This window comes from Columba livia, chromosome 4 (assembly GCF_036013475.1).
Source record: "Columba livia isolate bColLiv1 breed racing homer chromosome 4, bColLiv1.pat.W.v2, whole genome shotgun sequence".
In the NCBI taxonomy this organism is placed as follows: domain Eukaryota; kingdom Metazoa; phylum Chordata; class Aves; order Columbiformes; family Columbidae; genus Columba; species Columba livia.
This window is the reverse complement of record NC_088605.1, coordinates 4,987,444-5,131,622: the sequence shown is the minus strand read 5'-3', so window position 1 is coordinate 5,131,622 and position 144,179 is coordinate 4,987,444.

Sequence of the window (144,179 nt, the reverse complement as noted above, 5' to 3'; positions counted from 1 at the left end):
CTGTAAATAAGGACTTCCTCAATATATTCCTTGTTTGAACATACCTTTATTCAATATTTCTTTTTGTTTCAGGACCAAAGATGAACTTCAACCAAATGTAGAAGGGCAAAGCAAAACTCAACTGAATCACAAATCTGGCTGCCTGCTGCAGCATCGCAGCTTTGAACTGGTCAAAAATTAGGACAGAAAACCAACTTGTTTTAGGTAGAGTCCAGAGACAAAATAACAACTATATCCCCTTATATCAGCTTCTACTAACTGAACCTTAAGTTTCACAAACTGCATTACTATTTGCATCCTGATGTTGCCTGAAGGAATTAAGTTCCAAGTATTAATATCATTGAGAAACTTGATAATTCCTTATAGCGGAAGATACAAACCACATGTCATTGTTTGAAATAGAGTCACAAATTTTTGCCTTAAAAAATTTGAGATTTGCCTTCAAAGCAAATCCCCACAAATTAGCTAGTGTTGGTTCAGATATCAGCCTAGTATGAGCTGTGTACAATTCAGTTTTGATTTCAAAACCTAGCCAAGAAAATCATGCAGAGGGTTGTTTTATCTTGGCCTACACTCATTTCTTACACTGTTACCCTTATTCAAACTAGCTAGTTGGAGTTGGCACAGAGTAGATGTAACCAAAGACAGAATTGGATACAACCACAGGTCTTTGAGGACTTTGTTGAAGAGAGTAAGTGTTCAGGTGGATTTTAAAGACAACCATGTGATGGTAAATATTTGTACAACTTCCGATAAGTAGCTACTGAATTCTCTAGATAAAGTAAAAATCAAAATGACCCAATCTCGGGCAGCTCTTTCTGGGAAACTAATTAAATATATGCACCTCCCCATTTCCCCTATAACTCATTACTTCAAATATCTTAATACTGCATTTCTAAATGGAAAATGGAAATTTACAAAAGCATGTCAATAATATAATGGGTTATATTTATAAGCCTCCTTTTTGCCAAGTTACTCAGGACACTATACAGACAATTAAAGTCACACAAATTTTTATGAATGCATGTTATTAGCTAATTAGAAAAAAAAAAGATAAACCCTCAAATTAGACTAAAAATAAACAAATGTGGCATTATTAAAAGCAAACAGTGGAGCAAAACAACAAGCTTTTTGTCTTAGTGCTGTTTCAAAAAGTTTAAAAATATATTTAATAATTTTTGTGATTTGTTTAACTTGTATTTTGTTGGGTTTTTTTCACCTTAAATGACATGAGGCAGGATTTTCACACATCTCAAATTCTCAGGAAATACATATATGCCTGAAACTTATCCATGGATGGAACAAAAAACACTGACCCTAGGCAGACGTTCATTCTGCAACATGTGCCAAGCAATAACTTGAAAAATCCTTCCTTTTAGCTAAGGAACAACTTAAAGTTCCTAGCAGGAAAGATACATTCTCTTCCAGAATTTGTGTGTCAAAATCAGAGCTACCAGCAATTACCTCTGTCCCTTCAAGCCTGACATCCTGAAATTTTCTCCTCCATCCATTTTCCAAAAATTGCACATTGCTGCAATATGCAACCTTTGTAATTATTGAAATTTTTTTATATGGATGTAATTTACTTTGCTTTTTGGTGAGTTCTCTTCTGAGAAAAGATTGATCTATGTTTGGACCTTCTCTAGAAAAAGGTGAGAATCAATCAAATCTTCATTTCTATAGATGGGCACACTTCTCAAGTTATGTTATTTGAAAAGAAAATGTCTAGCATTTCATATTGGGAAGATCTTCACATATCTGATTTGTGTTCATTAGACTCTGAGCATGTTTATTGAAGTCAGGCCTCAGGGATTTAGGCAGGGTGGGAGATACATTTCAGCTGAGTTTAGACATTGACAGCATCGATGTCTAATTCTAGTCTAGTCACCTGGGATCTTCCCATTGTCAAGGGTTGGAGTCAGGACTTGGAGTGCTCATTTCATCTGATCTACTTAAGTTTGAGGCACTTCTTTTCATTGAAAAAAATGAACTTACTTCAGTTCCTTTTTTAATGGGACACCTTGTTTATAAGGTGGTTTACCAGGCCAAATAAAACCTAATTCATTGATGAAATCCACGGTCATTTGTAGAGCAATAAATAATAAATACAGAAAAAGGATGAAAATGACATAAAGTGGCCATCTACTGTGTCTTTCATTCAAACCCAAACTATGAAACATTTAACACTTCTGAACAATATTTATCTACCCTGGTCTTAAACATTTACAGCTATCAAAATTACATAATTGTTTCAAGTGATGTATTAACCATTTCATTATCCCTACCATACCAACAATTTTCCTCCAGTTTGATGTAAGTCTTCATAGATAGAATTTGCATCCATTATTCTTTATAGCAAGGTTTTATTTTGTTTTCCTAAATTAAAAAACAAAAATAATAGAGCACACAAACACACAAATATGTGTGGCAGCAATAAAGAGGAAAAATTAGAAAGAAATTTCTATCTATTCCTTCACGCGAATGTGACAATTTGGGTAAAGTGCCATTTTTTGTCTTTTTTTTAGCTGCTGCACATTGACACATCTCAGAAATTGTTGTTCTGTAGAGATACCATAACTTTTAAATACCAGATCCCAAATATCCCCATGAGGTGGGAAGAGGAACAGCCATACATTGCCCAATGACTCTCCAACTGTACTGGTTTTGGCTGGGACAAAGATAATTTTCTTCAGCGTAGCTCCTACATTGCGATGTTTTAGATTTGTAACCAAGAGAATGTTGATGTTCTATTTAGGTGATGTTTTAGCTGTTGCTGAGCGGTGCTTACACAGCATCAAAGTATTTTTTACTTCTCACATTGCTGGGAGTGCACAAGAGGCTGGGAGGGGACACAGCTGTCCCCAGCTGACCGAGGGGATATTCCACACCATATTACATCGTGCTCAGCAATGAAAGCTGAGGCAAGAAGGAAGGGGGGATGTTTAGAGTGACCATTACGTGTGATGAAGCCCTGCTTTCCTGAAACAGGAAACTAAACACCTACCTGCCGATGGGAATTGGTCACTGAATTACTTATTTTGTTTTCCTTGTGCATGCAGCTTTTCCTTTACCTATTAAACTGTTTTTACCTCAAACGCACTATTTTTTGCAATTTTACCCTTTTGATTCTCCCCCCCATCCCACTGTGGGGGATTGAGTGAGTGGTTATATGGTACCCCCAAAACAAACCCGCAGGAACAACTGAGGGGTGACAGTATCATTGCACTAGAGGCAGAAGACAGTGCAATGACTGCAGTGATGCACATTTGATCTCATGGCCAGGCATGATGCCATTTGAAATTGACCCTTGCTAGGAATCATGAAGTTTTTCCATTTATTTATGTATCCCTAGCTTAATGAATACAGCCCTACATAAAAGAAAAAAAAAAAAATCATTTTTTTTACTAAAGTGGCTTAAGTTAATGTTTTACTTCACAGCTGGGGCAACCTAAGAGCATGCACAGGATCAGTAACAGCGGTCAAAGTAACAACTTGATTGCTTTTGAAAGTGTGTACATTGCTTGGTAATCTTTCAAAATACTTTTGTTTAATGACTGTCACCACCATTAGACTCACCATCAATGTAAATCTGCTTCTTGCATATAGTTTCTTCCATCTGATTTATCCTGGGGTTCAAAAGAATGTATGAAGATAAGGGGGAGGAAAGATGACTGCTCCCTTTTAAATGCAACTTTTTTCAGGTAAACAACTTATACTTTCACTATTTCAATGCTAAACATATACTTCACTTTAACAAGCAATCAGGCCCACACAGGGAGACGTAACTAAAGCCAAAAGAGACAGAAAGAAAACATTTCAACAGCCATTCTTTTTCTTTTCCATTTTTTCCCTTTCCTCCTGGATGAAGCTGATTACATTTTCTGAGCCTAAAATTACATTGTAATCTCAGAGCCATTTCTATTCTTTGTGCTGGTACACAGAGATTGCTGGTTACACCTGTTGTATTTTTTTTCACCTTCTGTAAAGCAGAAGGCTTGCAAGAATGCTATTCTTACAGAGACTAAAAAGAAAGCAAGAGACAGTATACAAGAGATTTAAAATCTCATGTGCGGTGTATGAATATTGTATTACAGCATAGTCCTCTGACTGGAAAGAAAACATGAGTACTGCCTCTGTGTTAGGCTTCCCTTCAAAATTAGGAGTCAAAATAACTGCAATACAGCCCTGAAGCATAAAGGATTTGGATCAGAATCTGGGGGGGGGGGGGGGGGGGAATAAAAAAGATCTTCACAAATGATATGAACGAGAAGGCATAAAGAGCTTGGTCTTGGGAAACACATTCAAGGTATCTGTCATGGGTTGAGAAAATGAGATCACTACTGTTTATCACTCAGATTCAAAATAAAGCACAGGTCAAAATGAAAAACAAATCAGAGGTCTCACTTCACAGTAAAATCAGTAGTAGGGAGGACCATAGACTAGGACTTAGTATTGCAAAAAGGCAGAGTCTCTCTGGTTTTCCTTTTGTGTAGCTCATGATTTTACTGTACATCCTGAATGGTGAGGACCATCTGGTTTTTTTGTCCCATCATTGTGAACAAAAATGGTTATGGTTATGCCTGCCCTTACCTATTGGCATGAGAAAAAGCCCTAATCTAACAACCATTCACACTGGCACAGGGTGAGACAATGTCCTGTTTGGTGAAATAACTCCTCCATTTTGTGTCCAGATTTCACCTGATAAACTCTTGTAAATAACTCTGATGCAAGTCTGGACAGTAGTTCTTAACATCTTTCTATAATATAGATATAACATCCAGTTATGCCTCTGTGCTCAAAACAGGCTTACTATCCCAGAGAAAAATAGGCACCTTCAGAAGATGAGACAGCTTTTCCTAAAAAGAGACCAAATCTTCAAAAGTTAATTTAGACAACTACTTTTAGGAAAAGAAAAAAATAAAAAAAAAATCATGATTAATTACACTGAGCTCTCTCTCTCTTTTTCATATCTGCACCCACTCTTTGTCACAAAGAACACTAAGAAAAATGGCTTACATCAACCATTCTCCTTTTAGGCAATTACATAGGTACAAGAAGAATCCCAGTCCTTGGCATTTCAACATCTACAAGTAAGAACACACCCAGCAGTTCAGAGAACAATTGGACACATGGAGGTGTTCCCAGGGTGACATACTGCTTCCTGGGACTCTTTTTTGTTCCACTAGTGAAACAATTTGGCCACCTCTAAACCTATTTCCTTAATTCTGGAAGTGAACTGTCCAGGCTAGTATGGTAGCCATCCACCATCCAATCTATAGATTCTGTGCTAGGAATATCAAATTCTACAGTTTGAATGATTGGCACTATAAAGTAAGATAATGTTTCATATTAGATAACTTTCCTACAATGTGGCATGATACACACCGTATGTTTTGAATTTTCTGAACAAATGTACTGATGTCAATGAATGCAATCATGTGGAAAAGACTGCAGAATTGAGGTCACTCCTTTGAAACTGAATAGAGAATTAGAGACTCTCAAAACCTCTTTAAAGAGTTTGATAGAGAATGATATCCTCATTTTAACAATTTATATGATGGTTAAAAAAGCAATTTTAGAAAGACTCTCATTTCCTATTAAATTCTATAGGGTTTTAGAGTAATTTCTATGGAACTTGGTATTTCTATTTCTATAATTTATGTACTGTGCTGTAAAAGTTTGTAGTTTTATTCTTACTAATCCTGCCAGGCTTTTTCAGAAGGATCTGTAGCCTCCTATTTTCAACACATTCAATTTTAGAAGAGCTAGGGGTGTTTTTATTTGTTTTAAGAGCACACACACAAATCTGCTGTCATAAAATTCAAACTGATCAGTAAAGAGTTAAAACAATTCACAGGCTTCCTCACTCCCACATTGCTGGCAAGCAGCTTCTGATTCAGCTGTTGGTAGATTTGCAGCAGCAATGTATATACAGAAATTAATAGTGCTTTTTATAAAATAAGAGAAAATAAAAGGTCTCCATTATACTTGATACACCTGGAACAGCAAAAGGTAAGCTGTGCATTGCACATTGTGCTTCATGGCTCTTATCTTAGATGAATGGCTAAAGCCTCTGGAAAGTATAAGGCTTAAGCAAATTAAAAGAGTCTGGAGCTGTTTACTAATGAGGAAAAACCAAGCAAACAAAAACAAATGTATTAGTCCATCACTAAGTAAAGGGCATTGTATGACAGCAACAAAATAAACAGATAAATCAGTAAAATCCAGTAATCCTGCCAAATAAATCATAGGCTCAGTGACAATTAAATGTAGCCTAGTTCGACTCATAAATAGAGTCACGTTCTTCCTGGCTGAAAAAAAAAAATAAAAAAAGACATTTTAAAGCCTTCCATGCAATCATGTTAGTTTAAATCAGCTGAATTAGCAAACAATAAATGGCATTTAATGTGAGAGGGAAAAGTAATTTGGCAGAAAGATCAAGTGTTGTTAAGGTTGTTCCTTTCTCATACTTTTTGAAAAGACTACAGCCAGGAAAGCATCTGTTCCAGAAGCAGACTAACATTTGTTCAACACAACCAGGCATTGATATGAGCTCTTCAGTGGATTCCCATCAACCTCTTCACAATAAATCACTCCCTATTTAGACTCTCCACCAAGTTCCAACACTAAGACTCAGGGCAAGGAACGTGGAAGTATTATGTTTTAGGAATAAATGTTTCATAGTAGTGCTAAAAGTAAATTTAGAGTCAAATCAAACACTGATGTCCAAGAGTAGTCAAACATACGGGTTTCACATCATGTTACATCATCTTCTGTTTGCAGGGCAGCATAGGTTTATGCAAGCTAAAAACATTGCGTTAAAAGACTTCTAGTTAATAAAACACCTTATTTTCTTGGACCAAGTGTCATAAGCAAGTTTATATCTTCAGAATATACCTTAGTATCACCTTTAAAGTGGAGCTGTCCAATCCAGTCAGAGTTCAGAGCCTCGGTAAAAACATTATGCCTCCATGTTGTGCTTAAGAGAGGTTTTTACTACAGACTTGACTGAAAGCATATTGTGAATGTGCTATTATTACATTATCCTGGTATATGCTCTCTAATGTTTGCAGGGAAAAAAAGACTGATGTTACAATGCATAAGCTTCATAATCTGTCTTTACCATCTGAAGTACTTACTTGTTTACCTTCAGCTACCAGCTTTGAACTATTTAATAGCAAGGTGAGAGAAGAGTTCAGCTTTGTTTTAATTGATGAAATACAGACATTTCTGTCAGTTTGGAACAGAGGAGTCTCAGTGGTAAGGTAAGACCTTCTCCACCAGAATTTTTTTGTATATACTCTTTCAGAAATGCTAGTCTGCCAGATTATACCTCTCCTACAGCACTGAAGTTGCTTCCTGAGGTATGAAGTAGCAGAGTTGGAAAGTACTGTTGTTTTGATTTTTCAAAAAACTGGAAAAGAATGACCAATCAGAAATGATGGCATTAATTTCTGCTCTCTTGCTGGACATAGTTCTATGGAACAATAATAAGAAGAGATTTTTTGCCAAGACATAATTTCCCAATTGAGATAGACATGTTGAAGTGGTTCTGGGAGGTGAGGAAAGAGAGCTTAGAAAAATGAACAGATGGATACTTCCAGAGCGCAGCTCTATTTCTAAATAACCCTGCTGAGTCTGTGTCATATAGTATACCTTCACAGTCTTAAGCTGACTCTGATATTTTTTAATCAATTTAGGGAGATGTTGGAAGGACATGGCCTTCTTTGGTGTAGTAAACCTGTTGTTATCACAGGCAGGGGGATATAAAATCTGAAGTCATGTTTAACCTAAGAGTCACAGAGTCCCTACCCTACACATCAATTACTGCAATGGTAATACTGTCCATTAAAAAGAGAGAGAAATAAAGATGAAACAAACAACTGAAAAGCACATAGAAATTATTTTTGTCTTACAGGAAAAAAAAAAAAAAGGTGGCATGAGTGATTTTTTATGAGGGAGTCAGTTAAATAGAAAATTAGCTAGAATTGTTCTTGCATGGGGATGCTGACACATAAAATGGGAAAGTCAGAAAAGAAAGATGATCAATGCTCAACTTAAGTTTAAGACCAGATTTAGAAATAACTCTCTATTATGAATGATGTTTTTTATCTAGAGTGTGGGATTTCCAGCAATGGTTCTGTTCAAAAAGCAGAAGCTCACTCATGTTCTGATTTCTAACAGCTTAGGAGTTAGTGCCAGGTTGCAGTATAAGACTATGAAGTTTTTCAAAGATCCTGGGTTAGCTGTCTCCCTTTTTTTGTGTTGCACCCAGAGCCTACTAAGCTTATGAGACCTAGCAGGAGAACATCAGATTTTAGACTGCATCTCTGTGTAACGCCCTTCTGGGAAAAGATGTTCACTGTTGTTTTTAGCTATTGTTCTACTGCCTCACGGCTCTAAAGAGAGGTAATTATTTGGACACTGTTGAATTACTCAGAATGCACACATTGCCGAGCAAAAACCAACTTGACTCTTTCCTTTGGAAAGCTTGGTGAGGATAATTATCTAATTTACAGACACTGCAGAAAATGACTATAATAAATGATGGTCCCTGTTCAGAACAGAATGCATCATACAGCTAGATTAAAATACAGTTAATTGTACAGAATGAGGGGAGTGTAGGGGGACAGAAATAGGATGCAATTTACAAAAGAGAAAACATGCTTTAGAGAGGCATCTCTAAAATACATCTCTAAATATAGAGTGATGATAGACAAGAAAACTAAACCCACAGATTTGAACATTTTTGTGTCTTGAAATCCGTGTCCAAACTATACAGCTGGTGCTCATCTCTAACAGGAAATGTCATCTGTAAACTTTTAGTACCATCTGATTTTAAGGGCCAACTCATCACAACTGAATTATAATCAAGTATGTAACATATATTTCACTTTCTTTTATTAAGATTACTAGTTCAGGATAATAAAAGGTAGAAAAAATAGGGGGAAATATATTATACAAGTAGTCAAACAGTAATCTTACTTGGAGAAGATGGATTGCATAGAATATAAACACTTGATCTTCATATGAATTCCATACTCTATATCTAGGACAAATATTAATCTATCTGAATATTCTCAGACTTACCGTCAATTACTATTTTGTCCAGGTTCTCTAAAACTGAAAGATGTGACAAATGGTCTAAAGCTGTGAACTGTCGTGCTTCCTAAGTGATAATTTTCTCCTGATTCTGGCCATAAGAATAATCACACAACATAAATTCATAACATTGAAAGTTTCAATCTGCTGTCAGCAGAAAACTGAGATTCCTAGAGTAACTGTAGAAGATCTTAAATAGAAAATGAATCAGCTGCTTCAGTCACCCTAGATAATACAGAATATTTTCATTAAGGCCATCACAGAAACATCACTTTGCTGGATAATGAGGTGAAAACTTATCTGGAGTGATCAGAGGTAAAGGTCACCTAATGCAACAAGAAACCAAAGGATTTAGCCACAGCTATGAATACAACTTTCAGTGAATCTGAGGAGCATTCGTAAGATTAGCAATCTTAATAACAAACCAAGAGCACTGAAAAACCAAATCAGTGGAGTATCAACTTTGGAAAGGGATTCTATACATAGAAGGAAATTTCACATCCAACATTCACACGTCTTCTTTGTATATCTGGCCTCAGAGCCTGTGAACACCAGTACAACTCCAGTCTGTGTGCTTCACAACTATTCCAGAATGAAGCTTGAATGACAAAAAAGAACACAGTGAATCTTCTAAATACAAGTACCCTCACATTACTTGCCTTATACTTATTTTCTCCCAGTTTCAATATCTTTCTTATGAATTAGGATTGGTGAGAAACAAAATGAGGGGTGAGGAGGAGAGAAGAATTGATTGGATTTTCAAGGAAGTTTTTCAAACATTCATGGTCGTGACCAAAATAATTTTTAAAAGTCATGTTCCAGCTTATTCTATTGCATTAAACCTTGACATCTATACTCATCTTCTTGCTGATGTATAACCAAACAATGCAATTAGATTCTTTGCCATTCTTCCCGTAAGTCAGATGCTGTCTGAACTTTGCAGATGCCCATCAACTGATATAGGTTTGCACAGTCATCTTCAAAATAAATGTCTGGAATACAAAAATAGATTAATGCTATTACTAATATCGGTTGTACTATGTTGGAGTGTAGAAAAAATCAGATTCATGTACATATTTTGTACATCATAGCGAGTCTCTTTATAGGTGGATATCCACCTGGAAAAAAACATGCACAAAGAGGGATAAACTTCACAGTTCCAAATGATGGAAATGGGAAAGCTATCAAGCTCCCAAAAGGCCAGTAGGAAATAGATGAACATATCCTGATTGCACCAAATAAGAAGCCTGCACATCTCTTGAAATGAGGCTTATGTTGTTGACAGACATCCTGTGCTAGAAGTAGCACAGAACAAATATGAAGAAGACTTGGTACTGAGGAGAGATCAGAATCTTAAGATTCCAGCAACAGAAAATTGCAAGAATGGAAATTCTAATTGGACATAAGGGACAAAAAGTCTTCATTGTGGTAGTGGTTAAGGATTAAATTATCCCAAGAGGCTGTGGAAATCTCTGTCCTTGAAGGTTTTCAGAATTTGACTGGATAAGGCCCTGAACAAATGGATATAACTTTGTTAGACCTTCACTAAAGAGGTAGTTCACTGGAAGTCTTTTTTCCTAAAACTTTCTATGGTTCTGTTCTGTTAGTGTCCCCATATGGGAATAGGTGTGCTGATCCCAAAACACAGATTTGCTTTGTGTGTTTGCCTGCACAGAAGGCAAATTCTTTAAAAACAGCCTGATTTTCTAATACAGGGAATACTTTCATGAAAAGGAAAAGATCCTTAAACTATTTCCATGAATTGCCCATTTCTCTCCATTGACTATAGAAGTTACTAGCTTTCTTGCAGACATCTCATTCTAGGTGTCTAAAATCAGATGAAATAAATCCTGCTCCCTGTACAACCATGAACTCAGCACTTATTTCTGCAAATTGCCACTTGCAAAGGATCACACTATACACTTTCATCCTATAAGATCAGTATTTTTCAAGTGCTTTTCTCTTCAATTCTGTCATAAAAATGAGAGGAAAGCAGCAGTTCACTTTAATGACCAGCATAAGATTATACTGTTTTGAATCCAAAAGTATGTCTTCCATTTAATCATCATCCATAAAGATATTTTTTCTTACTTCATCTAGAAGACTCAAGGAATTGTTAGGTTTTACTGTAAGTCCCTCTGCACCACATTTCATAAAAATAGCATTAATTCTGCACTTTTATTTGGATTAAGCAAAGATATGATAAAACCTCTAAGGATGTGGTATAGCTGTCCTAATTTGGGCAGTATTTAAGTTTTTCCAAGTTCAAATACCACTTTCTGAAATAAAAAAAAAAATCACATAAATTAATGCACATATATGCATATTACTTTACCATATGTCTTCTGATATTATTATAATTGGGTTTCATCCACTCTAAATTTAAAACAAATGAAAAGGGAGAGTAAATATAGCTATTTTTGTAGTCAGGGAGACAAAATGTAACATGGGTATGCAGAGGGATCCTGTCTCTTGCTCTGTTTTTCAAAGAAGTACCCATGGTTACAAAAGCCAAGAGGCTGCCTGAAACACCAGCAACACAGCCAGGTACTATAACATAACTCACATGATGCATCCATTTATGTTGGAGACTGTCCATCATAGCAAGTCCAACTCAGGACTACAAAGAGCGTATCAGGGCTTCCATGTCCTTCGCTTTTGCTCCTAGAGATCTGTATTCTTTCTTGATTTGCCCCTGTGGTACTGGTGCTAATGTAGGTGCTACTGGTGCAGATGAACAAGGTCCAAATGCTGGACAAGAGTCAGCAATTTCTCTGTGGCTTCCCAGATTGCCCCTGGAAAGCAACAAGCTTCCTGTGACAGCATCTTCCTTCCCTCACAGACACTATTGTACAAGTAACACACAATAATCACAGACTGGTTTGGGTTGAAGGGACCTCTGGAGATCATCCAGTCCAACCCACCTGCTAAAGCAGGTTCACCAGTGCAGATCACACAGGAATGTGTCCAGGTGGGTTTGAATGTCTCAGAGAAGGAGACTCCACAACCTCTCTGGGCAGCCTGGTCCAGGGCTCTGACACCTCAAAGGAAAGAAGTTTCTCCTCATATTCAGATGGAACCTCCTGTGTTTCAGTCTGTGCCCGTTGCCCCTTATGCTATCATTGGGCACCACTGAAAGGAGTCTGGTCCATCCTCTTGACACCCACCTTGAGATATTTATAAACATTGATGAGATCCCCTCTCAGCTTCTCTTCTCCAGGCCAACAAACCCAGCTCTCTCAGTCTCTCCTCATAAGAAAAATGCTCTAGGCCCCTCACCATCTTCACAGCCCGCTGCTGGACTCTGTCCAGTAATTCTTTGTCATTCTTAAACTGGGGAGCCCAGAACTGGATGCAATTCTCCAGATGCAGCCTCACCAGGGCAGAGCAGAGGGGGAGAAACCTCCCTCGGTCTGCTGGTCACACTCTTCTTGATGCACCCCAGGATCCGTTGGCCTTCTTGGCCACAAGGGCACATTGTTGACTCATGATCAACCTGTTGTCGACCAGAATTCCCAATAATGACATCAAAAGGAAAGGGGGAGGGAGAGGAATATACGTTTACATGAATATATATAATATAAAATACATATATGTGTATCAGAAGTTGCCTGGTAATGGGATCCCATTCTCACTTTACATGTAGTTAAGAAAACATATTCTCAGTTGTGGAAGGCAAAGACTATACTGCAGTGTGGTCAAAAAGCTGAGGTGCTGAGTAACAAACTGCATACAATGCTAACAAAATTGAATAGGAAAAGAAAAATAAAGAAAGGTAAAATAAGCCACTCTCCTTCTCATGATGGACTTCCTCTATAAGCTTGTGTTTCTGGGGAGGAAAGGGCATTTCATATTCTTTTTTTCTCCAGTATTAAATGTAATTTCAGAACATTCATAACCTTAGGGCAGAAGACATCAGCAATTGAGGGGTAGTCAATTGCCCAAGATAATGCTATACTAGTAATAAATAAATAAATAAATAGATAGATAGATAGACAGATAGTAATACATAGGAAGTGGGGCATTTTTGTCCCTGTGAAGAGCAGTAATTGAACAGGTGCTATGAAATAGAGTGTTATTTTACCTGACTGAGTTCTGAGTCATTTATCCTGCACAGCTGCAGTGTTTCCAAAATTTTCTAGCAATATAATGATTTATATCAGTTATAGGGAATCTGTAAGGCCAAAATGGAACATCTACTATTACAGACTAGCACAGGAAACAGTATAAATTGGGAGAGGAGTGCCTGGAGAGCAGCCCTGCAGAAAGGGATCTGGAGGGCAAACCGCATCTTGGGGTTCATCACACACAGCATAGTCAGGTGGTCAAAAAAATATTATTATCCCGCTGTACTCAGCATTGGTGTGGTCTCATCTGGGGTACAGTGTGCAGCTCTGGGCCCCCCAGTTCAAGAGGTGCTGATCTCTTCTCCCCAGTATCCCGTGACAGGACACATTAGGAGATAAAGGTACATGACAATATCTGAAGGAAACACACAATAAAGGCAAAAGAATTCACTAAATAAAAACATTACTGAAAAGTCAGGTCCTACTCCAAAGTCCACTTTGCAAGCTTTGCTAGGTACTGTTTATCCAAGACTGCAACATCACACAGTTAGTCCATATATAGGTCTGTCTTCTAAGCACATATGCGTATATGTGCAGATGACCATCCCCACCTTAAGCCAAATCCATGAGCAAAAGTAGAAAGAACAGTGTTTATCCAATCCTCATACATTAAAGTGAAGGCTAATAAAGAAAAAAAAGGTATTTGGAATTTCTCTCATGGCTCTACACACCAAAGACATGCAAACTATGGTTCAAAGCTGCACCAGGGGAGGTTTAGACTGGACATTAGGAAACATTTCTCTACCAATAAGTTGGTCAAACATTACAACAGTCTTCCTAGAGAGGTGGTCAGTGCCCTAAGCATGTCAGTGTTGAAGAGGCATTTGGACAATGCTCTTAACAACTTGGTCAGGAAGTTGGACTAGATGACCATAGTAGGTATCCTCTAACTGAAATATTCTGTTCTATTCTATTGGATCCCGGGAGCACTAGCACTTGGATGCAAGAGTGAATAGAACCTTTAGAACCTTTCTTCTTGAAAAGTACATAAAAAACTCCATGAGCAGACTTTAAAAAAAAAAAAAAAAAAAAAAAAGAAATACTTTCCAAAGTGGAAGAAACTCAAGAAGAAGCAGAACACAACTAAAAGCCATTAATTCTCTCTGTGCACTGTGTCTTTGCAGGTGGAATTTTTTGATTTAAGTTTGGTGTCAGTCCAAACTCTTTTCAGTGGAATCTTAAATTGCAATAAAAGTCACCTCTGGTTGCTTGGAAAAAATATTTTCTGTTGCACGAGGCCTGGTTATGTGTCAGCTCCAACTTTCTCAGCATTTTCCGATATCTGCTGTGCTATAGGTTATGTATTTCGTGTTGTTCATGTGTCCACCTCTGCACTCTACAAACCTTCTCCTCTTTCTGGGAAGAGGCAGTCTCAACCTTCCCTCAAAAGGTTTCCCTACTGGAAAACACACTAAGAAGCAGAAGGGAGGTGGTCGAACTACCACTCTGGCACTCAGCCATACCTGTTTAAGAGCACAATGTACACATAGTGGCTGTGAACAAGTTAAGCAGCTGTAAAACCTCTCATGGATACTCTAAAAAGAATCTGAGGTTTTTTTATGTTATACCTTTCCCTGACACACTTAATGTCTGTGTGGAGGATTCCTGAAAATCTCTTATCCCTTACAGTAACATTGCAAAGCTTCTTGCTTTTAATGGAATTCCAATTGTGTAAGCCAGAGGCTTACCCTGCCACTAACAAGGCTTTACACTATTGCAATGGATAAGACTTTGCCCTGAGAATCCGTTTAAAATAATAAATGTATTTAATTCTACATTTAATGAAAAGAATAGGTTGATTTGACAGAAATAGAGCAATAGTGAAGGAATGGGAAAAGCAGCAGCAGGAATCTCCTATATCAATTAGTCGTTTCTAAAAAAAACCCAAAATAACATGGATAAGCTCACAGCTTAGTTCCCAGCTAAGCAATACAGCATCCTATTTCTCTTCAAACCCCTAAGGTTCTGGCCTGAAAGGCTTTGAGGATTGTACCCCAAACAATACAGATAACCCCTTAGCAGATAAATAAGTATCAGCTAAAATAATCAGAACATATGGATACTCTCTCTTTCTAGAGGAGAGAGATTCAACTTTATGTGGAAACTGTATACAACTAAATCTGAGTTAAAAAATAATGCTGATGTAGACACCTGTGTACATTCTGCATAGCCATAACCACATGGCGATAGATCCACCTTTCGGGAGGATTACTATCCAATTCCACTTTCTGGTGTTTTCAGATCTGATATGTAAGGTGCTCATCCTGTTCCTTAGACCAGTATCTTGAGATACAGATCTTTCTACTGCAAGCAAAGGATTCTCAAAGTAATATGTGTCTCCTCAAGAATAAAAACATGACAGATGCCACTAAACTTACCGCTACAACCACCTGTCTACAAACATCTTTTCCTGCATCTGTTCTGTTTGTTCACTTTTTCCTCAGTGATGTCCAGAACCACATACATCTATTTATTGAGGATAGATGAGGCATTTGAATGAGTTTCCTGAGCATTTCCTCGGTGAAGCTGAATGAAAGAACAATTTATGGAAATACCAGCTAAATCAATGCAACATATTTTTCCATGGTGTTTATGAATGGTGTTTGTATTTAAGTCACAACTGTCCCAGGTATCACTGAGGCATTTAAAGCAGATCTATTCTAGCACCCCCTACAATCTTAACTACACCAAGTTTTATGAGACAGACCCCATTCTGATAATATGTTCCTATTTTTCATGTAAGTTGGAGTAGTTTCAGAAATATTATGTCAATATACACAAACACCAGATTCACTGAAGCAGCATTTGTGTTAAGAAACTACCAAAACAAGATAACCTATTGCAACACAATAAAATCATATAATTTAGGAATATTCACCAAGTTTTCTCGGTGAAAGGAACACCATTTTAGGCAAGTGGATACAAGCAAAAAAAGCAGAGCTGCACACAATGATTTATAATTTAAAATCTTTTAGAAAGAGCAATGAACGCTTAGAATTCAACCATTGCACACAGCCAGGGATCTATTTCTACACATCTCTCGCCATAGTCATTCATACGGCAGCTGTTGCAAAATTTTCCTAATAAGCCTCATGGCTTCACTCAAAACTACTCACAGTTCAGAACCGTATTTTCAGAATTAATATCATACTTCAGACTTTTGCCAGACAATCAGGCTATCATTTTAAAAGACAAATACACTAAAGAGTAGACCCTATTACAGAAATCAGTGGCTATTAGAAAAATTAGAGGAAAGGTGAGACATCTCATCAACAAAGGTGCCCATCTCATCAACAGGTGGCTTAAGGATTGGTGTCACCATCAAAATTTTGGGTTTTTTGACCATGGAGCAAACTCCATGGTACCTAGTCTCCTCAAATCAGATGGGCTTCATCCTTCTAGGGAGAGCAAGAGAACTATAGCCCATAAGTTGGCAGGGCTGATCAGTAGCTGATCAGTAGCAGAAATTGACAAAGCTCTAACTATAGACATTTTCGTTTTCTTCCCTCCAAGTCCCAGTTCTAGAACTCAGAAGTGTCTTCAGTTAAAATTTACAATTGCTAGTCAAATTGCACAGGGCCAAGTGACTGGTAGACTTTATTTTATGTTTGAGATAAATTCAGAAGAACTAATATAAAGCAGTGCCAAAATGTCTTTAATGGTCTAGCCAGCTCGTGGAGGCAGAAGACTCAGATGTGACACAAAGCTACTGGCAGTGCTACCAGGAAACTCAGGACAAGTTGAACGAAGGTACCTACTTGTCTGCAATGTCAGGGGAAGACTCAGAAGTCATGACAGTAATAGAAAACTTATGTGAGAAGATAGTAAGATGCACATGAGTGTTACAGGTTACAGAGTGACTCAAGAGTGGCTCTGAGCGTAATAATGGGTGCTAAGGACAAGTCATAAGGATCCACAGTTGCTGAGGAAGATCCTTGATCAGCAGCTATGACAGCAGAGATGAGTTTAAATAACACACTCTCACCTGCCAGTAAAAACCTTTCCCCTTAGACTCAAGAAGAAATGATGACAGAACAAGCAGAGATAACAGAGAAAATGAATGAATTTGTTCTGGAATTGTGAGACTTATTCTATCAAAGAAGGGGTAAAGTTGACAGTAATATCAATGCCTTTTCCATTCAGGCTTAGATGAGCTTGGAGGTGCAATTCATAACATCCACAACAGTCTTCTCAGTGGTTTCTTGAAGAAATGTATTGTTCTTGACAATGACGCACAAAGCAATTACTTCTTTATGAATAATGTTTCCCTTTAAAATATAAAAGAATAGTACAGCCAACACTTGACCATTCCACCTCTGCCAATGTCAGTGAGAAATAACCAGTGGCACAGCTCTACTATGGAAAACTAATTCATTCTATTATTAGCTATTATCAATGTTTTTCACCTCATGATCCTGTAAGAGTCGGTCTCAAGATGGAGCAGTATTTTTCTGTCCAGATGTGTCATTATCTTTTGTCATCAGGTTATCCTCTATAATTGCATCACACCCTCGCAGGAAAGGACCAGAAATAAATATTATTTGCCACTTACAGTTGCAAGAATGTTTGTCTTGAACTGAGTGATTACTGGGCTTTAGAGAAGCTGTTCGGACTCTCTGATTTACTCAGTACACATTAAGTCACCTCACTTACTAAGCAAACTGGCACCAATGTTCTCTAGCTCAAGCTTTTTGCAGTACCCTCTGAGCTAGCATTTGGACAATAGGATTTTTGTTTTAGTTCTCCCAGCTAAGCTTAGCTGGCTATGGGGCATGGCATTTATGATATACGAAGTATTTAAGAAAATGGGAAGAGATGGATGAATAGCATTGGCTCTAATTGTAAGACTGTTAATACTGGAGACAATTCAACCAATCATTGACTTCCAGAATATCATCTGTATATAATGGACAGCTCCTATGCAAAGTAAATTTGTTTGAAGTTAATAGTAACATATGCATTAGACATGAACAAATGAAAAACCTCTACATCTTATTTCAGTGATGTAGGAGTGGATTTATACACTTACTAATATGTGATCTTTGAGTATATCTCAGCTACCTGTCCTTCAGTTCTCAAGAATCCTCTTGGATTCTCAAGTCTAAAAAAAAATAAATAAAATAAAATAGAAAAAAAGTTCTGCCTCAGTTTCTGTGGCTGTCTTAACAGTTCAGAATAGGAATATTTCACACTAAAATAAGAATTCCTCAATGCTGTTGGCTCCTACTTCTAAATGGAGGTAGGATATGCTTTGCAGGTGATTACTTGTGGTAAATAGTATATCCCAATTCAGCTGAAGAAGGGGACAGAGTTCCGTTAGCCAAGATAGCAGAAAAGGGATTTTGTAGCCTCTGAGATGGTTCTAAGTATTTAGGAAAATCAGTCAAGCCCTAAACAGAACAGCTTGGGCTTATAGTGCCAAGCACGCATATGTGCAGGGTTTATGCAGATTAGTACGTAATTTCTAGAGTCCATGTTCCATGGGTGCTATAATGCTTCTCTACTCAGTAAGCACTGTGCAGTTTTTAATCAAGTTTATAATCAATTCAACACCAAAAAATGATTGGTAAACATCTGTGATTTTAAAATCCTTTCTCATAAAATAAGCTGTGTTTTATAATGTAGGTCTAATCCATTTAACCTTTTAGAGGATATTTGTTGAAGCAAGGAAGAGCCATGTCTAAACTTCAGGAGTGCCTTTTGCCTAATGACTGACTGTAACCAACGCCAGAACATATGTCATCTCCACAGGAACAACACTGGCCCTATGAAAAGGAGCTGCAGGTATCTGCATCCAGTATTACTTCAAGGCACAAATACTGAAAATGAAGATAAAGGTTTTCTTCTCCCAAATAGTCTTGTCTGTCACTGCCTTAAGGGGATTGAGAAAGATACATTCCATTTCCCGTCTGGATTACACTTATGCATTTGATCTCTGGTCATTTATAAACCAAGATATAATTTAATGTGTTGAATAAGTGTCTGGTAATATAAATCCATTACAGCTGGCCATCATGAGCTACAGTGCAGTATAAAGCACTAGACACCCAAAGAAGTGAAAGAAGTGGATTTCACAACTTCTGTTGTATTTCGTGTTCCTTACTGCATTTTTCTTCTCCAGCCTTTTAAGAAATAGAACTTACCAAAGAAGAATGAGATATTTTTCATGAGATTCCTGCACAGTCAGCCATCTTGGGTACTTCAGGAGATCTGCTAACTCAAGATGACTTATTTTTTTCCTCCTGTACTTCACAGAATTTCAACTTTTTGTAGGTATCAGCTGGAAGTGGAAATGCTGAAAAACTCAAAGGAGGCAATTGTTCATGATTTTACCTTTTGTCAAGTCAGTCACAGTAGGGAGGAGGACCAACAACTTTGTAAGTGTGAGGTTTTAGTAGAGCTGAGCATCTAGATGGTTTCTCTAAGACATCTGTGGATATGTCTTACCAGTGCAGCATAGGCTTGATGAGGTGGCATGTATGTTTGACATGTACATTAAAAGGTTTTAATCAGAAGACTAATTAAAGCTCAATGAACTTGTGTGTGAAGCCTTTCCCTAGGTTTTCATCTCTTTTAAACCCTTTTTGTCAGAGGAACAGTGTCTGCAGCATACTGAAATTAGTGAGACTTCCACTGCACGTTAATATGAGATTACTACTGACTTATTCATAGCATAACTAACAATTGGTGATTGTAACAAGCGTGATTTCGCTGTTCTTCCCCTAAAATATTTTGCAGCTAGTCTACCATCTCCAGCAAAGTTTTTCTTACACAGCCAAACACCATTTCTGTAAATTCAGAAACATGACAGTTATTTTCTTTCTTGGATGTATCCTCCTCATCCCAAAGTTTGAATTACAGTCAAGAAAGGTAATTCTCATTGGAAACCTTTGCTAGTAGAAGTCTTTGAATGATCTCCTGTATTAAGATCTGTAAAGATGATAACACTCTTTGTAAGAAACTTTGTAAGAAATTGGTGATAACTTTAGTGTTCATCATCAAACAAATAGATTACAACATGAAGAAGTCTGATTTGTTATGCCAGAGTTTATTGAATGAGATTATTTTGCAATAAAAATTATAAGGTCTAATTTCCCCATGAGCTGTCCAATTTCATTCAAAAGTCACATCATATTTCAAGTTTTGTGAAAGCCATAGGAACACTAGCAAGCACAACTTCATAGTATCTTGCCTAGAAGAATTCAGTCATCTAGAAATTTGCTGTGAAAACACTAAGAATAGGGAGGAAGGAAGAATAGGTGTTCAAAAGCCATCCTTGAATGGCTTTGAGGAAAAAGGAGGCAAATCTCCAGCTGACACAGGAATGTAACTCCTCTGAAGACTGACTAGGAATCCACCACAATGTAGTCCAAGAAATACACCAGCACTCTGCTTTCAGAATACTGATAATTTTTGAAAAGGATTATCTGGGCCTTTTCTGAAGCACTCATCTGCTGTAATATGAAGTCTTCACAGGTGAGTTGTTGAGTAAATTTTAGCCCTTTGTATGTAATGACAATGCTGGTTTTATTGTGATGGCTGTGGAGCTCAAGAAGAACATATTTATCTACTTTATAGAATCTAATCACCAAGACTGACATTTTCAGAAAGGCTGATAATGATTTAGGAAATTTATTCCATGTGGTCAAAATGAAAAGTATTTCTGCTTGAATAAGAAAATACTGAAACTAAAACAGGGAATAGTCTTGGGATATGGAAGACGGGAACACAGTGGCAGATTTGTGCAAGATCATCAGGCAAGCCAGTGTAGAAGCTCAAAACTGTGTGACTGCTCTTCACATCCAGCCAAGATCCAAAATTTACAATATTTACCTCCTGAGAGGTTTGCTTTCATTAACAACCTAATCTACTCAGTTGAATTCACAGAACATCATTAATTAGGATTCTCTGATCTAAATACAGAAAACTACTCTAATCAATTTAGATAGTACACAATACCAGTCATTTTCAAATCACAGTATAGACAGTAAAGACTAGACAGGGACACTTAACGTTAAATCTAAAAGTTAATGTGGAGTCACAATAAGAATCTGTGCATCAAGCAGTCATAACCCCTTTCATGAAGATCCCAAGATAAGAACGGAATACGTAGGCCCCATTCTTCAATGCCTTTTTTAGATATCACTGGGTCCTGTGGCTTTAGTGAGAATCATTGTATATTTGTACAGACAACTCAGCCATGTCACTCAATACATCTTTTTAAAATTCCTTAATGCATGGTCCTGATTATTTAGCTCTCCAGTTTGCTTTTCTTCCGCTTTTTCTTCAATTTTGTGACTACTTCAAGTCTTTGCTACCTATAACATAGTTGTGAAGTGTCTACGCTCTGCTAAGAGATGCTATAAAAATTATTTATCTATGGAAATAGCCCTGTTTTCCTGTGAATATCTCTTTGATACATGGACATTCATCAACACCCTATTTTTAATTCTGATTTATTGTGAGTGCAAAGGGATCTCACAGAATTAGGACTGCACAAGAGATAAATCAGTCTGGTTTGCTCACAGATGTTCTAGGATCATATTCAGTTCTCATACTGTCTCTCAGAATCTACCTGTTGTTTTTGCTTCTCATCACTGTCCCAGAGGTCTGTTTTGCTCAACTTGCAGTTCTTTCTGGCTCCCTGCCCCAAACTTCACCTTCTGTTTCTTAGGAGTTTCCTTTCTTTTCTTGCTCTTCAGGCTTTATAGACCCAGAAATCCACACCCTTAAGCCTCTCTGGGAGGTGAACATGTCCATTCCTGCAATTAATAAACCTAAAAATAGTTACTACTCAAAGAACAACTGTATCACATCAAAAGAAAATATCTAGCCTACCCTTGGCATGGTACCTACCAGAGAATTCTACCTATGGATTCCTGAACCTACCACAAGCATTGAAATGTGAAATATAGGGGCACCATTCATTAAGCTAGAGAAAGCTAAACACAATTTTTAAAACAAATAGATAAAAACTAACTACACTTCTAATTCAAATTTTTCTGCTAAATATATGTTTATTTTTGAGTGCATCTCTTGCTAAAATGACAACTAAAAGATGTATTTGGTCTAAAATTTCAAGCCATTGGAGAAAAATTTACCAATTAAGTTTAAGTGAAAAATTACAGGACACAAAGGAGCTTATTTTCCTCTCATTCAAACTATAGGAAAGCAGCAAAGCCAATGCTGACAATAAAACTGTCCTACAATACTGAATCTTAATGCTTTCCCTGTTTTATTCTGCAGGGTTTTGGTGGTGTTTTGTTGTGTTTTTTTTTCTTCCCACTGGATTAAAAAGGAAAGACAGTCAATTCAAATAAATCTCCAAATGGCTGGCCATATTTAGCTGTCACACATTATTTCCAACGCATTAATTTCAGGGATATTACTAAAACAAATTCTTTGCTCAAAGTAACACAAACTATCAGTGATAGAGCCAGGAATAAAATCCATGTCTCCTGGTTAATCTAATGCAGCACTAGTGATTGGATTATGCTATTTTCATCTCTCCTTAGCAGAGATGCTGTTCTGTAGCCTGACCTCCAGAGCCAATACAGACAAAGTGCAACATCTGTTAATCTAAAGACTCTTGAGAGAGTAAGAAAATGTGAGGACAGGTATTAGAGGGCAGACAAACACTCTACAAATAGAGATCCAGGCTTTATGTGAAGCTACAGAAGCTATTTTTAAGAGAATCTAGCTGAGTCATTAACTTCATTAGTGATGCACAGAAAAGGACGTGCAAACTTCAAACTGAAAGAATTTGTAGAATATGACTCCCTTGAGGAAGTGTTCCTTCAGATCTGTTGAGTTATCTAATATACACTTTATTTACTGTAAACAGGGAAGATTAGCATCGCAAAAGCAAAGGACTATGACACTTACACATTAAAAATGTACTATTCAGGATATAATGTTACCTTTCCTTGAACCCAAATATATGCATGTGAAACCAGTGCAACCAACAACGCATAACTTTTTGCAACACTGTTATAGCATCAGAACAATGTGCGGACTAAAGGAGGAAAAATTAAAAACACTCAAATGATAAAAAAAGCTGCCAAACAAAGAACAAGATAAGAACAAGGTACTGCAAAAGGCCAGGACAACCTGCCTAATACACAAGAAGGACAACCGGGAAAATTGAAAACAAGATTAGCACTATCAGGATTAGATGGCATCCTGCTTTTCTAGCTGGGCAGATTGGGAGGGCAAGAAGCATGCAAGAGGTAGTATGGAAAGACAAAATATCTGCAACAAAAAACAAAAAAAAAAAACAACTCCAAAAATAAACCAACATAACATGTTTTGATTATGATCCAAAAAGTTTGAGACAACACAAAATGTGAAAACAGATTACTTTGCCACATGAGCTCTTAAAAAAAAACAAAAAAAAAGCTGTTGAGACTATGCTTTCTTTGGAGCCCAAACTATGAACTACAATGTCCTTCATTAAGACACGTGATGTTTTCAGACATCTTGCTGAGCTTGTTTTATGAATCCTTCTGATTGTTAATGCAAACATTACCAGGCAATCACTGCAAGAGTATATGATTCAGCATCGGATTGCCTGCTGAGTCCATCTAAAGGATACTACTTAACTGTTCATATACCTGAATTTCATGAACAACCTATTTTTCTTTTTCTTTGAAACAACTAAAATAATTTGATAAGTTGATTTGCACCTGTGTAGTCTATTGTATAAGATTTCTGGAGGTCTTCAAGTGATGAATAAGAGAGAGGTTTACAACACATTTATTAGTTGGGAACACCAGCCTTGTTAGCAGCACCGGTATTAATATTTATTTCAGTGAGCTGTTCCTTGTTGTATAGGGGCTGTCTGCAAATCCCTGCACTTATCTCTTTCTTGTCACTTTATGACCCTGTGGTCTGAGTTTCTAGTGTTTGAAGATGCATTCCTGCCCAAAGAGATGGAGTCCTACAAAACTAGGAGTGATTAGTAAAGTACTAGACCAAGCTTAAGGTATTTCTGTTCTACATACTTTAGGTTTCCTTCTCCTCTATATATGCTAAATAGTATGAAATCATTTTATCTGTGGATCCTTTTCAAAGTTAGCTGAAGCCAATCAAAACCTTCACTTTTGATTTCCATATGCTTATGTTCAATATTTATACGGGAATGAACCCGTGCCACCTTAGGAAGGAGGGTAAAAATTATTTGGGCCGTGAAAACAGATGAGACTCTTGGCTTTGTACCTCATGGAAAAGTATATTTTCTTTATTTAAAATTTCCAGTTTGTTTCTTGTTTCCTTTGTTAATTCTCCACACAGATAAAACACACACTCATCACCTGTGGTTACCAACTGGCAAAATCGTGTTTTACTTTAGTGCATTAATTATGGTCTCTCAGGACAAGTACTTTCTACATTAATGCAAGTATTTGTTGTCTGTTCTATGTGCTGTTTACTCACCTGTAAAGGTACTGTTCCTTTCATAACACCTGCAACCTATGTTTTATTTTAAAATGTATAACAAAGTCTGAAATTAACACATCAGTGCAATAGAAAAGACTTCTGTTTGCCTTTGGTTCATTGTCCGTTGTTATATTTGGCCAGGTAAGCTGATCAGTGTTACCTCTTTTTCCTATTCTGATCTTTGAATCACTGTGCAATTCCTTTTTCTTTAGATGCCTGGTCCAGATTTCAAAGGAATCTCAGTGATTTAGAAGCTCAGTGTTTTGATTTACAAAGAAGTCTTCAGGCTTCCACTGAGTAGCCAGCAGAATTTACAGGAGTGGCTTAATAAATTGTATGTTGGACTGTTATGGAGAATCAGCAAACTTCCTGGAGAGACAATGCTGATCAGATGAAATCCAGGAAAAAAAAGAAATAATAATAATAATGAAATCCATTCATTCAGTGCAATTTTTGTCATTATTGCAAAGGCTCATTCTATTTGTCCATATCCCCAGTGATACGCAAGTGAGATGTATTTGCACACATTGATGGAAGCAGGTTATAGCTACATATTCTTGTTTTATTAAATTTCTTTATGAGTGAATGATATTATGTATTGTATGCAGTGTTTCTGAGTATATAAAGGGGAAAACATAATGCATTATCCTTGGAGAATAGGATTTATGTGCTGCAAATGTCTGATATGAAGTAACGGTTTTGTGAGGGATTACTGTCAATACTGCCTGTTTATGAATCAAAACCTATTCAGCAATCGTAAGCAGCTGGAAACTGAACATCTGGGGCAAGAGTCAGCAGAAAATTTTGCTACCTCTAGATACTGCCTTTGTAGCGGATCAGTTTATCTAGGTTGAAATACAGGCCAGCTGTGAAAAGCCAAATTGAGAAATAAACCTCCCTCAACGGAGCAAGGACAGCGAAGTTGACACAAATCAAAGTATAGAATCTGCTTCTCAAGAACTATCCCCTTTCCTTAAATAATATCCATAGGTAGACAGAGAGAAAAGAATTTTGTCTATACCCTCTGCCGCATACACCAGTTCCTTTATGGGTAAGAAGAAATGGGGGAGAAATGGAAATAAACTTCTCAGGAAATGGCCTATAGGTTTAGATCCTTCCCTAGTACAGATTCAAAACTGGGATTTTAGGAAACTGCAACTTGTATCACTGACACCCTTGAGGAAACATCCAGCTTTGCTTGCTAAATGGGATTGGTCGGGAGAAGGTATTTTACCAGAAATACAAAGTCATTTTTCCCCTAATTGCTAGTCTATGCTAAGGAGTTCAGTATTTTCTCTCCAGGCTGTACAGGGACATGCCTCTTTTCTTTCTCTACAAATGTGCAGCAAAGTAATTTCAAGCTTTGCTGTTTAATTTGATGTGCTTTCAATTAGACCTTTTAAAAAGTGTATAACAGAGCTCTTAGCCAGTAATTAATTCTGCTTTTTACCATTAACAAATTAATGTTACAAAAGGCTGCAGTTTTAATGACTACTGAACACTGGGTAGGGAAATTAGATTTTTCTCCAGGTCTGTTACTAACTTCTGCAATGTGACCTGTTCCCCAATGTCATAACTGTGGTATTATCAAGGTTATCTACTAAAACCAACATCTAATTTTGGCCACACGGAACTTTGTTTGACAAACCTAAACCACTCAGACTGATGTTTTTTTCCCATTCACATTAAGCTATAAATATTTTGGAAGATTTCAGCCAAAACAGTTCTGTGTTTCTAAAGGAAAATACGGGGAAATACATTTCTTTTGTTAAGAACGGAATACCTGGGGAGTTTCAAATCACACCTAGAGATTTCCTTTAAATCCTACTGAGACAGCAGAATTGTAAGAGAGGAGAATTTTAAGAGATAACTAAGGTACAGAAAAAATCAAATTGTCTCATCATTTGAAAACTACATGTCTGGTCTAATTTTTTTCTGAGGTTTCTTAGCTCAATGAAAAGACAGAAATAATACCAAAGCATATTTCACCCTGAGGATATTGAGGGGAGGATAACTAACTCTCCATAAACTTACAGTTGATGGAGATAAACATGCCACTTTAGAACAGACTTAAATTTAACACAGCTGTAGCTAGATAAGATGAATCCTAAACCATCTGAGAATTGGGGCACTCAGAAAGACTGCTTCAGAAGAAAGGAGCTTGGAGGAAAGAAGAAAATTGAACTGATTAGGTGAAAAAAAATAGATTTGGATTTTCATGTTCTTGTCATTCAGGAAGAAGGGAAGGCAGTGAGTTAAATAGTTTGAGAGTGGGAAAAGATTTTTCTTTCCCTCACCAAAGATTTCAGAATTTGGCAGTGGAAACAGATACAGGTGAGCAAGGAGTTTGAGAAAGGCACCGGGCAAAAGCAATACTTTGCTAAGTCAAGGAGCTGGTGGACAGAAAGAAACAATAGAGGTTGATTATGAATTAAGGCTGTATGGAGACGAAGCACGTAAAGGCCAAGGTAAGAGAGTCAGAAGAGGCAACGAAGCCAATGGAACATAACGACTGAAGATGAGACCATGGGCTGTGTGAAGGAGAAAGGAAGACAGTATATTTAGAGAGAGTGTTTGGGGCCCTGAGTAGAGAATCTGAAGGAAAGGAGAAGTGAGGACTTTTTGAGCCAAGCGACTAATAAATGGCCAAAGGAATAACAAAGACATGTAGAGCTTCTAGCTCTACTGACCACTCCTGAGGACATTAGTGTTTCTCCACACAATGTATTTTTTCTTTTCAGTTTAGTTAGTGAAAAACAGCTCTAGGAAAAATACAGGCATGAAACTTGAGGCACTGTTAATTCAGATATTCCTTAGCTTTCATAGGCTCAGCTTTGTGGCTTTATTTCAGGAAATTAATAGAATTATTCTGCAATGTAATTATTTATTTGTAATAAGGTTGTGTAAGAGTTTATAAATTCTACTGTTGGTAAACAAAACTTATGTTCCCTGCCTTGGGAAAAACAGGGTTTTATATTAACAGCTAATGTTGCAACTTTTTGTTATGTCTTCATGTTCATTAAGTCATTTTTCTTTACAGCTGCTGCAACAGCAAATGGTTCTGTCATTAAGCTCTTCATAGAAATTTACTATGATTTTATTGAAATGGAAAAGAGGCAATGCTTTGAGACTTTAAAGAATTTCTTAATGTACTTGACTAATTTCTCTTTATTTGAAAACTGTTCTTCATTATTAATGCAGCTTCCCCTGCCTAAAATAATTCCTGTTATTGCCATCTCCATATTCCCAGATATAGAGTGGGGCTGCTGGCTTGTCAGACTTAATCTCCAAAAAGCAGCAAAGTTATCAAAACTGTCAAAAATATATGTGCATTAACGTCTGATTTAGCCCACAAAGGGAAGGAACGGAGTGTGAAGAGTATGGCTGAATAAACTAATGAAATTTTAATGGAACTTCAGTTCTATTTATTGGATCTGTATTTATCACAAAGCTTATCTTTTGTTGTTTCAAAAATTGTTAGTGTTTAAAAGAATTCTGTCTGCCATACTACCTAGAGCAATTAAAACAAAACAAGACAAAAACAAACCTGCCACATTATATGTGTTAAGAGGAAAACCACGAAATAGAATTGGAAAGATTGCTAATACTGGAATTTTATGTTCTAGGAAGAGACTGGGAAGACCACAGTTAAGGTAACAAATTAGGTTAAGGTGGTTAATCTATTTTTGATAGGATTATTCATTTTCATTTGTATTTGAGTTACATAGAAGGTTTCCAGCCATAGCTCACTATCTTGTCCCAGGCCTTGAAGTTTCTACCTCAACTAACTTGCTGTCTAAGACAATGAGGAGCTGATAGGGAAGAGAATACAAGTTATAAACAGAAGGCACAGGATATCAGCAGATAACAATCAAAACAGTCTAGATTAGGTTCTGTACCAGACTACAGGAAGAAAGCTTTCCTGTACCTAGAAGATGACAAAGCTCTGAGTTCAGTCCCTTGAATAAGATGGATGAGATCAACATCAATACCCATACCAAATCATTAAGAATTGTTCTGTTTTCTCAAAACTAGAGCTTACACAGTCACCTGCTTTGTTTCATAGCTTACAGCACCTTTATAATGCAATAACATCATGTGTTTTACATTTCCAGATGAAGGCCACAAATACTGAGATTTTGCATTATGTCATGTAAGTGAAAACAGAAATTAATATATTTTTGTTCTCAGATTCTTGAAACTGAAAAATTTGATTTAGTATTTTCTTGAAAACAGGAAAAAGAACAAAACCTACAGATTTCTTAGTGTTTTGCCACCTATGTCTACCTAGAAATATCAATATTGAAATATTATAATGCATCTAAGTCTAGGCCTGATTTGGAGAACTTTTTCAAATGTATTTCTAGATGACTCTCTAAACTCTGTGACACACACTTACATCCCATGTATCTTTGTATTTCAGGGTCTTCTACCATGATCTGATCTTAGGCTAGTGGGAGAAAAAAAAAGAGAATGAAAGATTACTTGGATGCTTTGTTCTTGCAACTTCTGTCCTGTATTCCACTTTCCTTTTATTTGTTTTTATTCTGTCTAATAAAAGCAGACAGTTCCAAAGAAAAACAAAAAAACAGGTTCATAGAACAGACATTGAAAGAAAAAAACTATTTTCAAGTTGCACAGAACCTATTCCAAGTGAACAGAAGCCAAAAGAAGGAATGATGTGTCATCAGATGGGAAAGAGAGGAGAAATTCAGGTGTCTCTTTGCTGAAACGGATTTTGGATCAGACTGTTGTAATTAGTAATTTTTGTGTGGTTTCTTAGTACAGAAAAAAAAAAAAAAAAAAAAAGTCACAGAATTTCAACAATCAATGCCAAAAATAGCAATTAAATGAACAGAGAGTAATGACAATGGTTAAAGAAAGTTTCTGTGACAAAAATTACATAGGACTTTCCTCCTGTTCTCCTGTTGCTGAACCTGGAGGGTTGCATCAGTTGTTTCAAGAAAACATTTTCTGCTGGCATTCCCTGAAATATGTATCAGCAGCTTCCATGTCCATGGGATGATTATGACTGGGGAAGGAAAATAAATTGCTGTTACTCCAACCCTAGTAGTGCATGATTTTCATCCATGACTGTAAGAATCTGCAGTGTTTTTTCTACTGACAAGGGCATAACCAGATGGGACAGACCAGACTTCCTAATGCATTTATTTTGTGAGAATAGGAATGTAAACCAAACAAACAGCTGAGCCACAGGACCTCTAAAACTCTTTGATTTCCAGTGAGAGTGCTTCCCTCACCTTTCTGGCCCCATTCTCAGCTTGGTACTCCACTTCTAACACTGCTAACCAAGAACAAAGACCAAAGTAAAAATTGGCTTTCTTCAAGTTTCATTTCCTCTTAGACAGCCTCAGAAATAACACATGAAAATGTTTAAGAAGCACATCATATATAAAACTGTGTCACATGAAAGACCAGCAGATTTGAGGGAAGCCAAGGTTTGTTCTGCTTTTTCCTTGCCTTCCTCACACAATTGTGTTAGGTAAGCAAATCAACTAAGATCAACCAATTCCAGTCTACCCCCTCATAAACCCTGTAGATTCATTTGAGCAGCTATCAGAAAAAGAGAGTGTGAGTGACTTTTCTTAAACCTTCAAAACAAATCACTTCAAGCTTTTGTAAAATGAAAGCTGTCTTCCACTCTCAGAAGAATCAGGGCTCCAGCCCTCCTTTCTGGAATCAAGGAGATGCAGTATTTTGGCATTATTTATGTATTTGGTACAGACATCTGCCTGAGCAAGACTTTTCCAAACCAGCTTTGGACATTTTCCAAAGCCAGCTCCAGCAGAGGTCAAGGTCTGACAGAACCCAGAGCTTATGGCTTAGAGACAATAATTAGAGAAGCATGGGGTTCAGGGATAAATAGCTAAGGAGTGTGCTTGTGGTCAGTGCCTTTTACTGCTTTCCCCAGGCCACCTGCCTCAGTCCTTGGGCAGAAAGCCCTCATTCCTAGGCTACAACAAAACTGGGCAAAAAATTGGGTAGGATTCTTTCTTGGCTAAGGACAAATGTTGACAGGGGCATGGTAATTTGGAAGACAAGAAAAAGATTTCTTTTAGCATTGCCTGTCTTTCAGACAGTATTTTGTCTCAGGATGCCAGCAGCCTACTTGTTGCTCCTCACTAGATATTCTGTGAAGCAGCAGGGGACAAAAGTCCTTTCTGTAAAGACTGTTAGATGACCACAGACCCCTGAGCACAGCACACTCTTCTTTATGGGTGGATTGAGACAGGCTTTTTCTCTGTCTATAAGGTTTATAGGAAAGGCCAGTAAACCGATATTTTTATTTCTATCAATAAAACATCAGGACTCACCCAGTAGATGAGTCCTTGCCACCTGATGATTTGAGTCTTATTTCCTGGCTCAGTGCTCTCTGTCCTGGCTTCCATATTCTTCTCTTCCCCCACACCAAATAAGATAGAATCACAGAATCGTTTTGGTTGGAAGAGACCCTCAGGATCATCAAGTTCAGCCATAACCTAACTCTAGCACTAAACCATGTCCCTAAGAAACTCATCTAAATGCATTTTAAACACCTCCATGGATGATGACTCCACCGCTTCCCTAGGCAGCCTCTTCCAGTGCTACACAACTCTTTCCGTGAAGAATTCCTTCCTAATATCCTATCTAAACCTCCCTGGCATAACTTGAGGCTATTTCCTCTTGTCCTATCACTATTACCAATAACTCTTCCCCCCCCCATAAAACTTATTAGCAATTTTTTTCATCAGGAGTAACAATCAATCGATTAGTAGCTTACTGGTACTTTGTGCATGAGAAGTATATGGAAAATTAAATTCACTCCAATACATATATTAGCTTCACAGTTAAATGACCTACAGAAAACTCATGACAATTCAACGCTATGAGCAACAAGTACCCAGTGACTGTAAGCAATGGTGGGAAAACAACTGTCCAAGATATGTTGCACCTTTAACACGGGCATAGGATGGGAAGGGCTTGAGAAATGGTGCCAGTAAGATGCTGAGACAACTCGCAGTTCTGGGTGCTGGGAAAAAAAATGATAGTTTTGAGAACACTTACATGTTTGTTACAGGACAAAAACCCCTGCATTCAGTTATTTTCTAGGGAAGTGATGAAAAACATTAGATTGCTCTGTTTTGCTTTATGGTGGAGAGGCTGAGCCAGTGGAATCGGGTTCTCATTGCCCTTCCTTAAATAGGCTACAAGGTGGTGATTTGATGTAGAAGTTTGTTCCTGAAGGACTTCAAACCTACTTCATTTTTCACACGCTTTCCCCATTTCTTTTACTGTGCAGCATAAAATGAACTAATCCAGGCCTCCTTAGGGGGTTACTGCTGTAGGCACAGTGGTCTCAAGTCATTAAATTTTACTTAATTTATCGTTAATCAATACAAACATCTGATCACTGACTCCCATATTGAGAAAAACGACACACATTTTTAAAGAAAAAGCGAGATGAATTCTTGCCACTCCCAAATTTCAGATTTCCTTAGTTTTTCTGCAAGTTACACTCAGCCCACTCAAATTTCAGCAGTGAGGTGGGTGACACATGAGGCAGAGGACATGTATGAGCTGCTCTTTGTCATTTACTGGTTTTCCATGCACTGCTTACTGGTTTTCCTGCTGCACTGTTCATTAGTGCCCTTGTCCTGGTGTGTGACACCAATGTCTGCAGCCCGTCCCTGCCTGGGTCACCCACAGCTGTTGTCCATCAGTGATGTTTCTGCCCAAGCAGTTGTGACCAGCAAGAGGCAGCTCATGGTTTTCTCTCACACAGAGCACCACTACAGCCCCTGTGACATTAACCTTGTCACTTGTGCCCATGGCAGTGAGAAGTCACCTGGAGAAAGCTGAGGTGCTTGTCCATATTGACTGAGAGCAGAGGTGGCCTGGGTAGGTCCTTCTGTTATCATCCTCAGTTATGGGAATTAATCAAACCTGTAGGACTTCCACAAAATCACCAAAAGGGCTCATAACAGACTTAAACTCACGTTTTCCAAGTCCAGCATTAGCTCCATATTTTCTCTCACATTATACATCTGTTCCCCGCAGAGAAGTCTAAGCAAACATTTTTGCTCTGTTTGATTTTGTCCCTCTTATTTATTAATAAGATCAAATTTTATTTCTGAGGAGGTGGCATTTAAATATCATGTAATTTCAATATGTTTTCTGCTCTCAAGATGTGATGCAATGGTATCTCTGTTGTGAATATTAGCCCACATAGATATTATTTTATTATAGTTATATGTTTTAATAGTCCAGACAACAGAAGCACAAAAATCTAGATTCTATAAATTGAACAGATTCATGGTAATATTTTGTTATATTTAGGATTGCACAAAATAGATGTGCTTTATAAATTTAAGTACCAATAACTACTTCATCCACGCAAGGAACATTTTCGTTGTCTGTTTATTAGACGACAAATCATCAGCCTAGCACTGTGCTTTGTGTTCCTATTTTTTTTCAACTGGTCCTCTTGTTGTGGACTACTCCTGTAGCATATCACAAGCCCACTTGTGCTGAGCAAACCATGGTTAAGGGCCAAATTCCCACCCAGCTACTCACTTATCCCTCATTTCTCAGCAGAACAAGCAAGAAAACAGGAGGAGAAAGCTCATGGGCTGAGATAGATAGAGTGACATCACTCATCACTTACAGTCATGGGCAAAATGGGCTCAACTTGGGGACAGTTAATTTGTTGCCAGTTAGACTAGATTTGTGCAGTGAGAAACAAAAACAAATATTAAGCCACCACCTTTCCTTTCCCCTCTCCCAGGCTCAACTTCACTCTAGCCCCACTCCAAGCAGCAGAGGGGGAATGGTCTGTCCTAACAGCTCCTTGTGGCTGCTCACACTTTGCTCCTGCTCCAGCGTGGACTATCCCCAGGCTGCAGTCTTGCAAGAGATCTGCTCCAGCACAGGTTCTCCATGAGCAGCTGTTCCTTCAGGAGCTATCAATCTGCCCCAGCATGGGCTCTCCCACAGGCTGCCCAGAAATATCTTCTCTCAGATGGAGCACCATCTTCTCCCTTCCATCACCTTGGTGTTCCTTCTGTTGTTCCTCACTCTTTTCCCTTTTCCTCTGCCTGTCCAGAATGTTCTGCCCATTCTTAAGTGGTTTTATTTTCCACGGGGCACTACCAGCATCACTGATGGATGCAGCAGTGTCCTGTGGTGGGATCATTGTGGAACCAGCTATATCCCAGCATAAGGCAGCCTCACCTCACAGAGGCTTCCCTGCAGCTCCCACAGAATCACAGAATGGTTGGTGTTAGAAGGGACCTCTGGAGATCATCTAGTCCAACACACCTACTAAAGCAGATTCACCAGCTCCCCCCCAAAACAAAGCCTTTCTACAGCCAGCCAATACAACTACCCAATCATTTGTTGCTGTCATTTAAACAATAATGACTGCACAATTTATTACACATACCTGAGCCTCTTTATAGTACTGCAGTTGCATCCATAAAGTCTTTTGCCATAGCAGGACAATCTATTCCACTTCTTGTGCTTCACCATTGGATACCTTTGTAGACCACTTTTTTGTGGGTGGGAGGTTGTTTCACACACCTGGTGACCACGCCGGTGTAATCACTGAAAGGAGCTCCACCTGCACAAGTCCTGCAGTGTCATTTCAGAGGTTATTGCTTAATCAAAACACTGGCCCAGGTTGCCCAGAGAGGTGGTGGATGCCCCATCCCTGGAGACATCCCAGGCCAGGCTGGAAGGGGCTCTGAGCAACCTGAGCTGGTGAAGATATTCCTGCTCCTTGCAGTGCAGTTGGACTAGATGACCTCTTAAGGTTGCTTCTGCTATGCAAACTCTTCTATGATTCTATTTTTTTTATTGATTAGTGGTTTGGGAGAACACTGGGACCCTGGCAGCTCTAAAGACACCATTTTGGAATTAGCTACTCTTTCTGGAATTTCTCATTCCCTGCTTGGTAAGTGATTAAATTTATTTGTTCATTAATCTTATTGAGTGTTCCAAAGAACATTATATGTGAAAATGTCACACTGGATTGTATGAAAGTGTCTTGGGCATAAATGGCACTGTTTTGGTGGTGGGGAACTGCAAGAGTCCTTGGCCTGTGCTGGAGCAGGAAGATAAAAGGAGTAAGAAGCAAGGAGCAGCAGGTGGAAATGATTATTTGCTGACATCAATATCCTGCTCTGCCTGCTGCCTCACAGAAAGGATGAGCGAGGACTGAGTGTAAGCCCCAGAGAAAACAAGGCAAGGTAAGATTAGGAGTGGGAAGGAGAGTTGTTGGACTGGGGTTAAACATGGGGATGGGGGAAGAGTGATGTTTCCTTAAGTGTTTTTTTTTGTTTTGTTTTATTCTTTTTTTAATTGCTTTTTCTCAATACTCAAAGAGGTAATCAAAAGTTTATATTAATTGGTAGTCAGACAAGTGAAATGTCCTGAGTCAAGACTGTGTTGCACACTGATGGGGTATGTGGGCAACACCAGTACCAGGGATGTTGGGATTTGCTAGGTGCAAACACTGTGTAAAGAGGTGACAAACAGTTTTTCTATGTTTATATTAAGATTGTGATTATATTGAATGTTGAGCTTGCTGTGGTTGTATATTCAAATAGTTCCTAACTCTATGCTTCACGAAGGAAAAGAGTGGAATGTGTTTGGTATATATGGCAGGGTTTCAGTAGCAGGGGGAAGTGGGGTGACCTGTGTGGTGTCCATGAACTACCCCAGCTGGCTGCAGCCACTTCCACTACTCTCTACTGGTGCCAAAACACACAGCTGGATGAGCTCTTTTCATCAATTGTAGAGAGCCAGCAGAACTCTTTGTATGAGGTACTACAGCCAGGCTGACCATAAATTTGAATTTCTGAGATGTATCTGTGGAGTGTGGTCTGGTTTATTTGGTTTTGTGGGGTTTTTATTATGCGTAGTGTGTTGCGATTTCTGGTTTGTGGGGTTTTTGTTGGTTTATTTGCTTGGGGTTTTTTTTGTGGGTTTGTTTTTGTTTGGTTTGGTTTTTTGTTTTGTTTTGTTTTTTTAATCAGTTGGCATAGTTGCTGTCACTGACTAACTTAGGTATGACCTGTATTATAAAAGGGGCTAGCTGACTTACTATCTCTATGCTTCTTCAGTTGTGGCTTAGATTGGATAATTTTGTAACGATTAGTGGAACCCTGCAAATTGGTGGATGTCACACTAGCTGACCTGCATGTTTTCTTCTGATTTAGGATCTTTGTTATGACACAAAAAGGAAAAAAAAAAAGTGCTCTAATTGTGGTTATGAAGTCTGACATAGTCATTTGTGATGTGGTGCTGTATTAGCATGATTTGATTATACAGTCTGACATGGTCATTTGAGATTAAAAACTGAATTAGCGTTGGATTTTTAAAACTGGTAAGAAACACTGCTAGACTGTTAAGTTTAACATACTTACAGCCTTATGCTTAAAGCTTTCTTACTGGATAGGCTGCCTTAAATGATTTTTTCCTTCAGGTTCTTTCCTACCTTATTAGGTAAATTATTTTCCAGGTGGGAAACTAACTGTGTGGGGAATAATAAAACTCCCAGGTTGCTATTCCAGTCAGTGCAAAAGTCATTTATAATTTACACTAGATAGAAGGGGTTCAAAGAGGTTAGTAGTAATGCATTGGAACTTGCTATATGTCATGCTAAATTCTTTTTTCCTGCTGTGTAATACCTAAAACAACTTGGCCCTTGAGGTTCTGTACTTAGGGACTGTATCAGTGCTGGGTCACAGAGCAATTTGTGCATTTGCAAAATTTTGTACAGTGTTAACCATTTTCTGACAATGAAGTAATGAAATATCTTTCCTGGTTTATAGAGTCAGATGGTAGCAAGGGGAAAAATGTATTCTGTTTTTCCATCTCATAATTCTGAATATAAAATATGGAAGTTAAGCTGAATGACTGTTAGGAGATAAGAAAAAATAAATCATATAAAAAAAACAACCCCAGTTCAACACCTTTTAGATCTGGCTCAAATGCAAACAAGAAAAAGCTCACATTTTACATTAAAAACTAAGGAGTTTGTTTTTACTCAGGTTCATGGAAATACTGCATGATGGTAGCGTTTGGCCTCACAACTCTTCTCTGAATTCTGTCAAACCATTTTGAATCATAGAACAGTTTGGGTTGGAAGGGACCTTCAAATCTCATCCAGTGCCACCCCTGCCATGAGCAGGGACATCTTCACCAGCTCAGGTTGCTCAGAGCCCCGTCCAGCCTGGCCTGAGATGTCTCCAGGGATGGTTCATCCACCACCTCTCTGGGAAACCTGGGCCAGGCTCTCACCACCCTCAATGTGAAAAATTTCTTCCTCCTATCTGGCTTGAATCTCCTTCCTGTAGTTTAAAACCATCACCCCTTGTCCTATCACAACAGGCACTGCTGAAAACTTTTGCATGTCCTTCACCTTTGACCTATGTCCATATAAAAATTATTGTGGATTTATTAGAGAAGTTTTGGGTTTTCTAAATCCTCAATACGGTCAGGACATTGTAGAGGCTATCTTTGAAAATTCAGGCAATCATCCTTCCTAAATGGTGTAGGACCTGCTGGATTTATGGTCCGACTGAAGTCTGAGCTGTAGAGTTATTTGGGTGTGTTTTTTTTTTTTTTTGGTGCGTCTGCACCATTCTCATTTGGATCAGCTCTTTGCTACATCTGAGAGTACCTGCAAAACACAGAAATATTAAGATTGTACTTAGGTTCCTTAACAGCTGTTAAGATTCAAGCAGAAAAGTTATTTTTAAGACTTATTGTGAACCAACAGTGAGGATAATGCTTTTTGTTGTTGTTCCACAGCTTGCTGTGTTCAGTCTCTTGCTTCTCTTGGAATTGAGGAGCTGGGTAGCTTTGATTCACATGTTACTTTGTCACTTTATCAGAGTGGTGTGTTTTGTTTTGTCTTTTTTTAAGATACAACCTTATTCCTTTGAAACTACTGCATTTCATAAGCAGTCAAAATCTGCCATATATTTAGATATTCAAATTCCATTTCCAAAGGTAGTGTGTTGCGGTTTGAGGCATTCTTTGCTCTCAGACATGATGTATTGTCAGCACAGTTACTGGAGTGACTGAAAGCTACAGCACAACAATATGGATATAACGTTTCTACAGGCATGGAACTTAATAGAGTGAAACCTTGAAAAAACATTAACATAAAGTTGAAGAGCAGGAGTTATGAGTTTAATGTTTGAAGTTCAGGTTCACCTACATGCCCTGTGAGCTAAACTTTCTGCTTCAGGCCTTAACACAAGATAATACAGTATTGTTGAATTGTCTATGTTCAAAAAGTGTTTGTGAAGGGGCTCATAATATGTCCTCTATACTTTTGACTGAGAAAAGCATCTCGAGGGAAAAAAATGAGAGCTGAAGTTTTCAGTGAGGAAACCTAAATAAAATAAGGATTTGGACTTCAATATTCATTGAAGTTAATGGAGAAATATTGTCTTAATGAGTGGGTGTGGAATCTCTGATTTATACCTTACCTGTTGTGGCAGGATGCAAACACCCCTCTCTCCCCCTCCCTCCTTCAGTAGGGAAGGAGCAGGCACATCTCCCTCTCTCTCTGCTATTTGAGGCTAACAGCTTCTTTTGTTTGGCCCCAGAGCCCCCTGGCCAGGGCCATTAGGAGAAGGGAGTGTCGAGATGCCACGGAGCCGCTGGGCACCTGCGGCCAGTGTGTGGGATATTTGGAGGCTTCAGGGGCACCCACAGCCAGTGTGGGGGTGCAGAGAAGCTTCTAGAATGCCTACAGTCAGATCTGATCAGCCAGTATAAAAACGGGATTCTCGGGTCTCTCGAAGCACGAGCGAGATGCTGCCGCCGAGAGCCCCCCCGGGATGGAGACTGCGCTTGCTGTGCCGCCACGGCTGTGAGTAAAACTTCTTGCAGTATTGCGAGTGTATTTACACTTTCCGTGCACATATGCACGTGTAACTTTCCGTGCTCAATACGAGCACATGTATAAATTATTTCCTTGCACAATCACGAGTGGATTTTTCTCCCGTGCTTCCACATCAGCACGTGTAACTTTCCATGCACATTTGCACGCATACTTTCCGTGCTTAATACAAGCACGTGTAACTTTCTGTGCTCAATATGACCACGTATATAAATTATTTCCTCGCACGATCGCGTGTGTATTTTCCTCCTGTGCTTCCACATAAGCACATGTAATATTCTGTGCACATTTGCATGTGTAAGTAAATTTACCCTCGCAGGATTGCGAGTGTATTATAAATTTACCCTCGCAGGATTGCGAGTGTACACTTCCCGTACTCACTACGAGTACGTGTATCTCTTTAAAATAACCCCACGCCGTGTTCAGGCAAGTGTGGACTCCCCCGGGATTCAGGGACGGCTCCGGAATTGTTTTGGTGAAGCCACGTGCATGCACTCTGTGCACCATCTGTTGTATTAGTTGCTGCCCCTTAATAATTTTCCTCAACTGATATCCGAACGTGTATTTAAGTCACTTTTGGAGTGCTAAAACCCTGTTTATCACTGGTTAATAAAAGTTGTTTTGGACCCTGTTGTCCCTTAAACTAACCTCGGGGTGCCTCCATGACACCTGTGAAAGCTCAGCAAATTTAATATTGATGTTACACATCAGTGTGTTAGAGACAAAGTTTAGCAGAGGCTTCTTAAACATTGGTCATTGCATTTTGTCTACTTTTTGATTTTATTTTATTTTAATCCTACGGAAGATGGTATTTCTGTACAGATGTCAGATTATTTTCTCACTGACATTACAGGAATGTCAGGCTCATGATGTCTAAAAATGCTTGCCTTTCTAGTAAGCAGTTCAGCATTACATTTTTCTGAATGTTAGAACTTTAACCTTCTTTTTTATTATTTTTTTATTATTTTTTTAATTATTATTATTTTTCTAGTTTTCCACACAAGACTCTGTCTCATTTCTACAGGGCAGATGAAGGGTGGGAGATGGGGAAGCAGCTTGAGCCAAGCAATTCCTGAAGATTTTCAGCAAGACAAATATGCTTTTCCCTGACAATGTTTGGGCCTTCTTTCTAGTAGTGACAGAGCAAAGAATGCATATGTATGCTTTATCTTTGAAAATACAAATATGAGAAGAGAATCTTCTTAAATTGTGGTATTGTTTTTTTAAATACTCAGTTGTGGTACTCATAAGCTTCAGGCCTTGTATTTATTCCTTGCTGTGGAAGGGAGACTCTTTAATTGTTTAACTTTATTAGACCATTCGCTGTTACTTTTGTGTTGGTTTTTTTTCCCCTGGGAAAAAACTCTGTCTTCCACTTCTTAGATAGGTTATCAGAGCAGAAAATGTCTCTTTACTGTTTTATGTGTGCAGTTAATATATCTGAGAGAACTGGGCTAAAATCTCAGATGGAGTCTTGGATCTCAGGTAATCCCCTGGGTTTTTTAGATGGAATGTGCTTTACATTAAGGCCTTGTTGTTTTGTTGTGGTTTTGTTGGTTTCGTTTTTGTTTTTTAAGAATTCTTTGGATTTTTTATAGGTTTTTGGCAAGTATAGATATGAAGTCATCTTCTGTATTAGCGCATGTTTTACTTGTTTGTTTATAGGAAACATTAACGTACCATGCAACTGGTAATCAGATTTTACACTATTTTTGCTGTGTTTTTTGTAAAATACAATTTCTATTAAAATAGGAATGCTTATCTTGCTAATAATGCTGCTTTTCACATAAAAATCTGGCACACTCGTCAATGAAGCATCTTGCTCTGCTGATGGGCAGGTTTCAGTGAAAACTAGTTTGAAACTTGGCAACAGCGCAAGCTTTAGAGCTATCTTGCTGTTCAAAAAGGTGCATGGATCAGCATGGGTACTCTTAGAAGCCTTCAAATATGGTGAGCTCTATTAAATGCTTCACAATGTCATCTCAGTTATTGACTTGCTATTTCTTGTCTTCTCACCTAATTTTTGGTGCCTGGGAGTTTCATTAGATGTACTGGTTTACTCTCCAGGGAGTCATAAACTACAGATTCCTGCCACAAAGCATCAGTGGAGCTATGACCAGGGAGTTTATTTAACCCGCGAATGAATTTAAAGCTACTTAGACCTTCAGTTCTGTATATACACCATATAGTTTGTTGCTGTGAGGATGAACAAGCATTTACACTGACAAAGAAATGCAAGAACCATTTGTAGAGAATAGAGCTGCTGGAACACTGGCAGTAATTCAAGCAAGTGAGCAGATCAAGACCAATGCTGAGCTCTGGAAGGGAGGGACAGAAAAGTTGAAGTCATGATTTCACGTTACCAGTGTGTGTACTGTAATTATTTATTTTCCTAACAATAGCTCTGCCATGGCTGATGGATTAGAACTGACAGGCTCTCAGATAATCTATCCACCTTTATTCCCCTGTCACTAGAGCATCTGAGCCTGGTCCATTAAGTCAACAATGTCCATGTTCTTTCTCCCTACTGTATCCAAAGAAGCAGACTGGGGGATTGCTCGGCACTTTCTAAATTAAAGGATTTGAGGGAACTGCTGAAATTGCAGGAAATCTTGGTCAGGCTTTTCATTTGGCTCTTAATGATGTGAGCTCAGAGGCTGCTTTTATTCCTTCTGGCTCAGAATTCTTTTTTTTCTTTTTTAAGCTTTTTACTACAGAAATTCTTACTCCCACCATCATGACCTGCCCCACAACAGACAGCAATATCATATTTTCAGGAAAGCCCAACTTCCCAGCAAAGTAGGCAGAATTGTTTCTTTAAAAAGTTCTAAAAATCAAACCAGGATTCCGGCAGAGATTCAATAAGGATGTAGCAGCACAGAACAGCTTCACATACAGCTGGTTGTCTGTTCATCCATTGACAAGATGATACTTGCTGAAAAAAAAAAAACTAGTATCTTAAGGACAAACAAATTTTTGTCTAGATAGATAAAGTGGAGCTACTGGGAGGATTTGAAAGTGTCCATAATGGTCTCTCTGGAGAGGAATGACATCCGGATATAGGAACTGGCTAGTAAAGACATAGAAGAGCACAAAGTTTACTGTTACAAATAAGGCATTTGTACCCAAACTAGAAAAAAATGAGCTAAAGGACAGACAGAGGTAATAAAAATCAGCAGAACTGAGCAATGAGAGACACTTTTACCTGACATAATAACTTGTGGAGGATTTGGAGTGTGTATGTCACTGCAGTTCATGGAGATGTTATGAGTTCAGGTTTCTTCAAGATTTTTGGACAGAATCTAGATGACAGGGGCATAAAAGGACTTACACTAACCTGGTTTACTTCTACATACTCAAATTATGAGAATGGAAAGGAAATCATGAATTGCCCAGAATAAACTGAAGTTATTTGAAGTCTATATTTGTTTTTTATTTTGATGATACATTTCTGCTCTTAAAGTGAACTTTATTGTAGTTAAATAGTTCTTAATATTCCTTCTTACGATAAGATGCTTCTGTCACCAGTGACTGTCATGGATGGTGTAATCAAAGACCACCCATAGTAGTGAAGCAGTGATTTTCCTGCCTGTCCGGGACTTGTCTGGGTGCTTGAGGTTCAGCCACAGCTCTTAAAATAAACGAAGACCAAAGATGGTACCAATATAACAACTGATTTCTGAATAATTTGTCTGATGCACTGCAAACTGAGCAGAAAAACTTACTATTTCATTCAGCTGTATGTCTGAAGTGTCACTTTATATGTGTATATGAAATTACAAAACAAACAGACAAACAGACAAAAGAAAGCCAAACAAAACAAAACTGAGACTTTTTAGCTGTAAGAATTTATTCCTCCCAATATGCAGCATAAGCAATTGATATTGCTGACTGTCATCAGTCATCCTTTTGATGGACTAAGCATGGCTAACAAATTATTTGCTCATTGCTTATTTGGCTGCTATTTTGCTGCTGTGTCAGACTTTATTTGGATATTTAAACTCAGTCTTTTTCCAGGTTACTATATCTTTCTCTCTGGATATTGCTATTAATATAATGCTTTTTTGTTATGTACAGTTTTCATAATTGTCTCAAGCTCATTGTATTAAAAATACTGGCCTCATTTGGGTTTTGCCTTGTCTGGCTGGAACATCTATAATATGGAATTTGTGGCTCAGAGCAATCACAGACCGAGTTATCAAGTTACCTAGAGAAGACCAGCATCTTAATCTTTTGAAATTTGATATAAAGTGAGGTATAGACCATGCACTTAGGAGTGTGAAATCTAAGCAGACAAGATGAGACATGGATGCTCAGAGCAGAAGTGACTGGACTGGGAATAGAAAAACAGTACAATCACTGACCTTTCTGTAAAAGGAGAAAGTAGATGAAAACAGCCTCTGTGAGATCTGTTTAAAAAAAAAAAGTGTGTAAGTGAGGGATAGTTGCACGTATGTGAATTGTCAGAGTATCAGTCAGTGGTTCTAAAGAATGTAGATTTCTTAGTGGATTTTTAGCACCAATAATTCTTATACCATGTTTTATTCTTGAAATTACAAAGGCATTCCAGGAGTAGCCTTCTGCTAATGTAGGTATCAGCAAGGGGTTTACTCCTCTCTTGCGTTCTGTGAATGGTCTAAGTTTTCCAGTGCTGTGTGTATGTAGCTTCTGGATACATTAAAGGCTTCTCTTTTGCTTTTTGCCTTTTTGTTTTGTTTGTTTTGTTTTGTTTGGTTGTGTTTTTTTTTATCATTTTATTTTGTCGGTTCTGTTTGGTTTTTCTTCTTTCTGTGAGGGCCTGCAAATGGCTTAATTTGAGCACATAGTAGCTACATAAAAATCTGAGGAATGTTGTGATAAGAAAGATGGGAATACACTTTGCAATACAACAGACTTACATCTTTGACCTTCCATTAATCTAGCTCTGTCTCCAGTGCCAAATCACTTCTTCCAGATGCAAAATGCTACCACTGACTCTTTAGAAAGTGACAGGAATGCAATTGCTCAGGGAAGAAATCTGTGGTTTGGATATGAAAAATGGAAAATATCCATATAAACCTCGTGTCCCATACTCTGACTTTGGGATTTGAAAGTTTGTCTGCATTTTGTGTGCAATTATTAGGATACTGTTAGAAGTAATCTACCAGCATGAAGTCTTTATGAGAGTGCTTTTTTTCAGAGAGGGCAAAATAAATTACTTGGGATTTGCTGAAATTTTACAGTAAGGGGAAGGATCTAAGTACCTCTCTTTATACTATAATGCTAACAATCTGAAATTTAAAAAAACCAAAACAAAAACAAGTGTTTCACTTCTGGGAATTTGAAATGATCCACTCCGATGCATTTAAATGTTACCTAGTTTTATTTTAAAACAAACTTTTGCTGAAATTGGCACTGATTTGCAAAGTCCATGTTTTTCAGAGTTTTGTAATAAAAAGTACTTCACTCCCCTTTTTTTCTTGACATGGAAATTAATTGTCATTGGAAGAGGTCTAAATATCCTTTTGGACAGTTTCCAGACTATATGTAAACTGTGATAACACCTGCCAGCTGTATTTCAACCATGATGTGGTAGAAGATATATAATTGAGCCTGAACAAGGGCAGGACTATCCCAAGAGCTTCCATTCAAGAAAACGTAAGAGTCATGAGCATGGTGAAATGGTAGGTTTGTTACCAGAACAGTTACAGCTACTGACTTGTGAACCTGGCTCATAAATATTGTCTGCAGAAGCAAGTTGGGATTTGGTGGCTTTTGTTTGTTTTTTGAGGTTTTTTTTTTTCAGTGGAGGGAGATCAGAACAGAAACAAAATCTGTCCAAAATGCATGGCTGTACAGATCCCATCTCCATCTGCCTTTCTTTTATCAGAGGAACCACATCTGTGACCTTGTGCAATTTGTAGAATAGTTTAAATGTCAGTTTGAGCTTTATGAAATTGACTTAAATGTAAATACCACTATAAAAAATTAAGCAGCACAGACATTAATTAGATTAAATAGTAAAGATGCCTTAGTGTTTAAAAAAAACAACAACAACAACAACAACAACAAAAAAAAAAAAACAAAAAAAACCACTTTTTTTTTTTTTTTTGCCTATTAAAAAGCAAAAGTTGACCACTAACTTTCAGCAATGTAAGTCCCTGGTTTATCTTTTAAGTGAGATGTACAATGTCTATAGATTTTTATTCGGTTGAGTGGGAAATACTTGTGTACCATAAATGACTAAGTATGAAATTGTAGATGACGTAAGTTTGTGGTTTTTTTTAAAAAAAACAAAGCATCCAAAGATACTTAGTTGCTTCCCAAAGCTGGAAATGTAAATTATCCTCTTGGCTGTAGCTAACTAGTTCACCTCTTTAAGATGCCCATGTAAGCAGAAAATATTAGTTGTCCTGTTCATCTCTTGAATACTAGTTGGTTGGTTAAATAGCTGACAGGGAGGTGGGAGAGCAGCATGTTAGAGAACACATTGGTTGGAAATACCCTCCACACTGGATTGCTGTGCAGACAACAGTGCAAGGATCATTGTGCCATAAAGTACCAACAAGTAGGATAATGATCCTCTTGTATAGGAATTTAACTGTTCAGTTTTGAGTGTGACAGTGTGTTAGCCAGTATTTGTTCCAGTGTAATCTAAAGGCTGTCTAACATAACTGTTAAATGCCCTGGAGGATGAAAACCTGAGATTTAAAACCTGTTTTTATTCTGAGGGAACTATGTTAATATATGAGAAGAGCAGAACTGCTGAGGCTGGTAAACACCTTTTGAGATTGCGTAGTCCCACCTTTCTGCTCAATGTGCGGTCACCTACAGCAAGTTTTTCTGGGCCATGTCAAGCTGTCTCCAAAAGATAGAAACTACACAAAGTCTCTGGGCAAACATTTTCCAGTGCTCAGTTCTCATGCCTGAACTTTCATCCAACTAGGTCTTCCAGTGATGCATATAGAAAGTATATTTTGCATTGACACTGAAAGTCATAGATTTTCCTTGTGACAATACTCAGAAATGCCTTTTCTTTCCTCTTGTACATCATGTTATATGGAGAGGAAACAACCCTGTACCAACTGTGCTGTGGATATATCAGTAAGATTGTCTACTTATTACAGTGACTAATTCAAACTGAGCAATTAGTTAAGATATGAGTCAGGCCTTTCTCATTGCTAAATTAATCATTCCTTACATCTGGGCTGAAATTTTCAACCAAAAATGTTATGCAGAAAACAAAAATTTGAATTGATGAAGAAATAACACAACTTCCATGTCAGTGCTGACAAGTAATTTCAATTAGAAAGCATGGCCTTAAGAAAATCTGAGATAAATTTAAGTATTTAATTTAATCTCCTGCTGACTGCAAGTTTTTCGGCTTTATTGATCTAACTTTTTAATGATATAAAGCCTCTTTTTTTTTTTTTTTGATCCTCAAACTTCTAGTAAATATTAGCTCAATGGAAAAATGGGGTATTTTTGCAACAACATGAACTGCTCTTTACCTCATTTGAAAGATTGATCTTATTTGCCTTAAAGTCCTATTATAATACTGATAAAATTGAAGAACTGATATTTTTGACAAATAGGTCAGTATAATTGGACAGTATTGTGGCAATGTCTGTTAGTCACCAGTCATGGCATTGGACTCTGATACACTAGGGATTGTTCATAGAAAAACAGAAGCAGAACAGAGCCTGTTGCACCAAAGATCTGACAGTGTTTGGTAGGATAATGGAAAGGTCTGTAATGACATCTGAAAAAAGAAAGCAACATTCAGGGATGGTAATTTTTTTCTATCTTATAAATAGTAATTTTAGATAGTAGGGATATTAAGATGTTATGTGCAAAAGTAACTTTGCTTATTTAAATATTTTGTAGGTAACTGCCAAGACTGTGGCCAGATCTAAAGATTAGGAAGTTGGGGCACTTGGCAACAACTACAGAGATTAAATCAGGTTTTCAAACATAATTCTTGTTTTCTTGTGAATAAAACAAAAATAAGGAAGGAGTTAGGCTAGGCTTTGGGACCATTGCTTGGAAATTAAGTTGATTAAATGCACTGAAAGGGAAAGCAAAATCTCTTTATGTTTCTAGATATGTATTATTGTTTCCTCAAATGACTGTGGTCATTATGAGTAAATAACTGGTGTTTGCCCTTGGCACTGGAGTTACAGAATGGGTCATAGTAGAAGTGCTTCATACTAGACTTCGTTTTGATGTACAAAAACCAGAAATAAAGATGGGGTCTGGTTCTGTACTTATGCAGAAACATTATATGCCACAGGAATAGCCCAGAAACATAAATTTGATGTGAATTTTTTGCCTGACTCGTTGATTCAAAGGACGGTTTAGTGGCTGCTGCACACTCTATATGTCCTTATTGTCCTGCAATCACACAATGAAATCTGTGTCTAAATCCACTCTCTTTCTAACATCAGTAGCAAGTTTGGCATCATGGCAAGATTACTAGAGGCGGTTTAGCTACCAGGGGATAAACTTACTGATTTTTAGTCCTAGCACTCTTGACAGTGTAACATGTTGTCCCATCGTAGCTTTTGTGACCTGTGGCAGGTTGTCTGGTTTTGCATCTAGACTGTTACTGTCTCCCGAAGTAGTTACTTAAAAGCTTTTTCTTGCTTGTGACTGAAGCGCAGCTTCAAATGCACTTTAACCGTATTGAGAACCTGTATGTAGGGCATAGCTGGTGAGTTTCTGTTTATTAAACCACAGCCTTGATCATTTCTATTTAAATGGAGATCCCACTGTGCATTGAAACAAGAATGCTTACGTGACCAGGAAAGTTCCCTGGAAAAATGCCTACCTGATAATGTAGCCAGAATGCAAGGACCCTCAATCAAAGGAACTGTCAGCTTCCTCTCCTGGCTTTTTTAACTGTTTTGCTATGTTTCCGTGTCCATCCATTGTATGAGCTGTCATCCTTCCTCTGAAGGGACCTTGTTATCTCCACTGGTGGCTGACTTGGCTTCCTTGCAAGTGCCAATGTGCTTGCCAGAAGAAAAAATCCCCAGGGGGGTGGAGGGGAATGAGCTGACTGAGGGAGTTTCGAGATGCGTGGCTGGGGCTCTGGCTGTCACATGCCTGCTGGGAGGCCTTCCCTTCTGAAGGAGTGTGCATGAAAAAGCAGAATCAAAATCAACGGGATTAGGGCAGAAAGGAAAACGTGCAGCAAACCTGGACTTCCCATCTCCTTTGCTGTCATCTCCTCTGCATCCGTCCATGCAGTTCAGTCCTGCTTTAGCTTTTCGTGGACCAGCCAGAAGCTGCAAATACCAGAAATCCTGAACAAATTGAATTTGTTTGTTTACCCTGTCTAGACTACCTTAGTTTCCTGATAAATTTTTGTGACTCGGGCCTTATCTGTTCTTTGGCTCATTGACTAAACAGAGCTTCTCACTGTGGATTTAAAAGAAATATTACAATCCCTATTGCTAACTCCAACTTTCACCACCCAGGCTATTTCTCCCATGTTGGTTCCTGCAGATATTTACTAAACACTTGTGTAGAAAACTTCTAGGTGGATATTGCTCATGATCTTTGCTTTCTGTCAGCATAGGCATCCCATGCTTATGGTCTGCAATTAAGCAACCCCTGACATCTGATATAGACATTCCTCTTTTTGATACACCAAACTTGCCATTTGGTAATATAATCAACAAGTCTCCTATGAAACAGCTGTCCCTGAGATGGCTGAGTATAAGCTGCTCTCACAAAGAGGCACAAGAAAACCTTCAGAAAGGTGCTATGAATTGACCTGTTCGCAGAGGGGGTTTTGACTAAATCTCCATTAAAATTAGCTTAAACCCGAAAGCATGTCATTTTATAATCTTCTCAGAACTCCTGTAATCTCTCTTTAATATTTATAACTCTGGACAGTTAAATGGATAACAGGAATACTGAAACTTTTTTTTTTAATCCAGTTAACAATATCTTGTGGCAAAGATTTCCACAACTGAGAATTATTTATACAAGCTATTCACTTATAATCAATTCTAAAACTGCCCATATGTGAGCTGCTTTTTTTGGTTTGTTTGTGAAGGTTTTGGATTAAAGATGAACCTGGAGCAAAGCCTGACATCAGAAAAAAATGAGCAAGTTAAGTTCTGAATCAAGATCTGGAACACTGTGGCTATCCTTTTTTTGCATAAACATTTGGTCCATTTGAATGCTTATTTCAGCTGATGTTTTCAGTCTCTCTTAGCTCTTTCATCACCAAAAAAAATATTCCAAGAAGGGCAAAAAAGAAGTGGAGGGGGAAATGCAGGAAGGGAACTTAACCTCTCTCCCCTTTTGACCATTTTTAAAATGCATCCACTCCTTTCTTGCTATGAAAAGATCAAGCAGAAAACCATACTGTTATTTGATCTGTTTATACCTATCTTGTTCCTCAGGGTGGTGTTATCTTGTAATATTGTCACCTCCGAGCTATGAAAGCAATAGGTAACCATGTTTAATGTGCTGAACTCCCCCTAAAGAGTAGGAAAGAAGCTGCAAGTTTTGATAGTGTCAGGATTCTTTGAGGAAAACGACTTTATTCCATTTAGTCTTGTATAGGGCTGCAGAAGGGAATGAAATCAGTAGAGGTGATGAATCCTGATTTGCTACCCTGGTGAGCACAATTCTGCAGAGGAAGGGCACTGTCAGAACAAAGACCACCATGGCAGACATGGAAGTGTGTGACATTTTCCTTGGGCCAGTGTTAGGTTTGCTTCAAAGAGAGAGTTACATTAATACAAAATAGTCTTTTAAGATTTCTAGAATATAAATAACGCTAATTGAAGCTAAACTGGTTGGATGACTCTGAAAATGTATTCTGTCTTCAGATAGCGTTTCAGTGAGGATATACTGTGCGGGATACCTTTCTTGCAGGCACTACATCATTGCATACTTGTGTTTGAACACAAATACATTTTCAAATGTAAAGCTAGGTGTCTACCTGTAGTTCTGTGTATCCATGCTTTTAAGCGTCAATATTCTTACTGGTGTATCCATGCTTTTAAGCGTCAATATTCTTACTGACTTTCCAGATAATGTCCACAGACTATATTCTGTAAACCTGGCTTTAACTGAGCTTGTTTGATTAAGTTCCTGTGGCAGAATGCAAACCCCTCTCTCTCACCCTCCGTCCTTCAATATGGAAGGAGTAGGCACATCTCCCTCTCTCTCTGCTACTTGAGGCTAACAGCTTCTTTTGTTTGGCCCCAGAGCCCCCTGGCCAGGGCCATTAGGAGAAGGGAGTGCCGAGACGCCACTGAGCCGCTGGGCACCTGCGGCCAGTGTGGGGGATGTTTGGAGGCTTCAGGGGCACCCACAGCCAGTGTGGGGGTGCAGAGAAGCTTCTAGAATGCCTACAGTCAGATCTGATCAGCCAATATAAAAACGGGATTCTCGTCGAGACTCCGTCGCGGGTCTCTCGGAGCACAAGCGAGATGCTGCTGCCGAGACCCACCCCCCGGAATGGAGACTCCACTTGCCGTGCTGCCACGGGTGTGAGTAAAACTTCTCCTTGCAGTATTGCAAGTATATTTACACTGTCCATGTACATATGCACATGTAACTTTCCATGCTCAATATGAGCATGTGTAAAATTAATCCTCGCATAATCGCGGGTGTATTTTCCTCCCATGCTTCCACATAAACACGTGTAATATTCCGTGCACATTTGCACGTGTAAGTCAATTAACCCTCACAGGGTTGCGAGTGTATTATAAATTTACCCTCGCACAATCGCGAGTGTACGCTTCCCGTACTCACTACGAGTACGTGTATCTCTTTAAAATAACCCCACACCGTGTTCAGGCAAATGTGTACTCTTCCTGGACTCAGGGATGGCTCCAGCATTGTTTTGGGTGAAGCTGTGTGCATGCACTCTGTGGACCATCTGTTGTATTAGTCGCTGCCCCTTAATAATTTTCCTCGACTGATATCCAAACCTGTATTTAAGTCACTTTTGGAGTGCTAAAATCCTGTTTCTCACCGGTTTAATAAAAGTTGTTTTGGACCCTGTCGTCCCTTAAACCAACCTTGGGATGCCTCCGTGACAGTTCCTGACCAAGATGCTCTGATTAGAGAGGTCTGGCCTGGAGGGACAGTGACACAGAGGGGTGGGTGGGTGTGTATTTGTATAGGTAGATTTATAAAATATTCAGGTATGTGTATGAATAGTGTAAATTTTTAATGTATGCTATAATGACATCCCTATTTAAAATGAAGCCATGACATAGTTTCTGGATGGTTGTAAAAAGTCTAGTTCTTAATATATGAGCGGATTATAGAAACTTTGAAGGCATTTTCTGCTGCGTAAGTAACAGGTATGGGTGCAAATCATGAATTTTAAGCTCAGGTTTTCTTTTGCATAAGTTCATATAGTATGCTGATACATCTTTTACCTAAGTGTCTTACAATAGAATCACAGAATGATTTGGGTTGGAAAGGAACTTAGAGACTGTCTAGTTCCAATGCCCTTGCTATGGGGAGGGGCACCTTCCACTAGACCAGGTTGCTCAAAGCCCTATCCAAGCTGGCCTTGAACACTTCCAGGGATGGGACATCCACAGCTGCTTTGGGCAACCTCTTCCCGTACCTCACCATCCTTGCAGCAGGGAATTTCTTCCTAATATGTAATTTAATCTTCTCAAAGTTTAAGCAACATAATTGACATTGTGTACCTCTTGTCTTCTCTTTTCTTATGGAGAAAAGTGCTTGAAATGGAGTATCATGTTTTGTTTCAGTTTGAAGTATGCACTTTCAATGATATCTACCTGTGACTGGAGCGGAAGGTGATGAGAACTGAGTGATTAGTGGATGTCTCCAGACTGGTGTGGGATAATATGGAGTGGAACACTGACTACAGCTGACAAATAAAAAAGTCTGTCAAAAATGGCTAAAGCAGTGTGACCGATTTCCCCCTTAAGTAATGCAAAATAGATGGAGAGAGATTAAAAAAAAAAAAGCTATACAGACTACAACCAGTTACACAGAAATTACAAACTATCAGAGAATGTCCCTGTGTGCATTTTGAACAAGTGACACTAACAACCAAACACAAAGGCTTCTCATCCTTCACGCCTGGTGCACTTTGTACAAACATATCGCCATTTCCCAGGGAAGAGTCATGTGTCTAATTCCCTGCAACCTCACACTTGTTCAGCGTTCGTGTGTTTTTACAAATCTTTTGTTGATCCCTCTGTACCAGTTTGATTATTTTCATCCTTCTAAGGGCTAGCCTTTTATTTTGCTTCTGTCTTCCTTTGTTAAACCGGATATTAATTCTTACCATTTTCAGCCTGTCACTGATTAACTTTTTCTCAAAGAGTATTCAAACGCACTGTATAGCATTTTCATATCCGCTTTTTCTGAATTGCTTCTTCCCTGGGGCATCTATCCTATTTTTTTATTTTAAATATCCAAGCTACTCCATTTTGTGTTTATGATGAGGGAGTTTTGTGGTTTTGTGTGTTATGCATACTGAAATAATATAAAAACAAAAGGAAATGTATTTTTTTTCTTAATCCCACTTAAACAGTGAAATTATAGTACTCTTGTACCTGTGAAGGAATTCAGGCTAGGAAAGAGCAGCTTGGCACAGAAATAGTTGTCCTTAAGACCTTCCAAGATAAGTTTACTTAACTCTGTAACATAAGCAGAATACGTGATGGTGGTAGGCAATTTGAAAAGTAGATTGTGTTATGAGAGGAGGAGGTGGAAGCAATTTTAAATTAGTATCCATAAGTTCTGGAAATTAGTTGCTTGATTATATTCTATTGCTGTTTATGGCACAATCTGTTTATTAAATACTATAAAGTGCAAAGGGTTCTGCCATTATCCGGGTGCTTTCAGGACTCAAGGTTAGTATTAAAGTTTGCTCATTGATTTCCAGGGTCAAATCTAAATACCCTCTGGGCTATTTTCAATATCTGTTTGCATTTTAATGTTCAGTTAATAGAACCTGTTTTAAGGTTTACAGCAAATTTCATATCTGGCTTGTTCCCAGATCCAGACCCTTAAAGGTTTATCCTAAGAAGCAGCCATTGTATCCACCAAGAGCAGAAGGAAGGGAACCTGTTTTATACTCGTGTATTTGTAAAGTCTGTGCTTTTGTCCTCTGTAAAGCCATGTGCTCACACCTCCTTTTCTAGGAGGAAAACAAGTCAGAAGCGAGAGTGGTAGAAAGCAACCGTTATGCACTGAACCCAACCTCCTCAAGTGCCCACTGCCACACTAATGGGATTAGGACAGGACTGAGTGAGAGACATAGCAGAAAAAATGAGGTGGAAAATGAGAAGGGGAGAGCAGAGGTATTGTAGTGGAGTATGGGAAGATCTTGTCCTATATGTCTGTGTAATTCTATTCTATTTTTTTCTCAATACGAGACTTGGTAATCAAAAGTCTGTGGTGATTTGGAATAAATTAAAGTGAAACTCCCTAGCTGAGACTGTTTTACTTGTAACAAATGTATAAGGAGTGTCTGCACTTTCCTTTAGATTTAACTATTAACTCCAGGCTTTTTGAATAACTGGAGGACAAGCTTGACTCCCAAAGCAGATATCTTGACAATGTTTCTCTTTCTTCACTGTGTCCAGAAACGTATTTTGGAGACTCTAGGTTATTTATGTATATTTATATATATAAAATATGTATTTTCCTATTTCTTATCTGTGATACAACAGAAAAAAAAGTAATTGATCCAATATTTTTAGTCCTGTTTTCAAAATCTTATAATTAAAAATAGATGGATTGGCCCCTCTTCAATACCTCTGTACTCCTCCCTTCACAGTTTTTCAGGCTAGAAAACAACATTTGAAGTTAACATTACTTTGCTGTCAGCCAGTTAATAATAACCCTTCTGAGACAGAAAACAAGAAGGTCTTTGTCCCCTCAGGATGAGGGAGGGATGTGTGGAATTGCAAAGTTCTTATCATGAAACACTGCAAGCTAAATAAATAACAACCTTGTGTGTTTGCTAGCTGCTTCTGCAGTAAAATCCCATAACCTACATCTAGTTAGTGGTGTTGACCTTGGGCCTACAATACCACCTAATAACTTTCAGTTGACTAGTGAATAATGTAATACTGGAACATTTGGTCTTGGACTTTGAGAAATTATTTACTTGAAAAAAATAACATTTATAAGCTTTTGAATCTTTGCCATGTTCCATTGTACTTTCTTCGTGTAGCCCTGATTCTAAGGTTGGCTTTAAATATCTGTTCTGCAGTCTTTTTTTGCATATACCTCCTATGTAGTTGGTATGAAGAAATTTTTTTAAAAGCTGACTTTAATTTACTGATGCTGCATTGCCCAGATCAATATTACTGCATTTGGAAAGGGTATTCTGCCATTAGATTTACCAACCAGAAAACAGGGACCGCTAAAAGGCTTGACTTCAGTTCACATTTCTAATAAATCTTCTGCAAGTGTAAATTACGATGCAGCATTTTTTTGTTCTTTTGAGGTAGTAAAGAGATCCTCCAGTATTTCAGAAGGGCCACACTATCATTGTCATATATGATCCTACAGGGTGGGATTAAGTAATTTTGTGTGTCTTGCACTGATTTAAAGCAAAATGGTTTCTGCTGTACTCATGCAAATGGATCAGAGAAGTGTAGTGAGACTTCTTGGGAATGAAGCAAGCAGAACCTGGCCTATAACATCTGTTTATAAAGTCAGCTTTCTTCTCTTTTGTATGCTTCATTGTCTGAACACTATTAGCCAATAAAAATGTTAAGGAAATGGCTGTTCTCTACTTATATGTTCAAATTTGTCACTTCCATCTATTACTCAATATTAATGATTGAACTAAAATGAGAAGCTGCCAAACAACACTTCTGAGAACTGCCTCCAATTTCTTCCTTTCCGTTGATCTAGGATAACTACGTCTCCTTTTCTTCTTTACCTGTGTGCTCACATTCCCCTTTGGGATGTTCTCTTGTTGGATTCCTTTGACTGTAAACTCACAAAACTCAATGAAGGAGGAGGACTGAGAGGTGAAAATTATGCAAGCTTGACGTGTCACATCTGTGTTACCATAGTGATAACTGACTACTCTTCACTCTAAAGATCTGTAGATGATGAACAAGCAGGTAGTGCTGTATAACTAAGTGATGGAGTCATATTTTTCGCCCTAATGCAAAAATTTGTCTTTACCTTAGCCAACAAGTTTTAAAGTTACATGAAAGCCTTTCATGATAATTTTCAGTATTTGTCTCATAACAAGCAGAAATTGATTTTTATGCTCATAGCTAACAATTTGTTATGCTTAATATACTTGTGTTTGTAATTAATACCTTGAGTCCTGTGTGTGTTTTTTTTTTTTTTCCTTTTATTGGCTTCTAAATATGTGAGGGTTTTTTTGGTGTAGGAGGGAGAGAAGACTGAAGGATTAATTTCTAAGTATCAAAGCATGACTGTGAAATGTGAACTTTTAATGCATGTTCCACATCTGCAGAACTAAAAGGAGTTAGCAAACTTGAAAGACCAAATCTCTGTTGTCTTCAAATCCAGTCCCCATCTATCTATATTCTAGAGTTTCCCGGAAGTTCTGTAAATTTCTATGTACATTCTGCAAACAGAAATACGTAGCTCTAAGGTTGAGGGAATATCAATGTTAATTGTGCCCTTTAGAACAGTTATCATTTCCATTCATGAGTTATTGGACTCCAGGCACTCCTATGCCATACAGATATACAGATTCCCTTCATTATGAAAATGCCTATATAAATATCACTACCTTCTTTTCTTTGGACCTCTCGGCCTGAAAGTTGTAGATATTTTGCAGATACTAAATTATGTATTAGCAAAATGGCTTGCAAACTTTCTCATTGCTTGAATGGGTTAATTCTGCTGCTAGGCCTGCTTTCCACTTAACTGGAACTGTTATGTCCTTTAACTAAAGAAAAAAAAAATATTATTCCAGTGGCATAGCAGTAGAATGTTAATCTCACTAAAATAATTAACACTTTGTTTTGTATGGTTTGTTTTGTTGGGTTTTTTTACATGGAATCTCAGTCTATAAAAGTTCAGCAATGACCAACTTCAGCTGGCTTAGAAAAGATGGTGCTGGGGACTTGAGATGTTACCACCTTTGCAATCAATATTTTGCTACTCGCCATGCAGATTCACAAATTGCAGTGATTGACAAAAGGGATAAATTACAGGTTCTTTATCACTATACTACCTAAATTTGTTTTCGTAGTCTTTGACAGATGCACATCTAGAACTTTTAACTCTGTCTAGAAAAGATACTGGGAAATATTGTCATTCATGTAAAATACTTGCTTCTGATTAGGAGGATGTTCAGTGTAGTAGCAAGAAGACTGATTTCTTTGCTTCTGGTTCTTAGGATGGTTATTCAAAATACCAGGCCTGCTACAGACTCTTCTCAGTTCTTTCTGCTTCTCCATATTTGCCTGTCTAGAGACCTACAGCAAATCACTCTACGGTCTTGCATCTAAATGCACCATTACTTTATAGATGGTCATCTGAAAATGAGTGGTGGAATGCATCTCATGAATCAGTCCATCTAGAAGATAGGTATCAATTTCTGTGTTGGTTATTTAGCCTCTCTCTGTAGTCAGTAGTTCTCACAGAGATGTGTGTGGACAGTGAGTGTTTAGCTCATTTCAAAATCACATTATACAGACAAGTTCTTGAAGTTCTGGGACCAGCTGGAGTTAACAATAAATGTAGCCAGGCAAGCCAAATGATTGCTCGGGTCCTCTTGCTCCTGGGGTTCCTGTCCAGAACAGAGCTCTTCTCCAGCAAATTATCTTCCATCAGCTGATTTGTGGTAATTCATGCTTGCATGTTCTTACCTGCTGTGTATAATTTAGAACCTCCCACTTTATCTTTCTTGGAGTGCTTTAATACAGAACACTGACCTTGCTTTACATTTGTTTGGTACAAGAAGCTTAGGGAGCCACTCTGCACGACATCAGTTCTTCCTGAATGCTAGAAAAAGTGATTAAACACTGATTTGTTCTTTGCCTGTGTATGATCTGTTTCATGTTTGATACTTTTTAAATTCAGTCCTGATAAATTAGGTTTGATCTGTTTTATTGTCTTTTTTATTTATTTGTTCCTGAAAGTCTGCTTCTTGTGTCTGGTGTAAAATGAGGACATAACTTTCACTTTACTGTAAAATTCAATTATAGGAATACATAGTTCTTTTTTAATACTTAGCACTTTTCTCTTTTGAATAACATCCTGACTTGTTTAAATGTATGTGTCCACTTATGAAAGGTTGTGGCTTTGTCCAGTAAAGGAAGCCTTTGTCAGCAGAAGTCATAGAAACAGCAGAAGCAATGGATTGTGGCATTTGCCTTCAAAGTCTTAAAAATGTAATGATGGTCAGGATGATAACCACTTACTCTTAGGTTTGACAGCAAGTACTGTTTCTATTTTCTTTTACTTCTCAGTCCCTAGTAACTTTTATCTGCTTTTGTTTTGGTTTTGGTTTTTTTCTTTATCTTTTCTAGCAAGTTTTCAAGATTCATATCCATAAGTCATTGCAGGAAGGGCACACTGATTGAAAATTTGATAAATTACTTCTTGTGATGTGATTTAGCTTTCCAAATGTTCTTCATTCCACTAGCATTTTTCTCCTCACTTGCTCCATATGTTCACTTTCTGTCATCACCAGCTGTAAGAAATGTTTTTGGCTCTTGACTCCAAGATATGTCCACTTACAAGCACTATCTTCTAGGCTGCACACTTGTTAAATTACAATCTTCATTTTTACTTTTTCTTTGCCAGTCATACTGTTCATTTGCCTGTGTGGTTCTGTAGCTGAACGTCCCACTGTTGCTCAGATAAGAGTAAAGGAATTAGTGATCTCTGACTTGATTTATAAAAAGCATGTTTTTTTTAGTATTTTTTTTTTTGTTTTTTAGATCTCACTTCACTTCTGGTATTGGACACTACCAGGGAAAGAGTCTAGGAGACCTCAGCTACTACTCATGATACTTCCATGTCAAAGGATTCGGAAAACTTCTAGTGCCTGTGAAATAATGGAGTTTTCCTTTGAAAACAATTAGGTCAAAGAGCTAATGTTGTGGTTCTCAGGGCTGGATAATATGTGCCTTTTCTTGGCCTCTACCTTCTTAACATATTGACTCAGTGTATTTGGTACCTGAAACAGAAGATAAAAAAGGAAATCTAGCAGTTAATACTCACATTAAACACTAAAAATCGTTCTACTTCTCTGTAATAATTTCTGACCCCTGTTAAGTCCAATATATCCTTTTCTCTTAAGAGCAGATACCTTGCTAATGTGGGTTACTGTTTTGGAATTCAGTATCACTCTAACCTCAGAATTAAACTTAAAAACAGATCCTAAGATGTCCAGATTTGAGTAGAAATTCTTTGTTCCTCCTGCTAGGAATTAGTCAAGCACCAAAGCATTAACTGTTCTAGAGTCTTTGGAAAAGTCAAGCAAAAGAAACAAGGTAATAATGTTTCAGTGACACTCTTCTATATAAAAACAAGTGTTTCCCCATAGTACTCAATTTCTTAAGACTCTTACCCTCCACTCTCTCATTTCTATTGCAGAGGTGGGTTCATTCCAATGTTGCCATATAACTGGTTTTCCAAATGCTGCAAGCTGAGCAGACTGATAGAATTACCACACAGTTAATCTGCTTGTTGTGAGTGAAGACTCTCAATTTTCAGTCAGTGTTCCTCCTACGAAACAAATGCAGAATATGGAACAGCATCCATCACTGAGCGTTAGCACTGTTCAAGAAGGCTGTTGTGGTGGTGTTTGTGTGTGGAGTGAGTGATGAAATTCGGTTCTTAGGGTCATGGTTTAGTGTTAGAATTAGGTTAGGTTATGGCTGGATTCGATGATCTTGAGGGTCTCTTCCAACTGAAATGATTCTGTGAACCACTAACTCCTTAGTCTCTCTTGCCTAAGGTTACCTTATGGGGATTTTCCAAATCCAAGCCTAAAAGTATCATAAGGTAGATTCTTGCCTGTCTTGCTACTACATAGTTCCTAGCAGTTCAAGTGCTCTTAGCTAATGTGTGCTCTTGTGGCACAATTCTGAGCGAGAAAATGTGGAGCTGTTGCATAATTCAAGTATTACAGCTATGAGGGGGTTTTTATACACACTGTCAAGCTGATTTGGTGCACAGCAAGAGGTGAAGAAACATATTTCATCTCTGAAAATCAAAGAAGTGCACCAGTACTGTCTCTTTAGAGTGGAGAGAACACTTCTCTACTCATCAGCTATTCAACAGGGGCTGCCATGTGCTTGGCTATGGGCATTGTATCTTTGTGTGTATTTATGTACTTACGTGTAGTTGGAAATCTTGCAGTGGATTGCATTTTTTCCAAAAACTGGGAGGGTGGAGAAGTGGAACAAACTCCAAAATTATTCAGATGAAGGAAAAGAGGGATATTAAGTATTGGAATAAAAAGCTGATTTGAAATGCAGATATTTGTTTTGGCTGAAGACACTTCTGTAGCTGTTCTGGACCAGAGACTATTCGATTTTGAAAATCCAATGAGTGTCCTTATCACTAAACTGTTGAGTGCTCTGAAATATAGGCCATAGATGGAATAAGTATAATTGTGCCTCCAGACAGCTTCAACTAAATAGCTGAACTGTGTGCCTTTCTTCCTGTTTTGAAAGAAATTTCACTCTCAAATATTCTTTCTCTCTGCTATTAAGGGTATTCTGTAAATGCCACATAAAATTTTCTGGTGCCCTAGTGGTGACAACAGTCACCTGGGTTAGTGGAGACCTGTTCAAGACTCTCCAGTAAATGAGGCTGAGAACGGCCATTAATATGTCCCCCACATTGTGGTAAATGTTTCAAGCGCCTCTTTTGAAACAGGCATTTAGACCTTAGAGCTTAAACTTACCTCTCTGCAGAGTAAGAAAATGCTCATGGCCTAGAAAAGTCTCTCGTCACCCAACTAGACATCAGAATGCAGAGGCAGATCATTCGGACTAGAAAAATATGATCTGAGTATTTGCTGTAGATTGGAGCTTCCAAGCGTGGTGAGCAAGGCTAATCCAAATGCCTTAACCTTTAAGTTGAGAACTTCCTACTCTTTGGCAGGATTCTGGCTAATCCTCCCCCTTTGGAATTTATTTTGTTAGTAGACTTGATTCTGCTGAGTATGGGTAGTGCTGGAGGTGCCATCTTTCTTCTGATAAATGAATGATAAATGAACTTAGAACACAAAAATTCAAAGGAGTGAGCTCTTGCGCTAGAAAAAATCACTTACTCTTGAATTTGTACCCTTTCATGAGAGAAATTTTCAAGAACTAGGCTCAAAACAGAAAAGGATTTTAAAGCTGGCAAGAAGCAGACAGCCAAACAGCAAGTCAGTTCTTTTAGCAGAGTTTATTTTTCTTCGGTGCTAAATATGTCAAGTGGCAGGCTTTCTCCAGCTTCCATTAACTGGTTTTAAATTGTGTCACTAGTAGAAAGGGAGGTCAGGGGGAAAAAGAGAAAGAAAAAAGTGAAAGCTGTCTTAGCTCAAAGTTGCAGGTAAAAGAATGTTACAGATGAGGAACTCTATACATACTTTCCCCAGATTACTGAGCAAAGTAAGTGAGAGCAGAAGGAAACATCCTGACTGCTCTTTTAAGGGGAAGTTCAGTTGTAGTAACCAAATTTTCTTTCTCTGTGTCTAATGGTTGAGTTTACTCTCATTGTAAAATGTCAGAAGGATGGTAACCCCAGTTCTTTAAGGGAGAATCAAATCTATTAAACACTGGCAAGGATTCTGACATTCTTTTAATTACAACAAATAGGTAAAGACTCCGCTAACTTGGCGAAGAAAAAACTGTTGGCTTCTAAGGAACATTCACTAAGGCTGTGTGGCATTTTCTGACAATAGCTCATGTTGTTAAACAACTTGCGGCACTGGATGGCTGGAACTTCCTGGAAATATGTACCAGTTTTGATGGAAACCTCCCTAGATGATCTCTCATTCCAGATTTATACTAGAAAAACCTATTTTGCAGTTGTTGTGGCACTCACCAGGGATTCAGCAGATGCAGATTTCCCAAGCATTAAGTGCAAGGATAGATAAATTCCAAAGATTACAAACTTGTCCAAGCTAAGTGAGTCACAAGAAATTGGAGTCTAAAACAATGTAAATATAGTCATATATAATAGTATTTTAAGACACAGGAATATTTTTAAGAACCTGATTAAATCTGCGAACTATCAAGATGGTGTATGTTGAAATAAATATTCAAAGGCATGTGTTTGTTAGTTCATGTACTAGAGTACTGTGTAATAGCCAAAGTCAGATTGTTCAAGACATAATGAGAATGTTTCTTGTGCCAAAAATAATATTAACAAAGAATAGTTTTCTGGAATTCTAGGAGGAGAGTAAGGGTTCGACATATTGCAGTTGAAGTAATTGAGTTATTTGAATTACTTACTGACAAGAGATGCAGGATGGAAGCTGTCTTATTAATTGGATGGATTAGAATGTAAAAGTATTAGTCTTCACAGGACAGAACAAATAAAATCTAAAACTAATGGAGACCTAAATTGAAAGTGCTTTCATATTTGTCATGTTATTCAGTTGAAATCCAGCAAAATCAGGTCCTTAATGATGTGATAAGAAGTAAATATTAATATATGTTTTCCAGATCAAAACATTTTAAAATGGAAGATCAATAGACAAGTAAGTAAATGAATGCTGCTTTTTAAATCGATCTAAATCCAATTAACTTTTACTGGATTAGTCAGGGGAAAAGGGAGGAGAAAAAGAAACCCCTATTGATGTATTGCTAAGTGAATGCAGATATGTTACCTTCCAGTTCAGTGTTTTTAAACCAGAAAAGGTTTTTTTAGACAGTAACTTAATGTTCTGCCATGTTGCAGAGATGCTGACTTACATTTTATATTAGATTATTAGTACTGTTTTTGTGTGTTTTATATGTGAATGCACTGCCTGCCTGTGTGCCCATTTTCCTTGTCTATAATGTCTGGGCTTAGTGGCTTATTTCTGCCAATAGTGGGAGAATGAAAATTAGGAATAATAATAATAATAAATCTACATATTTTCTTAAGAAAAATATTTTCTTTAAAAAGCTGAATAAACAATGAGGATCACTGAAGATCTATATTACCATACTTACATTTTCCCCTTTGTATTAGTAAAGAACCCACATAGGGGAAGGAGGGAGAGTGAGGAAAGGATTGGGACAGATATGGTGAGGGTACTAACAGCACACACAATTTCCATCAGGTCTTGCACAGGGACAATTTACTAGTGACTCTGTCACAGGTGAAGAAAAAAAAGGCTTAATCATTTTCGCAGCTTGTGAAACTTTCTTTTGTGGTGATATGAGGTGGAAGTGTTATCTTCAGAAAGCATCTTCCTTTATTATTTCTGTGCTTTCCACTTAGATTAATCCAAATCATTTGAGAGTTTGAGCTTATACAAAGCGCTTTTCCTGGGGTTCAGTTCAAGGGGTGCCACAATGAACATCTTAAAATATTTTTCCCATTGTTCCTTGGCACTTTCCTGCCATTTGATGTATGCTGGCCTGTCATTAACCATATATTTATCTTCCCAATGATTTTCATGGGTGTCATTGCAATGCGAGTGCACATATGGCATAAATTCTAATTCTTAATGAGCAATAAATGGGGACATGACCTAGGAAGAGAGGATTTTCTCTTATTAGAGAAAATGTTCAGTTTCTCCTTACTACTTTTATCCATTCCTTATGTAAATAGGAAACGTCTGTTAAGATTGTGAAGACAAGAATTTAAAGTTGTGACAATATGGGTAGAATAAAACCCTGCTGTTTAAGATGGGCTTGTGGCTTTCCTGCTCTGCAAGCAAAGCTGTGCCATCTGATGCGTGTTTTGAAGCCCTATCCATAATAATCTACTCCGCTGCAGTTACCACAAAAAAAAAAAAAAAGGAAAATAAAAAAGAAAATCAACACCTCCATCTGATAGTCGGCACTGTAGAAATAAATAGAAGAGTTTGTCATGTGGATTTTGGTGAGGGAATGTTTAAAAGAACAAGGATTCTTTTGTTTTTTTTTGTGGATGTGAGGAGGCACAAAAAGCGAACGGGACGTTTCAATTATTCTAATCATAGACATCTTCCTGTAAAAGTTAGAAGGCTGTTGGATGGAGAATTTGGGTTTGCAATGTATTTTAGCAGTGCAGTGAATTTTCTCTTTACGTCAGTCTGACTTGAGATGTAAAGCTTCAGAAAATGCTGGAAGCATGGGAATAAAACTATTTTTATTGGTTTTGGTGTTCCTGTTTTATCAGGACAAGAAAGGAAATTAGGAGAAAAAGGAAGTTATGCAGGAACAGGTTGCTCATTGATACAAGTATATTGTGTATATATACAAGTATACAAGTATATATATATATATTTCAGTAACAGAAAAAGTTGTTAAATAATAAATAATTCCATAGTAAAAATTTCACTTTGCACACAGAATGTGCTGCTGGATATTTTTATGAAACATAGTCTTTCCATCTTACTTTTAACTAGTTAACCAGCATTGAAGATGGATCTTTGATATGTGTTCAGCTAATTAATGTGTGCGGTTTTTGTTTGATTTCCTGAAGGAACAAGACATACCTATATGCTCCCTTTGCAATAATGACTTCTAAAGTTTGCCTGTTTCAACCAAGTTTAGTATTGGTGTTAAAGGCAAGATGTTCCTACAGCCTTCATGTAACTAGGCAACCATGTAGCAGACAGAGACCATGCTCATGGCCTTCACTACAAGAAAGGTCATGTGATTATCTAATTGCTTTATTAGAAATCAGGAAACATGGTAGTGAAAAATAAGATAAGCTTTTGTCATGATTGAGACAGTAATAGATTAGATTTTAAATATCATTAATCATATGAAAATCCAATGTTGGAATACAAAATTAGGAAAAGAAACTCCACAAATGATCCTTGATATTAATATATTTGAAAGAATGGGGAAAGTACTGAAATAGTGTCAGAATTGGTGGCTTAAAGGAAGATTATCCCATGGAGCCAAGAATGATATGCAAGAGATTAAATGTTATAGTGTAAGTGCTTGAAAAAACTATGTTTTCAGAGGAAAAGAGCAGCTTGAAAGTTGTGTGGTATTTGGATACCTACCTCAGCATCCTGTTTCATCAAAAAGTGGGAAAAGCAGGAAAAAAAGCAGGAAAAGCAGAGGAATTAAGCTACCATATTTAGCAATTCCAAATGTTCTCCCTGCTTGCAGCCATTATTTAAGTAAAATTCTTCTATAGAACTTATTGGTTTCTGTGGTCGTAGCATCACTCACCAGACTTCTTGTTCAAAACCTTGTGCAATCCCTATTGGAGTTGTGGAAGCTTCTAACATCAATAACCTTCTTGGGAAGGGATTCCACAACTCGGGTAAATACACAAATGCATCTTTGTTTGTTTTTTTTCTTCTTCTTGTTAACTTTGGTTAATCTACAGTCATTAGTGCTTCTGTGGAAGGAGCCAAAATCAGTCTTTCTCTATTCATCTTGTTCTTGTCACTCATACCTTTTTACCATTTACTGCCTCAGTTATCTTTTTCCAATATAAAGCTGTGTAATAATGACACCATACCTCTAATACATCCTCACTGCTATTTGCACTTTCCCAGTCTTCTGGTATTGTCCCTGGGATGACAGACCCATATAGTTTTTGAGATAAATGTAAGCTCTGGATTTATATAATGCCATAATACTATTCCCTTTTTGGATGATTCTGCACTTTATTTTCTCTACACACTAATAACATTTTAAGCTTAAGTCAACGAGTTCATTCTTCACCTAGAATTTTTTTTAATCAAAGTTAATTTTAATTTTCCCTGAAATATACCTCTATTTTTAATTATTATTATTTTAAAATTTCAGTACTATTTGAGGCTATGGGAGGAAGGAAGGAATGGGGGATATTTTTGGCCTCCAAAGATACATTTACTATCAACGTAGTAATTGTAGCTTAAAAAAAAAAAAACCCTAAACAAACCAATTGTTCTGATGATGTCAAAAAAGTTTTGTTTAAGTTTCTAAATATTATTAAATTGATAAGTTATATGTCACTCTGTAGCAGAAAGCTGCTGATAAAATTAAAATAGATTTAAACAGTAAGGTTTGAAAATTATTTCCCCTCCCCTGAGGTATCAGAATATATATACATGTATATTTGTATATATATACGTATATACATGTATATGCATATATATATATACATGTATGTATACACACACATAAAAAGCTTTTATTCTGAAAACTGAAATACTTTGTTGTTGTTGTTTTTTAATATCCAAAGCAATTTCTAGCCCACAACACGTTCTTAGTCTGTGGAATGGGGCACAAAGAAATCTGTAACCAATTTATCAGTATATAGCATGTATACATGCACAGTCATTCAGTAGAAAGCATAAAAATTTGCTCAATAACCAAGAAGAAAAGTCAAAGCACAAAAAGAGACATAATTAACAAGGGGCATCAAGAGTAACAAGCAGACTAATGTTAAGAGAAAGGCCAGTAAAGTATCTAACTAATATTCAGAAGAGTGACAAAATAATGGCTCTATATATTGCTCTGGTTGAAGCGTTTTCCCCTTTTTTTTCTTCTCCATCAAGAGTCTAGGAGTGAAAAAACCTCAACACATGGTTGAGCTGTTGTACCTAGTCAGCTACTGAGAAATGCACAAGCCCTCAGCACATAATCCATTAACACTTTCTAATTGTAATTTAGAGGCTTTTAAACATCTGTGCCCAATAAACTTCATTCTAGGTACTTAAGAGGTGACAATGATCTGGAAAGCAGCTAAGGTTTGGGGAATAAATGAGGTACCAGAGGACTGGTAAAGGGAGAATTTGGTGTTGAACTTCAAAAAGAGAAGGTGAGAGGGTGAAAATCTCATGTCACTAACAAGAAAACAAGGAGATGAATAACAGGTATGGATTTCGGTCAATTGATCCAGTTTTCTTCTACAGCACACTAACAAGTGCTGTAGAGATAGGAGAGTGTCCGAAACAGCAGTTATATTAGCAACAATTCTCACATTTTAGTCAGTAATGATAACAATTTCAGTAAATCTTTTCACCTGACATTCTCATAAGCAGCCCAGGGATCCATACCCTAACTATAATCGGAAATATGCCAAGATGGATACAAAACAGTCATGAAAAACATATGGAAAGTAGTTGAGATTTATTGACAAAATAGAATAATAAATCAAGAGAAGTTTCCTGGAGTTCTTGGGTTTGATGTTAATAAATACTGTAGTCAATTTTTTAGAAGATAGATCATAGCTTATGGTCATTAGATTTCCATGGCTGCAGGTACATTGAAAGAACACAAGTTCAAATGATTTTTGCCAATTTTAAGATACAGGCTGAAAATGTATAAAGGATACCATTCACCACAGAAAAATGCAAGGTTTTACTTTGAGACACAGATAATGAATAAAAAAAAAATGAGAGAGGGAACAGCCAACAAAACAATAAGATTTAATGCTGTGTAACAACATTCTGTTTTGCGGTGTTGTATTTCAATAAGAATATAGAACACTTGAGTCTGGGGAAGAATAAGGGTCTGGAAACCATTAACTATGAGAAGGGACAGAGTAACCTCAGGTTGTTGTAATTAAAACGTGATAGAGGATATAAAATCATCAGTAGTACAGAAAAGGTGATTATGGGATGACTGTTCAACTTTTTATTTTCATGTAAGGAGTAACTGCAGAACTTTCACAGGATGTTACGCAAGCCACAGGCATGAACAGGTTTAAAAAAAAAGTGATACCAGAACCTCTGGACTGTGGTTGCTGAAATTTTGAAGAATAATATGAGGGAGGTCTCTCTTTCCATATTCAGTTTTTATAGCATTTCTCTAACCCATGTGTCACTGACTGCTATTGGAAAGAAAATATGATGGCAGCTGGCTGTTTGGTCTGGTCATGTAGGTGTTTCTATGCTCTAAAAAGAGAGCTAGTGGGGTGCAATAAATATAGTGTCTTCTGTATGTGGCCATATAGCAGAAGAATGTTTCCCCTGCTCATGAGGTGTTGATTGGGAAGCAGAGACTTAAACTGGTGGCAAGGAAAACTCATATTAGGCAGTTGCAGGGGGAGGAACCACTGAAAAATGAAGGGCTAGTGTAAAGAACTGCTAGAAGTTACAGAGCCTTGCCACCAACTTTGGAGACTTTTGAGCACAGGTTCAATAAACATCTGTTATGAAGAATTCCAGGTATAGCTGATCCTGCTTTGCAGGAGGATAAACAGAAAGATTTATTGAGTCCCTTCAATCCCATCAATTCGTGATGAATTTCAGCCTCAGAGAGAAAGATCAGAGTGTAATCAAAACCTCAAAATTTAGGGGATTTTCAGTGTGATAACTCAGTGATGACTCTTGTCAAATCTGCTTCTGGTTAGCATGCAATAGTATTGGCAAAGAGCTCCGTTGCCCTTTTGACACCAAACTGGATAGCTGGATTTTTCCAAAGTGTGAAGTTTTTTGAAATCAAGCTCTGTTGATTAAATTTCTTTTCAGAACTAGAAGCATTCAGGGCTAAGCAATTTTACAGTCAGATCTAAGTATTATAACTATCTGACACATAATATCTTTCTATTCTCCTTGAAATATAAAAAGAATTAGGAGTGCTAAGTTCTGCATTGTCTCTCTCTTATATTGGAGTAATACAGGCAGTAAGACTCTCTCATAAATTCCCATTTTCTTCCAAAATGTGCATCACATATAGATTAAATATTTAAGAAGAACCCCAATTAAATTTCTCTCCCTTTTCCCTGAGAATTTCCTTTCTGTCTATACTTACATTTCAACTGAGCCAAAGGCAAACAATAATGAAGGCTGAAGATGAATGTCAGTGGTTCACACCTCTGTTAACACTTAGAGTACAAAAAATATACACTTTAGTGCATTATAGAATCTCACAGCATAAGAGTGTCAGCAGGAGAATACTTCAGATTGGTTCTGTAGGTTCTTAACTGTGCAAATGTGAATTTGGTGTTTGCATTGAATTTTAATAGCCCCGAAAGATTAAATAATATTTTTGCCTTTTGGAAGGCAGGGATTTTATTATAAAACCTGCAGAGGAAATAAACACAGAAATATTCGCCTAGGGCCTGCTTTAATTCACATGAAAGCCGAGACAAAAGCTTTTGTTGTCTCTGCTAAAAGTTGGCTTATTTTAATACAGACAGTTTAGTAATTTTCATAGGCAATTAGAGTGCGGTGACCCCTGGGAGGGCTCATCATAAAGTTGCAGCTCAGGTGAATGTTTCCCTGCTGGATTTCCCCTTTTTCTGCTGGGTTTTGCTGCTGAATTCATTACCTATATGTTTCTCATGCCATATGTGGCAGTCGGACACCCCATGGTGAGATCCTGAGCTGTCAATGGGGCAGTTGATGGCTCTTCAGCACCTTTTGTGCCCCATTGTCCCTGTCCTCCACCCATGGCTCCTCAGTTCACCTTTCCCGGCTGTGGGGGGCAGGAGGGGCTTGACCCCCCTGGTCCATAGAGGAGTCATCAGCCCAGGAGGTGCCCAGGACCAGAGAAGCTTCTGGACCAACTCATGATGACCATGGCAGATCTGACCACTATAAAATGTGACACCAAATGAATTCCTCCTTGGAGTTTGGTCTTCTGGGAGCAGTGGGTTTGTGAGCAGAGCCCCACCTGAGATCAGGGATGCCATTTAAGGAGGCTTCCTGTAGGAAACCATTATTTTGCAAATATAATAGGCCCATGCAGGATCTCTCAGCAAATCATATTTTAATAACCAGGTTCTTCCTAAAGATAGACACACCTAATATGGCAAAAAGCCCCTGCTTATATCTCCTCAAGATCCCAGCTGTGATTTCCCTCCCCTGTTCCCCATTGGTTGGGTACTTCAGGGTTTACAGACTATCCCGACACACACAATACCCTTCCCCTTATCAATCTATTTAAGATACAGATTCCTGGTACTTTGGCTACACTTGCCCCTAAATTAACTTATCAATACAGGTATCAGTATGTATACAGGTGTCAGTACATATTCTGGGAAGAGACTGTGTATTACGTTAAGAATTCATAGTCCAATGTCTCCTTTCCCCCCTGCTGGGGTCAGGTGCCAGGTCCTCAGTTCTGTAAAAACAACAGTGCTTCGTTAAATGTTCCTTACACTTCCCATGATTGAGAGCCCGCTCCTTCTCTCCTTGGTGACCAATTTTTTTTCTTCTAGAAATCTCTATGATTGAGTCCTTGCCCATCCCAGGCAAGCAATTATTTCTGCTGGGTATCCTTGAGTGAAAGCGGCCTCTGGTTTTCATGAGTGTCTGCACTCTGTGGATCCTCATTATTCTTATGTGGTCATACAGTAATGATATCCCCAACTATCAAACCTTCATTTTATTAAATGTTGCTGGAGTGCTGAATAATTTTGGATAAAATCTGATTCTAGTTGGTTGTCTGGTTAGAATAAAGTCTATGTGGAGCTTATTGCCTTCCTAAATTGATTTTTGGCCTGCCTCCATGACACCATATTTTATATCTGTACTAAATAATCCTTTGTCATTTGCTTGCATTTATTTAAAATTTTGTGAATGTGAATCTTGTCTACTGTTGATAAACCAGCATAGATTAGAAGATCAGGATTGCTCAGTTTTATGCAAGACATCTACTGCTGGACCTGTGATCTTAAACAAAACACTCTCCCCCCAAACAAACAAAACACCCAAAAACCCCACACACCCAAACAATAAAAAACTCCAACAAAACCTGGCAAAACTAAGCAACCCCTTATCCCCCCAGCAAACAAGTAAAACCCCACCATTGTGCACATCTCTCTGTGATATTTGCAAATATTTAGATGTCTCATGCTTGATCCACTTCTTATGTAAAGTTATCAAATGAATGTGCTCACATGACAAATCCAGCATGTCCTTCTCTTTCTACCGCTATGTGTTAGGGAATTCTTGAGCAAAAAGTGATAATGACTTTGGAAAACTTGGTAGTGGGGACAATCCTGCATGTAGTAGATAACCAGTCTGGTGTTTGGAGAGCATGTTCATTTCATTATTATAACAATGTATTATCTTAAGTGGTATATTTATCCCACAGGTTACTCAATATCAAATCATAGTCATAGCTCAGATAATAGTTACTATGTGATCACTGCCTTATTTTCTATCAGACTGTGCTGTGCTTCATAATACAATGTTGTTTCATTTAGGATGAAAGTTGACAATCCCATCTCTGTACTGTGCAGGAATGGTTACCAAGTTCAGTCCCTTGTTGCTGACCAGAATGATTAGGACTGACCACTTTATTGTGAATGCTGTAAAAAGGAATGTCTCGAGGAAGTCAGTCAATCTGCAGCAAACTCAGCAGGAGGTGCCCTGGTGTTGCATGTAAAATACAGATGTAATCTGTAAAATTATATGACAGGAAAAATATTTGAGTATGAAATGTCATAACACTTCAGAAAGAAGACGGCTGGCCTTCCTCTCAGTAGAATATTTCATAAGTTTCTGAATTTTTCACATCTTCAAACAGCTAGATTAAAATGTTCTTCTGCTGTACTGATCTGTCTGTACAATATTAAAAATACTTGGGAAAAATTTTGCAAAACCAGAGAGTGGCTTTCCAGAAATACCTGCATTTTTTTTTTTTTTTAATTCCCTCAAAGAACTGAATTCTGCAGGGCTTCAAATCTTCATATGCCCAGGGCTCATCTGAGAAGGGCAAACATATTTAGCTCACTAATGTGAGCCACATTGCGTAGGAAGGTGATGGGGGTTTTCTGTTACAAAGTTAACCTGAAGTAATAAAATACATGCCATATTGCACACAGGTAATCTCTGTTCCCTTACCTGAGCCTGGTAAAAGTCAGTTCTTCACCAGCTGAGGAGGAAGTCAAGGACACTTAGCATAGAATTGCCAAAGGATTTTATTCATTTATATTTTAGCTATGTGCATAGGATCAGTACAGCTTGTCCTGTGCAGGTTGTATGGGTGTGTGGCCAAGGGCATCTTAATCTTCATTGTTCTAAACCACTGTCCTGTGGAGGTCTGGGGGTTTATCCTGGATTCTGGTTGGTTACAGCTCTGGTCATAGTTATATGCCTGGTCTCATCAAAGGTTAAACCTTCTACTTTGTTGTAGCCATGGGTTGTTCTCAGCTGGTAAGAGCTGGCTTAGTTTGGGTCTTCAGGTCACATCAACCCTCAGGTAAAAGCTCATAGTTTCAGGCAGCATTTGTTTTTCTAATTAAATAGAATTGCAGTTATCATCTTGTCTTTCACACACTCGAGGAGCACCGTGCTTCTGGATGAATTTGACACCACCATCCCTCGTAGCCTAACGCCCCCAAACCCCCCCAAAATGACACAAAACCCTGAAAACACAAGCCCCAAACCAAACAGAAAACAACAACAGAAAACTCAACTGAAACAAACATACAAACCCCAAACCAAACAAACTTCTCTCTCCCCACTTCAAACAAACAAACAAAAAAACCCCAAACACACAAACCCAACCAAAACCTCCAGCAAAGAAACCCTTTCAGTGCATAGCAACTCTTTGGGAGTGATGATGGGCAAGAAGTCTTCAGATAAGTCTACAAATGTATTTTTTTCTGCTAGCCTTGATAAATACATAAGAAAATAGTGAAAAAAAAAAACACCAACTTTGTCTTGGTTCTTCCAAGTCTTCAAAGGACAGCTGGAGAGCCTTACCTATCAGACAGAAGATGTGTGATAAATATGTTCTGAGTAGAGTTCAGAAACAGTCCTGACAGAATAGAGGATTAAGCTTTTTTTTGTACTCTATCAAAACTACAAATGAACTTTTAGAAGCCTGAGAGGAATGCTGGAATGAGTTTCCTAATCCAAAAAGGTATGAGTTCATCTAAAATCTTTTAACAAATATGAGAGAAATTGTCCCCATAAAGGGCAAGAACTATCTTTCAAGTTAGTGAAAGAGAAACACTCCAACCATTCCCTTCTTATTACAAAACCCTTGCCAAAGTTTTTAGTTTAATAGGATACTGACGTTTAGCTCCTGCAAGAGCTATTGGTGAAATGGTCACATTAGCCTGGGGTATATGAGAATCAGACTTTTAGCCTTGTATATCAGAGAAAACAGAGCTGTAACTCATCTTTTACACCCAACTAAAGGTGGAAGATCCTGGGTCTCCTGTTTCACTGCTGTCACCTTATCCACTAAACTGGAGGTGGGTACAATTTGCAGATACTGTCAGATACTCACTGTGTAGAAACTACATTTGGGTAGCCATTTTAAGTGTTATTTGCTTTAAATGACAGAAATGGGCTTTCCTACATTGGTGTAAGACAGAGTGACTTGTACCTTTAAAGTGCCTCTTTTACGTTTCATAAAAGAAGAGCCAAGAAACCACTTCCAATGCAAACTGACTACTTGGGCCAAATTAATCCTACTAAATTTTCGTGAATAAAAATATATATTTCTATATATCTAGTTCTATATTTAATGGAGACACCTCTATGAAAATGTTATGTGTCTTTGTGGTGGGCAACATGACCTCCAGTGGATGGGGCTGTGCAATGAATGAGGCTGAAACCATATAGAAGAATTTCTCCCTTCCAGCATCAGGTGCCAGAGGCACTTCTCTACCATTTCACCATGTTCAACATGTATAATTAGCTTGGGCTTTCTGACAGTGTTTAAGATATCCAGTGTTTGTATGCTATGGCCATGGCGGTTTGTGCCAAATAGCTAATGAATCTTTTGTTTCTCTTGCAGTGTGTATTCCCCAAGGTATTTAAGTGACAGTGTCAAAGCTGTATATCAAATGCACATTTATCTTAGTTGCTTGCATATGCAGCTCTGGTCACTGTGTAAATATTTGCACTGAAAGAGAGCAGAGTACCAGAAAGTTCTTAAAAGGAAAAGCAACCAATTTATTGACTTGAAACTGAGGCTAGAAAAGTCAAGTGGTGGAAAGAGACTTTTAAAGATAGTTTTTCACTAAAGAAATGACAAATTAATTCTCCAGGATTTTACCAAATGCTTCTCTAGCTCCCTGTGACTGACCAATAAACCCCCTACAAGGGAAGAAGTCTCAGAGGAGGTGGACAAAGGTGATGGGTCTGTGAACTTCAAGCAAATAATACAGGACGAGACTGACCACATCTGTTGCAAAGAAGCTGATGCTATCTCGGCAAAAGGGGTTTGGAGTGTGTGGCTTTTGGTTTAGATAAAAAGAGAGCAATGGACTTGAGCTGACTTCAACCCACATATTCCTTTCTAGTAATCAGGGATGCTCAGCACTGTGATGGTGAGAATATTCTAGAGACTGATAATAGGAACCACCTTGGTATCATGGTTGAACTGTCTTATTACGTTTAGCAATAAATAGCAGTTGCAACTTGTATTTATGTTGTAGTTTTGGTATATTTTGTATCAATGTGCTAAATAGGAAATCTCAAGTAACATCATCAGTCTTCAAATAAATTAATTAAATTAAAAACATTAAATTCTTTCATGTGTGGAACATTTAAAAGAACCTGGGCAGAGTATTGGACTTGTCATGCTCCCTGTGAGCAAGATTATCAGGAGAGTGTAGTTTCCACAAAATGTCTGATCTCATCTAACCAGAGATGATACAGCTTTATGTAAGGATTTTACTGTTGAGTTTCTGTGGTTTGTGCTGGAGGTCAAAGATTAGATAGGAAAAATTAAAAAAAAAAAATAAAAAATAAAGTTGGTTGCAAATGGTCTTTGTAAGTAAGTCTTCTTAAAAGTTATATAGTTTATATACACTGGATACTGGATACCGTGCATTCTACTGTCATTTAATACATAGTCATTTGAGGTGCAAACATTTTTTTGTTTGTTTGATTGTTTTGTTGTTTTTGTTTTCATGAAAGACCCAGCTTTCTGATGGGAATAAGTAATGATGGCAATTTGGCAAGACTTATGTGATTGCTTTTTTTAAAAACATTTTCACATTGTGTCTTTTGTGAACATACAATTACTCTTGGCATATTTTCTGCTTAATAAGTAATTCTTCAAGACATTGCCTAACCAATTAGACAACCGGTTATGTATCTCCTGAGAGCAATAACAATGTAAGTAATGGAAACTGGTATGTATGATGCTGAAATGGACTGCTAACTATTCCTTCCTGCTCCTTCAAAATTGTTCAAGGTGGTGGGATGGATGTCTTTTTCCTTTCTAACAGAAGGACACAATTATGTGGTTTATTTTTTCTCTAAGCATAGCTAGTGAGCATTCTTGTGCAGGAAGATGATGGTTTCAAGACATTATTGTGGTATTGTAACATATATTCTGTGCTGCTCCACCTATGTGGAGAAATGTGCTCTAACATTTTTTTCCATGTTTATTTACAAATTTCTTACTTTTAAGTTTTAATATAGTGTAAAAAGCAAATTTGATACAGCATCTCCTTCCATGATATAAAATAAAGGCAGAAAGTTGGCCTAGTGATGTCAAATTGGAATTCTAACCTTAAATGTTCATGAAAATCTGTACCTGCTTGCCTGGTTCCAGTCAATGCTCTCGTATGCAGGAATGTTATAAGGAGGGTCAGAGAATTAGTCATTGTCTAGAGTAGTTAAAAAGAACATTTAATCTGTTTCTAGAACACCATAGAGTCTGGAAAGGATTCAGTTGTGCAGCTGCTGAATCAGTGTTTTACATCCAGTAGGAGAAACTATTGTAGATGCTAACAACATTTTGCCAAAAGAATGAATACCTGCTGGAGAGATTCAGAACCCTAGAATCACAGTGTTATAAAGGAGCTCTGTTAAGTCTGTGGGAGCTTTTTCTTATGAATGATCACCTGTTAAACCTTCCCTAATTATCACTCTTCAAAATTGGCTCTCATTTCAGTGAGGAGTTGGACCAGAGGTCCTTTTCAACTGTCACATTTTTAAGCTTTTATGATTTCTAAGCGCATGTGTATGCATAAAATCCTTGGAGATTTTAAAAGTAAAAAATTTATTTCTGGGCTGAAAGAGAGCAGAAGGAGAAAACACAGTATCTTATGTGAGACAATGTGGAGGGGGTTTACAGGTGAGGAACAAGTTTGGTAGCGGTTTCTGTCAGAAAGACACTTGACAAAATAATTACAGGTGAGGAGCAGGAAAGTGCTTGAAGAAGAGAAAGGTATGAAGAGATAATGCATCAGTACAGGGAAACTTTCTGTTCTAAGGACAGAAGTAATCTTGCCACACAACACAGTAGCTACCTAAAGGTTAAAATACAAACTTAGTTTTCTGGAGTCCCTCTTCAATCAATGGACAGATAATATTTTAGAGGACAACTTGTTCTGTGTTAAAATAGAGTTAAGTTGGGATAGTCACTGATAATAAGATTTATTAGCATCAAAGTAATATTTTTCAATTACAAACTTTTTTCCTGATATCCATGCCAAGTGTTGCATTTAATTTAAAATATTTTATAACATTAACCTGATTTTGGTTTAAAGGCAATTAAGAATCCCATTAATCTAAGTTGTAGAAACAACTTATCGTTTAATGATACATTAAAAACTGGAAACCTTTAGAAGAATTCTAATAGATAAGCAAATACAACATATCTTTTTGTCTTGTTCAGTAATGCTGGGAAGAGATCACAGAATCAGAGTGGCTGGGGTTGAAGGGACCTCTGGAGATCATCCAGTCCAACCCACCTGCTCACGCAGGGTCACCAGAGCAGATCACACAGGAATGTGTCCAGGTGGGTTTGAATGTCTCCAGATAAGGAGACTTCAAAACCTCCCTGGGCAGCCTGTTCCAGGCTCTGACACCTCAAAGTCAAGAAGTTTCTCCTTATATTCAGATGGAACCTCCTGTTTTTCAGTCTGTGCCCATTGCCCCTCATCCTGTTGTTGGGCACCACTGAAAGGAGTCTGGTCCATCCTCTTGACGCTCACCCTTGATACATTTATAAATATTGATGAGATCTCCTCTCAGCTTCTCTTCTCCAGGCTGAACAGACCCTGCTCTCTGTCTCTCCTCATAGGAAAGGTGCTCTAGACCCCTCATAATCTTTTAGCCCTTGCTGGACTCCATCCAGAAACTCCTTGTCCTTCTTGTGGTGAGTGTCAGTAAAAGCACTGTTCTTGGTCTTTGTTAATCTGTGTCATTTGCCGTGTGTATTTTATGTGTGTGTTTTTGCATTTTTGGAGCATGTGCTCAGTTTCTCTGAAAACGCAGACCTGAAAATGTAAACCCCAGGAGCCTCATCCACCAGACAGGGATGGGAGGAATCCCCTGACTCTGAGGCTCTACCAGTCTGGCTCCAGCAGCCTGGGAATGACATTCTTCTGAGTTCTAAACTCTTATCAGATCTGTCTACCCACAACAAAGACTGATAGGTTTGTGATCATTTTGGTTATACATAAAAAACCCTTCAGTGACACTTAAATCTTCTCTCTTGGAAGCCAGACATAAAAACAACACAGCAGTGAATAGAAACTGAATGAAAAAAACCTCAACAAATAAACTATGAGTTAAAAACAAGACAATTAGTCTGAAAGTTAGTTATGTGAGTTTCAAATTCACAGTATTTCTTAAATTCAAGTTTTATAGTTTCTAAATGTTCTTATATTCTAGTCTGGATGCAAGTATGCAATAGAATCATAGAATCATTTTGGTTGGAAGAGATCCTTAAGGTCATTGAGTCCAACCATAACCTAAATCCAGCACTAAACCATATTCCTAAAAACCTCATCTCTGTTTTTTAAGTAATAATGTAATTTTGTTAATATATTAGAAAAGCTGAATGTGTTGGCTTTGCTGAATTTTCATTCTCAGTAAGAATTGTATGCCAATTGAAGAAAATGGTACTATGTTACTATTACAAAATATTATCTAAAATATTCGAATTTCATTCATCAAGTAAAACATGTAACTTGTTTCCATTCAAAATTGAATAACTTTGACTTGCAGAGATTTTGTTAAAGTCAATCTGATTATTTTCTTTTGCTAAAAAGACTAATAATGGACAAACTGTTAAATCCACAAAGTAATGAGTGCTGAACATTAAAACAGGTGCATTATGGATACTACCATATGCTTTGAACTGAACTTTGCTGGGAATTCCTATAAATTTCTCCTGGTATTAAAAACTAAACTGTCTCTCACCTGTAACAATCTGACATGTACACATAACAAATGGCTTGAAAGGCCTTACAGGTTCTTTTTCCTCCATAAAGAAGCGTTAAAAATGAAACATATCATCTATTATTTTCCTGTGCCCTTTTTATCACTTTCTGACTAAACAGAAAAGTGATGTATTGCAGGACAGTTGCCCACACTGTGACATTTGAGATGTGATTATCAAAATGCAGCACACCGTTTGCTGAGGTTTTTTTAAATAAATGTGTTAGGAGTTAGCATTTCACAAGTGCTCATTCCCTATCTCAGCACTGCAGTAATTCATTGAGTTGTCTGCGTGCCACAGTGGGAGTTCCCACAACTCCGTGGCACAAATCTTAAATTCCTTAATCTATACAAATCCACAGGCTGCTCTTGGGGATTTTTCTCAGGTTATTCTTAGAAAGTGTGTTTTAGAGCTAACATCCTTTACAGACTGAAGCTTTCATCTAAGATCAAGTTCAACCAGTTCACCATATGTAAAGACTCTCAGCAGCTGCTCTCTCCCTTAAGAACAGCATCGTTAAACTATGCAAACTGCCCAGGAAAAAACACATTAATAATCAAAATCAGCATGCTTTTATTAATCTGTTTTGGTATTGATCAGACACTGTGACACAGCAAAGGGAATTGTGTTGACTATCAAGATGAGACTGGAGAGACCAGAAAGCAAAAGGATCACTGAAAATGACCCAGACTGGTACAGTAGGAAGTATAACAGAAAAAGTCACTAGTTTTGAGCACCGATCAGTAGAAACTTCTGTTACTGTCACTTCCCATCACTTTCATCTTTCTTCAGGGAAGACCAAAAACTTGCTTATACAAGGCATGCTAACAAACCGTAGAGTCTATATACATGTTGGTTTCTTCTCCCAAGTAGCAAGTGATAGGATAAAATGAGATGGTCTCAAGTTGCACCAGGGGATGTTTAGATCAGATATTAGGAAGAAATTCTCCATGGAAGGGGTTCTCAGGCATTGGGACAGTCTGCCCAGGGCACTGATGGAGTGACCATCCCTGGAGGAGTTTAAAAGGTGTTGAGACAAGGTTCTGAGGGACATGATTTAGTGCTAGTGTTAGGTAATGGTTGCACTCAACGATCCTGAGGGTCTCTTCCTACTGAAACGATTCCATGATTCTACATGTGCAGAGCATCAGTATGAATCATGTACTAACCTCCACGTGGGAACTTGTATCTCTGTGTGATCCACCAATGATAGAAACGTCATGTTACTCTATTGTAGCTGCTACTTGTGTATCTGTCTCTATCAAGTTTCTAAGATTTTTTTCATTTCAGCCTCTATATGCTGTGTGGCATTCCCAAATAATTATTTTACAGCTGCTTTGTGTCTGAGGCATGAGGGGGTAGAGGGAAATGACCTTTTGTGCAGATTTTCAGTGTACCAGTTCATATCTCTTTATAATATTTTTATTCATAGATTTGTGTATTTACTGGGGAGTGCTATACAAAACACAAATATTTTTTCTTAAAACTATTCACAGTATCACAGTATCACAGTATGTTTGGGATTGGAAGGGACCTCGAAAGATCATCCAGTCCAATTTCCCTGCTGGAGCAGGAACGCCTGGGTGAGGTCGCACAGGAACATGTCCAGGCGGGTTTGAATGTCTCCAGAGAAGGAGACTCCACAACCCCCCTGGGCAGCCTGGTCCAGTGCTCTGTCACCCTCACTAGAGAAGAAGTTTCTTCTCAAATTTAAGTGGAACATCTTGTGTTCCACCTTGATCCCATTACCCCTTGTCCTATCATTGTTTGCCACCGAGAAGAGCCTGGCTCCGTCCTCGTGGCTCTCACCCTTTATATATTTATAAGCATTAATAAGGTCACCCCTCAGTCTCCTCCAAACTAAAGAGACCCAGCTTTCTCAGCCTTTCTTCATAAGGGAGATGCTCCGCTCCCTTAATCATCTTCGTTGCCCTGTGCTGGACTCTCTCCAGCAGTTCCCTGTCCTTCTGCAACTGAGGGGCCAGAACTGGACACAATATTCCAGATGGGGCCTCACCAGGGAGGAGTAGAGGGGAAGGAAGACCTCTCTTGATCTACTAACCACCCCCCTTCTAATACACCCCAGGATGCCATTGGTCTTCCTGGCCACAAGGGCACAGTGCTGGCTCGTGGTCATCCTGTCATCCACCAGGACCCCCAGGTCCTTTTCCCCTACACTGCTGTCTAATATGTAATTTCCCAACCTATACTGGAACTTGGGGTTGTTCCTGCCCAGATGCAGGACTCTACACTTTCCCTTGTTAATTTTCATCAGGTTATTCCCCGCCCAACTCTCCAGCCTGTCCAGGTCTCTGGATGGCAGCACAGCTTCCAGTGTCAGCCACTCCTCCCAGCTTGGTGTCATCAGCAAACTTGCTGATAGTACACTCTATTCCCTTGTCTAAATCATTAATGAATATATTGAATAATATTGGCCCCAGTACTGACCCCTGAGGCACTGCACTAGATACTGGCTTCCAACTAGACTCCGCACCATTGACTACCACTCTCTGGCTTCTCTATTCAGTTTGTGGGTTTTTTTGCATACTCTAAGGAAGATGGATTTTATTCTATTTCATTATGTTCAAGGGAGCCTTTTCAGGCATATTATGGGACGGAGTATTTAGTGCTGTTTAGTGGAATGGAGGGGTTAGAACACACAGGTGATGGAAGTATCATAAACTACCAAAGGTTAGCCATGACTGTAACTTAGTCATCTACGGGCTATTTAAATATTTCATTTGTTGCCATTTGTTTCTTATTGGATGAGGCTTTTGCACTGCACTAACTATTATTATTATTATTATTATTATTATTGCTTTTGTCAGCAGAGTAGCTCATTCTAAGAAGATTCAGACACATGAGTTGGTGCAAATTTCTCATGTCAAGCTGAGTAACCTTCTTCTTTTATGCTTTGATGAAAATATAAAAGTGCATAAGTTATTCCACCATTTTAATGTAGATATGAGTCAAGACATATGTAAAGGCAAAAAGTGACTTGAAGTCTCTTCTGCGGTTTGGGCTCTTTACTTCTAGGAATAAACCTAACTCTCTGATATCCAAACAAGTTAGAGAAACAGATTTTATTGTTACTAAGCTAGCTGTAGAAAAATAATGCTGTATATTTATATTTAAATGGGAATATATATATATATATTTTCCTCAGTGGTACATAAAATCTGTTGTGGTCTTTTCATGTATTATTTACAGAACTATTCAAAATCACATGAAAACACGGTTGTGAAACACAGAGGAAGGGAAACTGGTAATCTGAGTCCTCTGTGAATATTCAGCTGTATTGTAAGCAGCAGACTGCTTTCTATTAATGTTACAACCCAACACTAGTTTTATGGAAACACTGAGCTTTCTGATAATAATTTAGATAAACTGATCTGTGACATTGAGGAAATCCTGACCACAATGAAAACCATATTTGAGGAAGATGTAGATCTGCTAAAAGCATAAAATAAGGGTAAAATAAGACAAATTGGCCATGTGTCCTCCCTTACCTTGTAGAAATAGCCGAGGCACCTAATCCATTTTCTGTTTTTTAACTGCCTGAGGAAATACCATCTTTAACCTTATATTTTGTTCTTGATGCACCATGTACTCTACAGCTACTTTGACAGTAAAATTATAGTTCTGCTTAGATGATGAAGTCTTATGGAAATAGAACTTTTTTTCAGCTTTTCAACATAAATGTTACCTCTGGAAATGGAATTATGGAGGGTGTATATGGTGTTGAAAGATTTGAAAGGAATTGAGACTTTTAACGGGAGAGAAAGTGGCATTCAGGGATCTTTCCTGCTCCACCTCCTTTTCTCCTACCACAATACTTTCGATTCACTATATCTCAAACTGCTGCAAAATGTCTTTTCCAAACCCAGTACTTTAAAAAGAATGGAGAGGGGGTTTGATTGTTTTTATTTCTTTGTTTTTATTTTTAAAGAAGTGTTGTGGTAAAGAATTCAAAATTTTTCAACCTTTAGAAAAAATCTTTAACAACCTTAGTATTCAGATATAATAGCATAGTGTATCATTTGTCTGCTAAAATGTAATAAAATTCTGCATTGCACACATAAATTCAAATTTTGATATCTCTAATTTTTCATACACACATATCGTAATCTATTTGATTTTACAGTTCAGCAAACTGAGAATATCCATCCTACCCCACTGTGAGAAACACATTAGCAGCTAAGGAATCCAGAATCAAAACATGCTGCATTTTAAATTATTAAAGGAGATTTGTTTGTCCTGCTGACCCATTGATGATTCATAGCAATGGGTTGGTGTGGTGTGCTGGAACCAGTATGTCAGCAAGTACTGTCAAAATGAGTTAATCATTAATAGTAGACCAATATCTGCCTGGAATCCTAATGTCACCTGGAAACCTATGGGAAGAAAAATTATTTCCTCTGTATCTTTGAACTGTGAAATTTAGACTGTGTCACGTTTTCTCTGTGTGCATGTGTCTGGAAAAAAAAAATTTAGTAGGAGACAATCTTTCCTTTACATGTTTTAACAGTTCTGCACCAACGTGGGTGACAGAGAATCGAATTTCATTATGGTTCATGAGGATTTTTCTACCTCCTGTGCTGATTCCCGGTTTTCACATTTTGATTTGAATGATGGCAGTATCCATGCCATCAACTGATAACTTAGCTTCTGTTCTTAGATTATTTCTCAGATGGATGCTTCGGTGTTTCCAACATTAGGCTATGCATTTACAATGCCTTGTTTTGCAGTCCCTCTGTAGGCACCAGTTTCATTCTAATAATTGGGTATACTTATAGAATTTAAGTCCTTTGACTTCTTTTTTCTTTTAATTATTATATTTTCTAGCAATAGAATGGACATAAGCTGTATTTATTGCGTGGGGTTTTTTTTTCATTTTCTCAGTTCTCTTATTTGGTTTCTATTTCACAAACATCTTTTTGCAAAAACCTGTTGTATGAAGGAGGAAAAAAACAACTGAAAATGCAGTGTTGCATGGCTTTCTATTTTTTAGCATACATTCAGAAGAAAATACAATCACCATAACCATAACTAGCATTGGTGCTATTCACTGCATTGCAACAGGGTAATGACACTAAGTGGCAATGCTGCATGCACACCATATAAATTGGAACTGAGGCACAGATCAGAATTTGCTTTGCAGATTGGGATCTATGTAGTAGTGATCTATACAATGCAGTGTCAAAGCTTGTATTATAGCCACCAGAGATCAAGTCAACAATGTCAATACATATAGTTCAGAGAGTAAAAACCCTAAAGTGACGAGCTGACCTATAGCTTATTGACTAGCTCATCAATATTTATAAATGTATCAAGGGTGAGCGTCAAGAGGATGGACCAGACTCCTTTCAGTGGGGCAGTGGGCTCAGACTGAAACACAGGAGGTTCCATCTGAATATGAGGAGAAACTTCTTTACTTTGAGGTGTCAGAGTCCTGGACCAGGCTGCCCAGAGAGGTTGTGGAGTCTCCTTCTCTGGAGACATTAAAACCCTCCTGGACGCATTCCTGTGTGATCTGCTCTGGGGAACCTGCTTTAGCAGGTGGGTTGGACTGGATGATCTCCGGAGGTCCCTTCAACCCCAGCCAGTCTGGGATTCTGTGAATAAGGCCTTATTCTGTATCCACTTGATAGCTGGTGCCTCCAGTTAGGCAATCTTTTTTTGTTGGGTTTTGGCAGAGGGGGAAACGAGGCAGAAGTTCAGGAGAAAACTCATGCCAAAGGGAAGAGCTGGACTGAAGGACCACATGGCAAGGTGAATAAACAGAACCCTTGAAAAAGTAAAAATTATCAAGATTCCTGATGGCATTTTCCTTCATCTTGTGCAAAGTTTAAGTCCTAAGTGACCACCTCCAGTGCAGAATTCAGATAAACTATTCTGAAGGTTTGGGAGATAAGATAGAACTTGCAGTAGTATAAATTACAGGGATTTTTTTAAAAAAGCTTTGTTTGTTTTGTCTGTTCTTATTCTTTTTTTTTATGTGGCATTTCCTCTCTATAATTCTCTCCCATCACTCAGTGAAATGATCCTTCATAGTGCAAACTGAAAAGTGCACATTGGAGAAGTGAACATGCAAGCAGCTTATTTTATGCAATTAATTATTCAAGGGATGTGAGGCAGAAAACCCAACCTAGTAAAACAATCAGGTAGATGAGCAATTTATTTCCTAGGAGAAGAAGATTTAAAGTTTGGCCCTAAGCAAGTAAGCAGCTTTTCTCACAGCAGCAAAGAATAAGGAATGTTATGACTTCTGCTAGTAAGTCTCTTAATAAAAAAGAAGTTAATGCATGGAAGCTAGTGTGCATCGTAGAGTGGTTTATTATATGTTTCTTTATTCCTATGAATTAATATTAAAATATGAATGGGGTAGAGCAAAGAGGAACTGAAGTGTAGATGTGACCTGTCATTTTAATCTCTGCAAGAAGTGGAATTTCTTCTGTAATGCTTTCACCCTCATCAGAAAACACAATCTGAAGTGCATATATTCATATATATATGGGTATGATTTTTTCTCGTGAAGCTGTTTATAAATGACGGAAGCCGTGCACCATGGGGGGAGAGTCATAAACATTAGTAATGGAGAATGCAAATGCCTACTGACAGAATTGCCTGTTCCTTCCCACGCTGCAGGACTGTTCCCTGCAGAGGAGCTGTCAGCGGTTTGCTGGCAATGTTCTTGTTTCCTCCCAACATGCAGAACCACAAGCCCATTGTCAGCTCAATTTCCAGAGAGGATCGGTAGCCAAAATTATCCCCTTTCTTTTGTTTTCAATAGGCAACTGAACACAGATTGAGCTTGCTCTTGTGGAGTTCAGCATTTTCCTATGAATGGTATCCTCCCTTGGCAAAGGCTGTGAAAAATCCCTTAAACTCTGGATTATGGAGTTTTCCTGCCTTTGCTGTAGAAAGAGCTTACAGGATTCAAGCTCAAAGGACATGTTGTCTACAAATGTCATGTTTTAAGGTGAAAGAAGGAAACAATCTTCTGGATATCATTGTGAGGAAAACTGGTTGCTTCAACCTAATGCTGGCTTAAATCAGGGGAGGTTTGATATTAGGAGACACTTGTCATAGGTTACTAGTATTACTCTATATCAAAGGATTTAAACTTAGTCCTACTACCCACAAACCTAAGCTGTGTTACTTGTGAGTGTCTTGTTTTGGAGTTAACATTGTGTAAGCGACAAGTAGCACAAAAGTCCCATGAGTCCAAACTCTAAAGCCTAAAGAATCTTTTTTCCTTTTCCCCAGTTGCATAAGTATTCAGGATAGATGAACTGGCTCTGATCACCACTCTGGAGTCCATCTTAATGTTAACATTTTCTTTTGTTCCCAGTAGCAGGGAATTTGCCCTGTGATTGTGACAACCCAACCCAAATCTCTGGGCAGCGCCGTGACAGTCTCTTGCATTGTATGACAATAGACTGAGAAGTGCTGAAGCAAATGTGAAATGTCAAATCCTGTTAGGTCAAATTGTGATGAAGATATTCCTGGGTTGTGTCATGTTGTGTTTGGCAAAATGGTATCTGGCTGAACTGTTACCTCAGTCACTTTGAGTTGTCCTTCTTATCCCGTATGTCATGCTAAGAAATATAAACAGTAATGTCAGACATTGTTGTTACTCCCAGTAAAGTTGCCAGTAACCTGGCCTAACTCAGAGTAAGTTCAATTTTTAGTTTTGTGCTGAAGAAACCTGCTTTTTTTTTATACAGTTACTTCTGACATATGTGGTGTTCACTAATCCTAGTCTAACTGGAAGGCTGGTTTTACTGATGTTGCAAATATATCGTCTTCCCATCTTAAAGAGTTGTTAAATGTCTGAGTGCATAGGCTGTGTCCTCTTCCTTACTATTTTTGTGGTAAAATAAATCAATACATTCAATGCATGTCCTAATTATTTTGTTTTTCAATTATATTTACTAACATCATTTTCTGTCTCAAGTCTGACTTCCAAACTTAAAATACTAGCCTCAGATGTGTGTCATGTTGTTCAGACCTATCCAAGAAAAAAACATAAGGAACAAGACAAACAAAACAGGTTTGGTAACCAGAGGTTGCTATTGGGTTTCTGAAACGTGTCATCTGGCATATGGGATGATTTAAAATAATAATTGTGTTCTGAGAAGGGGTAGAGTTAGCAGCTTAAACGGTTTTCTGAAAGGTCAGCATTATATCGCAACTAGCACTTGGCTGGTTCAACTGCAAAAGAGATTCTTCTTGAATGGAGAATCTGTAGACTTCATCGGAATAATCACATTACTCTACAGAAGTCTTCCAACCATGATGTAATAGAATGTAAAGTACATGTGGAAAAGGAAGTAGAGAAATTATGACATAATGGTTGGAGTGTCCCAAAGTTACAGGAAAGGACAGACAAACAGAGGTCAACTCCTGGGAGTAGTTTCTGGCCTTACACTTTTAAAAAAGACTAATAGTTTCATATCTGAAAGGAATAAGAAAGTGGAGAGAGGGTGAAAGCATCAAGGTTAACCCTTAGTTAAATTTGTTCCATCTCACTGGGATCACATAAGTGAAAATTCATAGCAGATATTGCCTTTTTCACTGTAATACTAAAGTGGTATTGATTAGCTCCTCACAGTTTAATAGCTGACCTGACATCGAGCCAACAGCTGTTGTGAACATTTTAATAAATATGAATTGAATCCCACATAAAAAGCCCCATTTTGAAGAGAAAAGTGAGAAAATGGTGTTTGAAGACTTGCCCTCCTGGATCAGATCAGCATTTTCAGCAGCCTTAACAGTGTAATGCAATGTTTCTCACAACGGTCAACAGCCCTGCTTGGGGAGGGAACATGAGATAAAGGACAAGCACAGCATGACCACAGCATGCCTTTCAGTGGGGTAGGGATTTCTAGGTTGGAGACTGTCAGGATTCCTGTGCTTCTGATATATAGGTCGCAATTTCTTCAATCTATTTATTTTATCAGCTATAGGAGTTACTCCTTTAGCTTGATTGTCAGGAATTGATTGCCAGAGACATTGAGGTGCCTGAATGTGTCCAAAGAAGATCAAGAAAGCTGGTGAAGGGGCTGGAGCACAAGTGTGATGGGAGCAGCTGAGGGACCTGGGGGGTTCATCCTGGAGAACAGGAGCTGAGGGGACACCTTCTGATCTCTGAACTGCCTGAAAGGAGCTTGGAGCATGGAAGGTGTTGGTCTCTTCTCCTGAGTAACAAGTGACAGGACGAGAGGAAACAGCCTCAAGTTGCGCCAGGGGAGGTTCAGACTGGATATTAGGAAAAAGTTTTTCATGGAAAAGGTTGTCAGGCATTGGAACAGGCTGCCCAGGGAAGTGGTGGAGTCACCACCCCTGGAGGGGTTTAAAAGACGTGTAGGTGTGGTGCTTAGGGACGTGGTTTAAAGGTGGACTTTAACAGTTGGACTCTATGATCTCAGAGGTCTTTTGCAACCTAAATGATTCTATGACTCTATTTTATGTTCATTGACAATGCCTGAAGGAAGTCTTAGTGCCCACGGATCTGAGGATCATGCTGAATTTAGCTGGGGTTTTGCCAGTGAAGTGATTGTTTTTACTTTCAGTAAGAAATCTCAGTAACAATTTTGCATGCCAAACCACTTTTTTTCACTTCTCCCTCTGCCCAGTACCCACCAGTAGAAGAATAAGGATTGATTATCGCTTGCTAACAAAGAAAATTTATAAAATGACTAAATGATTGCCTCCCACTGCAATAAGTAGTTATCACATTTGTGCTTTAATGCAATTAATTATATATGTCAACTTAAGTGCACTTCCACAGCTACAAGTTGAAAATCAGTAGTGGTTTAGAAGGGCAGGAGTGCCACGTCATTTTCCTTTCACTTATGGATGGAATGTGCAGATTTAAATACATTGCTTGTACTCACCTCTGTTTTCCTGAAACAGCTTCCCCTGTATTTCTGTCTGAACTTTAAAAAATTCTCTTACAACACCTAGAGGCACTTTATATAAAAAAACCCTCAAAATTACTTATTTGAACTGCTTGCAAATCGTGCTTTTATTTATTTATTTTATTCTGTCAAAATCAAAAGTCTAAATGCACTGTGTGAACAGACCAGCCCTTGCTATCTGGCTTAGGAAAGTAAGCTTGGTAATTGCAGTCACTTTGAAACTGGACTGGTTTTGTGGCCTCTGGTTTCCTGTGGAATATTTTGCTTTCACTAGTGGAAAAAAACACATAAAATGTGGCCAGGTGGTAGGTGAATAGTAGATGATTTAAGATGCCTTCAAACTCATGCTGTAATCACACAGAAGGACATGGCATTGCCAGTGTTTAGGGGATTTAACATCAAATACTCAAAAACCTAGTAAAATTAAAATTGCATCCTTAATTACTAAATACATCTCTGCAGTTTCACAGCACAAATGCAAAAAGCTGGCAGAGTTAGAGCACTTTACTGCTCTGTTTACTGAAGGGCAATCTTTATGGATTTACCTCTGGAGAGTAAAAGACTCTGACTTTTTCAGTGCTACATCAGCTTCTCTTTCTTCTCTTGCATACAAATATTATTTTCCTGATGCTTCATTATGAAGTGAACTGCTTTAGAAGTCACCATCACTTTTATATGAGTAAGAGCATTGAATGATTAAATCCCATTGTCTGCACTTTCTGTAAAAGTCGTTAAAGTGGAAAAGAGCTACCTCTAAATTGAAATTCTGCCTTCCAAGGTCATTATCATTTTACCGCTTTTGCCTTGTCTGACACACACTGGTGTATATTCTAAGAGCAGAAAAATATATCAAATTTCCAGTTAAAACAAAACCACCCCCCCTCCAAAAACCAAAACAAAACACTAAGCAAACCAAACCCAAAACAAAACACAACCAAAACAAATCAAAACAAAGCAATATAATCTCTGTCAAGTCAGAAAATGGGAAAATACTCATCAGCACATTGCTCTCACAGCCTATAGTTTTCATGTCAATGACCCATAAAGCTATTCCCAAAGCTATCTATTTTTCCCTCCACGCACGTTATTGCTTGTTCATCATCTGATTCTTATAGCTGTGATGATGAAGATCAGTCTGATTGTGTATCCTTCAACAGAGTAAGCCTGGAAACATAATTTCAAATGCAGGGAGGCACATGTACCTTAAGGTCTAATTGTTCACTGGTTCCCTAGTCTCATTACTAATCTGGAATGCTGATTATAGTGATATCAATGAGATTTTAATAGCTTTGGTGGGTAATATCTGATTCAACACTCAAATGGAAATGATCCTGTGTATTAACTGGAATGCACCAGCAGCTGGGATTTTCTAGTATTAAATATGGGTTTAATAAAGTAAAGAAAAATAAAGTATACCAATACCCTCGTACACAAACCCTATTTCTGCAGAAAATTACTGGAGCATGTTCAGTGGAATTGGTCTGTCTGAGGGTGAGAAATACCGTTTGTCAGTCTATCGAAGTAATCAATCAAGAACTGTGGTAGCCTTTGCAGATTGTCCATAGCACAGCACTAACTGAATATAATTGAATAAAACATATAGACAGTTTACTCATACCTAAAGGAACAACCTGAGGGAACTCTCTCTTCCAAAATGCTTATCATCTTACCCTAACTTTATAAAATCAAAGAAATGTCATGAGGAGAAGCTGAATTATCTAGCTGGTAGGGCATTGGCTTAGGGCGGTGGGAAGCTGGGGCTAAATACATCTTTTTTTAAGAGGAATCTATACATTAGATGTCTCTGAAGTGATTGCCCTGAGTACTTCAAGGGGACAGTTCCTTTGTCCTAAGACATCTACATTTGAGATGTGGTTTGCTTTTCTCTACCTGTTGATTACGATAGTAACTTTGAATTTAAACTATGTTTTTACATAGTGAAGTAAAAACAGGGGAGTCCTGCTAGTGTGCTCTCACCAGGAATTTGCAAATCTCTGTGTTTTCTCTCCACCTTTTACTTGTCTTTATTTAGATTTTTAAGATCACCCGGGGCAGAGGAGGTTCACTTTCTTTAAAAAGGCCTGATGCAATTGGATTAAAATCTCTTTTTGGACACATAGAGGCTGCTGTAATACAAAATGTAACAATCTTTAAATTTAACCAATTTAAACAATCTTTAAATTTATCTTGAGTTAACTTTATATATATATATGTGTGTGTATGTCCACATTCACATACCTCTATATTTGTTTAATTAAATTACATTCTTCGTATTTCATAACGTCAACGTTTGCTGCAAAAACAAAGTTTGACCTTTGGTATCTCAACCTACATATAAGAAAACACAACCATTGGATTGAATTGCAACTGTTGGAAAAGGTAGGTAATTGGGGAATAGCAAATGGTGTCAGAGTGCATGGGAGATGTACCGGAGATCTCTGAACATTCAAGAAAATAAGAAACAGAATAACTGTTGATATAGTCTCCTGCTTTAGTGTGACTCCCTTCATTCTTCAAATCACTGGCTACAGGTGATCAAGCTCTTTCTGTAAATGTGAAAATATTCTTACCTGCATGGTTATATGCTTAAATAATGATCCACAAAATGATAGTGTAGTAAAGCATTTTTATTAGGAATACTTTAAAACATGCACAGTGTTTGACCTACCTTCCTCAAAATTATTTGGAATTTTGCTGTGATTTCAATTACAAAGGTCTTATACCTGTTGTCAAAAGAGAGGAGAATCAGTGCTGATAACTGAGAAATACTCCCCCCCAAATTCATGTGCACTTCATTATCATTTTTTTGTGAATTTAATTATCTGGAATGGATTTGGTCTTGGGAGGAATGTTGGAATTTAAATCACTTATCTCTTTGAATGGTATGGCAGCAAGAAGGATAATTTCATCCCAGCAATGCTAATGTGTCCCACAGATATTGGTTGGTTTGCAAGTACTTAGGAGGTGAGACAGTAACTATAGTGGTCGTTCAGGAATTTGTTCATTTATCCTTGAATGTCAAGCTCAAGTGGCATGCGTATGTGAGAAAATGAAATTTGGCTTTATAAGACAACTTCCTAAATTTCAGTGTTTGATTCAGACTTAAGTGACTATTTCCAGTGCTGTGGGGTGTTTTTTTATTGTTTATCTCTTTTTTTAATGATTCATTCATATATCTTCTGAGTGGGATTCAACATTTTTTTTGTTGGAATGTGGAAGTGGTTGGGTTGTGTGATTTTAAAAATTTCTTTTAATTTATTTTTTACTTTTTCTGTAAGACATGTTGCTTTTAGTATTCCATGAAATAATTGTATACCTCAAATTTGCTGCAAACATTCAAAATATAGCAAGGACTTAACAACAGTTTTAAACAGTTGGTCTTTTAGTGTACAATTTGATATTCATTTACCACGGTCAAAATGGAGAATGATCAGGGTTATATGTGGGGTGGCTACAGAGCAGCTGAGATCACACCTGGCCCAATATTCAAAGGAGTCTTAATGTTCCAGGACACCAACCAGCTGTGGATTCTTTCTGACATTATGGCTTTGCACAGAGATGCTGCTTGAAGCAAGACCCGTTTCTGCTTAAATAAAGACCTGACTTACCTGTTTACAGTATTGAGTTTGAAACATTATGATCTTCATTCGATACTTAAATTCTTTGAAGTCTGTGCACATGCAAAGATTTTTCCTTCCTTTACTTTCCAGTCAAGTAGATGGGTACTTGTTTATGATCAGATTTATCTTGAAAATTTTACAGTCTCCTTTCCCAATTGCATACTATTATCACCTCTTTATGCTAATGCTCTCCCTGGCTGCCTGTGTTATCACCCCTCCATTTATCTTCTTATCGGCTGTGATCTACGCTACTCATTAGCTTCCTATTCTCAGATCCCGTTTTGCCTTCTCAGCATGCCAGATGACCCTTTTATCACTCAGCCCTGCTTCACAATCAGCCCAGACAATGCCTTATACCTCCTTACTATTCCCTTAGCTTTTTCTTTTTCTTTTGTGCTGCTTATTACCTTTTGCCGTTCATTTCTCTCCAACGAGGCGTTTTTTTAATGCTTACTCAATTAGAGCTGGTTTTTGCTAGTATTCTGTCAGTTGTCTTCATTGCCAGGGTAGTACCTTATTGATTTCCATGGTTCAATATATCCGAGTATATAATTCGCCACAAATTTATTTCTCCATCAAGTTTACTTAATCCACCCTCTTCCCCGTTTCCTCTTCTGACCAGACTTCATATTCATGAGGCCAACAGTACATTAACTGCTTAATTAATTGATTCGTACACCTTGCAAAGTGCTTTATCCATAATCTTACACATTCTGCCTAAATTCAGCCAACTTGCAATTCTTGCTCTGGATATGGCTACTTAGAGCACTCGTTTAATGTGTGTTTTAGACAATTTACATGGCTGAGTTGATACTTTTGCGGCCACCCCATAAAAAGTTTTCAGCTCACTGGCTCCAAAGTACTTAGTTGTATTTCCCAAAGCTCTCTTCAAGTTTTACAATTGTTCAAGATAACAAATGAACTTAAAAAAACCCAAAAAAACAAAAAAACAAACAAAACAAAACAAAACCAAAAACAAACAACAACAACAACAAAACAAAAACAAAACAAAACAAACAAACAAACAAACAAAAAACAAGGAGGAGGGATGTTGCTGTTTTATCCTAAAGATCTTTTAATTAACAGCATGATTTTGCAGGCTGGAAGATTTGTAGATCATTAAACATATGAATCCTTTTCAGAAAGAAGCTTTCCTTCTTTTTACATAAAACCCTCTGAGTCTCAGAGGTAACTTCTCAGGTATATGTAAATCTAATCTTCCTTGTAAGGTTTCAACCATCATGCAAAAAAATTTGGATATTGCATAAAATGCCATAAACTATGTCATATAATGACAGAAGAAAATGGAAAAGAAGAAAAATTAAAGGCGTTTGGGGATAAGCAGAGCAATTATGGAACCTAGAGCAAGATGTTCTTAACTCATGGGTTGTAGGACTGTAATCCCAGGAATGGATAATGTGGGTTTAGTTTTCCTGTTATTTTAAAAGATTCCCAAAGTAGTGGAACTTTTCCCAGTTCTAGATTATGCAGGAATATGATACTTTGGGTAGATTTGTGAAGTGTTGGGGACTTAGCATTGGATATGACATAGTTTATGGCATTTTATGCAATATCCAAATTTTTTTTGTATGACATAGCTATTGTAAAAGGTATTTTGAATCTTCCTATTTTAAGAGGTTTTTTTTTTCAGGTTTGATCAATTTCCTGGACTGAGTGAACAACTGTGATTATAGAAAGGACATAGCTGAACCAATTCAGACTTTTGCTGAAGAAATAAAGAAGTTCTACAGCAAAAGAAAAGTCCAGCAGTGAAAAAATCATTAACTAAATGGCTCAGCATTGAAGATAATTTCTTCCCATTTCAAATTTATGACTCCATGTACATACAAAACAGACCAGGCACTAATCAATTTCAATGTATTTAATTCCTCTCACAAAGTACAATCAGAATAGATGGAAAGTTTTTTGCTGCAAAGCATGTATGAGGCTAAATCCTACATAGTTATAAATGGACTAAGTGATTATGGATAGTTTTATAGGGTCCTATATTCTGTACTGTACTTTAATCAGAATCAGACTGACAGCAGACTAGAGGGTGACCTGTAAATTTAACAGTCATCTGTTCATCTTCCTGTCAGACAACACATTGGGATTACTGGTCATCTTCATCATTAATCACCTTGGAATATGTTGTAGTGGTTTAACAGAGAAGCAATTAATCCACTGATTGTGATGATTGGGAGGAGAGGTTATAAAAACATAGTTAACCAAAAGGGAAAAATAGTTTGAGACTTTTGCTTTGATGTCAATAAGGAAGCCAAGATGACTGCAATGACCATTGCAATCGAGAGGCACATTCCTATTGGAGAAACAGGAATCAGATTCTTTAAAATTCTTAAATATAGTATTTACTTCGTGCTTTCAAGCACTCTGTTGGCACTTACAGGAGGTACTTACAGGCTGTTCTCAGATACAAGTAGTAGAAGTTAGAGACCAGTCTAACCCTGAGGCTATTCTAGTTCCAGTTTACGCTTTTGTTCTAGATACTTCTGCTTCAGTTTAACAAGGAGGGAAATTAAACCTGCTTTGATATTGGCAGTATATTGACCACGCGAGGAGGCAACCCTCAACATCTGAATCATAGAACATCCTGAGTTGGAAGGGACACACAGGATGATAGTTACATCATATTAATCTTTACTGTTATTACTGCCATTATAGCTGAGATGATCTTCAAACCATCACAGATGAGCTTATGAACATGCTGTCCAAAGGAAGCATAAAAACAAACCTCATGTTCTTGAGGTGTCCTTGACAGAGATGTCAGGAAAGGGCTGTGGTGGTGAGCCAGAACCTTACTGATTTTCTTCCAAGAAGGACAAACATCTGCAGAAGAGATACATACACATGTGCATGGCACCATATCACAGTGGAAAATCATGGTATTTCTTTCCCTTATTCCCCTGGTGATGAGTAGCAGCAGTACAGTCTATTTGGTCAGGACATTAACTGCAACACTTGAAATCTAACATAGATCTGTTGTCAAATTCTCATTGCTTTCCTTATGCAGAGAAAATGTAAAAGATGACATCTGCTTTTTTTTTTTTTTTTTAAATAAGTACATTACAGTTTTCTTTAACATAAATCTGTGATTTTCCTATCAGCCACAGTCTTTCTGAAAATAAACCGAAACCTGCACAAAGGAAATGATTTTCTTAAGCTGAGTTTTCCTTCCACCCATGAGATATATGCAGGGAGTGATTAATGAAGTCCATATTTGTATATGGCTGAAAATCACTGCAAATTCTAGTTTCACTTGTACATATTGTTTGATTCTTTCCATTATCCAGGGATAAGTAAGTGCCAGAGGGGCTGCTCTAGTAGACAAAGGTTCATAAATCCAAACAGAAATTCAAATGTGTTTTGATCTCTGTTGTTTCTCCCAGCACATACACATATTCCTTCAGAAGGTGTCACGTGTCAAACAACATTAAAGAATTTCAGGTCACATTACATATTTGAACATCAAATGTGTGAATAACAGGCCTAGTTCTTATCACCATGTAAAATATATAAATGATCAGATGGAAATTACTGGAAATTGATCTTAAGAGAAACTTTTATTTTTTTTTATACAGTTAGTTGTATAAAACAACTTTTTACCTTAAGGAATCTATGGGATAACTCACAGGCTAATGTATAGGTTGCATAGTATTAGAACCTGCTCCGGTTTTGCTGTCAGGAAAGGAGTTAAATATTGTTATTCTTAGATACTGCATTTTGCAACTTAGTTAAAGGACGTGTAGTTGTGTTATAGACTTCCCCATACAGCTCTGAGAACATGTATTAACTAGGGAGGAAGCTCTTTTTGTATATCCCATTCAGCTCTTGACCTTTCTTGAACCTTCTAACTTGAAGTTCAGCACTTAGTACCTGTTACCATGCTGTTCTTTTTGATAAGAATCAATCCTCCGGATGCAGATGAGGACTACAACTAGTATTTTGGTCAACTACTCAATCAGGTGAGACTAGAAAACGTTTTGTCTTCCTTTGTCGTCAGATACTGTGTTGTCTGCTTGCCCTGTTCCTTGGTTGGTACTGGTAGAGATGCCCATAGAGGTGCTGGAGCTCACTGTCTCACCCATGAGAAATGTTCTCAGAAATGGAGGTAAATTAACAGTTATGTGCTGTATCAATACCACTGTTAAAAGCAGATAAAATGAAATTATTTTCTTCTAGACACTTTGGTGTGAAGATGAATTACCACTATGTAAAAGGCTTCTTAGAATGATGTGATTTGGGTCACATTTTTTTTTTTTTTTCCTGCTGGCTTTCCTAGACCTTTTTTCCCCCAAGTTATCTCACTGGTGACCCTGTTGTACATGGAGGTTGTATAATGCATGCTATACACCTGTACACAAGATAAATTCACTCAGTATGTGACAAAGTTATTGTAGAACAACCCCCAGCTGGAGTGGGATTTTTCCAGTGTGCTCTTCTGAATTTTAACTTTGCTCCCATGGAAGCACAGGGGAGGTTTGCCTTTAGCATTAGAGAGGCTACAACAGTTAAAAACAAGGGAGTTGTTTTAATAATTAAGTGGCTGGTTTTTCCAAGTGTTCTGAAGTCATTTTAGACTGCTATGTGGAGGTCAAGAGAAAATGTATCAACAGCCATAATCCTTAAAAAAGGGTACTCATCAAAAAAGCACAATCTAAGTGTGTACAAGTACATGAAGTAAGCACACAAGCTAAGTTTTGAAAGTGCAGCATTGTGTAATGGTGCAACATGTGCATAAAATCATACCACTTCATCATGCCCACAATTTCTTTCATCAGATAAATCAGTGCTCTGTTTGAAAATCTATATAGTACAACTGTAAGTGCATGCAAATTACATTCTTATATGCCAAATCTCACTAGATTTCTGAGTGAGGTGGCACCTAAATCAGAATCATAGAATCATTTTGGTTGGAAGAGACCCTCAGGATCATCCAGTCCAACCATAACATAACTTTGGCACTAAACCACGTCCCTAAGAACCTCATCTAGATGCTTTTCAAACATCTCCAGGGATGGTGACTCCACCACTGCCTTGGGCAGCCTGTTCCAATGCCTGACAACCCTTTCCATGAATAATTTTTTCCTAATATCCAATCTAAATCTCCCTGGCAAAACTCGAGGCCGTTTCCTATTGTCTTTCCACTTGCTACTTGGGAGAAGAGACGAACACACTCCATCCTCCAACCTCCTTTCAGGCAGTTGTAGACAGCGATAAGGTCTCCCCTCAGTCTCATTTTCTTAAGGCTAAGCAGCCCCAGCTCCCTCAGCTGCTCCTCATATGAGTCCTATGAGGTGTTGGCACAGCTTTACACACCACCATGGCTAATTCCTTTATAAAAGGGAGACTTGTCCTGGCAGCCATCACTGAGATATATACAAGGAAAAGAGGGTCCCACTGTGCTTAGTGTTTCCTGTTGGTTATTTCTGGAAGACTTCTTGCAACTGATAAAATATTTTTTTTTATTCTTATTTTTAGAGAGTCATGGCTGTGAAGTATGTGTGCTCAATTATCTCTTTCATCTGGAAGCAAATTTCTGAAATGTAGATGTTAATACACATCAGAGGTGTAAAAATGAATCTAACCCTACGAGACTCCTATGATGTACACAAGGAATCTATGGCAAAGGTGGATGGTGAGCTTTAGTCATTCCTGCCTGTCTGACAGTCCTTTTTCTCCTCTGTATCAGGGAGGCTTCTGAACACACTCAAAGTGATCAGGATGTGCCTTTAATGCCTAATATCAAATAAATGCCCTTTAATTTACCACAAAGAGCAGTGCAGCAGACCATTGTAGGACGCACACAGATTTGGAGAGCATGGCTGTGTTTCACACAAGCACAGCAGATACAAGCATGTTTTGCTACCTTTAAGTTTACCAAGCACCCCTGCGCTCTTGGGAGCTGACTCTGTAGAGCTCTTTAAAATAAACCTCTTTACCCTTCCTGTGATAAGCTTGGCTTGTGCTTCAGAAAGAGGATGCACCCATTGTTATTTCATTCACATCATCCAGCAGCCATCAGGTACTAAAGGACTTCTGACTCCTATCGACCCAGACATCCTTTGAGCTGACAACTAGAGGTTAAACGCTTCTTATCCTACCAGCATACAATTAACAGGGATTAACTAGTACCTGTGCCTCTCTTCCGGCCCAGGCACACACACAAAACAAAAAGAATTTGGTAGTGAGTGAAAATAACCTAAATCCTGTTGACACACCTCACTTATTTGACCCTTTAAGCTAACAGCCATTTAGTTTCAGTGGGGCTTCAAAATCGACACTGAATAGGATTCCCAGGGAGTTAAATTCCTTGGCAGGTAACCAGACGATGCACTATATGTCTAGTAAACCCATTTCCACACTACATTAGGGATTTATTAAGGCAAGCTGAATCAATTCTCTACAAAAACAAAGGAATCTTGAGAGAATTTTGTGTCTGTGCCTTCAGTTCTTCTTCTGTCTCTGGTTAAGATTTATAATTTGGCAGCCTATTTCTTCGAGCTGATATTGAGTTCACAATGTACCTTTCTTCCATAGTAAAAAAAAAAAAAAAAAAAAATAAAAAAAAATAGAAAATTCCTCTTTGTTTGTTAAACAATGTCTATAGAATCACTATGCTTTATAGCTCAACTAAATTGAAGCACTAAATTGCTATATATGTAATTCAAAGCTGTATGCCGTAGCTCTGCAAACTAATCTGAAAGTACCTCCAGATCATTGTTTGTCAGAAATAGCACTTTATGTCTTTACATTTTCTTCTGAAAGCAGCACTATTTTGTATTACAAGACACAGTGACAAAGTAAGATTTAGTATTCATATCTTAATAGATTTTATGTTTTTTCAAAGTCATGTAGATTGCATTACTTTCACATAGTAATATAAGAAAGGAAAAGAAAGGTATCCTATACACGAGTTAGTGAATGTGCTTTTTAAGTGTGGGGTTTGCTAGTATTTGTTGCAATTTCAGGTACTTAGCTTGACCATTTTCATAGTACTTTGCTGACTAGAAAATTCCCATGTTCACTTTTTTGAGAAGTATGTCTTGAAATCTTGCTTGAAAAAGGTGTTTCTGCTTTATCGTTTGTTAGTTTTTAGAATTATCCAGAAAATGAGCAAATATTTATTGTTTTTTTGTTTGTTTGTTTGTTTTTAATGGTATGTGAAGATGTCTGTGTGTGAAGCTGTTTTGTTTTTGAGGGAAACAGTTTTGTGAGACTAGACGAGGAGTTGGATCTTCAAGTCACTCATAGTATCATATACAAGTATCCTCCATGCCTCTAATAGAGTATCAACATTTTCTTAATTCTGTTGGAAGGGAAAGGGGGAATGAAAGGGCAAGGCAATGGGGAGAGCATTAGACGACAGAGCTTGTAGATCACAGAATTTCCAGGAATCCTTCAGATCTGGGATCACTTCACCCCATCCTACTCTGCCCCAATAGTGACTCCAAATCCCTTTTCTTAATGGTTCAAATTTTTTTAAGGTTCTGAAATAGCTACACAGATGTGCTGTGCCTTGCTACCCTAAGAAGTTGTTTGCTTTGTGTGATGCTTGAAAACATTTTATAAGAAGTTTCTAAACTGTTAATACATAATGAATAGATTAGAAAAGCTTTCTAAATTAATTTTTATAATCTTAACAGAAACATGCACGCACTTTGGATTGTGTTCCATAGCAATTAATGGATCTGATTTATTAGAGGAAACTATTCCTTAATTAACCCCATATCCATTATATGAAATTATAGAATATGTATGAGTGTATGAAAAAGTACATTTGCATGGTGCTTTGGACTATAGTGAGGTACATATCCCAGAATTAGAGGGTACTGACAGAAGCACTTCGTGGAAAGGAAATGATCAGCAGTGCTCTGAAATGTACTGAACATTGGAGCAGTAATTCTTACATTTTGTTGTGGCTTTTTTTAATTTTTTCCCCTGGCTTTGACAATCTGTCCCATAATTCAGGCAAAGATATAATATGTGGCAGAATCAAATGCTCTTTTACAAACTGCTGTAGGGTTTGCCTTTTCTATCTTAAAGTATCCAACCAGGCTCTTTAGTTTTTCTAAATCTTCACAGTTCCAAAATATTCTTTTTTACTTTGTTCTGCAGGCAGACTTTTAATGCCTTTCTTCAGTTTTAAGCTGGATTCTTTCCTCCCCCTCTCCCTCCCTTCAGTGGCTCTATTCTGTGGCTTAAACTTTGTCAGTGACATTGTTTCATAACTACAGACCTTTTCTGAAAAAAGTTGATTTGTCAATAGCAGACCTAAAATATGTTCAATCCTTAGCTTTAAAATGGAAAAAACAAAACAAAACAAAAAACTAACCAAATTACGGGCTTCTGAGAAGATCACCATGATTTTGAGTCAGCAATGCTGACAAGTACCTCTTTTATGCATACTTAATTGACGACTATGACCCTGCTGTACGTAATTGAAAAGTTAAAATTACACTGTACAGCTTGATTCTTCTTTGCTTCTTTTGACATTGCTTGGACAGATACGAGACCTTAAAAGCTACAGAACCTTCAAAGGCTATTGCAGTGGAACCCACCTGCCAGTTATGATAATCTCTAAGGAGGGAGATTCCACAACCTCCTTCATATGGTTGGATATCTCATATATAATATTTTCTATCCTTACCTAACGACTACCACATGAGATCTTCTAAATATGTATACATTTAGAGTATATCACAAAACAAACAATCTATCTTTTTGTTAAACGTTACTGATTTGAAATATTGCTGTAATGTTTTCTTTTCAGTACTCTGTATAGGAGTCCTTCAAATTCATTTACTTCAAGCACAGCATTCGTTATTGTAAGCACATTTTTCAGATTTGAATTTAGTTCTGATTTATTGTCTGCTGTTTGTTTTCCTTGTTGCCTGGGTTATTGCCTGTACAAGTAAATGTCTTCAGGATTCTTCATCACTGCTGAGAATCTGTGATAAGATACTAAAAATGTCCTTTCCAGACTGACTGCTAGACGCATTAGGTATTGCATATATTGTGACTTATTCTTTCAAAAGTAATGAACAAGCTCTTCATCCTTTTGTATGTAATGCAGATAATTAGGTACTTTATTAACCATTATTTCCTTTGGAGAAGTATCTATGTGTCCTTTTAATTTAGAAAAGATCCTGCTTTTCAAAAACTGCTTGGCCTCTCTAGTTAGTAACACAGGTCTTTGAAAGGACCTCATTTTGAGCTTTATCTCTTTAAAACAGGTTAAGATTTTCTTTTTTGCATCAAGATGCTCCATATTCGTACAGGAGACCAAGCATTGTTGTGTATTACCTCAGCTACTTAGCTGACATCAACCTTGTCACCTTTCTTGATCTCCTTGCATTAAATTCATCAGGGTTAAGAAATGTCTTACCTCCTTTAAGAATTTACCTCAGAGTAGATATTGTAGCATAGACACACATCTTTAGATAGCAGTTTTGTTGTAAAAGTACAGGAAGGGGTTCCTCAGTTTTCTTATTTATTATATTTTCTTGTTTCTTACATGCTCCTTCAACCTCAAACTTTTTGCAGACATACTCTATCAGTAAACATTTAGTTGTCTTCTGTCTCCCTGTATCTCTGTATGTAAATCTTTCTTCCATTTCTTGATTACTACTTACTAGTTCTCAAAAGCTGTATCCGGAACTGGAGATCTGATGTTTGAGATGAGGAAATGGAAGTCTTATTTAATAGAAAATAAGTTATCTTCTTTTTGTTTATTTTCTAGTTTAAATCCATCTGGATAGTAAAGACTGAACATTTAACCCAGAATTTAATGCTGGGATTCTGTTCTGCAGAACAGAGCTATAAATAATGGAGCAAACAAGAAGGAAGGAGGGAGGAAAAAAAATCCTTCCAGCATTTTTGCTGATTTATCACTGTATTATCTTTTGTCTAAATGAAGAAGGGAAAGAAAATGAAAGGAAAGAGAACATACCCCCTTGTCACTGAATCCATCTGTCCTGTACATTCTTCAGCAAAACTTCCAGACTTGGGGGCTCAAAATCTGCAACTTTTGCAGAAATCAAGTCATTTAGCAAAGGGAGTCCCTACTGAAGGTCCTCCAGCCTCTACTGCTCCTTCTCTAATCTACTAACAGCACAGAAACCTAGAAAGAAATCATTGCAGGCTGTATCCTTCAAGTACTCTCCATCACAAAGAGGCAGTTTTTGCAGTTTGTCAAGCCAAATATAAACAAGGATGATTACCTTACAGATCGAACCTTGCGCAAAGGAACCTAAAGTCTCTCCTAAGTCACTTTATGCATATTTGACCTGGAATCCCTCTTACCAGACTATTAATGCTGTTATCGCAGAATCATAGAATCATTTTGGTTGGAAGAGACCCTCAGGATCATTGAGTCCAACTGTAACCTAACCTAACTCTAGTACTAAACCATGTCCCTAAGAACCTCATCTAAACACCTTTTAAACTCCTCCAGGGATGGTGACTCCACCACTGTCCTGGGCAGCCTGTTCCAATGCCCGACAGCCCTTTCTGGGAAGAATTTTTTCCTGATATCTAATCTAAACCTTCCCTGGTGCGACTGGAGGCCATTTCTTCTTGTCCTGTCACTTGGGAGAAGAGACTAAACCCCTCCATGCTACAGCCTACTTTGAGGCAGTTGTAGACAGTGATAAGGTATCCCCTCAGCCTCCTGTTTTCTAGGCTAAACATCCCCAGTTCCTTCAACCACTCCTCATCACGCTTGTGCTCCATCCCTCTCACCAGCTTCATCACCTCCTCTGCACTCTCTCCAGTACCTCAATGTCCTTCTTATGATGAGGGGCCCAAAACTTTTAACAGTTTCAACTAATTTATTTCAGGAAAACGTTATCTTTTAACACCATTGTCATAAAAGATCACTTAACTCTAGGTTAATAAAAAGAAATCATCATAAAAATCCTCATTAAAAAAAACCCAAAAAACATCTAAGATAGAGGCTTGTCACTAAGAATTGAGCCCACAAGAACAACCTTCTTCCCCTTCTTATCACCCTTCCTAAATTTTTGGGATTCCATGCATGTCAGATTTAGGCAAAGATGTAGCTTCTGTACTTGGATTTACCTTTTTACATGCCAACACTGTTATCTCTATGTGTTGTGGAAGTAAAATGTGTGTGCATGTAATGTAAACCAACATTAAATTGCAAAATTACCTTTTCTTTTTTTTTCAAAATGTGGTTCAGAATTAATATATTTCTAGGAAAAAAAAAAAAAAGAAGTATTTTTGTGCAGTATTTCTTCTGTTTACTAGCTGGGGTATCTTCCAAGAAGATTGTTTGGAAGATTTTTGGTTGCTTTTAGCTAATTTGCTGTTTTCTGGTATGCTAAGGAGAATCTACTGGAACAATTTGTCAGGTGAAGAAAGCAGCAGTCAGGAAGTTTTGTCTGTAGCTGCATACTAATGAAAGGCTAACAGCTCTCAATTATTTTTGTATTTTGTAGTTCATTCCACTTGGAGTAAATAGTGTCTGCCTCATATGGGGCTGTTGCCTTCAGGATCTTAGAGGGCATTGTGGTGATTCTCCACTCGGTCCAGAATTCAGAACTATTAGCAAGCTTAGCAAAACCTTAATGACATAAGTGGTCCAAGTGGGGAAAAAATGAAAACAACATGGTGGTTTGAATGATCTCATCCGAAAGCATTTTTGTTTCTGTCCACCGAAGCATGTGGAGTCCTGATGAAACTGAATTGGACTGTAACATCTGTTTTGAAACCACCTTTTATTGATTTCACCCTCACACCATCATCTCTGAGAACATAAAAATATATTGTACTGTTCCGATTTTCTTGCATTACTTTCCTTTTTCCAGAATGTGTTTGTTTCTTTATTTCACATTGTTCCTCTGCATCCAAAGCTCTAAATGTCCAGTTTGTGTTCTATGAAATCTTATTTAAGGGCTTTAGTTTGTATTCCTGAATATAACTTAAATTTATTGCTTGTTTAAGAGGACTAGTGAAGAGATGACAGAGCATAACATTTTATTCTCTTCTTTCCTTCAAAGTTGCTCCCTAGTCATGGCCTTCTCATTTGTGTTGCTCATAATGATCTGAAACTGGTCATCCGAACAGGAGTCAGTTTTTAAGGCTTTTTTCCTTCCTACTAAAATGGTAATAAAGGGATATGGAGCAGGGTAAAAAAGTACTGGATATTGACTCCTTTAAATATGAATATCCATAGAAGATTGTGTATTTATTTAATAGTATTATTGCTGCTATTGCAGTAATAGAGGCTATGCAAGATGTATCCGGGTGGTAATTTTGTTTGTTCATCCATTCAGATTGCTCCAGAATGATAGTTTTTCCTCCTCAACCCATTTTGCAAGAGATATTAAAATGGCCTCAAGCATATTTTATCAGAATCACTGAAGCTTTGATTTTTTTAATATCCTTGATTTATCCTTTACAATTCCCTGTGACCACTGAGATTTGGCAAAAAATTTGTATTTTTCTTTGTAGTCCTCATTATGAGTTTGTGTTACTCAGTAAAACTAATGGTTAATTTTTGTCCTTTATATTCTTCTTTCATCAAGTTTACCCACTGTGTTGTATGTGATGCCATGTTATGAGATTAATCATGTGAGAAAAGAAACAAAAGGATATATATATGTGTTTGTACAAATATATTTATGAGTGTATGTTTCGACATGTCTGGATTTGAGTCAGAAGTGACCTTTTTGCCTTGTCGATCAGAAAGCGTGGATCCCCATTATCCTGGAGCCAGGGTACTTTCAAAATTCAGCACTTGATTATGTGTTTTGTTGTTTATTGCACGTTTTATCCTTCTTTCTGTGCAGACACAGAATCGAAATAAATCCCAGGTTTCAAAGATGGACCAAAAAGTGTAACGCTGTTACACTATTTCTCATTCATAAAGCTGACCGATTGCTTGCCAGTACTTGTATTTGTTTGGATTTCTTGTGATGAAATTTATATTTAATTTTACTGGCTGATGCACTCATTGCTTGCCAGTACTTGCATGTGTTTGGACTTGCAATTAAATTTATTTTAAATTTGAAAGTCACTTTCTTTTACAGGAGGGGCAAAAAAAAGGGCACTGTGTGTAACTCCATGGTGTCTTGCACCTCCACGCATCATTTATACAGGTGCAAAAAGAAGGTAGAAGGCTTCTGTTCTCAGCTTTTGTGGTTTCATTCCTGTAAAGATGCAGAATCTCCTTCAGAATAAAAATCAGCTGGCAAATGAGAGCCATTCTGAGTTAACCAGAAAATACATATCATTCTTTGCAAAAGCTCAGAAGTTTGTGTTTGGCTCCCCAAGGAGAAATTTTATCAAAACAAAAGCAATATTGGTATATCTTGAGGTGAATTTTCTATTAACAGTAAATATATTCTTCCTTCCTAAGCTCCCTACATAATACATGGAGATGCACTTACCCTGCTTAAACTGATTTGTGTTTGCCAGCAGTTCAAATATTCATCTTGCTTTGGTTTGCTAGTACTTGTGATATGAAAAGTCTGTATCAAAATTGGCAGCGAGCTTTTAACCCCTTTTTGCCATTGTCTGTCAGACACCCTTTTAATTATCACTGCAGGTGGAACTGGAATGTCTCTTACTCAGTATTAAAACCTTCACTCTTGTTTACATCTTGAATTAAATCAGCCCTAAAAGGGATGCTGTGATTTAACTGAAATTGTTGCTCAAGTGCAGACAAAACAACTTTCTGCTGTACATCATTATCTAAGGGTGAAAGTGATATTGCAGAGAAGTAGCAGAATGGATCTGGACTGACTAAAACCCTTAGAAGAAGCCCAGACATGGGCTAAAATAATTTATTTATCTTTTTTTTGGGCCTCTAACCCACAGATGGATGTAATTCTTGTCCTGCATAACAGCTGCATATACAGCAATTCTTCAATGTGCCTTGTCGAGACTTTTTTATCCCCCTTATTTTTCATTGTTACTATCTTACTATCCTTTACAGATTGCAAGCAGGAGGCATAAGGAAAAAGGGGGATGTCTTTCTCCAAGGGAAATGAGATAATTGTGTAAGAGGTCTTAGACCAATGAAGACGAACTTCATGAAATAAAGAAGTCCATTGAACAGGTCTCAGGAGCCCAAATCTTTAGTCTAGTTTCTATACGCCCATGCAAATATTTTAAATGAAAGTATCAATTAATATTTTATTGGAAGGTGCCGTGCCCACATAAAGTTAGTGGGAATTCACCTTTTCTTTCAGAAGGTTTCATAAACAATCTGCTGTGTTTGAATTACCCAGTGACTCAAATTCCTATGGAGCTGGACTTCATCTTTCCTTTCTTCTCTTACTTTTGTGTGGACCAGCTGCCCTTGAGCTGCATTTAAACTAATCAAGGCAAATTGGCCTTTGGTCTGTGCTGTAGATACCCCTGTCCTTTAGGGAAGGCAGTGGCAGGTGGGGATGAATACAACTCTGTCTAATGTACGCTTTTCTTGTTTTGCTCAGGCATGTAGCCCCATATCTGCAAACGAGATAGTAAATCAAGTAATTCTTTAAATATGTCAAAACGCTGCATGAAAGGAGGGAGACTGTTCTGAGTACCTTCATTGTTCTTGCTTCCATTTGCAAGCTAATGCCTAGTACCTAAATCTATCTTAATTAAGGATGTTTCCATTGAGGTGGAGAAGGCCTTTCATCTGTATATCCATTAATCACATCCTCATTAACTTAACTAGTATAAGGATGTTTGCCTCAAACACATTAGTGCAATTTTTATGCTACTGTCTGCAGTCATTAAAAGGGGATTGTTTTCCCTACCCATAGTGGATAAACCACTAAGTGTGGAAGCGTTAACAGCTAGAAAGGGTATATGGGATAAGTTGTTATTTCTAGAAATTTTTAGAGCGTTTTACATGCTGTCACAAACTAAGAGCCAGAAAGCAGTTTGATACATAAATGTGACAAATGGAAAAAGCAAACAAACAAAATAAATAAAAAATAATGCTTTAAATTATTAGACTATTAAACCAGTTAGAGCCAATGTGACATCCTGCACAACATAGGCCATAGGAATTGGGAAATAATTAATTTCTCTGGGCAACTAGCTACAACTGAAATTGGTTATTATTTTATATTTCTGTGTTCAGTCTTACTTTAAAAAAATCATTTAAAATGAATGAAGAATCTACCATAGCACAGATAAAATTTTTCAGTTGTTCACTATTAAATTATCTTTCCTATTAAAAATAAAGATTTTATTCCTCACCTAAATGAAATTAGCTACAACTTTCATTCATTAAACCTTATCGTAGGAAATGCTTTGAAAGGGATTTCAACAGATTGTCTGGTCCATCCTTTGGCTTCTTGGCAGAATCAAATACAAGTTCAGGGCAGGATTAACTCTATCTAAACCATTCTTAACTAGAGTTTGTCTAAACTGTTCTTGAAAGACTCGAATGATGCTGATTTCATAATCTCCCCAATACATCCGTTGCAGTACTTAACTATGCTTATTTTTAGAAATCTTTCTCCGGAGGTCTACCTTGAGTCTCTGTTTCAGAACTGTAAGCCCCTTATTAGTTGTTCTTTGCACTGTGAATAAGGAAAACAGATTAGTTCTTTTTTCTTCCAGTAGACTGATGTAGTTGAAGACTGAACCTGCTCTTCCCCCCACAACATTCAGCTTTTATATGCTAGAGTTAAATTCCATACACTATAAACTTTTTGTCAAGTTCTTAATTCTGTAATCATGATTCTGGTCTTATTTGGAATCTCTCCATATTTCCATTGTTAGTGGTGGTCAGCAGACTTGATTCTCTTATCTACAAATTAATATGGCTCTCATTCTTACTATTTTTTAATGCATGTGGTGCTAACATCAGCCTTTTGAATTGTAGTACTGTGCTTTAATTGACTTAATTAGCCAAAGAGAAAGTCTCATATCCTATAAACATGGTTTGTGCTCAATGGACAAACTTAAAATCTGGTTTTCGAAGAACTGAATTCAGTTTCACCTACTTCAAAAGAGGGACAGTACTATTTTGTCTTAGGGCAATCATAGAAAGATACAAGATCCAGGTTCTCAGGGAACTATTATACTTTGTTCATGATCTTGGAGGTTGGAAACTTATTTCTTCCCCTACAATATAAGAGAAACTTACAGCAAGTTGCCATCAACTTTTTAGAAATGAGTGCTAAGTTCTTCACTAAAAACAATGTGCAGGTAGGCTTATAGTAACTTAGAAGTGCCATAAATCTCTAGAAAGCTTATAAACAGGACCACCATCCAGCCCTTTTTTAGCATCTGAATATAGTAATTCCAAACATGTGCAACATTTTCAGTTTATGGTCATATATAAACTGGCAGAGGGCAGGTACATTTTTGGAAATAACTATTTCTAAGGCGAGATTAACCTTACCTGATACTTTAAATAATGCTAGGAGAAGCAAAGGTGGGGGAGAGAAAGCTTTGGGAATTCCTTCTTTAGAACACTTGCAATTTGTGTAGGTGTCTTCGGATGTTCTTGCAAGCCTGTGGTTGCGATCAAGGCTTAGACTGAAGGCAGGGTCATAGAAGGAGCAGGAGCAGCAGTAGAAGAGAGTGTCTGAAGTCATTTGAATAAGGTAGTAGTATTTTTAAGATGTTCCAGTGAATCAAGATATTAAGCTTAGGAAGGAAAATGAAGTGTCTGTATCAAGAAGAAGGATAGATGTGATATTTGGAAGTTGCTATGGAAAAGAGCACTCACATCATCCACAAAAGTGGGTATCTAGGTAACACCTCCAGACAGAGCTATAAAAATGCTTCTTCTACCTTCCTCCTTCTACCTCAAAGAGATACACTTATCTCAGGCCATTAAATACCTTTCCCTTCCTATATAAACTATGACAAATTTAAAAACAGTAGCACAGTGTGCTAAAGTCTCAGAGACTTAAATTCTGCTGAAAAGGAGACAAAGAGAAATCAAGGGTGGCTCAGATTCCTCTAGTAACAGGAAATTTGTTAGAGGAAAATACACAAATGAAACAAATCTATTGGTGTGAACACCCTATTTCAGGGGCAGTACCTTGAATGTCGCATTTTCAATCTGCTTGCTGTTTTATCTCCTCCTACACCTAAAAACTTTTACCTAAACTTCTCTCTTCTTACCTCCAGGCCTTTTCTTCCAGTGCTCGTCATTTAAGACTGAATAATTCCCTCCTTTTATTTATATCCTTACCTTGAAGATATTTGTAGACTGAGATCATGTTGCCCCTGAGCTTTTGCTCTTCCAGACTCCATAAATTTTTCTTCCTTACCTTGTGTCTTATAATCTTCTAATTCTTGTATTAGTTTTTTCCCTCATTTTTTATTTCCCTACATTTCTTCTGTTCTTTCCAAACAGTGGAAAAATATGCTCCCAAACTATAGTTCTGATGTTTTTTTTCTGTTATTATGGCATTTTGGTTTTTTTATTCTTTAATCTAAATAATTGTAAGCAATTATTGTTATGCTCTTCCTCTTTGAAAATAAGTAAATAGCTGATGCCAAATTTATTAAAGCTGTCTATACGAGAAGACAACATAATTTAGTGTTCATGAAACAGAACTCTTCAAAGTACCTTTTTTTTTTAATCTGGTAATCTATAATGAAGTTCTCAGTTATGAAGCCTCCTGAAATCTCTATGATGAGAGCTGCTTCCAGCAAAACAACTCTACAGGTCCTTCCTAGTTCATGCTCCTGTATTCATGTCATGAAGGTCTCCAAAAAGGTAGATAAATACAAGTTATTAGGATCTTTGCAAGGGTAATCAGACGCAAATATTTAATCTTTATTACACAGAAAATGACATTCACTTATCTAATGGTCTCTTCTGGCTTTAAATTCAGTAAATGGTATCAAATCCCTTGTGCGAACACTACCAGAGTGAATTGAACAGTTTAAGTATAATTTTTCACCTTCTAAGGTTATGATAGAAAAATTGGTGTTCCTCTTGTTTGTTTAGGGGCTAGTGAGAAATTGATGAGTCTCCAGCAGCTACCGCTTTGAGGTCTTAAACATTTAGCTCAAAGAGCAATATTTCATTTTTATAATGTTGTTTACCCCTGACTGTACAGGCTGAAATCTTATTGTCAGGCCAAGGAAAATCAACTTGCTGTGAGATTTAGGAGATTTTTAAAAACACATAAGTAAATAAAACCTTGACTAAAATTTAATATTGAGAAGGCATATATAAACAGTACTGTTAATAGATTTGGGTTTAAAAATATTCTTTGGAAACTCAATAGAGTTGGAACAGAAAACTTGTGAATGCTTATTCATTATTGGGGTCCCAACCTGAGATTAAAACTGTTTGAATTAGACTTAAATTTAACATTTCTGGGATCACAAATGAAACACCAGCTCTTAAGGGCTACATAAGGGTAATACATAAATGCCATGAGAAATGTCCTGTCTTATGTAGGGAACATTTCAGGAGGTCCCACAGTCTTCTAATATCCTAATACCCTCTGTGCATTAACAGATTACAATAAAGCTGATTTTAAGGCATAATGTGAAGAGTACAGTGGATAGGTAAAGAAGTAATGCATTGGAGACCGAGGTTCTCCTGTCACCACTGCATGTCAGGAATCTTTGAGCGATGTCGGTGTCATTTTACCTCAGTTTACTGTAAGTTAAAAGACTCATGATGACCTTTACAAAACCCTTAACAACTGGTTAGAGCTGGCAGTTAATATATTTGAACCAGGAAGCACTATTATCACTCTTTGTTTATATAGGTGTGAAAATGTTTAACTAGAACAAATAGTAGCCAAGAACTTCACTTACACTCCTCTTTCAGGAAGTGCCTCAAGTCTGCTAGGTAGACTTAAACAGAAAAATCAGTTCAAGTTGTTGCCCAGAAACTGAATACCGTGTTTTGGGCTTGATCCTGAACCCCTTTGGATCTGCAAGAAATACTCAATATTTATATTGATGGGAGCAAGATGGGAATATGGAACGAGGAGTATAAAGAAAACACTGAATGAGTGGTTGAGTACAGAACACTGCTGATAGGATCAAACCAGTCATCTGTTTATGAGATTTAGTTTTATTTGTATGGTAAATTCTGATAGATGGCCTGTCAGGTTGATAAGGTTACTTCTGTAACTTTATTTTACCCGTAATGTATTCCTGCAGTTTGGAATATGATTGAGAACTCCTGAGTGTAAACCTCTTGGAAGACAGTGAAGGGTGAAAGCATATGGAAAGGTGTAAAATGTTTAATGGGTGAAATCCAGTGTGGGGACTCAGGAGACCTGATGCATTTCTAATCCTGGCACAGTTCTGCTTCATCAGTCTCAGAGTGACACTTCATTTATCGGTACTTCAAGTACCCATTCACATACAGAAATAATAATCCTCACATCAGTCAAATCTTTCTCCCTTTTCTTTTTGTATTACAAAAACATGACAGCAGGACTATGTCTCAAGAAGTGTTTGTACCTCATCCATCACAGACAGATAATATCAGGTTGGAAGGCACCACAAGGATCATCTGGTCCAACGTTGGCAAAGCATGGTCTAGACAAGATCATCCAACTGAACCTTGAATGTGTCCGATGTTGGGGAATCCACCACTTACCTGGGGAGATTCTTCCAATGGCTGATTTTTCTCATAGTGAAAATTTCCCCTTGGTGTCCAGTAAGAATCTATAGGAGTAACTTGTACCCATTACCCTTCATCTTTTCGATGGGACTCCTTATAAAAAGGGAGCCTGCAAAAGGGGCTCCTTCAAACACTTCTGCAAGTACAAATTAATAAATATATTCCCCACAGTTTTCTGGAAGTGATCTTAATTACAACATTTTTCAGAAACCTCCATATTTTTCATTGATGTAAGTACAATCAAGCCTTAAGAACAGGAAAAGAGAAAGAAAACAGGGACACTTTAGAAAAAGACATTGAAAACCTAAGTGCGTTAGATGAAGGCAGCTTTACTTAGGAAATTCGAGTGAAAAGCTTTGTGACGACAAAAGGACTTTAGCAGGATACTTTAATTTCTTTTTCCTTGTTTGGTGGTACTTTTTCTTGAGGGTTTAATTACCAGGTTGATTAGAAGGAAGGAATTTGTGTTCTTAATTGGCACTTATAAAAATCGTCTTTTCCTTCTTGGTCTCCAAATGAAAGATGGTCCCTGATGTCAATTTAACTATGAAGAATTGAATAAGAGAGCAAAATATACTACCTGGAAGTGGAATTTTTATAGTATACAGAACACATATTAAAAGTCAACTTAAATGTATTTGTTATGCTCAACAGAACCAAAGTTTTTATTAATTATAATTTTGTATTGACACAGTTAGAAAACTTTATGTTAATTATAAAAATGGCATATTAGTACTCTGTATAGCAGTGTGGTAATCAACTTCCAGGATTCAATGATAGTGTGCAGCTACTCTTCAGTGATATAGAGTCTTCTGTAAAGGAGAGTTTATTTCTTAAAAAGCAGCTTTCAATATGTAAATGGAAAAAGTCCCATCTATATCAGATGGGATGTGCTTACTGCTCATAGTTACATACAGTTTTTTTCTTCATTAAACGAAGGCAGGTAGGTTAGAAAACAGCAGAGCTTCTGAGGAAAGGAACAGAGATACATCCTTACCCAGAACACGTACAATATGTTCAGCAGTCTTGCAACAAACTCTGAGGTTTTAAGCTAACAGTGACTCAGTCAGAGCAGCCCAGATCATTGCAAAATTCCTGAAAGAGCAGAAAACAGAATAATGTAGTTTTTTCTATACCAGTAAATTGTTATCATCACAATCAGTTTAAGGGACTTTTTCCTCTCTGCTATGCAACTCACAGCTAATTTTTCTTCAAAAGACTGTGGTCATTGACCAAAGGAAGCAGTCATTATGATTTCAGAGACATCCATGAAAATCACAAAATCTGAGCCCAGAATGTAGTTTAGAATGAGAGACTGACTTTTATTTGGCTTGATGGTTCATGCTTTCTCCTTACCTTACTCTTTAACTGAATGAGTTTGGTGAGTCAGTGTTTTCCTCTGTTTGACAAAATGAGATTTTGTTAGAGCCCTTGATCTGTTTTTTCCTCACCCGCTCATTTCTCTGCATACTGATTGCCTGTTCTTTGTGTCCAACCGCTGTTTTTAATCCCTTTTCTCTCTTCTTTGTCTTTGCCTTGGATATTGCCTTTTTCTCCATATTTCTTCATGTTTCTCTTTCCCCGTCTCATCTTTAAACTGGGCCTGTAATGTTATTCAGTTGTTACTCTGTTCCCTGCTGTGCCAAAATTTCCACTTCTTAAGAAAACAATGGCCCCCTTCTGCCAGCAACCATTGATTTCATGTATACAGAAGAGAAACTCCACTTTCTGTACAGTACAGAAGCTGCTGCTGCTTTCTACCACTGTGGGACAACTGCTGTAATATTATCTTCCATAGCACAATGCTGCCTAAGTCTGTCCAGTGGTAGACACTGATCAGGAAATTTTATTTTATACTTTGGAGGAGCCCTCAGGAAACTATACCAGCTGAAGCAGGACAAGAATAAGGATGTGGACTGCCCAGGAAGCGTTCCTCCTCTGCTCTCATTTATGAGAAAGTGTCATCTCTCTTGCCTGGTCTTGTTTCTGAGTCGCAAGTTGGTGAGATAGACTCACAGTAGTGGTTCATGGACTGCAACAGTTCATGGACAATCTGGGTCTCTTGATGGGTGGGAAAGGCAATCCTGTGATTCACAATGTGGAAAAGCCAGAAATCAAAAGCTTTTTCTTTGGCATAGTTCTTACAGGCAAAGCCTGCTTCAAGGTATCTCTGCATACAGGTAAGGTTAGGAAAAGGGGCAGCCAGGAGTGAGAGAACAGATTAGGGACTAACAGCAGAAGCTGAACATGCTCAACTCTGTAGGGTGCTGAGAGAGTTGGCTAATGGGCTTGGGAGAAAACTCTCCCTCATGTATGACAAAAACATAGCAGTCAGAGAAGGAAAAATATGTTAACATTGCATTCATTTTATTTAAAAAGAAAGAAACATGGAAGAGAATAAGCTGATTGAAAACAGTGAACACATTTTCCAAGGACAACACAGGCTTGGCTAACCTGATCTGCTCCTGTGATCGAATGACTGGCTAAATGGACAAGTATCTTCACATCATATTTATATGCGTGTGTGTGTTTGTGCATGTGTTTCAACACTACGTTTGTAGTTCTATACATCTTAGATGACTATGAAGTCACAGGCTGGAAAAGTAGTTGCATACAGTTTTATTTAGGTGATGTTTGAAAGCTTATTTAGTTGGGTGTATTTATTTTGCTTGTTGTTGCCTTAGGCCTGGCTGGAGTGTTGATTAGTATGTTCATTTCTATAAAGCTTTTGCTAAAACGCTAATCAAAGTATACCTCATGGAAATAGTGACCAACAGTTGAACAAGTTAAGATGAATATATTGGTGAAGCAAGGAGAGCAGCACCACAGCTAGATGGAGACAATAAGGGATATCACATGTTCCAATAACCATGAGATAGATCTTTGTGAACTTCCCAGCCCAATTACAGTACAAAATTGTACTGATGACTGTATGTAAATGAAGTCAGAGATTTTGTATATTCTGAATTGACCTAGTAGACATGGTTTTCTGCCAGTGAGTTCTTACATGTATATACAGCTATGTTAACATTTTGTGCCTATTAGCATGATCAAACAGGTTAAGTTTGTACTAATAAAGTAAACTTACAACAGTGGTTTCGGTTCTATGACTAGTGCTGGCATCTTTGGATATCACACGAACTGGTGCTTTAGGATGGTGCCAGAATGATGATACATACACATTAACAGCAGAAAGGTCCAACAGCTGATGAATACAACAGCAGCTGCTGAGTCTGTCATAGGCTCATTTAACATGTCAAGTGCCACCTGCCCCTAGAAATAATCCCTGGCCCGCAGGAAAAGTGGAGGAGAGTGTTGTGCATTCCCATTGCTCAGGGCCAGTCTCTGTAGAGAAGACTGACTGACACTTCAAATCCACTACTTCATTGTGTGGGCTGAATTTCCTGTGGGTTCCATATGGTGCCACATGGACCCTAAGATATCATGCTTCTTTCCTTAAGAGTTTTTAATCGAAGTGCCCAAGATCATACTAAGTGTATATTGCTGTTCAGTAGCACAGGGCTTTCATGTGTGACATGAAGGCTACCATGTAGCATGAGGGAATTGGAGGCATCTTAAGGCACAAGTGTAGATTTTGGAGACAACGTAACCTGTTGTAGCATATATCCATACTCTTCCTGAAGCACAATGTGTGGAAAACTATTTTCTCTGCTCTGTCTAGGTTTACTCTTGGAGAAAATTAGCTGGTTTCTCAAGAAAATTGCCATCTAAGCTACTCAAGTGATCAGGAAACCAGAACTCATGAATGAAATGTTGAGTAAATTTGCCCAGTGACAGCGTACATATAGCTGTGAGGAAATCTTTTCGGGGAGAACAGATTTGAACCTTGACTCATTTTTCTATTACAGCTGGAAAACATTGTTAATGCAAAACATTTGATTCTAGATTCTTTCCTGAGACCAGTAAATCACCCAAACACATTAGTTAACACAGAGTTCAGAATTTGTTTCTTTGGGCAAAAAACATTATGAATTTCCCTTTATAAAAAAAAGTGTTCAGAAGTGAGTAGATTAGCATTCACCTGCAGGACTCCTTATTACAGGGTAGCCAGGTATTCTCAGTTGTGTCCCATAAGCCGTGCCCTTGGTCAAATCCTTTAAAGCAGAATGCCATGCTTTTGTCACGGCTCGACAGGGTAATATCCAGAAGCCTGACTGAATGAAGAAATGTAAATTGGGGTGTTCATGCAAGACTAAGTTACATATTGCTGTGGTTTGTTACCGAGTTAAATCAGTTGCTAATTTAGCAAGGGAAGTGCTATAGGTGGTGATTCTGCTCACTGTGTTCCAAATTATGGATTGATGTTTCTTAAAAAGTCTCACCCTTAGCCATGTTTTTATTTAACTGGAATTACCCACAGGTGTGGCTGCAGTCAGCATAGCCTGTGGGACTATGCTGAAGCACAAAAGGTGACCAGTACTTGATGTGACCACATTATAAGTTTCTCCATCTGTCAACTTGTTTCCTTCCTTACTGCCTCTGCTATTTTTAAAGCTTTCTATATGGTCTTTGCTGCAGAATATGTTCAAAATTTTTATATCCCTAGTAAAGAAGATAGATAATGTTTCACTGGCATCAGCAGTATAACTGACCTGTATTGGTTCAGTGGCACTCAGTATTTACGTAATAATTTCTTTAAAGGATCTTGCTGTAATTTATGTAGGAAATAAGTATTGTAATCCTTAATGGCTGATGAAAATCAGGTGCCCAAAGTCTTGTAGCACTTGTTCATAGTAAAAAAATAAAAGCCAGCTCATTTCTCTTGAGCCTTAGTCCTTGCTCACTTGGATGTACTGCATATACTATAATTATTTTAAACCATGTTTTATAGTACAGTGTACTATACTTAGCACTAGAGCCATATACATTAATAAACATATTTTTATTCTCTGTTTATCTGAATTTACATCCTCATTTATTACAAATATACTCATGGGACTATTCCTTGCACAGGTGTCTAACTGGTTATGATTTTGCATTAGCACACTATAGTATCTGCACATTATAGTAAAACAGTACTAAGCATCACTGATTATAAGGATTCTTCCATTTCCTTTCTTATCACAGTCCTCTATAACAGATGTTATATTGTCATTAATTTTACACAAGTTTTCTATGTACAAGTTATATATCTAACTTGTAGGAACGCAATCTGGGCTCTTTTCAGAGCTGTTTCCAGAGATGGGATTATTTGGGTTGGTAGGGTGAGTTAATTCCATTGTAAAATAAGTGTATAAAGCACATTGATAGATGATTTGATGGCTGAAGCTTGATACAAAAAAGTCTGTGTGTTGACTTTGATATTATAATCACATATATATAGACTTGATCAGTAGCATGAACAACATACCTAACTTATAGAGGGTAAAATTCCATTGAGAAGAATCTTATCCTCATATTAAATGGGGCTGAATTTCCATCTGGAAGAGCATATATATATATATATTTCCCATATATAGAAGGCGTGTGAGAATGTAAATAAAAGTAAATATTTAAAATAGTCGAGGTAAACACCACCCTGGCTGTCTAGTATGAAAAGGAAGACTCTGTAATAAGGAAATCATATGAAGTATTTTATCATTGTCTTCATATGGTTTATTGCATCCTGATGATCACATTGAATCTTTATATACAAGTCTCATCTCACTTTCACTCTTATTTAGAATTTCCTCAGTTACATTCTATTTTTCCTCCACAATTATGTCCAAGGCAGAATTTACTGATTTTGTACATTTTCTGGGGGTTTCTCTATGTCATCCCTATCAGACACTGTGATCAGACTGCAGAAACTCTGGAAATCATTGATCTAGATGCTACATATATAGCAATCAACCCCCCTCCCCCAAAAAAGGAATCTTCAAGCATTCCCTATCAAAGGTTACCTAAGGGGGAAGTACTGTAGGGTTTTGAACTAATCTTGTTCTTTTGGCAGAAAAGGTGTGAACTGGCTAAAAGCAGATCTGTTATAGTTCCAATCTAAAATACACTCACTTTTTGCTGCTCCTGTAAGAAGAAAGCTGAGGGCATGTCGGAGTAAGCCTGTTCCTCCTTTTCTTACAGCTGTACAACAGAGATCACCTCCTCTATCATTTAAAACATCTTTCTCCATGCAACCTTATTCACATTAATTCTCTGGGCAAGCATGAAAACTGTCTACCCTGATCCTCCCACTATAAGTCTTCCAGAATCCTCTGCCTTAAGAAGATCCTTTGATTCTCAGAGCTGTTTATGTGTCCAACTGTCTTGCTAACATCATTTAATATTTCACAAATTTCCCCCCTTTTTTTCTTCTGCTTTTCACAGAGATGAAGTAACAACAAGCAGTATAGAGATGGAAAGCGAAAAAGAAAAGTGTCATCTCATATGAATGCATCTCCCTTTGGGTTTTGTTTGTCAGTAGTTACAACAGTGGTGATCAGTGCAGGTTAACTAGTGCTAACCCAAGGCTGTGTAAGGTATATCTGGTTAAGCCTGTGTGATTGCTTTTATCACAAAAGAAACCTTAACTGAACATAGTATGGAATTTAAGGCTCTTCTTCTACTCACATATAGGATGATTTGATCACTGTGGAATTTAGCCAAGAATGGGCTTCTCTGTGGCCTGTGGAGAATTGCCCAGGTACTACATTCTTAAAACTAGTTCCTTCCAGAAGGTTTAACCCAGCTACATTGAGGAAGTTTACTCTGTACAATGGGAACAGAGACATTCACATCCCTAATTATGTGCTAACCCAAGACTAGGAGGCATCAACAGCCACAATGTGGGTATGTCTAAGCTTTTGTGAAATCTCTATATTTGCAACATTACAACCAGATTCAACAGAGAGAGACTAAGTGCCAGATACAGTATCATGTTAATGTGGCTAACAGATGCTAGACCCAACTTGCCCATTGCAGCAATGTACTTGGTGAAAAAGAACAGTTTGAGCATTTGGAACCTTGGGTGTTTCTCTATTATGCAGTGTAGAAATGCCTTTTGATACTTAGCATATAACTTAACCTGAATAGTGCATCTTCTGCATGCATGGGGTTTTCTTTAGAAATTACCTTCTGGAATGGTATATGACATTCTAATAGACGTGTAAGATAAGGTTTTTGTGAGATAAATTGTCTGGCCCAAGCGGTAGTTTTAACTTTTAATACAGGTCCAAAACAGTCCTACTTAGGCAGTCTGTTGGATGGACGAATAAATGTGCTTTTTCACTTCCCTAGCCAAAACCTTCTAGGCCAATATTCAGAAGGCAAGTCTACTCCATTCTAATGTCTCTCCCTTTTTATATGCAAGATTACTGTACATAGCACCACTGCATCTGCTTTTACAGAAATCTTTGATTCTGCAGATCCACTGGAGACCCTAAATAACAAGAGAATAGCAACACATAGAGCATAACTAGATTGAAATACGCTTTCGATTTACTTGTTGAACAATGGAAAAATATCAGTGATGGTCAAGTAGCATATTGCTTTTTCTTTTATTTGTGTACCTTTTATTGTGTTTCAAGTTGCAACCATAAAAGCAAAGGATTCACCATTGCATCATCACTTCAATATCTGAAATGAAATTGTTAACTGTAGAAATACCCATTTTTCCTGGTGTCACATTTACATAAATATAGAGTGGAGCATCCTGAGAAACTTTGATTCTCAACTCGTTGACAACACCCATACAAAGTGCTATCAGCAGATTCAGGTGTGTTGTGGTACTGAATTCTGCTCAAGGAAATATGCTTGGATATGTGTTCCTTTCTTAACACTAAGACCAAAGCCTCTTGTAAAATGAAGCAGTGCTCCAGGGAGAGTTCCCTGGGATGATTATGGTTTTTCATGGCATATTCTTGCTCTCAGAACTAACTGTGGATGGTGAAAACTGGCAAATGTTCAGAGTCCTGAATCTCATGGTTGCTTAGATGTGCAGGGTGTTGAAAAACAACCTGACTGCACCAGCAGCAACTTCTCCTGCAGCTTCTAAAAAAGTGAAAGGGAGAAGAAAAAACCCAACCAAACAAAAAACCAAAACCAACAAAAACATGGGGAAAATGCATAAAGATAACAGTCTCATGTCATTTCGTGTATATTTATCCTAGTAATATGTAAAGATGCTGTTTGAGTGATACAAGAATCTGGAGGTGTCAAGAAAATTTCTGAATTTTCAATATCTTTTAATACAAAGACCCAGAATTTTCCTTAAATAGCTCCAGGGACAGGAAAGACATTGGTTTTATAGAAATAGGAAAAGAAGCAATGCCATGAAATAAGGCAATATTCTATGCACAAAGTCTCATGACCAAAACAATGAGCAAACCAAAACCTCAGTGGCTTCTGAAGGTCATAATATGAACCCCATTTATTTTCCTTGTAACATACAGAAACAGCAGGACTACAAACCTTGTACTACAGTTGAAATTAAGATAAATTTTTTGAGAAGAAGCCTGTTGAGAATAGCTTTCCAATTATGAAAAATGTTATTCTGTTTACCAGTTGGCTTTGCTTGTTGATATTTTTTGGTATACCAGTCACCTTTATTATTAGTTACATTACTTTTCTGTCATTGTATCTGATAGGTAGAATGAAAAATTTTAAATGGGAAGTATATTCAGATTAAAAGTGAAGACATTTAAAGCTTGGAAACGCAACCAATTTAAACAGCAGGTTCTCTGTGTCCTACTTATCTTTTTATTAAAATTTTATTGAATTCAGATATGTATTTTAGACACACCCAAGCAACATTTCTGCATTGAGTTCAATAGAGGCACAAAGTTGTTTGTAACACATAGGTGATTAAAATAAATCATAAAACTATTTCCTATGGCCTGTGTACCCCTGGAGACACAGGAACTCCAAACAATATCTGTATCCCTGTTTCAAATACTTTCATACAGAATAAATTCCATCCATTTGAGGTTATAAATTGGTAAATACAACGTTGTCTCTTGTTGATTTCCTTTGCATAATTCAACTTCATGCTCTGATTCTTTGTCATTCTTCACAAAACCTCCTTTTGTAATAAACTAAGTATTAAAAACTTAATTCTCACATATGAGATATTTAAAATGTATTTTATAATGTATTTCATCACATACTCCTGTTAGTATTTGTCACACATAGTGACCATTTTCACAGTTCAGCAGTGTGTTAAAGAATGTGTCGAACTTTAAACTCTCAAAGAGACCCAGAATAGATGGGCATGAACTTGAATTTCATGCAGAATCAGGATCATAATCATGTTTACATTAAATGAAGTTATGCTCTCACCTCTTCTGCTATATGGGCATTAATCATCCATGAAATCTTTCCGTTTACCTCAGAATATGCTTCCACATAAGTATCTTGCAGCAATTCATAAGATGCTGTTTGCACTGCTTACTCATAAATTCAAGGTAATTTCTTTGATCAGTAATAGCTTCTTTACACAGTTTCTGCCTTCAATTTAACTGAGATTGATTACATTTGCAATGGGTCTGCTTGACTGACCAATGGCTTTTCATATTGTTTAGAATATTTTCATGTTTTTAGACTTGATGGATTCCTCCTTATCACTCATCTGCATTTACAAATTTTCATCTGATATGTGCCTTATAATGTCTGACTGGAAAATGGCACCACAACAATTCCAGTTTGTATGTACGAAGCATAAAAATCTGTCAATACTTTAAATTATGCTAAGTATTTGATAACTAAGGAATATTTAACTTGCTTTTTTAAAAATTTCTCTAGGCTAAAATGTCTTCTTTGGTAGTTCACATGAGAAGCATGTTGTTTTAATTTATATTTATTTAATATCTGAGAAATCAGAATTCAAATGGAGAGTGACTAACTGAAGTCACCAAATTAACCAATCGTGAATTAGAAATTTTTTTGATGGAAATGAACATATGAACATGACCTTTGATGTTTACTGTAATATACATCTACTTGAAAGCAGTAAGAATTAGAACTATTTGGGGAAGCAGTTGAACGGTGCTTTTCTGGACATCTGTCTCTCAAGTATTAATTCCTACACACGTCATCAAGAGAAGCCATTTAGACATATGCATAAATTGGATGGAATATTCCTTTTCCATAAGTATCATAACTCCAAGTGCCTCCTTGATAGATTTATTTATAGAGAGCTCCCCATCACTTCTCCTTCTGCATGAACAGAAGAAAAAATAGAAATTAGTAATCACCCTCTTTAACATGGGGTTAAGAGTCAGCTGAAAGAACATGATTTCTAACAAAATCTCTCTGACTGTAAGTCAAACGGAATAGAATTTGATGTCATAGTTTAAAAATTACTACAAGCCTTGCTACTTTCTGTTTCTCGTACGAGATGCCCTCATTAACTTCACTGTCACAAAGATACATAGCGTACAATTCAGATCTCAGTAGCTATATGAAATATTTATATGTGGAATGTCTTCCCTCTCTCCTCTCTCTTCTCCCTTCCCCCCTTGTTTTAATTTCAGGTACTTAGCTAATCACTTGCATATTTGTCTAGCACAGTGCTTCTAGCACAGTTTTAAGGAGTCTTGAAGCTCAAAAGGATGATTCTAGTCCTGTTCCAGTAGCTGTCAACAGCCACCAGTGTGAACATCCTTAGAACATCTGTCCTGGTGCCTGATAACTGAATTTCTCTGTCTCCCATTTCCCTCCTGAGGCTACTCTTGGAAAGATCACTGTAAAATATTTAGTGCCATGTCTGAGCAACACAGGATTTTCCTAACCACAGTGCTAAGGCACAGAAATCACTCAGATACCATGTTGGTAACTCAAGCATCCAAAAGATTGCAGGGAAACATAAAAAATTCACAAAGGTGAATCTACCAGGGTTTTAATATTTTTTTTTTTTCCTGGATTATAGGTATCAAATATAAAAGCTGTCTTTGAATACAAACATGCAAATTCAGTTCACAAAACCACCACAAAGCATCCCTACAAAGAGTCAACATCAAAGTTCAGCTTTGAAAGTTTAACTCTAGTCACAGATGCCAAAACTCCTAGTAAGACTCCTGTTTAGCCTGGAGAAAAGGAGTCTGAGTGGAGACCTTGTTGCTGTCTACAACTACCTGAAAGGAGGTTGGAGCATGGAGGGTGTTGGTCTCCTCTCCCAAGCACCAAGTGACAGGACAAGGGGAAATGGCCTCAAGTTGTGCCAGGAGAAGTTTAGATCGGATATAGGCAAAAAAATTCTTCATGGAAAGGGCTGTCAGGCATTGGAACAGGCTGCCAAGGTCAGTGGTGGAGTCACCATCCCTGGAGGTGTTTAAAAGGCATTTAGATGAGGCTCTTAGGGACATGGTTTAGTGCCAGAGTTAGGTTGGGTTATGGTTGGGCTCGATGAACCCAAGGGTCTCTTCTGATTGAAAAGATTCTATAAGATCTACAGTCTAATTCCAGATACGATGATTCCAAACAGACTAAACCTTTAACAAAAGAGGCCCTGCCAGGAGTGGAGCTGAAATAGAAATGTTATATTCTCTTGCCAGACATGGCAGGCCAGTGGACCTGCCTGACTTTACATTTGCCATTACTGAAAGAGCAGAGATGTTAAATAGTTATGTTTTAGCATCTTGTCACATATTGCATGAACACAAATAGGTACGCAATTCTAAAGAGGATGAAAGTACTGATTGACATAGGATAAGAAAATGCTAACATGCTATATTCAATCAATGCTTGGGAAAATGAGCACTGAATGTGTGCCAGGGCATTGCACTGATACTGTTGGTTTGGGTAGTAACAAGGTAATGAACTATTTATTTTTGCTTATCTCCTATGGCTTGTGTTCATTTCCTGATATTTTCATGAAATTCCTTCATTGTAATTTACTGTTAGACTATTCATTGTTTGAAACTTTATTCCCTGAAAGAAGTAAAACTTAATTATGTTGATATTGATCAGTTCTGCTTAGTAGTTTAATTGTGCCTGAACCTGTGTTTGCATTCAATAGAGGATTAAGTCAAGACTGGCTTCCAGGATGGTCTCTAGAACTATTGAGGCACCAAACAGCCATTTGGCATACGTAGAGATTCCTACATTTTTCCTGTATGTGATAGTTGTCTGTATTCAAATTAGTTATATTTTTGCTATTTTTATTTTGTCTGACTTGTATGAGCTCCATGGCCACTTTTCACTTGGCTAGAAGGCCGGCAGCATATTTTCCTTACCATGATAAGGACATATAACCAGACAGATACTGCTGTGAGGTTTCCTGTATTTTGAAATTGTGTTTTATGGACTCATTTATTTATTACTTCTATGTTGACCACCTCAGTAAGCTAATCTGTCCTTTTCACACCACTTACAGATATGGATTGTAATACCTCAGCAATGTAAACAACAGGCACAGTAAGAAATAGTCATATTGCTGGTTTCCCTTAACTCTAATGAACTATTTCAATTTAAAGTAAATTGAGAATGAGCCTTGTTCCTTTGTCTAACCGTAGCACTGAAAGTCAGAAACTGTTAATCCTGTTCTGAGCCTTTCTATTATTGATTATGCATTGTACAGCCTCAGACAAATTCATTTGGCCTGTTTGTGTCTCAGTTTCTTTCTGCATAACTAAGATAACAAAATGTAATGAAAATGTAGGAGTGTTCAAAATTAGTTACTGATTATTTGCCAAGATGTGTGAAAATGTACAGAAATACGAGAATGAAAACCAGCCATCTTTCAAAATAAGTCAAAAGAGAAAAGAATTATTTTGTATGGTTTCACCCAAGAAAGCGGGAAAGACGATAATACTGATGAGAAACCAAACAAAAGAAAGATAAATGAATTTCCAAAAACATGGCCATTGCATGTAACACAAGAAAACTTCATCAGGTTGAAAGAGAAAAGATTACTGAGCATCCTGGCAAACTGTATCTGGAGGCACATGACATACACATCTGAAATACAAACTTCTACAGTGTTTAAAATCAGGCTTATTGGAATTATTAATATTTTGCTGTCTCTATCTATTTTAGAAACACCAAACTGTGTAGGCATCTTTGGGGGTCTAACCACAAATGCTTTTTTAATTGTAATTAGTGTATTGGATCCACTCTACACATTTCTCTTAGTTTGCAGATTACACCAAATTGGGTGGGAGTGTTGACCTGCTGGAGGGTAGGAAGGCTCTACAGAGGGATCTGGACCAGCTGGATCATTGGGTGGGGCCAACTGTATGAGGTTCAGCAAGGTCAAGTGACGGGTCCTGCACTTGAGTCATAAGAACCCCAGGCAGCACTACAGGCATGGGCGAGAGTGGCTGGAAAGTGCCTGGCAGAGAGGGATCTGGAGGTGTTGATTTACAGTGGCTGAACATGAGCCAGCGTGTGCCTATGTGGCCAAAAAGGCCAACAGCATCTTGGCTTGTATCAGGAATAGCGAGGCCAGCAGGACTAGAGAAGTGATTGTGCCACTGTACTTGGCACTCGGGAGGCTCCACCTTGAATCCTGTGTTCAGTTTTGGGCCCCTCATCATAAGAAGGACATTGAGGTACTAGAGAGAGTGCAGAGGAGGCAGTGAAGCTGGTGAGGTGCCTGGAGCACAAGAGTGATGAAGAACAGTTGAGGGAACTGGGGCTGTTCAACCTGGAGAAAAGGAGGCTGAGGTGAGACCTTATCACTGTCTACAATTACCTGAAAGAAGGTTGTAGCATGGAGGGTGTTGATCTCTTCTCCCAAATATCAAGTGATAGGAAGAGAGGAAATGGCCTCAAGTTGTGCCGCGGGAGGTTTAGATCAGATATTGGGAAAAAAATTATTCCCAGGAAGAGTTGTCAGGCATTGGAACAGGCTGCCTAGGGGAGTGGTGGAGTCACCATCCCTGGAGGGGTTTGAAAGACATTTAGATGAGGTTTTTAGGGACATGGTTTAGTGCTAGAGTCAGGTTAGGTTATGGGTGGACTTGATGATCCTGAGGGTCTCTTACAACTGAAATGATTCTATGATTCGATACAATTTTTATTTCCATTTTTATTTTAACTTTCAGTTGGAAAGAGGAGTTGCATGACATTAACTGAGGTTTGAGAAATGCTTACATATTTCTGTTTCTTTTGAAACTCTTTGGATCTGGAGAGGCACTTTTAAAGACACACGTTCTAACTAGATTTATAACAATAACAAGCACACAAAAGAGTTGATGGTGTTTTTGCTGTTAAGCTCAGTTAATTTTTACTGGAAACTGAGTTCTTAATTTGATAAAAGGCAACATTGGTTTAAATAAGGGTTCAGGAGTTCTTGATTCAGCTCATACTTTTCATACAGCTGTCTGCAATTTCCTTAGTCAATTTAACTGTTCTGTGCCTAAATATTGGTCTGTAAAATGTAAATTGGTTATACTCCATGCATGTATGCAGGTAATATTTCCAAACATAAATAGAATACATGTGTATATATACAAATACATATGTACAAATCACAAATTCCAGCACAAGCGCTGGAATTCAGTGACTGAATGCATGTTGCTGTGTATTGTTGCAACATGTTGCATGTTGCTGTGTATGGCAAAACACACACTGGAACAAGAGAATTTCTGGTTTGATGGGGAGGAAAAAATTCTTCACCTTGAAGAATTAGCCCTGGAAAAGGGCTCCAGAAATACACAGCTTGCAGTTTTGCATTTAGACTTGGACATTTCTTCTCCAACAGTATAACTGGTTCCAGCCTGTTGTAAAGCTACTGTTGTACCTGAGTTTAAAATATACTCATTCTAATTCATCAAAATTCTCTGCTTCACAATCCTTAAAGTAAGCTGACTCTTCCATGGACACAGGAATGTGCAGAGGAGAGATAGTGAACCATAAAATCAGGATCGTCTTGGATTTTCACAGTCACCAAAATGTCTGTGTAGCAAAGACTACATAGGGATGCTCAGGCTAATGCAAACAAAATGGTGACATTTTTCTCAATGAAAGATTTTGATGCAGTTTGAAAAGATTTATTTCATTTTAACATGTACTTATTTTTTAAAAAATGGGGAAAAAAACCCCAACAAACAACTTTGTCTTAGAGTGTGCATATGATGGAAGTGGTTGGAAAAATAATCCCATTTGTTTGATAGCTGAATAATATTTTATATTAACCTAAGTACGTAAGTGATATTTTTGTTCAACACAAGTTGTGGTGTTTTTGGTTTGGTTTGTTGTTTTGTTTGTGTTTTGTTTTACTTTTTTTTTTTCCTATAAATTGGGTCAGCAAACTGGAAATGAGTCCTCATGCCCACTCTTTAATTTGATGTTCTCACCATGCAAAGACTATTTAAATCCCTCATTGAAACACCTCTCTGCTGTGTTGTAACCAGACCATCACCTGGTGGTGATCGTTACAGGTTTGCACGTCACAGGCATTTAAAATCTTGGCTCATGTTCTAGAACTTGAACTAGCTGCCTGTGCTAATCAATAGTGAAACATTTCAAATACCCCTTTCTGCTCAATGTAATAGCCAGGGTAGTCATAGGAAGAAAGTCAGTCTTGACCTTTCTAATGGATTACTCACAATAACAGAAGGAATAGGACAACCTTTAAGTGGGTGACCATAGATTTCACATTTACACAATTTCACTGAAATATATGTATTCATTAACTGAAAGGGAAAATGTGGAGATTTAATAACAATAACGTATATTTAAAGAACTAAACTCTGGCCAAATCACTTTGGAAGACTAGCTTTTCATAGTAAAAATTTCATATGTTGCTACCCAAATGCAAAATATGATGATAAGTTAGAAACTAAGTGAACTCGTACAAGACTGTAATACTAACTAATGTACACTGTAATCTTTAAATTTGTAAGTCTCCATGATTGCATACTGTTTGTGCTGGAGATGGTTTGATACTCTCATGGTGGGTATAAAGTAGCTCAAACCATACACATTTTGAGTATAATTGTTAGCAAGGCAACAGCAAAACTTCAGGATAAATGCTTTGGAATAAGACATCTAAGGAAATACATATTTAGAAAGATATAGACATAAATGTAAGTTTCAATATCATATTCCTCCCTATCTGGGAGAAAATCATGCTGATAATACTGGAGATAGTAGATGGAGTGGGAGAATTACACCAGGATGAGATACTAAACAAATTGGAACAACGTATTTAAGCAGAAATATTCTAATTGCTTACTGCAGTTTTATGTTATTGGAAAGAGTCTGGTCATTTCAGCACCAGACCTAGCACATAAAATTTTATTGGAGGTTTTTATACAGCTGGTGTTAAAAAGGGAGAGAATTTATTGAAACCAATGAAGTATACTCCTCTGGATGGCTTTTTTTCCCCCCATATACACCAGTTTTACATCATTGTAATTCCATAGATGTCAATGAGGTTACTCTTGATTTCCACTAGGATAAAAGAAGGAAGAATCTTGCCCCTTCCTTTCCTGTCTGTATTTTTATATAGCTGCAGAAGTCTTGCTCTTTAAAAAGCCACGATGGAAAAGAACAGTGTAAGGATTTTTATTATTATTATTATTATTATTATTATTCTCACATAAAAACAACAACAAAAAAATCAATTAGGGGTTTTTTTATTACTTTTTTTTTTCTTGCTTGGCTTTTTAGTTTTTTTCTATTCAGGGCTAAAATGGGACAAGAGACCTTCCTAAAGCAAGAAAAAATGATAATGTACGCGTCTTAACATAGTGCTAAAATGCAGAATAGGTCTCCCAAGTTGTGGAAGGTTTAGTTGCTTAGAAATAATTGTTATATATCTAACTGATTTAATTGGTTTGTGTCTTAGTATCAGGCTGTGATATAGATGTAATATTTAACAACAAGATTCAGGAACTTTATTGGATGCCCTCTGTTAAACACCTTTATAACATCCCATTACCCACTGATTGTTGGATATTATCCAAGAATAGGAGAAAGTAAGACTGCAAGATTACAAGAACATCTGAACTACCCTAAACAAGCCACACCCTTTTAACTCTGTCAGACCAGCACTTTACTTACCTTCAGATATAAAGAAAAAAAATCTATGACAGCTTGTCCTGTCCACAGTGGATAGGAACAATTTTATTCCTTTCAACTTTGCAGCTCTTCTTTGCATGTTTGTTGTATTTGAAATTCAATACTGTGACTCTTGAAAGTTTTCTATTCTTTAGGGATTCTGTAAAAGCTTTCCTAGATCATGTTTTCTAGTCCTTCAGTTATTCTCATTGAGGCTCTCTGAATTCTCCATCAGCAGTACAATCAGTCAGCAGAATTGAAAGTCGTAGTCTGAGTGAGATTTTAGCAGTTCTTTGAGGCTGGAAGGGATATTTGCAAATATTCATAATCATAAAACCTAAGACAATGTTTCTCTTTCTAGCATCGGACAGACACTGTTGTTTTATACTCATTTTCTAATCAGCTAAAATATTCACTTCCTAATGATCTCTCTTCTCCCTCTCCTCTTCCCCAAGCAGAAAAATGTTTGCATTGATTTTACCTACTTCCAAAATTTACATGTGATCCACTATTAAAAGATCTGCCATTTTCTGAGAAGGCAGAGCCAGGCACTTCGGGGACTTGGTTTCAAGCCCAGACTGTTCCACAGCCAGAGGTTCATTTTCTCTGTGTTCCCTGAGGACTTTTGAACAGTGGCAGTTCTGAACTAAATTTTTGAATCAGTAGCTCCCTCCTTAAACCATTGTATCTGCTACTACTTCTTCTAACCAAAAATCCCACAGACATGAAAGTCCTGTCATCTTGCTCTGAACAAGAATCAAAGGATGACTGACATAGAAAAGATTAAGTATCATGGCCTTAAGTCACTGTTTCCCTATCAAGCATCTTCCCATATCAACATCTTACCAAAAAAGATTTCTGCGCTGAATTTGAGATGTACAATTATTCTTCATAGATGGCCACACTAGTATTTCTTCAGATAGATTAAATTTCTTAAAATGTCTGTGTTTATTTTGAGCTGACTCCACATTCCTATGGCACTGATTTCCCTGCAATGACTGGCAAAAACAACATTGACATTCCAGCCCTGCAGAAAAGAACTAATTTCTTTTTTTTCTGTGCTCCTTTTGTGATACAGCTTCCCCACCAGTGCCTGAATAGTAGGTGAAGCTGTGCAAATGCAGTGAATCTGCAAAGAAGCAGTGACTGCTGTATTGTACACTGAAACTATGACTAGGGCTAGCTTTCCTGTCTGAACCTGGCTCCAGACTTTATCTTCATTTTGTTTATAGCCATGAAGGACCCAACATTCAAATGCTGAATTCTCAGTACCCAGGCAAAGGCAATATTAATTTCATTTTGCTCCCCTGTGCTCACACAATGTCATGGAAAAGAATAACAGTATCAATTTACATTAATAAACATTTCTGCAGTAGCAAATTATCCCATTCATCAGATTAATGTTCCATATTTATAGATTTATCAAGAACACTTCTTAATCAACAGTGGGGAAGCCCAAACCTTGCAGCACTGAGAGCTGGATTAGGATTTGTCAAGAGCTTGAGGCCTGCTCAGAATTCACATATTATTTACATAATATGTTTAAACAAAACAGACATACGTAACTATGATATTTGCTTTGATTTGTTCCTTACCTGACATCTGAATGGTAACTATCAGAGTTTCATATCCAGCTACAGGATCCTTGTGGGTCCCTTCCAACTCAAGACATTCTATGACTGAACAGTTTGCAGGATGGGAGCAGGTAAATGCTGATGTTCAGAGCACTGGCTCTGACCCAACAATATGTGTAGTTTTCAAATGAGATTTATTGATTAAAATGGAAAATTGTAGTGTGTTTGCTACTACTAGATTCTGTATTTCTTCATGTTTTCATATTCATTTCTGCCTTGTATTTTCCTGCTGTCCTCAATGAATTTGCCACCCTTTAAAAGATGTAATATGACACCAAAATGGGACTTCAAGTAACAGAGCATTTGAAAGGAGGAAAAGAGGAATCCAAGAGCACTTCATCTTATCTTCCCTGGACACCCACATTCAGAGTGGATAAATTGTTCTCTGAAGATGTCTGTTTTTACCGTAGTTATAAATCTGGTTTAGAATATTAGATTAGACAACTCAGGAAGTCTCTGAGCTAGAAGACAGCACACAGCAAACTGGTATCTTTTCTTGCAGTGATTCTCATTAGGAATCCATTTTGGCCACTGACAAGAGACAAGTTGCTGAATTAGGCAGGTCATTGGTCTGACACGACAACCATCTTAAGTCCTTATCAACTTTTAAATGGGCAGAAAGTTGCTGTTACAATTTGAATATTTAGGTAGGGAATACCAGAGAAATTACCTGAAACTTCAAACCAACTAGTTCTGCCAGGAACTGATCCTTTTTCTTGACTGAGTTTCACTGGAATGGTTTGGATGGGAATAGAAAAATAACATTAAAGGCTTGTATCCTAAAAGGTTTGTACTCACTAGGTTCAAATCTGCTTGGAAGTGATCTGCATCTCAAACTCTTCTTATGTACTAAGTGTGAAGGAAATGTAGTAAGTGTGTTATGTATGAGAACAGGCAGACTGAAGCATAGAAGGTTCCATCTGAATATGAGGAAAAACTTCTTTACTCTGAGGGTGCTAGAGCACTAGAACAGGCTGCCCAGAGAGGTTGTGGAGTCTCCTTCTCTGGAGACATTCAAACCCACCTGGACACATTCCTGTGTGATCTGCTCTGGTGAACCTGCTTTAGCAGGTGGGTTGGACTGGATGATCTCCAGAAGTCCCTTCCAACCCCAACCAGTCTGTGATTCTGTAACTCTTGTGTGACTGTGTTTGTACTGCACATTGAAATGCCAGTACCCAACTGCTATTCTATAAAATTTCCATCCTATCCAGGGAAATTTACTTCTTTAATTAGTCTTTTTTTCACTCAAGTGACTTTCCTTGCTCTCGTATTCAAATAACTAGAAACCATGTTACTAATTACATGCTGCTATGTATCTAAAAGTCATCCATCTATTATGCCACAATTCACGAGTCAGCATGACTGCACTACGTTGTAGGGCTGTTATGCTGTTGCACTGCACTCTGAAAACCTACCTACATCATACCTACTTGCATTTCTGCCTGTCCTCTATGAAGAGGAAGATATTTCATGGGAGAGGTTCTCCTCCCTGTCTACTCTGCCCTGGTGAGACCACACCTGGAATATTGTGTCCAGTTGTGGTCCCTCAGTTCCAGCAGGACAGGGAACTGCTGGAGAGAGTCCAGCGCAGCCACCAAGATGCTAAAGGGAGTGGAGCATCTCCCGTGTGAGGAAAGGCTGAGGGAGCTGGGGCTCTGGAGCTGGAGAAGAGGAGACTGAGGGGTGACTCATTCATGGGGATCAATATGGAAAGGGGGAGTGTCAGGAGAATGGAGCCAGGCTCTTCTTGGTAACAACCAATGGTAGGACAAGGGGCAATGGGTGCAAACTGGAACACAAGAGGTTACACTTAAATATGAGAAGAAACTTCTTCCCAGTGAGGGTGCCAGAGCCTGGACCAGGCTGCCCACAGGGGTTGTGGAGTCTCCTCTGCAGACATTCCCACCCGCCTGGACACCTTCCTGTGTAACTTCATCTGGGTGTTCCTGCTCCGGCAGGGGGATTGCACTGGATGAGCTTTTGAGGTCCCTTCCAATCCCTGACATTCTGTGATCCTGTGATATGCTCCTGGTCATGTTGCCTGATCAAATTTACTCAAAACTGTGACACCACAGACTTCCTCCTGCATCCCATTAACACTTTGTCATTTCAGACTGCCAGGACCTATTGTCAGTAACAATCTTCTTTGAAAGGGGTATAGCATGTAACATCATTACCTCAGTAATCATATATTTTCTTGGGTTGTCTGCCTGCAAGTATCTGCCTGTTGATTTCTCTTCATTAGTGTATCTACCCTTAGCAACAACCCTCCTACTTCCATGGGCTCAGGATAGCCAGTGCTTCTGCCTTCCCTTCATTAATTACATAGTATTAATCCCTAATGGCATGGCAATCAGTTCTGTGTATGTAAATATATCAGTACTCTATGACTCTGCTTATGAAACATAAGCTTTCTCTCCTTCATCCCAGTGTTCTGCAGTCACAAGCAGTAAACAGAACAAAAATGCAAATGTGGCTCCTGCAGCATGTTTGTTTGCAAACTGCACTGGTCTGTGGAGCTGGGAGCTGATGGAAAAAACTGGCTGGATGAGTCTGAACAAAACTCTCAACTGTGGTCAGTATCTGTGGATTTTGATGAACCAGTTTCCTATGTTAGTCAAAGGCATTTTTAGAGGAGTTTGTGTGGAAAAAAGACGAGTTTCACGCAATGAGTAAGATCAGAAGTGTATTAGTTATTTATCATTGCTGTGTATTGAGTGCTAAGGATCTTAACAGTAATTGCAGGAAGGATGCTATTGAACAATCCTTCTTCCCCTTCCCCACCCCCTCCATATGCAGATATACTTAAAGGAGATACAGTTAGGATAATATATCTACCTATATAGTGTCATCTGTGTCAGGCACAGCACAAACAGGAATGCTACATGAGTGGGGACAAGGCAAGAGTGATCACAGCCCAGGCAGTGCCTTCACCAACCAAGGTGCAGCCCCACAGCATCTGAACACAGGGTGCTGGTAACAACGTCTACTGACAATCTCAAAAAGACAAGCTGAAGAACCAAGTTGCAGATCCATCCAATCACCTGTACTCCCGTTTCTGTCACTGACACTTACTGCTAACTCCCTGGAACACAGAAATACGAAGAACAGACCTCAACCAATTTACTTTTCATAATTTTTGCTCTCTTCTTGTCTTAGGACATCTAAATCAACTCTTTAGTTTTCATACTCTGGATGATGTAGCTCATCTAGACACTTAGGTTGCGCACACCGTTAGCATAATACTGTTGTCTTCAGGTTTCTGATTCTCCATAGGACCGTGATAAGGACTCGAGTACGTGCAACTGTTCTCTTGTTCACTTCAATGAGCATTATATAAGCAGATTGCTTTTGGCAACAGGTTAGCCTCTTTTCCAACGCAAAACTAAAACCAGCTTTTCACACAAACTCAGGAAAACCTTTCCTGTCACTGAGCCATATTTAGGATTTTTGTGTCAGAGTCATTCTCTGTTCTAAAAATTGGTGATACAAGTAGCTATTAAACTGTTCTCTTTTTTTACCTATTCCCTTTAACTGTCAGCTTGTCACTAGATGAGAATAAGTTCTTGATTCCAGTCATTGGTATATTTGTATTCGAGCAAACCGCTTGTGTAGACAAGGAAAACCATATTCTCTCTCAATGGAACTTGTTCTTGCTTATAAATAAGATCGAGTCTATCATCCTGAATCATCTTGAAGGCTTACTGAGCTGCAAACACTGGCGGCAGAAATGCAAATGAGATCAAAGCCTAAGAACTGTGTCTATTATCAATTGCCATTTGTCATCTCAATTTCAGGCAGGTGTATTGAATAATTTGTTTTGCCATTTTCTTTGTTTATGACTACAGAACAGTGTATGTTCTGTGTTGTGTCCTTCACTTCTGGTCCCTGAGAGCATACTTTGTCTATTCTGAGACTGTGCTGAGGCAAAACCAGATTATCCACCATTTTATAAGGCATATTAATTTATTTGGAAGGAATTGTTGTTACACAGTCAAGAAGAGAATCTCTGTATCCTCCTGAAATGGACTGTCAGGGCATTGGACTCTATGGTTCCCCAAAAACTCAGGACTCAAATGTAGACTTGATCTTTTCCTTCCCAAGACAAGGGTAAGATTTCTCTTAGAGGTGATTGGTATAATTACTTTTATTTTACATCATCGATGCTGTATTTGATCGAAAGAAAAATTGGAGAAAAATTGGGAATACAGTAAAATTTAATGCAGATTGTAGAAGCTGTAACCCTTTATTTAAGAAGCCACATATATGCCTGCAAAACTGCTTTTTCAGGATGCGAATATCATTTTGGTGATGTACAACTCCATTGTGGCTCCTGACTCTTGTCTTGTGGCACCAGATAAAGTTTAATTTGATTCTAAGTTTATCCAAAGTTCTAACTAATGAATGTGTCTTGGACAGTTCCTTGGTACACCCAGCATACTTACTTACATTTTATTTCCTTACTTCAAAACAGAATCTACTTTGTTAATAGGACTGTAAAACATTTATCAAGGCATCTTCTTCATTGTCGGATAATTATTCCTGGATCGTTTTGCAGTGGCTGAGAATCAAGTTCTAGTAAATTTACCTTCTGTTTCTCTGTCAACATTAAACAAATCAAGTAAGTTTTTTACAATCTTTCTAGGGGAGAAATATTCCAAGACACATACTCATATTTTTCTCTTCTTTTAAAATAATATCTCACAGTGAAGTTGAAATGTCAGTGACTTGTTTATGGAGAAAAGTAATATATACAGAATGTTTAATATGGGATAAATCTGCTATTCAAATGGCTGCTGCAATCAATAGATCTCCCTGGATATCACGCCTGGCACAGCGGCCTAATCTGAATTTTATGTCAGAGTCACTATTAGAAATTGAGTAACTTAGTTTCTGAAAAATTGAAACGTTTGAAAGACAGACGGCATTCTGTGGTGTTTATAAAAAGTCACATTTGTCATTGCATTTTGTCTTTTGTAGTGTTTTTCACCTCTGCAAGATGAAAACAAATTAAGTAGTGGCAGTTTGTAATACTTTTAAAAATTACAAAAATGGCACAATGCAATAGACAGTCAACTTCCAAATCTGTATTGAATTAAGCTTAATATATCCCTGATACAGCCCTGGGATCATGCAGGAAAATTAGATGTCAGTAGTTTTACTACTTAAAATAGTAATCCATTTATTTTTCCCACTTTTCAAAGCTTAGTGTCTCCCCTTTAATTTCACCCTTCTCAACACAAAGGGCTTCTGTGAAACCTTTTAACATTGCCCTCTGCCAGCCCTGGAGCTCTGCTGGAGCCAGTGCCATTTAGACCAGTTGGGGATTCATTCCAACAACCCTTTTGGGACTTTCCTCACCATTGTCACCAGACCCCATACTCAGAGCTGTGACTGCCTGGCTCTCCTCTTCAGTTCTTGCAGTGAACTCAGCTGTTTTTGTTCCACCACGTTAACCATTTACCCAATTTGACTGGGATACAATTGCTTAATGCTGTGTGTTGTGTATCTCCTTCCTTTCAAATGCCCAGATCCTCTTGCATTCCTTGATAGTACCAGGGCACACTCCATTGCATTCAGATGGCAAATCAAGCCAACAGGACTAAAATGCTGTAACCAGATGAAGAGCCACAATTCCAGTGTGTTAAAATCAAACTGTGCAATGGTCCAGGGGGCAAACACTAGGGATATCAAGAACCTATGTTGCTAGAAGATGAAGTCTCAATAAATATCGAACACATTGTTCTGCTCCTGTCCCTGTTAGAGCATAATAAACTGACTTACCCAGTCCTGGAAATGGTCAAGGCCAGGCTGAATGGGGCTCTGAGCAGCCTGATCTGGGTGAAGATGTCCCTGCTCATGGCAGGGGCTTGGACTAGATGAGCTTTGAAGACTCCTTGCAACCCAAACCATTCTGTGATTCCATGATTATAATGAGAAGAAGCCAGTAAAAACCCAGAAAAGCCACACTGTAATTGTCAGGATGCAGGAATTTTAAAAGAATCCAAGAAAAAACAACAAAAACTTTTGTGAACTTCTAAATGTCAGTGGTGCACACGGTAGATATTTCAAGTGCACTTAATTATAACACATCCATGAATTGGCAATGGAAAAATCCAATTCCAGCAGCAGAGATGACTTGCAGCTGCAGATAGCAGAGGGATGTGAATACAGAGAGCACTTATATGATGAAGGCAAGACCAGCAATCAGTTGTGTGCTTCAGAGCAATGAAGCACAATCAATCTGACAACAGGGCCCCATTGTTAACTGTGACTTTCTGTTGACAGGAGTTGCACAATGGAAGGGCCCTGCAAAAGACCAGCCTTGCCCCAAGCCCAGTCACAGTCTTTTCTGTGTTTTTTGTTTGTTTGTTTGTTTTTTACCCTTTTCTCCCCTTTGCTTCGTAGCTGAGATTTCCTCATTAGGAGGCAATTCTTCAGCATAGTTCTAAGTTTCCTTACCTTGCTTATATTTTGTTCTGCCTTCACATCAGTATTTCAAGTCACAGAGGCTTCCCTGAGAGCTATGACTGATAGCCAATAAAGCAGGTGCAAGTCTACAACATGCAATGTTACAATGCTGTTTGGGTGCACTATATATTGGTCAGATCAGCATGCAGTGAAGCAGAAGTGTACTTTTCCTAGGTTCTTTTTATGTATGAGTTAAACAACACAAAGATCACTGATCAGTTATATCAAGAAGAAAATGCTCTTTTTTTCTCTCTCAATGAGCAATTTTTCTGCCAAAAGTTTCTCCCATACACAAACTAATATTAACATTCTAGGGGACAACTAGCTCTTTTCAGCTGAGCTAGTTCTTCAGAATAGTCCAGTCCTTTCCCTAATCATTGCATAATTCATATTTTCTAAAGCCTTTGGAATGTGCCTTTTCTTTTTCTGAAAGACCTATCATTTGGAAGTTTCTTAAAACCACACTGTTTTTTTAAGTTCTCTTCCATCCTGAGCAACAATGACTATCTGACTGATATCAGCCTTTTCTTACAAATAGCCTTGACAGGTTTACATTAGTCCTGATTCCATTTTCCCAGCACATAGAGGCATCCCGAACATTTAGAGAGAAATAATAATTAACTGCTACCCCCTGAACTGAACATTTTACTGTACAATTTAAGCATGGATAGCAATACAAAGAAAGACTTGACAGGGAGAGAGCAAGCACATAACAACCAGGGAAATGGTTACAAGAAGTTGAAATCATGAAGACAAGGTCACGGTCCTTATTACATGGACTGTGCAATAACTTAAATTCTTCCCTCGCTGAAGTCAGTGGCAAAAATCCAGTCCTTAATTGCAGCAAGGTGCAATGTGAAAAGATGTATATGAAAAAGGCAGTGCTCTCCTGAAGAAAAAAAAAAAAAGGATATATGAAAAAGGAAGATACTTTCTGATTTGATAAACTTTGACATCTGCTTTAGGCTCAGTTATCTTGTGGTGGTGCTGGTAGCAATGCTGAATGCAAAGTAAGTGAGAATTAACTATTCAGTGTTACAGCAAGAACCTGAACGTGTTTGCCTGCACTCTGTGTCTGTCTAGAGATGAGAAAGAGGGATTCAGCTTCTCTTTGCTCTTGAGGAGCCTAAAGATCTCTTAAAGTTTTCATGCATCTTCTCTGAAAAAACATCCTTTCATAAGCAAGCATAGAAAAGTGAAGTACAGCAAGCTGGAGAGATACCTTATTTATTGTAAAACGCCCCACAAGTTCTGAGGCAGAAAGCTGCAGCTGTTTGCTTTGTTCAATGCATTGTGGCAATCAGGCAGCTTATTTTCTGACCTTCAGAGACCTGGCTCCATAGGAAAAGGAAACTAAAAGCAATATAAATCTATGTAAGGATGTGATTTCAGTGAATCTTGTGTGTCATGGTACAGAGGCAGTAGAAGCCATGCAAAATGCAGAAGCACTTTGATCCATCCATCAAGAAGGATCAGAAATAGAAATGCTCTTTCCCATATAAATATCCATGTATATCTCAAAACTAACCCAACTGAGCATAAAAAAGTGTCCCAAATTAAAGGATCTGATGACTAATAATCTCTATAATGGTAGCTGAATAGTATAAAATGCAAAGCAAAAAATAAATCTCATTTTTAAAACCTTAGATTAAAAATAAAACCTGGGAGGATACACAAGGAGGTATCTCCGTATGTGTCCTGTTTTATACTCTGTCCCTAGACATCTGCTATCTGTCACTGGACACAAGACAAATGGACATTTGTTTTAACCCAGTGAAACATCCCTCCATTTCTCCTTTGGATTCAGATCATTATTTTTTATTTAAATCATGGTTGAAAATTAATAATTTCACTTACAGCGATTTCAATCATTCTGCTCTGTGTGCCATTACAAGGACCAAACTTCAGAAATTTGTATTTATTGGTTGAACATACAAGGACTTCGTTGCATTTGTATTGAACAGAATAATTGCTTTGGGCATAAAAGGAGAAGAAAAGCCCAGATATTTTCACTTAGAAAATTGTTTTACTCTAACCTTTCATCTGTATTTTAATATTGCCTTCTTTTTTGTCTTGCAAATCATATCTAATTAATTTTTTTTTTTCCCTTACTATTTTAAACTGTCAGAGAAAACTTGAATTTACTTTGTTCAGCTAAGTGAGATTATGTTAAGTAAAATCATGGAATCCTCACATAAATAAAAGAAGCTATTGCCATATTACACATATTATTGATACAACTGGGTAGTTTGCATTAGTCTTCTTATAATGGGCACCTGAACATGGCTTATATAGATTGAAGGAAAATTGAAATTCCTCAGGAATGTTTGGTGCACCATAGATCAGTTAGAGGTCATAATGTTATTTAGTATTTTATGGTGAATAAATCAGATGTTCACTTCAAAATCCCCCTTTTATATGAACTGTAATACAGCCAGTTCTTTATGGCAAAGGAGTGAATTTTTATGAACTGAGACTGAACCACATTATCCTGTAAAGTAATGGGGCAGCTACACGTATAACGAATAGGACATTGCTCACTTATTTTGTATTCTCTGTGTCACGCTGAGAACACAACAAGTCTGAACCAAGGAGATTGCTTCTCCCTGTGCAAACAACAGGACAGTTGCAGCAGTGAGGGTGGGAGTCTTCAGATCTAGTTTAAACATCTAGATTAAGATGATTGTTTAGATTCTCCATCAAAGGAGAAGCTTCACAATGTTCTAAATAAAACCAAATCTAGGAGTAAAGCAAGAAACCACAAAAATAGATGTGCACTGGACAAACTTTCTAAAGAGAGGCAGTTAAAATAGATATTTACTGGCACTCAGGCAAGTTTGCTATGAATGGATATTGAGGTGGTGAAGAAATAGAATCATAGAATCCTTAACATTTCACATGGAAAGTCTTGATCTTGGGAACATGGCCAAGATCTTTGAATCTGACTCTTGCTGTATGGGTCAAGCTTTTCTGCTACATTGTGTGATTAATATGCTTTGTTTTTGATAGGTGTAACTATTAAAATATTCTATGAATACAATATATTCCAGGCCAGTTGTAAGTGACTCACAAAAGTAGAGGAGTCACATTACACAGCTTAGTTCATCAGACACTTCAGCTGCTACAGGCATTCAGCCACAGCCATTAGCTAAATGCAGAGCAACATGTGGGTTACAAGGAGTTTGTATATATACAAAGTTATTTGAGAAGAGTTTTCTTAATGTGAGAAGAATTTTCTTAATAACTGACGTTAGCTTCTTACCCCATTTTTTTTTCTTTATCAAAAGAAGAAAAAATATTAATGAATACATTTAATTTTTATGAGTAAAATAATATTACATAGAATCAGGGATAATTTGTTCTCTCTGTCTGAGATTTAGAGCATTTTTTTGACTGATTCTTAAATAAATTTTGGTACATGTTGGAAGGATGCTCTGAACGTCTTGATTAATTTTCATGTGCCCATTCCAGCCTCTTATCCTTGAAAAGAATGAACATATAATTACCTTCATTAGCAATAGAACAGCTGATTGTTGCTTCAAACACGCATTTTGTTGACACTTCTTTTTCCTGAATTTGCAGCTCTGAAGTGACAGGAAGTCTGTGGTACAAATTGTTCTGCTGAAAAACTTTCAAGGTTGGTCAGAAAAATTTCTGACCCTGCTTCTTTCATATTAAGAACAAAGAGATATTTTTTTTTTCCATAACTTAGTCTAATAGTAGCTAACGGTGGAGACTAAGGGGGTAATTCATTTAGCTTAAATTTCAGCTATCTGAAATTTAGGTGTCTCATCTAAAAGAGCTGTCTAGGTATCCTATTGAGGGAATGGAAACAGATAAACAACTCCAGAAGGCAATACATCTTATCTGGGCTGAAAAACATCTTAGAATGGGCCTATTTCTCACTCCACTCACTCAAAATGCCAAGGCATCCAGTTAGACTTTGTGTCTAACTGGTCTTCAAAGAAAGTTACATTATTTCAGAAAACTGTAAATCTTTTGCTTTCAAGGATTTAGCAGGTAATACCTAAGGAAACGCTTTGGGAAAAAAATGTGGCTGCTGTGAGATTTATCACTGAGCTTTTCAAGTTTAATACTATGTCAGTGCTGGGGTTTAAAACAAATAAACAAACAAGATATTCTATAGATCATGTAGTACTTTCAGTGTAGGCCTGAACTTGAGGCACTGTGAAAAGCAGATTAGAAATAAATGTTTTGATCTTCTTTTATTACCTGAATTTAGAAGAAATTGTTAATGCTACTTCAGCTTTGAAGAGGTTTAAATATAATTGATGTAGAGAAAGCCTTGCATGGGACTTTTAAATTAAAGTTTTTATATTTAAAAAGTCTTACTCTTTTTTTTCTTCCTATTCCTACTGGCTGTATGTTAGAGAATCCATCTATTAATAATACCTGTTCTTCCTTTCCACCCTATGGGAGATAACAGGAAATAATCACATTTTGTCAGAATCTTGGAGAAAATAGGAGCACTAAAGGGCTAAAAATTTATTTCTGAGAAACAGTGCATTCAATACAAATTCGTTGCTATGCGTTTTTTCTAAAAAAGTGTTAGTGATTTGTGGTTTTATTACTATTACTGCTGTACCTGTTTTGCTTGTAACTGTTTATGAGCTAATGTTTCAGGTGTCATCAATGCTTATTCCCAAATCAATCAAAAACTTGAGAATAAAAAAGCCTCAGTCAATGAGCATAAATACTATACAAGCAAATCAGTCAAAACAAGAAAGCCATAATAAAATCAAATGTACAGCAAATAGATTTTTCTTAACTGGTTACTAATATTTTCCCTTAATGGATTTTTCTTTTTTTTTCTTTATTTGAGAGCATTAGTGATGTGGTTCAGCATGAATTTTGAGTCTTGATTTACATATCTTAGTGTTATTTAATCTCTTCAGTCTAGGTATGGGTCTAGACTGTAGGATATAGGTATTGATAGAGCTTCCTACATTAGTAATACCTATACAAAATTCATGGGAAACATTACCATTCAGATAGTACTCATGAATTCCCCAAGAAATTAGGTCAGATAGGGTTACAAGAAAGGAACTAATGAGCAGCTGACATTGTAACAGAGAATGTGGTTGAACCTTATTTACCAATAGCATTGAGGATTTAAAAAAATATCTGAAGATTACCACAGAAAGAGCGCATCAACAGTCTCTGGCAGATATTTTGAGGTGCCTGAAAAGGCATTAAAAATTATTTTTGACTAACAAGAAGTTATAAAGGAGTGACTCATGGGATAGAGAGCAGGGGAAGAAAAGAACTGCGAAAATAATTTCCAGCCTAACATGAGTGAGGACAGCACAAGTACCCAAGAATGACTAGAATACAAACTTTCCTATGTATTAATAGATCTATAAGATCTGATTAGAAGTCTCCTAGCTGTAACTTATGTAATTTGTAGGCATAGAGCTAATTGGACATAACCTGTAGATTTTGATAATAAAGTCACACCTTAGATGACACAATCTGTCCCAGTATTTGTACTTTGAAGTGGTGTGGTAATCTGTAATAGCCCCTGTAAAAGAGATTACCCTGCCAAACTCCTTTGAGGACCAGATGGTAATTGGACTAAATGTTTTCCCTCCACTAGTTGAGCCCAACTGGTGAAAGTCACTGGCCCTTAGCTGGCTGCAATATGGATACCAACTGCATTTTGCAGCCATTTTGGGGTATATTTTTTTAGTCACCTGTGTCTACGAAGTGAGAATTCACAGTTCAACTGGGTCACCTCTACAGCACCAACAGTACTTAACCCCTGAACTCCAGCTACTTGAGCAGCCTGACTTTTGCTGGAGTTTAACTCTCCCAAGGCAGATTTGCTAGAGTATTACATATAATTGACAGAAATGATGATAAACAGGAAAAGAATGGCTTTTTTTTTTTTCTTCAGTACCTGGCTGCAATGTTCTTTGGTGAACAGTGTTGTGGGAGTTCCTGAAAAATCTGTTAGAGCCCAATCAGGTCCCCAGCAAATTCAGTGATTTGAACTGGTGAGGTTAGGTGATGAAAAAACATAGAAATCAATTTTCGGTTAGGACCCTAAAAGCATCAAAGATATTAGTGAATTATTTTGTAGTCAGAGTATGAGCTACTTACATGGAAAATTAACTCTATCCCAGCCAAAACCAGTACACCACTATTTTAACAGTTCATCCTAAGGGGGTACCAGGCTCTTGGTTTAAGATTCTGTGCTTAGTTTTAAGATTGTTTTTGTGGTTTAGATGATCTGATTTAACAAATCTCATCTGTCAGTCTTCATGCAACCTTGAAAATTTCAGTCTAACAGAACATCTGAAAAGAAACAGTGCTATACATTGAAAATAGTGTTGGCAGATTGATAGAGGCACATACAGAGAGATCTTTATTTCATGAGTAGCCTAAGGGAGCACAAGTTGCTGTAACTTCTGTTTTAACGGGGCCTGGAGGAAGAGCAAATTGCAGCAACTTAGATTCCTCTGATGTTACCCACTGTGCCTAAATATAGATCCAGCCTTGAATATAGTGATGCCTGTTCCATGCAGAGTTGTGAGTGCTAATTGTCTGACATGATGTCCAAACGTAACACCGAGCAAACATCTGTGGTGCCTTATCAGTGCTCTTCTGCACACTGCCGGGGGGTTTCTGTGGTCGCAGGCAGACGGCTACAGACCTCAGTGGCTGTAATGAAGGGTCATATCTGAAGCACGAATGTTGGAAATGAAGGTGTAACAAATCTTGGGTCACTGTGGTTTGTATCATAAAGTCATCAAGTCACAGTATAGTTTGGGTTGGAAGGGACCTTCAAAGCTCAACCAGTCCCACCCCTGCCATGAGCAGGGACATCTTCACCAGCTCAGGTTGCTCAGAGCCCCATTCAGCCTGGCCTGGGATGTCTCCAGGGATGGTTCATCCACCACCTCTCTGGGCAACCTGGGCCAGGGTTCTACCACCCTCAGTGTAATAATCTTCTTCCTCATATCCAGCCTGAATGTCCCCTCTTTTAGTTTAAAACCATCACCCCTTGTTCTATCACAAAAGGCCCTGCTCAAAAGTCTGTCCCCATCTTTATTATTGTCCCCTTTTAAGTATGGAAAGACTGTAGTAAGTTCTCCCCGGAGCTTCTCTTCTTCAGGCTGAACACCCCAACTCTTTCAGCCTTTCCACATAGGAGAGGTGTTCCAGCCTCCATCCCAGTGTCCTGGAGCAGAATTTCATAGATAGCTCTGTCTTTCTGATAGGTACCTCTTCCACCATAAGAGGGGGATGTCTCCCTTGATCTTCCCAATTTCTGCTTCTCTCTGACTCGCTGCTGATCTCCCAACTCTATCGCCAGTCTTGCTGCAACTTCAGTGTTTGTTGGATCCTTTCATGAAGTTGCTAGCATATACGAAAACAATGCAGTTGCTCGGTTTGTTTGGTTTTGTTTCGTTGTTTTTTTTTTTTTTTTTTTTTTTTTTTTTCCTGGATTTAGTTTCTGCTAAACTAGTGGTATAAAACACAAAGCAGCTCATAGAAGGTTTCAAAGTGTACCAATACCTGCTGGGAGCAAGAGGGAGTGGGTAGAGGGATCGATAAGAAGGAACTTCCAGTTGTGGTGACAAAGTTGCTACACTGGCTCACTGTGTTGCGTGGAACAACATTCATAATGCCATGCACTTATTGTGGTATATGTTGCTCAGGAAGTAAGTTGTGGTTTATAGCATGCTTTTTCTAGGAAGGATGGACTCTTTCCAGCTTTAGTCTGAATAGGACAGCTAGTGCTGATAACCACTTCAGGCAACAAAATGAGAACATGAACCAGAACCAACGGCCATAGAGGAGTGAGACATCTGAGCTCAATGCTGGGTAGGTTAAATTTATCAGTTTAGTTACAGCAACACAGATCCTATTTCAGTTTAGAAAGCGACTCTGAAGTTCAGGATGGCTCAGTAGAGGCTGATTGCGAAATACCACCCCCACATTATTAATTGGATGAGAGCTACTTTTAGAACCTGTATTGGTTGTCTCTAGTTCTTACTGCAAGAGTTTCTCTGACCGTGTCACAGGCATCTCTTTGAAATGTTAGTTCAAAATTCAAGAAAAGACCCAGAATTTAAACTGTGTGTCATTTTGTAGAATCATAGAATCATTTTGGTTGGAAGAGACCCTCAGGATCACCAAGTCCCACCATAACCTAACTCTAGCACTAAACCATGTCCCTAAGAACCTTGTCTAAATGCCTTTTAAACCTCCGCACAGATGGTGACTTCACCACTGCCCTGGGCAGCCTGTTCCAATGCCTGACATCTCTTTCCATGAATAATTTTTTTTTCCTAATATCCCATCTAAACCTCCCCTGGTGCAACTTAAGGCCATTTTGTCTTGTCCTATCACTTGCTACTTGGGAGAAGAGGCCAACACTCTCCATGCTACAACCTCCTTCCAGGTAATTGTAGACAGTGATAAGGTCTCCCCCTCAGCCTTCTTTTCCCCAGGTTGAACAGCCCCAGTTCCCTTAACTGCTCCTCATCACACTTGTGCTCCAGACCCCTCACCAGCTTCATTGCCTCCTCTGCACTCTCTCTAGTACCTCAATGTCCTTCTTATGATGAGGGGCCCAAAACTGAACACAGGATTCAAGGTGGGGCTTCCCCACTGGCACGATCACTTCTCTAGTCCTGCTGGCCACACTATTCCTGATACAAGCCAGGATGCTGTTGGCCTTTTCGGCCACCTGGGCACGCACTGGCTCATGTTCAGCAGCTGTCAGTCAACACCCCCAGATCCCTCTCTGCCAGGCACTTTCCAGCCACTCTTCCCCGTGCCTGTAGTGCTGCCTGGGGTGTTGTGACCCAAGTGCAGAACCCGACATTTGGCCTTGTTGAACCTCAGACTACTGACCTCAGCCCAATGATCTGGTCCGGATCCTCTGTAGAGCCTCCCTACCCTCCAGCAGATCAACGCTCCCACCCATACCAAGCTCTAGGGAACACCACTCATGACTGGCCACCAACTGGATTTGGCTCCGTTCACCACAACTCTTTGGGTCTGGCCATCCAGCCAGTTCTTTATCTATCGCAGATTTTACCCATCCAGGCCATGAGCTACCGGCTTCTCCAGGAGAGCAATTACAGCCTTCCCCTCATCTACTAGTTGGGTCACCTTTTCGTAGAAGGAGATCAGGTTGGTGAAACAGGACCTGCCTTTCATAAACCCGTGTTGACTGGGCCTGATCACATGGTTTTCTTGTATGCACCTTCGTCAGGGTTGTG